Here is a 134272-nt window from a genome sequence, read left to right on the forward strand (position 1 = left end):
TCCCTTGACATTCAATGGTATTTTTTGGACCTTGTTGTCCCACACAGTGCAAGCTACTTTTGTTTAGAGATCCACTCCGGCACTTCCTCGGGTTTTGGTGGAGAGGGAACCCATGGTGACACATTCGGGGGGGGTTGCGAGGGAGCCGCTACGGATGTCATCATGACTCGAGAGGCAGCTCACATAGCATTTGGAGTTGGCCAGCCCCCACAGGGTACTTGTGTCATCGCGCGCCCCCACCCCGCGCTCGGCTTCCCATTTCTCTTCCACGGTTGTAAGGTTTGGCCCTCTGCATTATACTCTGAGAAGCACTGGCTGGCCCAGTGCCATCCCTTTTTGCAGCGAGGACAGACACCAGGAGGAGACGGACTACTCGCCGCCACAGAGCCCCCTCCTTTCTGAGGGCAATTAGTGGCAAAATGTCCTATCTCTTGACACTGAAAACATCACTTATCATTGCCCATCGCTAATGCTGCAGCGAACACACTGGCTAGTGCGGTCGTATGGTGTTCAACAGACCCCACGCGATTGCAAGCCTCTATCATTTGTACCAAGGTTGTCCCATTAGGCATGGATTGCAGAATCTTTTTGCAATCCGTGTTAGCATTTTCAATCGCCGGTTTCAACGTGAGAGCCTCTTTAGCTTCATGATTATCTATTTGCTTGTCCAGTGAATTCCTCAATCTGTCTATAAATTGCATATAAGGTTCATTGACTCCTTGTCATATACTAGTAAAAGAAGGCTGGCTCCTTCCTGCTTCTGGCAGTCTCAGCAGGGCCTGTAATGCTAGTTGGGCTGACTGTCGCAAGATGGCATCGTTGAGCCGAGCTTGTAATCGTGGGTCTATTAACGGCTCCGTCCCCATAAGCTGAGGAAGCCCTGCACCCCTAAGAGGGTCCCCTAATGTCCTTTCTAAATTCTGCAGTGCCGCTTCCTCACACAGTTCTCTCCATTTCTGTTCCCATAACAATTTTTGGGTCGGGGTGAGGATTATAGCAGCTATTTGGTGACAATCATACGGAACCAGCAACTGACCTGTCATCACATTTTCTAATAATGATTGGGTGAAAGGCTCATGCTATCCATAGGTCGTGACTGTTTTTCTCAGTTCCTTTATCAAGTCCCACTGAAAAGCATTGTACTCATTTGGCCCATTATTCCGTATTGTTACTGGAAAGGCCGTGCCCATCGGGTCCCCATCTCTCAATGCCTCTCGGCGTATATCATCCCAATGCTTGCAAGGGTCAAAATCTTTACTTGATCGAGGGGTCTCGCTTTGGGGAGAGATGGGGGGCATAGAAACATCCCCTATCAGGGGTGCCAATGGTGACAAAGGTGGAGGAAAGGGGCTTGGGCTTGTTTCTGCCTCCTTTACAAAATCAATCACGTTGGTCTTTTCTGTCGGTGCACAAGCAGCATCTTGTGCTTTGCTTGCCTGTGCCACTGCAGCTTGTATTTTTTTTTCTGCCCACCAAGCTCTTAACGTTTCAGTTACTAAACACCAAGTTGTCATGACCTCCACTGCTGTGGTATTTCCCCGAGAAGCAGCGTCCCAAGCAATAGTCCCTGCATGTTCCCAAGTAACTACATCAAACACCGCTGATACAGTCGACGGGGCACTGTTTTTTTTTGCAAAAACTTTAACAGTAGTTTCAGTTTATATGGATCATACTTTATCCCTCTTTTCTCTAAGAGTTTGCTCAACAATTTCACTATCGCCTCCTCCTCAGCCGATAGGTTCGCCCCCATACTTCTGCCCACTGCTCACCTGGGGTTAGGTGTGGTCCTGGGGTGGAAGCTGCAGTCCTGCTGTCAGCTCGATTTGTTCAGCGGGGTTCCCTTCGGTCACTATGCCTGCGTTGCTCGTCCCGAATCACCCATCACGTCGGGGTCACCATTTGAAGGGAATTTATCACACGACTCCAGGCTGGTGTGCAACTGAAGCATTTATTGAGTATACATTCTTGCATTTATACCCTCAGCATCTCTGCACGTGCCAGTTATGCTACCAGGAGAACTCGCTCATCGGTGGCTATACTAGTGTTCACGCGACTATCTTGCTCTTATTCTGTTCGTTGATTTGTTGTCATGCAGACTGCTCGTGCTGGTTGTTTTCTAAACTCCTCGATTGTTACTTCTTCTTCGACTTTGTGCTACTTGTCTTGTACCTTATCTTGCATTTTTCTACTATCTCCTTTATTTCTGTGTCTAGCAGATTCCACAGGCTTCCAAACTAAACTCCCATATTGTGTCTTCGCTCTTTCTGAACGACCCTAAACGAAACCCTAACCAGAACACTGAGCCAAATTTAAAATAGGACCCCAGAAAACACATACGGTGACACTTTCTCCCATCAAAACATGTTGCCAACGGAAGCCTTTGGGAACATGTGGACTCCCCTGGTGAGCATTTACAGAACTGCACATGCAACTGGACACTTTGCCTTTGCTCTTTACAAGCAACCCTAAACGTTACCCTAAGTGGAACACTGAGCCAAATTTTAAGAGGACCCTAGAAAACATGTATGGAGCCACTTTCTCCCGTCAAAGAGGCCTCCCAATGGAAGCATTTGGTTACACCTGAACCCCCCAGGGAAGCCTTTATGCAACCCCACATGCAACCAGACTATCTGTATTTAATCTTTCTGAACAACCATAAACGTAACTCTAAAGGTTCCCCTAAGCCCATCCCTATCCCTAACCCTAACCCTAAACCTAAAACTAAAACTAAACATAATCCCTAACATTAACCCTAATCATAACCCTAACCCTAACCCAAACCCTAACCCTAACCCTACCCATACCTCACCCTAACCCTAACGCTAACCCGAAACCTAATGCTAATTCTAATCCTAACCCTAATCCTAACCCTAATACTAACCAAACCCTAACCCTAAACCTAACCCTAACCAGAACCCTAACCCTAACCCTAATCGTAACTCTAAACACTAACCTTAACAACAAACCTAACCCTAACCATAACCATAACCTCTAACCCTAACTCTAACCCTAAACCTAATCCTAAACCTAAACCCAAACCCTAACACTAACCCTAACAGTAACACTAACCCTAAACATAACCCTAAACCTAACACTAACCATAACCCTAACCAAAACACTAAACCTAAATTTAAACCCTAACCCTAACCCATAACCCTAACCCCAACCCTAAACCTAACCCTAACCCTAATGGCAGATCTAACCCTAACCCTCACTGTTACCCTAACACTAACCCTAACCCCAAAAAGTGCCCCCAGTGGAAGCCTTTGGGTACACCTGAACTCCCCAGGGGAGCCTTTATGTAGCCCCACATGCAACTGGACTATGTGTCTTCGCTCTTTCCAAACAACCCTAAACGTAACCCTGACCGGAACACTGAGCCGAACCCCAGGTTTGGGGTCCTACACAAGCAGTCCAGGGGCAGCTGGCGGGGTCAGGCCGCTGAGAAGGAGCAGGACTGCAGTGAAGCAGAACGCCCCTGCTGGGTGCGAACCTCCCAGGGCTCCCCCAGGCAGACCAACAGACAAGGAGAGAAGCTCAGAGGAAGATCAGAGGTACAACCTACTGGCAGGCGAGGCCAAACAATGGGGTGAATTGCGGGCTCCTTTGCAATCTCTCCTGCCAATCGGTCATTTCCTCCCATTTCATCCCTGCTTTCGGGGCCATGCACCTGCTGGGGGCCATAAATCCCCTGCTGGCTGAGGGAGCCTCTGCTGGGGAAGCCGCTGGTTTTCTGGTGGTGGTGGGGGAGGACAATCCTGGCTGGATGAGGGCAGAGCTGCCTCAGGCTTGGCATCGTCATGATGAGTTAGGAAAACTCCTGCTGCTAAACCTGCAGGGCTGAGCATGGCTCTGGTGTAACCCCGGTGCCCGCAGCAGGGCAGGTGAGCTGCTCTTTATGGGGCTCTTTGTCCTGCTGGCCCGGCAGCAGCCCCCTGTAGTTCTCTTTCATGGCTTGGAAAAGGAAAATGAATGTTTCTGGAGCTGAGGCCACTTGGAGGATGCTCCCCAAGCCATTCCCACAGCAGGGCTGAGCCGGGAGCCCCCCAGAGCTGCAGCCTTGGGCAGGGGTGCACAGGGAGCTGCAGCTCCTCTTTGCAGGGGGGTAAAATTCATCCTGGCCCCTCGAGGGGCTCGGCTGAGCACCAGCACACTCAGCACAGCTCGGGCAGCGGGGGCAGGATCCCCCTGGTTGTGCTGAAATCTCTCTGGGTGAAATTCACAGGTTATTTTTCAGAGGCCCCCCCCATTCAATAACAGGACCCGGGGTTGGGAGATGCTCTCCTCTTCCCTGGCCTCATGCTGGACCTCAGGGCCGGTCTCACCACTTATCAATGACCTGATCCGGACACGGCTCATGTTGCTGCTCGTTTCTGTGCTGGCGATCGGCTCTGGGTGCCCCAGACCTGGGGATTTGGGGTGTAGGGTGCTCTGTGCCGGGTCTGGCTGTGGGTACAGCTCCCCAGCCTCGGGCGAGTCCCCGTCCCCCATCCTGGGCTGGTTTTCCTCGTTTCTGGCTGTCGTTGCCCTGACCCATCCTCTGCCCTGGCAGAACCGTGTCTGCCGTCGGAGGAATTAACGGGCAGATGTAATTAGCAATGTCAGGCACAGGCAGAAAGCCGGCGGGAGGGGGGGTGCAGATGGCTCCTGGCACCTGCTCTGCTCGGGGCAGTCTGCTGAGCTGCAGGGGGACTGGAGGCTGAGCTGAGTCCTCTGAAAGAGCTCTCCCAGGGCAGGTTTGCTTCGTGCCCTCCTGATCCAAAGCACCGGGTTGCTCTAAGGGAGCTGGGAGTAAAAGGGTCTGAGCAGGATCCCTCACTCAGGGTGTAGGCACAGCTCTGCCTTATTCCTGGCTGTGGCCCTGAGCAGGATCCCAGCGGGGCTGAGTGCAGGGTGTCCCCAGAGGGAGCTGCTGGGGGTCCTAAGGGGGCCGAGGGGTCCCGGCTGGCACAAACCCTCGCTGTGCCAGCACAGCACAGCCCCAGGGCAGGGTGAGGAGCCCTAAAATCAGGGTTTTAGGGTGAGCAGGACACGAAGCACGGCTCGGTGTCCATGGCTGAGATGGGTTCGTGCTCCCAGCTCGGCAGCTGGCCGGAGCCCAGGGCTAAGAGCATCGGCTGCGGTGGAGGGATGGAGATGGAGAGAGGAGGAGGAGGAGGAGGGATGGAGGAAGGGAAAAGGGGAAAGGAGGGAGGGAAGGAGGAAAGGGGAAGGAGGGAAGGAGGCAGGAGGGCAGCACCTCCCGGTGGTGAGGATGGAGGAAAGGGAACCCCCGGAGAGGGACTGGAGCAGGAGCAGGAGCAGGAGCAGGAGCAGGAGCAGGAGGGCTGCCAGCCCCGGGCAGGCTCTGCTCCGCTATCCAACGGGGACAGAGCCGAGCCGAGCCGAGCCGGGCGGACCCGTGCCGGGCCGTGCCGTGCCGGGGCGCTGTCCGCGGTGCTTGAAGGCGAGCGGGGCGCTGTCCGCCGTGCTGCAGGGAGCGGCTCTGCCCGGCACGGCCCCCCCTTGGCCCGGTTCGGCCCCCCCTTGGCCCGGTTCGGCCCCTCCTTGGCCCGGCACGGCCCGGCCCCCTGCCGGCTCCCCCCCCCGCAGCCGGATCCGGCCCCTGCAGCCCGGCCATGGAGCCCGCAGGCCCGGCGGGGGCCGGCTACAACGAGGCGCTGCTGCACAAGGTAGGGCTGGGGCAGGCAGCTGGGGGGGCGCAGGAGGGCTGGGGGGCTGTGAGGGACCCGGGGGGGGGATGCTGGGGAGATGCGGGACCACCGGCCGGGGGCAGGGGGCAGCCCGAAGTTCCCCCGCTAACTCCGTGCCCTTCCCCTCCTCGCCCCTCCTGCCCCGCTGGGCTCCGTTTGCAGCCCCCATCCCGGTTTGGGGAGGTTTGGGGGGGTCGGTTCCGATGCCGAGGGGCGGTGGGGGGGTCCCGGGGGGCTCGGACGTGGGTGCAAAGCGGAGCCGGAGAGGGGCCAGCCCCGCCGTGCTGCCCGCAGCAGCTCTGTGCCTGCCCCGGGGGCTGGGGGGCAGCCGCAGCCCGTGCCCCGCTTGCAGGAGGCAGCTGAAGGAGCCGGGACACCGCTGCCCTCCTGCTTTTCAAGTCCTTCTCCTTGGCCCTGGGGCCGTTTCGTAACCCCTCATGGCCGGGGGGGTGCTGGGGCTGCCGCTGCCCCCGGCTGGCTCAGGATCTGCTGCAGGCTCTGCTGGAGCACGGCCCCGGCTCCCTGCGCCCAGGCACTGCCCTGCAACTCCAGGAAGCAGGGGGAGATGCTGATCTCTGCCACATCCACTTATCTCCTTTTTTTTTTTTTTTTTTTTTTTTTTTGCTGTCTTCACGCTGTTTTTCTGCAGTCCCGAATGTGCCCGTGCAGGGCTTGCACTTCTGGGGACCAGAGCAAAGCAGGGGGCTGGGGGGAGGCAGGGCAAGGGCTGGAGCCCGGAGGGTTTCCCCTCGCAAACCCCAGCCTGTCTGACATCCCACTTTACTCAGGGCAGCGTGCCCAGCCCTTGATTAGCAGGAAAATATCAATTACTACCGACTCTCATTCCTGCTGCACACCGAGAAGAGAGGACGTGCCCCTGGGGATGACTCGAGAAACTCTGAATCTTCGCAAAGTCTTAATTAACTCCCTCATCTCCAGCAGCACGCTGCTGCAGCCAGGGTCGATGCTGCTGGAGATGAGTTTCCAGGCAGAAGAGCTGCCCGGGCAGATCACCATCCAGCCCCTCGTTCTCTGCCTTTTCCCTGGGTGTTTTGCTGCCGCTGCTGGCTGGGTTGCTTGTCATGCAGAAACAAGAAAGCTCCGGGGCCATGAGGCAGCAAATACCTCAACAGATCCGGTTCCTGCCCGAGGAATCACATTGCAGATGAGCTGAGAAAGCCCCAGAGAGCTCGCTCTGGAAGCAAAGGTTAACTGGTTGCTGGTCGGGGGCTAAAAGCAGGTCTGAGGGGGGAGAGAAGCAAGGTGGAAATCGAAGCAGGGACGGCAGAGGTTTGTTCTGGGCTGTTCCAGAAAACTTTCACTTGGCACGGGATGACAGACTCTGCTTTCAGGTGATGTGACCCGTTGCCAAATTGTTCTTCCTTCCGGAGGATGCTCGGATCCACTCAGCTGGAACAAGCCACAGGGGAGGAGAGCGATGTCCCCGCTGAGCCACGGTGCTGGGGGGGGGGGATCAAACAGGGATCTCCTGGGTGGGTTTTGGGTTGGTGCCCAGCCCTAGGGCTGCTGTCTCAGCACTGCAGTGCAGCCCCTGCTGGGGCTGAGGCTGGGGAGGGTCCTGGGCTCAATGAGAGGGGCTCAGACACCCACCTGCCTGCAGCGGGGTGGCTCCATTTCATATATAGAGCAGGTAAAAACAAGTGACAGGTTCTGCTGACCCAGGAGCAAACCTGTGGGGCTGGGCTCCAGCAGCTCAGGGAGCAGCCCACGCACAGAGTGCCTCTCCCTTCCCTGCCCTCCCTTACCAGGGCTGTTTTTTTTTTCCCCTGCTGGGCTCCCAGGCGCTACAATTTTAGCTCAGGTCCAGCTGCCACATGCTAAAGCTCAAAAAAACAAACCAAAAAAGTAACCTCAGCCCACGTGCGCCATCCCAGCTCTCCTACCGCTCGGCTGGCACTGGAAATGCACCTCCCTAAGCTGCCTTGACAGCCGTGCAAAACCTCTCTTCTCCAGGCGCTCTAGCCCCAAATCTCTGCTCATGCGCTGCCAGGAGAGAGATCCCAGCACGTCTCCTGCTTGGGTTCACCCCCAGCACCCATCGATGGCTCTGCTTTGTCTCTGCCTGGAGCTGGCAGTGGTTTTGAAGCGAGGGCACTTCTCTAGGTCCGGAGAAGTCCCTAGCCCAAAAGCTGCAGGCAGGATTTTTTGGGGTTGGGCAGCTCCGCCTGGCTCCCTGCAGGGGTGGTGGCGGGGGGCTGAAGCTGCCTCTGCCCACGCAGGGCACGGGGACGGCTTCCCCAGCCTGCACTCACGGTGCCCTCCTCTGGGTTGTGGGCCCTGGCATGTTGTGCTGAGTGCTTTTTATTTCCCATTTTCCAGGCAAAAGCATTCCCGTGGGAAAACAGCGGGGCTGAGGGCATGCTGGGGCGGGCAGGCTGCGGGAGAGGGGGGCTGGAGGGAGGCAGGGAGGATTTGGAGCTTCCCGGGGGCAGCCTTGGTGTTATCACAGCTCAGGGATGCCCGAGTTGAGCTCTCGATGGCTGGTGAGCAAAGGGGTTTCCTCCGTGCTGTACCCCACAAAGCCCCGAGGTTTTCCCGAAGCCACCACCAGCACGTCCCCGTCCCCTGCTGCTGCTCCTGCGCCTGCTCAGCGGTGCTGAGCCGCTGCCTCTCCCCAGCAGATCCAGATTTCTACCATGATTAAGTCATGAAGCAGCTCCCGAGTCGTCTCTGCTAGAAATCCCTGTTAAATTATTGATGGGGAGCCTGCCTTTTGTACAAGTTCCCTAAATCCCAGGCCCTGGAGGCTTCCTGGAGCTCAGCCCAGCTCCCCCCCCCCCCATAATTAATGCCATCCCCTGCATTAACCGTGCCCAGAGCTTTGCTGCACCTTGGGGCACTGGTGTTTTACTGGAAATAGTGTGTGGCCCTAAAATAGCACCGGGTGCTGGCAGGGAAAATCCCCCAGGACTGAGCTCAGCCTCTGCTGGGACCTCACCCCACTGCACGAGGGCTTCCCCTGGGGACTTTGTGCCTCCCGGAGCCCACTCAGCTCCCACGCAGGCTCCCCAGCTCCAGTGACCTGCAAGCAGCCCGGTGTGCAGTTGGGAAAGGGGGGGAAATTTGGGGTTGTGGTCCTGGCTGCAGGCTGCTGCCTCTCGGACTGCAGGAGGTTTGGGGTTTGGGATGGTTTCTTCTGAGGGAAAACGCGGATTCACTGCGTTTTCTGTGGGATCTGTGGGTGCCAGGAGCCACGGGGCTGGGCGGTGTGAGAGGGGGGATCCCCCAGGGCATGAAATCTGCTGGGGCAGGGGCGAGGTGCGGAGCCCAGGACGGAGCAGGGCTGCAGGAGCTGCAGGGTCTGAACCCCACGGGGAAACCGGGGGCAGCAAAATAATGTGGGCACGGGCAGAGGTGGCAGCACAGCTCCCGTGCTCGGCAGAGCTGCGTCTATAGGAACGCCCATGTCCTGAAGGACGGGGCCAGAAGCACTTCTGGGCGAGCCGTCTGCTAGCGGAGTGTTTATTCCTCCTCGTGGCGCTGGGACGGGGCTCCAAGGGCCTCGGTTTCCTGGCGGGACGGAAACGTTTGCACCCGGGGGCTTTGCAAACAAATCCCAGAGCTGGCAGGGAGGGGAGGGAGGGCTTCGTGCTCGCACCTCGGGCCGGAGACAGGGAGGAACCAGGGCAGGCACCGAGCAGAAGGGAAAGGGCTGGGAGGAGGACGGGCTCCTTTGGGACACGGGGCCATGGACTTGCAGCCCCCTGGTCTCTTCTGCTGGGCTCCAGGCGAGTCGTGCCCCTTGCAGGAGGGCTCTGGGGCTCCGCAGGAGGGGACGTGGAGGCACAGACCGAGGCTGCCTCTCCCCCAAAGCTCAGCCTGGGGCAGGGCCATGGGTTAGGGATGCTCCAAGGGGTGGGAATCCCTCCCCAGGCAGGCAGCAGGACCAAAGGTGACGGCGAAGGACAGGGCACCATGGCTCGAGCCATCTGGCCGTGGTGCCCGGCAGCCTGTGGGAACAATCTGCTGCCCAGCGGGGCTGCTCATGGGGCCGGGCTGCCCCCCTGCTCCTGCTGCTGCCACCCCCGAGACCCCTTCCCTTCTCCTCCTTCCCCCAAAACGAGCACCCTGGGGGCACACTGGGGCATCTCCAGCCCCCGTGCGCTGATGTTCCTTGGCGCACCCCTTGCAGACCATCCTGGTTGGAGACAGCGGCGTGGGGAAGACGTCTCTGCTGGTCCAGTTTGACCAGGGCAAGTTCATCCCAGGCTCCTTCTCCGCCACCGTGGGCATTGGCTTTACGGTAAGAGCCCGGTCCTCGGGGCTGGGGCTGGGGGAACCCGGCAGAGGGCTGGGGGGATTTGGAGCCGCCTTTGGCTGCGCGCTGCTGGGGCTGGAGGAGGCGCCATGCGGTGACCCCATGGCGAGGCCGTGCCCCTGCATTGCTCCTGGGGAGTCTCCTTCAGCAGCCAGCGCGGGTCCTGCCCGTACAAAACTCAAGCAGATGGTGGCAGAGCTGCCAAAAGCCCCAGGCTGCCATCCAGAGCTATTTGTAGAGCCGCCACGGGGCTGGCAGCGGCTCTGGAGCGTGTCCCCATTGCCGGGGAGCCCAGATCGGAGACCCAAGTCTGGGACCCCACACACAGCGGGTTCGCTCCCTGGTTCAGGCCAAGGAAGCAGGGAAACGTGGTGCTGTGCCCCTGGGGGGGCTGAGGAGGCTCAGCCACCCTCCCCACCCTCCCCAGCTCCTGGATATTTCATTTTTCCCACTCCAAGAGGCAGCGCAGGCAGGCGATGCTGGGCCAGGCTCCTACCCCTTGTCCCCAGCTCTCCCCCCATGCAGTGAGCTCAGCTTGGCCCCGGGGCTCTGGCAGCGATGGGGGGCTCCTGGCCAGCCCCCCTGTGTCCAGCCCTGTGTCACGCTGTCCCCTTCTCTGTCCCCATCCACTCACAGCTCGGAGCAAGCAGCAGCCAGCCCGGGGAGCCCCCACGGGGCCAGATCCCCCCCATCCTCCCTCCCAGCACACCGCAGCAGGGCTCGGCCTCATCCAGCAGCTCCACGTGCCCCGGTCCTCAGCTCCGGGCACTGTGCTGGCCACAGAGCCTGAAGGAACTCCGAATGCCCCGGCTGGGACTGGAAATCCTGCTGCCATTTCCGCATCCCCAGGGGCAGCGAGGGGGTGGCTGCAGCACGGAGCGGGTGGCGGTGCCGGAGCAGGGGGCAGGGATCTGTGTCCCGTGAGGATCCGCTGGGGTCCCGGGGGAAATAAATCAGGGGCTGAAGGCACCAGGGGGAGATGCCCGTGGTCCCTGTGAGGCCAAAGCCCCCAGCAGCCCTAAGGTGTGGGTCTGGACACGGCTTCATGGAGAGGTTTCGGGGTGATGTAACGCCCCCGGCTCTCCCCGCGGGACCTCTCCTGCCTTCCCACACCTGGGCTTATCCCAAATGAGTCGGGAGATGCACAAAGCCCCAAAGGTGGATGGAGGGGGCTGGGGGCTGGGCGAGGGTCCCGGCAGGGGGAGCGGGAGCCCCAGCACCCAGCAGGGGGGGGCAGAGGGAGCCCCAGCACCCCTCCGGCTGAGCACGGGCGCCGCTGCAGCGCCTGGCCGCAGCTTCCTGCTAACGGCTCCTGGGGGGGGTGCTGGGGGTGTAACTGGTGTAACTGGGGTGAGCCCGTCCCCCTGCAAGCAGCCGCCCCTCGGTGATGCTGCAGCACCGGGGGTCTTCATCCTTGCAGCCCAGGGGGTTTTTGGGGGGCTGCTAAGTGTGGGGGTGTCCCCATCATTGTGTCCGTCCCCCCCCCGTGTGTGCACCCGCAGGGAGGTGGCAGGGCTCGGTGCTGCTCGGGGGGGGGCAAGGGCAGGGTTCCTGGAGGAGGAGGAGGAGGAGGAGGAAGAGGAAGGCGGGCCGGGACGCACGGCTCCTCTCGGCCGCACCATGAGCAGGGTGGGGGGCAGCGGGGCCCCCCCGGCACCGCCGCAGGACTACGAGGTGGCCGGCAAGGTGCGGGGCGGTTTGGGGAGGACCAGGGGATGGAGGCTGGGGCTCCGTGGAGGCTGGGGCTTGGCGGAGGCTGCTCTGGGTGCCGGCTGCCTCCTGCTGCAGAGGGAGCGAGCGGGGACGGGAAGGGGCAGAGGGTGGTGGGGGGTGACAGGAGGTGACAAGGGGTGACAGGGGGTGACAGGGGGTGACAAGGGGTGGCGGCGGGGGGCTCGCTGTGTGGGTGCCAGCCCCGGCAGTGTGCTCGTTGCCTTCTTTAAGCTCGGGATCCCTCCTGGCACGATCCCATTGCCGGGCAGGGAAAGGGCAGCGTGGGAGGGGAGCGGGGCAGCAGCGGGTACGCGCCGTGCCGGCGGGCAGCGGGGCAGCGCCTGGGCTGGGGCCTGTTTGCTTTGCAGGAGGGGACGAGAGCCCTGTTTGCTTTGCTGTCTGCAGCCGGCAGGGCCCTGGGAGGCAGCGGCAGGGTTTGCCCCAGCCGTGCACCAGCCCCCGTGAGGGGCACACCCAGGGGGGGCACTGGGGCTGCTCCTGTGGCCGGTTCCCCAGGAGCACTCCCGGGTCTGGCGATGCTCCGGGGTGGCCGGGAGATGTCTTTGGTGCTGAGTTCCCAGCACCTCCCTTCCTCGGGGGGACGGCAGAGCTGCACCACTGGTGTCCCCCCCCGGCTCTCACGGGGCTCCCCGCACCCCGCAGGACAAGCCCTGGGGACCGGGGGGGGGACAGGAGGGGACAGCGGGGAGCCCGGTGCCGCTGGGGACGCCCCCGCCGACACCTCCCCTGCGCCCGCCTTGCAGGTGATGTTACTCGGAGATTCGGGCGTGGGGAAAACCTGCTTCCTGCTGCAGTTCAGAGACGGGGCCTTTCTCTCCGGGACGTTCATAGCCACCGTGGGCATAGATTTCCGGGTGAGAGCACCGCGGCCGCCTGCCCTCGCTGCCCAGGGGACGGGCGGCCCTGGCTCCCCCGGGGCCCTGGCGACAGGCTGGGGGGACAGACGGACAGATGGATGGATGGATAGGGGCTTCGGGGCTTTTAGGGCCTCCGAACCCCAAACTGTCTCCCACCAGTACCAAATGTGGTTGTTGGTGGCTGCTGAAGCTCCTGCACCTCTCCGCGGCGGGGCCGCACCAGCAGCTGCGGGCGGAAGAGCGAGCTGAGCGCGGGCACTTCCCCTTCAATTAGCAAAACTGAACTTCGTTTGTGCTCATTTTACGCCTACAATCCATCCTGTGGGATGCTTGGGAGCTTCACCCGGCCGGGGCAGACACCTCGGGGGGCGAGCGATGCTCCCCATGGAGTTACCCCGTGCAGCCCCGTGCCACCCGGCCCCGCTGCCCTCCCCTCCGGCCGCTTTCTGCAACCAAACCACAGCCGGGCCCTCACCTCTCTGTGGAGGCAGCGTTCAAGCAGCTCGCCTTCCGCCAGGAAGAGCCACTTGCAGCACGAATTAAAACCCTTTCAGTGGGTTGGGTGCCGGGGGGGAGCCCTGGGCCGTGTTATCGTGGCGCTTCCTCCACGCCCTAGGGGAAGAAACCCCCCCGTGCCCAGCGCCGCGTGGCCGTGGGGGTGCTGCCGGCTTGTGGGCACCCCCTCGGCCCCACATTGGTGTCCCACCAGCTGCTGTGTGGCTTCCTGCCCCCCAGCAGCACGTTGATGGTGCTTTTTTCTTTCACTCATCCCACATCGCGAGCTAACCCCCCCCCCCCCGTTTTTGTCATCGCAGAAGCTGACTTTCTACCTCAAACAGTTCCAGGAAACCCAATTATTTATACGCGCCTTCCGTTTCCAGACCCACCCCCGAGCACGAGCCTTCAGAAGACTCTTGCAACACCCTCCGAGCAACCCACGCTTTTCTTTTTACTTTTTCTAGAGGGAAGTCCCCGGGCTCTGGGGTTCGGCTCAGCCATGGCTCGGTGCCCCGAGCCGCCCGCCTCCCCGCCACGGGGGCTGGAGCAGGGGCAGCCCCCAGCAGGACCCCCCCGAGATGCCCTCAGAGAGCTCCACGGGGACGGCGTTTGGCCGATCCCACAGCGTCTGCTGGCCCTGAAGGCTCTCCTTGTCTTTGCCAGGGGCACGAGTGCGGAGCCAAATTCCTCGCTACGCCCAGCGAGGACACAGGGCGGCTTTATGCCGGGCAAGCACCAGGGGAGGCTGCCCGAGGACAGCCCTGCAGCCCCCCCGTGACCCTGTGCCCCCCGGGAGCAGGGGGTTTTGTAGCAAGGGGGCTCCGTCCCGCAGCCCCAGCTCCACCCACGGGGCTCTGTGCTCACCGCCTCGTCCTCTCCTTCTCCCCCGCAGAACAAGGTGGTGGCCGTGGATGGCGTGAAGGTGAAGCTGCAGGTGAGGGTTGGGTTTTTTTTTTGGGGGGGAGCAATTCCCGGCCCTGCTGCCGCGTGAAATGGGCTCGGCACCGTGGTCCCACAGGGCTGCAGGGGGGTCCCCAGCCGGCGGGGCGCTGCCTGCTCTCATTGGGATGATTTCTGGCAGATTTGGGACACGGCGGGGCAGGAGCGTTTCCGCAGCGTGACCCACGCCTACTACAGGGATGCCCAAGGTGGGTCGGGGGCCGGGGGTGTGGGCGAGCCCCCCGGGACCTCTCCCCGCAGCACCAACGCCCTCGGCCCCTTCCCTTCCAGCCTTGCTCCTGCTCTACGACATCACCAGCAAGATGTCCTTCGACAACATCCGCGTGAGTGCCCCCACCCCATGTTCATCCCCAGGGATCGGGGACGCCTGCGTTTTTTGGGGGATGGGGAGTGGGGATTTTAAGCCTGTTTTGCAACAAGCACCGCTTGTTTTGGGCAGACCCGGGCAGCTCGGAGCTCATCCCCTTGGGCACGTTTTGTTTAGGGGCACGGCGAATGGGGAAAGCTTGGGGTGGGGGCGAGTCACCTGTAGGGCTGAGGAGGAGAAGGGGTGTTCACAGAGCTCTCCACCTCATTCTGGAATGGTTCCCACTGGGAAAAAAAATTAAATTAAATTTAAAAAGGTTTTCCCAGCCCTCCCGGGGGGCTGTGCAGGGTGAGGGGTGCTCCCCCCCGACGCAGCCCCGCTGTCCCCGCAGGCCTGGCTGACGGAGATCCACGAGTACGCGCAGAAGGACGTGGTCATCATGCTGCTGGGCAATAAGGTGCGTGTAGGGCCCCCGTTCCCCTCACCCCGAGGCTGTCCCTGCCCTGGCCGTGCCTCCGAGGAGGGCTGGGGCTGGGGGGGTCCCTGCCCTCCAGGGGAATCCAGGCTGGAGGTGACCCCAGAGGGCTGGGGGGCCGGGGAGCCGCGTCCCTGGCAGCCAGAGGAGGGCAGCACGAGGCTGAGGTTCCTGGTACGGGGTGATCCCAGTGTGGGTGCTGGGCGCCAGGTGCTGGGTGCTCAGCAGGTTCTCCTCTGGGCTATGGGCATTCCTGGTTCCCTGAACCCCACAAATCCTGGGAGCCCCCCCGTGCGCCCACCTGCCTGCTTGCGGGGTGCCCCCGGCTGGGCGACGCTCTCCCTTTTTCTGCAGGCTGACGTGAGCAGCGAGCGGGCCGTGAGGACAGAGGACGGAGCCTCGCTGGCCAGGGTGAGCCGTGCCCGAGTCTGCACCCCCTGCTACACCCCCACAGCACCCCAGGCACGGGCGCTTCATTTAGGGACCCCGTGTGGCTGTGCCACCCACTCCGCACGGTGCCCAGACCTGCATGGCACAGGTGGCACAGCAGGGAGGGGATGTGACCCCGTTCCCAAACCCCACCCAGCCAAAGGGGGTGATTTTGGGGGGGCAGGAGGGGGTCTGGGACTGCCCCCTGATGGGGCCGTGCTGCCCTCGCAGGAGTACGGGGTGCCCTTCATGGAGACGAGCGCCAAGACAGGGATGAATGTGGAGCTGGCCTTCCTCGCTATCGCCAAGTGAGTGCATGGGGCCGGGGGGGGGCGAAGCAGGGGGTGTCCCCCGGGGGTAACGGGGCCCTGCCGCCCCCAGGGAGCTGAAGCAGCGAGCGCTGCAGCCGCCGGACGAGCCCCGCTTCCAGATCCACGACTACATCGAGGCGCAGCAGAAGAAATCCGGCTGCTGTGCCTTCGCCTGAGAGCGGCGGGCAGGGACCCGGGCGCAGGCAGGGCTGGGGCAGAGCGGGGCCCAATCCTGCCCCCGGCACCCACGGGTGTGCCGAAGAAGAGGGTGCAGGAGGAGGGACGTTATTCCAGGCGTGGTGCTGAGCAGGGCCCGGATCCTGCCGCCCTGCGGGGTGGTGCCGGGGGCTCGCCGTGCGCCCCAACCACGGCGCGGTGCCTGCCAGCCCGGGGGACGTGGCGGTGCCACCGTCGCCCCAGCAGGACTCAGGATACGGCCCCAGCACCCGGCCTCTCCTCCCCTGCGGCCGCTCATGGCCTTGCTGTGCTCCCATCCAGCTGGGAGGGCCGGATCCTGCCCTGCTTCCCCGCTGCTTCCCCCCGGGGAGCCGCCGGACCCATCCCCGTGCCGGTGCCCAGCCCTGGCCGCGGCTCCTCGCCGGCACCTCCGGGGGTGTCCCCGCCTGCCCCCCGCCCGCCACAGCTGGAGCAAGAGATAAAGGAGCCCCCGGTGACTTCGAGCACACGTGGCAGTTTGAAAAACCTTCATTTCCCCCGGGTGCAGCTGTGGGGTTTGGAGATTTTTATTTTTCTTTATTTAAGGGAAAAGCTTTTTGCATTTCCGCCCCCCCCGGACCAAACCAGCTGCGGCCTCACGCAGGCTGGGGACGGGGCTCAAGCAGCCCTTGGTGGTCTGGAGATCTTCTGCAGGGTCCCTGGGCCCGTGGTGGGTCGGGGGCACTCGTGCGTGTCCCAAAATGAGCTCGGCGGGCTGCGGGGTGCGGGCAGCGAGGCTCAGGCACCGCGGGGCTGCGGCTCCAGTGCTCAGCATCACCCCCCCCCCAGCACCCTGTGCCATGTAGGGCACCGGGACAGGGAATATTTGGGACAGGGAATATTTGGGGTGCTGCTGGAGGTGCCCAGGGCAGCTGCAGGGCACACGACCCCATGCACAGGGGGGCTGCCGGGCACAGCACCCCCTCAGCACCCCCCCCGCCCCGGTGCCCCCTTCGTCCCCGCTGTCCTGCCGGGTGTCTCTGTGCAAGTTTACAGATTAAAGCTGGGTATTTTTGAGGCTTTGCATCCGCCTGTTTTTCTTTTTTCTCTGCCTGAGAAATCCCTGCCCCAGGCCTGCGACGTGGGAGGCTGCTGCGGCCGGGCTGCAGGGGAGCGGGACGGGGACCCCCAGGACCCCCACAGCGCCTCGGGGTGGGAGAAGCCCCCGCGGCCCCCTGCTCCTCACCAGGGCTCAGCCCGCACGTTTCAGCCAGTCCAAAGGTGAGAGGGGAGGGCTAAGCGCGGCCGGTTAAATTAAAACCAACCTCCTCCCCTGCTGCTCCGGCGGTGCGGAGTTCAGCATTCCCCAAATAACTCCGGCTTCCCACCAATGGCATCCGCCTCTTGGCTGAGGTCGGCAAAAAAAAAAAAAAAATAATGCTGGAGAGCTGCAGCACAAGCAGACGTCGGCTCTTTTCTGTTCCCCACCCTCCGACACGAGCTGTGCCAGCGTCCCGGGGCTGCTGGGGCTGGCAGGACACGGCCGGGCTCTGGCGGTGCCCCCAGCACCCTGGGCTCCGCCGGGGACCCGAGCGCGGTGCCGGCTGTTTCCTCCCCTCCTTATCAGGGCTCCAGGCTCACAGCAGCCCTGCCAGGGCCGGGTTTTGTTTCCTGAATTCGAGGAGCGTTCCCCGAAAAGCGCGCCCGCTGCTCCCCGCCTCGGATGAGGACAGCCGGGGGGGGGTTTGCTGCTCGCAGCCCCCGCGCTGCGGGGCCGTGCCGAGGCCGGCCGGGCACACAGGGCGCTTGGCCTGGTTTTCTCCCGCTGGTTTCCTCCTCTGCTGCCCACCGTGGGATTCCTCCCGGCTGCCGTTCTCAGGGCCGAGCGGCAGCGGGGTGATGCTCAGCGGGGCGAGGAGACGGGCGGCCCCCCCTGCTCCTCATCCCTCCCGGGGTCGTTGCCTTCCCCCGGCGCTTCCCAGCCCTCTGCAGCCCCACGAGGCCGGAGCAGAGCCTCCCATCCTCCCCAGCTGGCTGGGGCTCAATTAACTATGCTTAATTAAGTGGCCCCGAGGACCTTTGGCCGGGCTGAACTCCAGCTGAGGCTGCGGAGCCCGGCAGTGAGACCTGCCCCCGCAGCCCAGGCTGACCCCAAAGCCGGCGCTCCCCACTTCCACAGCCTCCTGGGGCCGCTTCTGCTTTCCAGGAGGGCGCGGAGCAGGGCAGGGCCGTGGCACAGCCGAGCCCCGGGGGTCATCCAGCCGGGGAGCGCCCCGTGCCAGCGGAGCTGGGTGCTGAGCAGGGTTTGGGGACGGTTCGGGGGCTGCGCTCCCATTCCCAGCACCCAGCGGGTCACCAGCGAGAGCGGCCCCCCCCTGCAGCTTTTCCCCTTTCCCGTGCCGGGCAGCTTCTCTCTGCTCCTTTCACTTCTCTGCACCCCGCGCACCCTGCAAAACCCCACTGGGGGCTGGGGGTGACCCCACAGGGGAGCAGAGCTGCAGAGGGGTTTAGGGGTGATCCCACAGGGGAGTTGGGGTGGCCCCATAGGGGAGCAGGGCTGCAGCAGGGGGCAGGGGCAACCCCATGGGGGGCCGGGGGTGACCCCACGCGGGAAGCGGGGCTGCAGTGGGGAGCTGGGGTGGCCCCAGGGGACACTGGGGGTGGCCCCATGGGGCAAAGGGTTGGCAGAGGGGGTTGGAGGGAACCCCACGGGGGAGCAGGGGGGACCCTATGGGGGACTGAGGCTGCAGCAGGGGGAAGGGGTGACCCCACAGGGAACTGGGGGCGCCCGCACGGGGGAATGGGGCTAAACAGGGGGGTCGCGGGCAACCCCATGGGGGTCAGGGGATGACCCCACGGGGCAGCAGGGCTGCAGTGGGGAACTGGGGTGACCCCACAGGGACCTGGGGGCACCCCCACGGGGGTCAGGGGGCGACTCCACAGGGCAGTGGGGCTGCAGACGGGGTCGGGGGCGACCCCAAAGGGACCCTGGGCGCCCCCCAACCCCCGCGCCCTCGGGGTCGGGGCGCGCCACGGGGGCGGGGCCTCATTTCCATAGCCCCGCCCACCCGCGCTTTATTTCCATATCCCCGCCCTCCTTCTTTCCTAGCCGGGCGGAGGCCACGCCCCCCTCTCCCTCCGATTGGCCGCCGCCCCCCGGCGGCCCCGCCCCTCGCTATAAAAGCCGTCGGCGGGGCGCGGGGCGGCGCAGAGCGGGCGCGGTGCAGGCGGCGCCATGAGCAGCGCCCCGACGGGGCCCGCGGTGGCGGCGGCTCCGCGGCTCTGCTGCCTGGAGAAGGGCCCGGACGGTTACGGCTTCCACCTGCACGGCGAGAAGGGCAAGCCGGGCCAGTTCATCCGCCTGGTGGAAGCCGGCTCGCCGGCCGAGCGCTCCGGGCTGCTCGCCGGGGACCGCCTGCTGGAGGTGGACGGGGCGAACGTGGAGCGGGAGAGCCACCAGCAGGTGGTGGAGCGGATCCGGGCCGCCTCCGGCTCCGTGCGGCTCCTCGTCGTGCAGCCGCAGCAGCCCGAGGAGCCCCCGCACAAGCCCCCGAGCCCCCCCGACGGCGGCGAGGCTCAGCGGGACCCCCCGACGGCGGAGCCCGCGCTGCAGGAGAGGAGCAGCGGCGGCAGCGAGCGGGTAATTTGGGGGGCAAGGGGTAGAAGGGGGGGAGCAAGCGGCGTTTTACACCCTTAGAGAAATTTTCTCGCCCCCCCCCCGGGCCGGTGGTGCCGCGGTGCCCGGCGGGGAGCGCTGCCGCCCGGCCGGCCTCGGTGCACCGCTCGGCTGCCGGCTTCGTCCTTTGTTTGCTGGTTTGCAAGGCGCTTACACCGCCAACAGCCCCGGCCCGGCCGCCGAAGGAGGCAGCCAGCCAGGGCTGCTGCGTGCTGTCTTGGTTTGTGCTCGCTGCTGGTCGATTTTGGGGTGTTGAAGGCGTTTTGGGGGTGTTTAGGGTTCACCGGGCTCTGCACCCTCAGCAGGAGCAGCCCCATCGTGGGCTCCCTGCCCGCCCCATCCCCGTGCTGGGGGATGAGCAAAACGGGGTCAAACCCCCCCGGGAAGCTGCGGGGGCGTGAGGCTGAGGACCTCGAGTGGGCACAGCGGCACCTGGGGAGCTGCTGGCTCCATCCCGCCGCCCTCTGACCCCTGCGGGGCTGTGGTTTGGAAGCAGGGTTTCGCTTTGCTGCTGCCCACGGTGTTTGCACGGGGGCTGAGCAGCTCTGCTCCCCCCGCCCCGCCAGCAGCATCCGGCCCCGCTGTGTGTTTTTGCCTTCAAAGCACCGGGGAGCCCCAGCCCGGGCTGCTATGAGGTTTTTTTTTTTGGTATTGAACAGCTCCAAAAAGCAGCAAAAAGCCTCGGTCGAGCGAAGATTTGGGGCTGTGGCTCCAGGAGCTGGCAGCAGCCACTCGTGCCCTGAGCGTGCCGGGTCTCTGTGCACGGCAGGGATGGGGGAGCCTGGAGCGGGGTCGGTGGGTCCCGGGGGACGGACAGCAGGTCAGGAATGTCGGCCCTAACAGCGCGTAGGAGTCAGCGGTTGCACAAACAAAGCGATGTAGAGGTGAGGAATTGAGAAATTTCTGACCTTTCCTGCCCGCAGCGGTTTCTAAGAGACGCTCGGGGCTGCCGAAGATAATACAGCTTCTTGTTTACCCGGTGAAAATGAGTGTTTGTTGTCCCAACACAGATGGGGATGGGCTTCCAGGGAAGCGGGCAGGGCCAGTGTGGTGTCCCCAAGCTGGGGACAGTCCCGGGGACTGACGCAGGTGCCTGACCTCCCCGCTACCCCCGGTGCCAGCACGGCGCTTTGCTGCGGCTCTGGGACGGGCACCAACGCAGGGTTGGTCCCGGATGGACTTTGGTGCCTGGCAGAGCTGTCGTCCTGCGGGGTTTTGCTGAGGATCAGGTGTTTTTGCTCGTCGTGTCTCCCGTTGGACTTTAGCTCGGTGCCAGCTGCGTGTTCCCCCAGCCCCGCTGGCACACGCTGGGACACCCGTCTGGTCCCTGCCTGGCTAAGGCACCCCTCCGGCACCCCCTTGCCTGGCGATGGGGGTCTGGTGGCCGTGGGGGTACAAATCTCTCCCGTCTGGGGGAGTGGGGCAGGATGCTCTGGGTAGGAACACGTGGCCTCTGCTCCTGCAGCATCCTCCCGGCCAGGCTGTGCTCCCTCCCCGTGCAGGGGGCGCGTGCCCGCCTCCCATATGTCGCGGTGCCAGCGCTCCCCCCGGGCTAGCAAGACCTTCTGTGCATGCCTTCAGCCCAGACATCCCTCCGCGAGCTGGAAAAAAATAAAAGGGCCTTATCTAACGCTGCTTGGGTGAGCTCCCTGCCCTGCTCGTGGGGCTGAGGGCGCTTTGAGGACGTGCAGCTCCCCACGGATATGAGACCCCAGCACCATCGGCCAGAGAAGCAGGTTGGCTACGTGATCCTGGAGGTGCCCGAAGGCTTGGGGTCAACTCAGGGTACCCAAAGGCTTGGGGTGAGCTCAGGGTGCACCATTAGCACCGACGGTTTCTCTCTGCACGAGAGCAGGAAGTCGGTGGCGCTGGTGACAGCGGCTGACACTGCTGCTCGCCTGCCCGCAGCCCCAGACGGTTTCTCAACAGGTAGCAGGAAAAACCCTGTGGCTGGGGGGAGGGCAGGGCCTGGCCCCAAGTTGGGGAAAAAACAAAGCTTTGGAGACGTTGCCTCGGTTGGGCGCTCGCCCTGCTCCCGGCCGTGCTGGGAAGCTGCCCCGTGGGACGCCGGGCACGCCGTGTGCCTGTCCCGCGGCCCCCGAGCCCTGCCCTTCCCCGCGGCAGCCGTGGGGATTCTCCCAGCGCCGGTCCCGGCGGGGAGCGGGAGGTTTGCATGTGTCAGAGTCCTGTTTGCTTTGTTGGGCTGGACTTGCCTTTATTTGCTTAGCAAGCCCGGAGACGCTCGCTGCCAGGAGAGCTGGCTGTCAGGCTTCCTGCACGGCACCGCTCTCCCCCCGAGGATTTAAACCCTCCCGTGTCGGGGCAGGAGCTGTCCCCGCTTGCCCTCCGCGACCCCCCGGCTCCCCCCATAGCAGGGGCCACCCCCACAGCTCCCTGCCCTGCAGCTGGGTGCGGGCTGAAGGCAGCTGCACCCCTACAAAAGGGATCCAGGGACACCCACGAGGGGCTGGGAGCCGGCAGCAGCGCACCCACGCCGGGCCGAGGGCGGTTTTGCATGGCCGGGGCCGGTGCCAGGTGGCTGAACTTGGGGTCTGGCCCCTCTGTAGGGCAGGGAACCGTCCCCAGTGCTGGGCTGGGGGCGGTGGCAGCTCGCCGTGTCCTCCCCCCGTCTGGGTTTCCGGAGGCTCCAGCTGCCTGGGGAGCGTCTTGAGAAAGTTTCGTGCTCGTGGAGCTCCGGTGGCTGCCAACCGCTGCCCTGGCGCGGGCTGGGGCTGCTGCCACCAGGGCAAGGCTCCTGCTGCCGAGTGCCAACCCTGCCCGGCGCCTTCAGCCTCCCTCTTGCAGATTCAGTCCTCAATTACTAAATTTAGTGCTTGCTTCCCCCTGGGAAACCGAGCTGAGCCTCCCGGAGCTGGGTTTTTGGGGTCCTGGGGGTGGAGAGAGGGGCAGTTCCCAGCTGGGAGCATTGCGCTGGGGTAGCTGGAGTTGAACGAGGAAATGAATGAAATTTCCTCCCGAGCCAGCAGCGTTTGGGAGCAGGAGTGGGCTGCATGAAAAGCAGCTCCAGTCCAGCGCTACGTGACGGGGATGCTGCAAGAGGCTGCTTTGCATCCCCTTTGTATGAGGCCCGAATGTATGTGCCAGATTTCAGGACCCGTGTGAATTTGCTGGCCTGGGCGTCCTCAGAGCCGGCGTGTTTCTCTCTGAGTAACCCCAAAACGCAGCTGCTCGGGGCCGCCTACGGGCTCGGTGCTTCTCGCAGGGCTGCAGGGAGCTTCCTGGAAGCTGGGCCTTCAAAAGCTGCCCTGAGATCTGTCAGCAGGCCGCGAGCACGGCGGCTGTTTGGGTTCTCCATCCCCCTAGGATGGGGAGAACCAGCCCCAAATCCCCTCCCCGGGGCAGGGTGCTCCAGTCCCACGCAGGCTCTTGGAGCAATGCGGGTGTCCTTTTGGCACAGGGGGGTTGTGCCCTGCCTGGGGACCCCCCTGTGGCCGTGGATGGGACCCTGATGGCCGCGTGTCCCGTGCTGAGCCCGGCTTCACCCAGCGCCATCCCCGCGGGAGGTGCAGGAGAGCTCGTGATGAGGCTGTGCGGCTAATCCACCCCCGAGTGCAGCACAAGGGCTGCCGGCGCTCGAGGGCAAGGCAGCTTAGAGAAATTAGGGCCATTTCCATTATCCTCCTGCCCAGCTCCTCGTGCAGTCGCACTGCAGGATCCTGCCCCACACCCTGGGTGCCCACCCCAAACCCTCTCGCCCTTGTCCCCAGCTGCTCCTGCCTTTCCTGGCTGCATTTTAGGGCTCGGTGCCTCGCCGGTGGAGCTGAGCAGCTGCATCCCCCTGCCCCGAGGTGCCAACGCTCTGCTCTCCAAATCCTCCTCCTCCTCCTCCTCCTCTCCCGGGCGCGCTGCCAGTGCCCGCTCGCAGGGTGCTCCCTCGGGCTTTGTCCCGAGCTATCGGCGTGGAGCAACCCCGCGGCTCTGCCAAGGGCAGCGAATCCCAAACACAGGCGGTGGCAGGGACACGCAGCATCACCGCTTCCTCTACCTCATGCTTTTGGGACAAGGACCCCCCCCCCAGGGCTGGGTGCTGCAATCCCACCCGCTCTGGGGGGGCTGCGAGCATCACCACGGGCTCCCGTGGCTGGGGCAGGATGCGGGCACCGCTGGCTCCTTCTGGCTGCTGGCACGGTCCCTGTCACCTTCGGTCCCCCACGGGCCTGGCTGGGCGTTGGCGAGCCGTGGCAGCCAGCCTTGGCCCCGCAGGAAGGCGTTGTGCAAGAGGAGCGGGGTTATCGCGGCAGCAGGGCTGTCACCCAGGCTGGGCTGATCCGGTGCCCGTCGTAAATGTGTCACCCGCACGGGCTGCGGCTCCCCGTGACCGTCCTTGGTGCTGGCCCCAAGGACTGAGGTTAGCAAGGGGAGCTTCGCGGCGTGATGTGGATGCGCCGGGTTCAGGGCAGCACGGGGCAAATGTGTCGGGGAATTCCTGCTGTGCACACACGTCCCTGGGGTGTTACGGGTGCCAGAGGACAAGAGATGGTGTTAACGAGCAATAAAAGCCCTAGTGGGGAATGCTGTGGGGACTCAAGCACGGCTCGGCTGCCGGGGAATCCCTACCCAAGATCGGGAGGTAACGATCAAGATTATCGGCAACCACAGGCAACTTTTACGTATTTAATATAAATATGGCTTAAGCCTCTCCGTGTAAATCTATAAAAGTTGTCTCAGCTGGGCAGCGAGTGCAGCTCACGTACACCACCCTGCTGGGCTGTTCCTATTTCCCTCTTGCTTGGGGTTAGCAGTAGGGACCCCCACCCTTAAAGGGTTTTATCTGGGAGCGGGTGGCTGCCCTGCTCGGTTTCCCCGGGACAGGGCAGGTCGGGGCGCATCGTGGGCGGGCTGCGTGGTGCCTCCCGGGCAGGTGAAGGTCCCACGTGTCAGCACCCCAGTCTGGCAGGTTTGGGGTTTTGCAATCGCTGAGGGTCGTGGCCGGGCATTGGGGTGCTGTGGGTCCTGCTCCCTGTCCCCGGGGAGCAGCGGCTCCACGTGTCCCTTCCTTGCGGGGTGCTGGGGGAACGGGGAGGGTCCCCGCAGGTTCCTGGGTGGGGTGGGATGTGGGTGCCTGCCACCAGCCCAAACTGCTTCCTCTTCCACCTGCAACTGGCGATTGCAAGCCTGATCCCAAAAGGAAGGGCCTGGTCTCAGGACGCACGTAATAACAGCCTGCCATAATATTTCACCGCAATTAGCGTGCCCTGCGCCCAATTAACGAGGGCCAGGGTTCATGGGGTGTTCCAGGACCCGGTGTCCCGGCTGTGGGTGCAGGTCTGTGGCCAAGCCCACAGAGGAAAGGGGCTGGGAGCAGCCGTCCTGCAGCTGTCCCCTCGCTGTCCCCTCACAGGAGCTGCGTCCCCGGCTGTGCCACATCAAGAAGGGCCCCAATGGCTACGGCTTCAACCTGCACAGCGACAAGAGCCGCCCGGGGCAGTACATCCGCGCCGTCGACCCCGACTCGCCGGCCGATGCAGCGGGGCTGCGTCCCCAGGACCGCATCGTCGAGGTGGGTGACGGGGTGGGGGCTGCCTGGGCTCCCCGAAACTCAGGATGGGGCTCCCCAAAACTCGGGATGTCACTGATGGGGCCGCTCAGCGTGGCGGTGCCCGGGAGCTGCCCTTTTGGGGCACGGTGACTCAGGGCAGAGCCGTTCCCACCCAGGGGTGCAGCCGAGCCCTGATTCACCCCCTGGGAGATAAGCTGCCGTCACCCAGGTTGTCACCGTCACCCACACGGGGCACGGCTCTCCCTGGGCTGTCCCCGGGTGGGACGGGCTGGGGAGGGCATCAGTGCACCCCGTGGGTCCTGGGCTGTGCTCGGTGACCAGGGTGGGGACGAAGCTTTGGGCTCCTTGGGGACCACCTGGAGGAGCCCCATCCCGGCACGTGCCCCGCGCTCCTGCCAGCACGGCCGGTGCAATCCCGTGCTAATCACTCCAAGAAAATCTGCTTTTAATGAGGTTTTCCTGCCCACTAATCCCCACACAGCCCCGGAGGTCGGTGGGGGGCTGTGGCGGGGCCGTGCGCGGTGCCGGGAGGAGCGGTGTCCCTGCTGCCCCGCGGTGACGGCGCGCTGACACCCGCAGGTGAACGGGGTCTCGGTGGAGGGCAAGCAGCACGCGAGCGTGGTGGCTGCCATCAAGGAGGGCGGCGACGAGACCAAGCTGCTGGTGGTGGACGTCCTCACGGATGAGTTCTTCAAGAAGTGCAAGGTGGTGCCCTCAGAGGCGCACCTGACAGGTGGGTCCGGTGCCAGCGCTGCGGGGTCACCTCGTCCCCAGGCCCTGGGGATCTGCTTGGGGGTGGCCCCCGAGCTCTGGGAGAGGGGATTTTGTTCAGAGCAGCCCCGTTGTGCCAGCTCCATGCCCAGATAAAGGCCTCGTGCGAGGCACGTGGCTGTGGGGCGTGCAGGGAGGAGGGTTTATGGCCCTGCCGGTTACTCTTTGACAGGTTTTATGGCTCAGGGAGGGCACGCGGGTGCTCTTCGCTCTCCTCTGCTTGGCCTTGGCCCCCTCCCTTCCCCACGGGCAGAATTTGGGGGTGAGGGGAGCTCAAGGGTTCGGGGCTGGGTGCAAGGGGTGGCACAGGGCAGGGTGGGAGAGGGCAGGGCGAGCCCATCCATCAGGACCCGTGTCCTCTCCCCACAGGTCCCCTGCCAGAACCTGTTGCCAACGGTGATATAGAGAAGGTAAGAGTGGTTTTCATGTATTTAATTTTTAAATTAAAAACAAACTCTTTTACCAAGCTCTGGGCACGGTTTAGGAGTCCCTCCACCCTCTGCCCGTGGGTGGGTGATGCCCCCAGGGACTGCTGGTGCCCCCCAGGGACAGGGTCTCCTGTGGGGCTGAGCATCACGGAGGTGTCTGCGATGCCTCGTGTCCGTCCTCACGATGCTGCGTGGCCAGGGGCCCTTGTGCAGCCAGTCCTGCAGCCTTCCTCCTCCTCCTCCTCCTCCTGCAGCCAGGCCAGCCTTTAATCCTCCCAGCCCCACTCAGGCAGCACTGGAGGTATTTATTATGCTGGAGCTCTCAGCGGATTACGAGCTGGGAGGAAGGATTTCAGTCAGCTCCCCTCCACCCCCAGGACCTGCAGCAGCCCCGGGGGCGATTCCCAAACCCCATTCCCACCTCTTCACCCTCTTCACTCTCACTCTGCTCCCCCCAGGAGAACAGCGAGGAGCTGCGCTCCAACTCGGCGTCTGAGAGGTCCCCCAGCCCCGTGCTGGCCACGTCGCCCGACGGCAGCGAGACCCGCAGCGAGGTAGGGATGGGAGCAGGAAAAAGAGAGGGGGGGGACTGGGGTGAGAAGCCCCCCACCGTGGCACTGAGCGTCCTCTCGCCCCGCAGCCCGGCGTGCCGGAGGGGGACAAGCGCAGCTCGGCGTCCGGCTCCCTCCTGGACCTCGACATCCCGCTGGCCGTGGCCAAGGAGCGGGCCCACCAGAAGCGCACCAGCAAGCGGGCGCCCCAGATGGACTGGAGCAAGAAAAACGAACTGTTCAGCAACCTGTGAAACCGCCTCGGGGCGGGGGCCAGGGCTCCTGTCCCCCCCTTTTCTCTCCCCGGCCTCTCCTTCGTCCCTCTCGTCCCTGCCACCCCGCCGTGGAGGACGGGGTTTGGTGGCCGGTGACTGTCCCCAGGAGGGTGAGCGGAGGGGTGCTGGGGGTGCCCCCCGCTTCCAGCCTGGCCCCTGGGTGCTCCCCCAGCCCCGGCTTGAAGTCCTGTGCCCGTGGCTAGGCATAAAGGGGAGATTTTGGGGGGTCGGTGACTTGAGGTGGCCAGGTTCGATGCCCAACGCTTCTGGTCCCCTCTACCAGCTCTTCTCCCACCCCAACCCCCAAATCTCCTGCCCCCCCTCCCAAATCTCCCTTTTTTTCTTCCAAACCCGAGGCTTTTGGTGACCTCTGCCCAGCCCCCGACCACACGATTCCTCCCAGGTCGGTGCTCTTCCCCCCTGCCTGGCAGTGTCCGTCCACCATGACCCTGTCCCTTCGCCCCGGACCCCCACAGGGACAGGGACATCCCATGGCACCTTGCCCCGGGGCTGTTTTGGGAGAAAAGAGGGTGTCTGGAGCAAGCAATAATCACCTCCTGTGCTACTGCTCCCTCCTGGAGGCAGAGACGATCGGGGTTTGCATCTTACACTGTTTAATTTAAAGGGTTCTCAATAGCCTGTCTTTTTTTTTTCCCAAATAAGAGGTTTTCCAATCACACCGTTTGTTTTGTTGTTTTTTTTTTTTTAAAAAAAACGTATTTTGTGGAAATTCTTCCTGTGGACATTTTGTTTCCATGTTTCGCGGTCGGGTGCCGTGCTGTCGAGCTCGAGAGAAATTCTGTTGACTGGAATAAATCTTCCTGACTTCACGAGCCCAGCTGCAGGACAAATCCTTCCGGAGCTGCGTGTCCCCGGCCCCAGGACTTGGTGCCATGGGGGTCCCCGTGTCCCCTTGGGGTGGTGCTTGTGCCTTGGGGGTCCTACAACCGGGCTGGGGCTGTCTATTTGGGGAATGGTTATGCTTTGGATGCCTTTGTGGATTTTATTTTAAATTTCCAGCCGTGGAGCCCCTCCGAGCTGCTTTGGCACAGCCTGGTTTTCTGATTTAACCTCCCCCTGCTGGGGGGTTAGGCTGTGATGGGCCCACACTGGGCCCAGTTTGGGTGCTGGGCTGGGGGGATTGGGACGGATGGGGCTGGTTCCAGCATGGGTTAATGCCTCAGTGGGATTAATGGGTTTAAATCCCACAGAGGGGGGGCAGTGCCAGGCTGCCCTGCTCTAATCTGTCCTGAGGGATGTGGCTGCCAGCTGGGTGGGAGGGGGGCAGCCCCAAACTGCCCCCAGCCCCTCCAGTGGGGTTTGGGGTGCCCCTGAGCCCCCATACAGGCTGGAGGAGGGCAGGGGGCTGCTTGTCCGGGGTGGGACTTTGGGGGGATTCCCTGGGTGGGGGGCTGACCCCTTCCTCGAGAGGATGGAGGCTGCAGGTGGGGGTGCTGGGCTGGTGTCCCGGGGCTATTTTTAAGCCCTGTGCAGCTTACCGGGTTGGAGCTAAGCCCTCCTGCAGCGGGAGGGCACGGGGGGGCTCAGCAGTGACCGCTCTGGGAAGGGGATGGGGTCTTCAGGAGGCGCCCCATTTGTGCCAGCCAGCGCCTCCAAGGCTGGGACCCCCCTTGGGACCCCTCCGGGGTGCTGCAAGGTAGCTTGGGGCTGGATCCTGGACTAGGAGTGTGGCTGGGGCAATCCTGGGAGCCTCCGTTTTGTGTGGGTTTCCTGAAAAATCACCAGCTTTGCAGTTGGACTAAAATAAGCATCTGAGCTGTGAACCCCTTTGGGCACAGGGGGGTTGATGTGTGCTGCAGGTTGAGAACACCCCTGGGGGGACAGGGGCAGGCCTGGGGGGCACCTGGTGGGCTCCGGGAGCATCTCCTGCCCGCAGCCCTGGGCTGTGCATCGCCTCTTCTCCTCATCCGAGCAGCCTGGGGGCCGGTTCTCACGTGGGGGGGCTCGGGGACAGACCCAACCTTGTTTTGGGTTGCCAGGGTGAAGGTTTTGCCCGGGCTCGGCGTTGCCTGGGCACCAGGGATGCCAGGCAGGGAGCTCGGTGGTGCCGGAGCAACCGCGGGAGCGCAGCAGCACCCGGGCTCTGGTGGCTGCCTGGGGGCCAAGCGGGGCTGTCCCGTGAGAGCAGGGACCAGCACATCCCTGGGCCGGGCTGGGCGATGGGAGAAGGGCGAGCATTTATCCTGTCCCCTCCAGGCAGTGCTGGGTGCACCCCAGCTTGGGGAGAGCCAGGGAAGGGGCCAAGGGGGCTCCCAGAGGGGGGGGTGAGAGCAGAGGGAGCCCCAGTGTGGGGCTGGGGGCAGGGGGTTTGGGGACCGTGGGGTGCTCGTCACCATGTCCCCGATCATCCCAGACCCTAAACCCAGACCCTACAGCTGCCCAAATGGAGCTGCTGCACCCCTCCAGCACCAGGCCGCTTTCCCTGTGTTTCCCCCAAGGCCTCGACCCTAGGGGCTCTGGATCAGGACAGCCTGGTGTCAGGAACCCACAGAAGTCAAAGAAAGGAGCGTGATGCTGTCAGGTTCTGCAAATGCTGTCCTGGAGAACAAAATCCACCCCCACCCAGCCGGTGTCGAGGAGCCCGAGGCCCTGTAACTTTGACCCCAGCTGGAAGCAGAGCTGCTCTTCAACTGATCGCTGCACGCAGCTTCTGCTACAACAAAGTCCCTGGGAAAGACTTGTTTAAAATACCACGATACGCACTTGGTTCCTACGCCTGGTTGTGATATTATTCATAGTGCCAATTTATTTAACTGAACTAAAATTGGAAAACTCCGACTCCCAGGCCCTAAAAATACTGCCAAAGCGGCACTAAAATTTCCAGAGCCTACCAGTCTCCGATAACAACAGCCCTGTGCGGATCTGCAAGCTATTATCTGATACTTCCTAACTGGAACAAATCATTTCTGGTCTCCAATTAGCCATTACAGCTGCCCTTACAGTGGGGAAACACCCCATGAGTTATCCTCCCCACCTCTTCTTTGAGCCATCTTCCCTGCCAAGGAGAGCGCGCTGAGTCGGGCAGGGCAGGTCAGGTTAAATAACTGCACTAAAAACTCCGTCCAGAATGAGTCAGACAAATGGCTCTTTGTCAGCAACAGACCTCGGGTGTACCATGGGCAGACTCTTACCCTAAAGGTTTCTGCCCTGGTGAGTGATGCTCGCAGCCTGAGCTGCCTTGAAGAGGGATATCACTTTTCTGTCTTCCTTTACTCGTGTTTTCCTTCTTGCTGTGGTAACAGCAGATAAAATGAAGTGAAATATCACTTCCCAGCTGATGGCCTGAGGTTTCCAGGTCCACGCTCGTACCAGACACCCGTGTGCCCAGGCCCAGGGCTGAGCAGAGCAGGGTTTTGTCTCGGCAGCCTCCTGCAGCTGCCAGTTCCCCTGGTCACGTAAAGAGCACAGAGAGGCTGTGCTCTGGTCTTGCTTGGCTGATCCTGGTGGTTTTAATCACATTAACAGGTTGACTCCTTCAATCTTTGTAATTTTTTTTGTGAATCAGTAGTGTTTCGGGGGACTCAGAGGAGCTGTGGTATCCCACCGGTCTGTGCCATCTTTCCTTGTAAGAAAATGCTATCCTGGCTCTCTTTGAGCAGAGCAATCAGCCAGGAATTCCTCACCTCACTAATTCCCTTACCAACCCAGCCCCAGAGTTGAAAGGGGGCCAGTATTTCCCTTTGGCTGTGCTCACCCACACCCAGGCCTCTCTCATTTCCAGCAGCGCCCACCGCACCCCAGAAAATAGGGTTCAGAGTCCCAGAAGGGAGGCTCTGTTGGCCTCACCACCCTTTCACCACCCAAAGAAAGCCCCACTGCTCCTAGGTCACGCTCAGGAACCTCAGATTTTTATCCTTTTCTTTTATTACTATTCAAAAAAGAGCAGAGCCACCAGAGTTCTCAGACTTCCGTCGCACTGAGGAATCCTGCTCCAAGGGAAGCAGGAACACTGGGTACTGCCTGTCCACAAACAGGTTGCACCGGGAATCAATTAACTGCTGGTGATTTAGGCTGTGCTGGAACAGCACGTTAAAGTTACGGAGTCATTCCCAACCAGGTCTGTCAGCTGGTGGCTGTTCGCCAGGTCCAAATTTCAGTATTTCGGGCTGTTGCAAGAAAGTGCAAAGGTGACCAGCTGACAACGTAACCAAAGGAGACAGACCAAAACAACGCGGAGGTGTCAGCCACGCTCAGACCTCCCACCAGGGTCATCTCCTCCCTGGAGCCCAGGCCTGTGCCTGGCTGTATCCGTCAGGTCTCCAGCTCTCCGGCTGGCAGCTTCACTTCACTGTAGGTTTTCTTCTCCACGTGGCTTGTCTGGTCCAGGAGCCATCGTTTCTCTTCATCGCTGACGTCCAGCCTCAGCGTCACCTCCCGGAAAACGCTGTTCACAGCAACCTGGAGCACGCAGAATGAAAAAAGCTGAGCCCCAGTCATAACACAAGTGCTGCTCGTGTTCTCTGGGCAGACGTTGGGCATTTACCACACCTCCTTAAAATGAAGCTTCTTGAACATGCAAATGCTGGCTTCGTTTTCCTGACCGATCTTAGCCTCAAATTTGGTGATGCCCAGGTCTGTCACTCCTACAAAAGAAACCAGAAAGACAAGCATTCCTGTTCCCTGCTGGGCTGCCACATCTACAAAGACACAGGACTCCAGTTTCTGAGGCAGGTGCACCTCTTACTACCCTCTACCTCAGCAGGAATACGTGTTTCTAGATCACATCACAGCTCTGCTCCCATCCCCGTGCCCTGGGCTATCCTTACCGTAGGACATCATCATCAGAGTCGCCTCCTTGCCAAATCCTCTGCCACGGTAGCTGGGCTCTGAAAGGGAGAGCCACAGAAATCAGCACCCTGTTAGGCGAGACGAGTCAGCAGGGGCACTTTTCAGTGCTGGGTACTTTTCAGAAGAGGCTGTGTCCCAAGCCAGCAACAGATGCTGATCAGATCTGAACAGCCAAAGTAAAGCAATGACAATAAAAATCTGCCCTCAGTAACATCTGTCTGGCTTTAGCCAAGGTGACAAAGGCCCAAGCTAGCAAGCAGAACCTCACCTGCGATCATAATTTCAATCTCCCCCAAAGTCGGATCCTCGGTGTCGGTGAGGAAGAGGTTCACATCCCCCACCATGCAGTCCTCCTCCCCACGTGCCTGCCCAGCCCAGCGCTCCGTGTCCAGCACGATGAAGGTGCACTCTGTGGAGAACAGACAAGAAGCAACATTCTCACGGCACGAATTATTCACAAAGTACTGAAGGATGAAATCAAAGGCATGCAACGGGCAAAGGAACAGCAGTTTCCACATGTTAGCAGTGAGGAAGAGGTAATAATTGCACCTCCCACGCCAAGCATGCCTGCTCCCGTCCCTAGAAACATAAGAAATGCTCTGAAAAACCCGTTGTGAGCACAAAGGATCGTGCAGACACTGAGACTAGGAACAGCCTGTGTAAAAAGGAGCGTGAAAACTTTCATTCCCCGACAGAGGTCTCACTGCTTTGTCTCTGCAGCAAGTTCGGGCGAGGAATTGTTTGGTGCACAAGGATCACCCAGTGATTCACCCAGTCCGCTTTACTGCTGCTCTCAACAAAGCTTTTAATGCCAGCTAAGATCTCCAGACTGAGATCTTTGCCAGCCTCGGCATTTTGCAGCTCCCTGTATTTCTATGAGGCTTTTATGAGTACTGATTCATTACCTGTAATAGAGCCAGGGAACCAATTCAGTCAACTAATCTCAACCAGGTAATTATAAAGTAATTCGAATCCTAAGGAAAAATACAACTCCCTTCCACCTTTTGACGATGATCAGTCCTGGGGAGTGGTGATGGTGCTGGAGAAGCTCAGCAGATAATGCTGTGCGAATTAAATCATCCTTACCTTTGAAAAACTGCACGAAAAGGACACCAACAGCCCTGGGTGTTCTCTGCTTCCCAGGAGCTTCCCAGCTACAGTCTGTAGCTGAGCATGTATCAGCTACAAACACGCACGGATCTCCCTAGAAAGTTACTGTGTCCATACTCCCCTTGCTTCAAACTATCGCTGTTCATCTGCCTCCAAATACTGGAGACGAAGAACCCCAGAGCCCCACAAAGTACAGAAACCAGAAAGATGTCAGCTGGGCTGGGGCAGGCAACGTGCTGTGGTGCTCAGGCAAAGCTGGTGGAACTGAAAACCAGCCTCACACCCCCTCGGGCTCAGTAAATCCCACTCACCAGGTGCCCTCAGCCCACTCTGTGTCCTTTACGGGACGGAGAGGGACCCGCTCCCCCCTGCCACCCACTCCTAGCAGGTGTTTAAGACCCTCACTGTCTGCGTCGTCCCGCCAGCTGCGCTGCATCTCGTACTCCTGCTCCAGGCTCAGCGGCTCGGAGGCGGTCAGGCGCTGCAGCTCCTCCGACTGCATCCACGCGTGGTACCTGACAAAGAGAGCGGGGCAGACCCCTGGCTTAGCAGCAGCACCGCAGGACGGTGGCCACGAGTGCTCCAAGGACCTGCCTGTGCCCTGTCGTGTCTGGAAATATTAGCCTGGCGTTCAGAGCAACTCGGAAGTATCTGCAAGCCTCTTGCTGGATGTGAAACAGGAACCAGCAATCTCCTTGGACATGCAGCAAAATTTGTGCATCCTGCGGCTTTGTGTGAAGTGCCACGACACGAGCTGGAAGTTTTTAAGAGTTCTGACCCAGCAGCACCAAAGATCAGGATTTCAGCCCGTCTGCTTTCGATACAGCCTCAGCGTGCCACTGACAACTTGACAAACACTGCCACCTTTGTGCAGAGCCGGCAGCTGCCCGGGGCAGCGCTTTACAAAGCGCATTGATCAGAGGTTTGGCTGCCTGGGGTCACACACTGCAGTCCTGCTCCTCCCTGGCCTTTACAGAGAGATTCCAAGGGATGTTAGAAGTGCTGGCTGTTCACCCACGGCCAGGTATTTCCCTCCCTGTGAATCCACAGTCCTGGCACAAAGCACAGACCTCAGGGATGACCGCTGTGAGCAGGGTGGGCACAGCTCGCTGCCTTCCTACAGCTTTCGTTTTTTAATTTCTGTGCTGTTCCCATGGGGAAGAGGCCCCTGCAGCTGCCGAGCCAGCACCCTCTCTGAACAACACGCTAAAAGAGGGAAGTGAAACCAGACCGGAGGACTCGAGCCACGTACCGGGGCACGTGTGCCGGGGTGTACGGCACCAGGGTCGCCCTGCTCCCCTGCAGCACGGTGTCCTGGTTAATCCTCATGGCCCCGAGACGTGGCCGTGTGCCCACCGCGCAGCCGAGGGGTGGCACAGCGCTCGCAGCCCCCTGCAAGGCAGCAGTGGCAGCCCCAGCTCTGCACGGGGCTCAGACCGATGCCTGGGGCTGGGATCTGGGGCTATGGGGGGATTTGGGGCTGGGATTGGGGGATCTGGGCGGGATCTGGGGCTATGGGGGGATCTGGGGCTGGGATTGGGGGCTGGGGGGGGATCTGGGGCTGGGATCTGGAGTTATGGGGGGATCTGGGGCTGGGACTTCGGGCTGTGGGGGGATCCAGGGCCGGGATGGATCAGCTACAGAGGGATCTGGGGCTGGGATCCAGAGCTATAGGAAGAGCTGGGGCTGGGATTGGGGGGCTGTGGGGGGATCTGGGGCTGGGATCCAGGGCTGTGGGGTACTTTGGGTTTGGGATCCGGAGCTTTGGGGGGATCCGGGGATAGGATCGGGGGCTGGGGGGGGATCTGAGGCTGGGATCTGGAGCTTCGGGGGGATCCAGGGCTGGGATCTGGGGCTGGGATTGGGATCTGGGTTTGGGATCGGGGGCTGTGAAGGGCTCCGTGTCTAGGCCCGCCCCCGCCCCTACCTGCGGCGCCTCCCTCCGCGCATGCGCACAGCGCCGCTCTCCCCACTCCCCCCTCCCACCCCGGCGTGGCGCTGCGGCCCCGCCCCCTTCCCCCTCCCTTTTTTCCCCGCCCACCTCCTTCCCACGTGACCCCCCCTCCCCTCCAATCCGCGGGCGAAGGAGCGGGGCCCGGTCACGTGCGCGGAAGCCTTTCCCCCTCCCCGCCGCCGCTCCACGCCCCCCGCTCCCCGCGCCGCGCGTGCGCAGTGAGGGGCCCGGGGGGCGGCCCCGGGGCAGGGCCGGGAGGAGGGGGCGGGCGAAGGGGAGGGGAGGGCGCCCGCGGCCGGTAAGGGGCCGGAGGGCCTGGGGGCTGCGGTACGGCCGGTCAGGGGGTCCTGGGAAGGGTTTGGGGGTCCCGGGAAGGGTTTGGGGGTCCCGGGGGGTCCCTGTGGGGGGACACGAGGGGTCCCGGGGGGTCTCGGGGGGGGTTTGGGGTCCCTGTGTGGGGCCCCGGTGGGGTTTGTGGGGGGCTTGGGGTCCTGTGTGGGGTCCCTGTGGGGTTTGGAGTCTCGGTGTGGGGTCTCTGGGGGGTTTAGGGTCCCTGTATGGGGTCCCCGGGGGTCCCTGTATGGTCTGAGGTCCCAGACTGGGGCCCACGGGGGTCTCCGGGGGGTCTGGGGTGCTGTGTGGGGTCCTTGTGGGGTCTGAGGTCCCTGTGTGAGGGTCATGGGGGCTCCTGGAGGGTCTGGGGTCCCAGTATGGGGGGTCTGGGGTCCCTGTGTCAGGCTCTTGAGGGGTTTGGAGTCTCTGTGGGCGGCCGCGGTGGGGTCTGGGGGGGCCTGGGGGCTTTGGAGTCACGGTGTGAGGTCTCTGTAGAGTCTAGGGTCCCCGGGAGTCCCTGGGGGGTTTGGGGTCCCTGTATTGGGTTCCTGGGGATCCCTGTATGGTCTGAGGTCCCAGTATAGGGCCACTGTGGGTCCCCAGGAGGTCTGGGGTGCTGTGTGGGGTCCTTGTGGGGTCTGAGGTCCCTGCGTGAGGGTCCTGGGGGTTCCTGGAGGGTCTGGGGTCCCAGTATGGGGCCACTGGGGGACCTGTGGGGTCTGGGTTTCCTGTGGGGGGTCCCAGGGGGAGTATGGGGTCCCTGTGTGGGGCTTGGGGTCCCTGTGTGGGGCCCTGGTGGGGTCTCTGGGGGGCCGGGGGTCTCGGGTCCCTGTATTATGCCACCAGGGGTCCCTGTATGGGTTCCCCAGGGGTCCCTGTGGGGTCTGGGAACCATGTGCAGGGTTCCTGTGTGGGGTCCCTGTGGGGTCTGGGGTCTCTGTATGGGACCACTGGGGGTCCCTGTGGGGCCACTGGGGGTCTCTGCGGTGGGGGGATTGGGGTCCCTGTGTGGGACCCCTGGGGGAGTTGGGGTCCCTGTGTGGGACTGTTGGGGTCTCTATGGGGTCTGGGCTCCCTGCGTGGGACCGTTGGGGGCTGGTGGTGCTCCCAGGTCCCCCCTTGGTGTGTGTGTTGCTGCCTCGCTCCCGGGGCTCTGCCGGGCAGTGCAGGCTCCCCAAACACTCAGGCATTAAAAGACCCGGTGCAGGTAGCTCGGTGCCCCGTGTCTGTGGGGCTGCTGCCGGCCGCCTGCTGTTTTTTTTCTGCCCCCGGGGTCGTTCGGGGAGGCCGGGGGCTGCCCGAGCCTGCCCCAAGCAGCCCCGTGCCCCTGAGGAGCAGCGGCTGTGGGAGAGGAGAGGTCCGAGAGCGTCCTGGGGGCAGGCGTGCTTCCTCCTGCGGTCTGAAACCTCCCTCTGGCTGCTCGGGACATCGCGTGCTGGGGCAGGGCAGGGCCCTTGGGTGTTCCTTTTTACTGGTTTAATGGGGCAGGGAGCTCCTCGTGGTGCTGGGCCGGCTGCGGCTGCCCTGTGTCAGAAGACAAGAGTGCCGAAATTGCCTCGTGAGTTCCCCTCCTTCTGGCAAAGGTGACCCAACTTTGTGCTTTGTTTTCTTTTTTCCCCTAGGTAAAAGGTAACAGAAGCTGAGAACGCCCTCCTCGTGCTGCTCCCTTCACCATGGCCGGCGGCATTACCGACACGGGGGAGCTCTACTCGCCTTACGTAAGTCCTTCGGGCTCAGCGCCTGGCTGTCTTTACTCAGAAGTCTTCTCAAAATCCTCTTCTTTCAGCACGTGTTGTCATTTCCCACTTCCCCGTGCATGTAACCGCAGTGTTTCAAGAGTTGCCGTAGGTCAGAGGCTACTTCAAAATGCTTCGTGCTGGTAGCTCTTTCTTTTTACATTGCACGTTCCTTTATGTGCTGGGAAGGATGGCGTCTGCTTAAGGTATAGTTCCTTAAAATGTGCTAAGAAAAGTTTCGTGTCCGATACCAGCTCTCGCATCCTTCTACCTGTTGCTCTTAAACTTCAGCGTTTTCATCAGCACAAATTGTCACGTGAAGCTCACTTAAACAGGGAAAATTGCAATGTGGAAATTGGGCTTTTTTCTTAAGAAATTCAGAGGAAAATCATATATAAAAGAAAAGCTACGAATAAGTAATCTTCAGTTATTTATTTTAACCTTTAACCTTTATTTTAACCTGGTTTTGATAGCCACAAGTGTTCGTAAAGCGTCAGCTCTTAGATCAGTGCTTTGCAAACAATATTCCCCCAAAACCCCGCAGATGACTAAATAAAGACCCAGAACTGAATTCTACGGGTCAGCTTTCAGATGGTCAGAAACTTTCATCCCCCTGTTAATGACTGAATTTCGAGTAACTGGATCTCAGACCCCAGAAATGGGCCACGACTGAGAAAATAGAGAACAAGTCAGTAACTGGGGGGTTCTGGGTCCTACAGAATTAGTGTCACATTTCTGTTGGTGTGGCAGGAATATCCTAGAGTCTCATCTCAAAGTCTAGAGCGCTCTCTCCTCTTTGCCTGAAGACGTCCAGCCAGGCTGAATGCACGAGCACCGTTCTCATCTCAGCCTACTTGACCACAGCCAAGGAAAATCACTTGAGTGCTTTATTTTGAAGAGTCCTTCACTGAAGTGAGTCATGGCCCTGGGCACTCGAGCAGGAGGTGTGCTCAGGGAATGGCAGCTGTGCCAGCCGAGTGAAAAGAACTTTCCTGCGAGCTGCGGTGGCTGACTTGTCCTGGGAGAACCATCAGAAGATGAAATTGCTCTGCTTATGTTAGTGAATGTAGGGCGGGACAGCGTGCGGGGGCTCTGGGGAATAGTTCTGGTATCAATTCCTTCACACTCAGAAAAATGTACTCAGACATAGCTCTTACTGACTCTCCTCTAGAGAGAGACTGACCTATATTAGAGAAAAAAAGATAGAAAACAGCAGCAACAATGAACTTTGGGGCAGTCTTTGTGAGTTCAGCGAAATTTGCAGTCTGGGGGTGCTGTCCAGGTGCACAATTAGCTCTTTGCCCTGGGCCAAAAAAAAAAAAAATGTGGTTGCTTTAAAGGATAAAATCCTTCCCCTTCTTGAAGTGAAATAGCTTTTCCAGAGTGCTGAGTTGCTTGCTGGTAGAATGGCAAGCAGGCTTTGGATTACAGTTCTCTTTGGATGTTTCCTGCTTGCTTAAGAATAATGAAGGGTGAGACATCCTGGAAGGGAACTCCTGTATGTAGTCCTAAGCACTTAGGTCAGAAAATAACGAGAGACCCAAATGCACATTGTAAACAATTCTGAAAGAAGTGAATGGATGTTAAAGTCCACAAAGCTCACGTCCTTCTTAACTTTGAAAGTTAGAAGGAAACAGTATTTTTAAATAATTGGAAAAATGGGGAAGGGATTACATTTTTATCATGAAAAATGAGCTGTAACTTGCTTTGTTCTCTGGTTATCAGTCTCCCAGGAATTTTGTCTCTAACATGGGCTTGCTCCCACCCTGCTTGCTCACAAAGGTTGCTCTCTCCATTCGAATTAGCGTGCACGTGAGGGGGTTTGGGTGATCTCTGGCAAAGCTGCGAACTCACGTTGGATTCTGTGGATGTTACAGGTGGGTCTGGTTTACATGTTCAACCTCATCGTCGGGACAGGAGCTCTAACCATGCCCAAGGCGTTTGCGACAGCGGGCTGGCTGGTCAGCCTCGTTCTCCTCATGTTCCTGGGCTTTATGAGGTAGGCTGTGGGTACGTGCCTTCAGGAGAGGGGGGTGCTCAGTTCAGGAGCCCTAAGATCAGTGCTGAGGCTTGGGCTGCTGCCTGCCCTTCGCTGCTTGAGACCTTGGGGCAGGTCCCATGACTTCGGAGCTGGTTTGCCACGAGCTCCTGCTCAGCTGCCTGTGCCCCTGCTGGAGCAGCAGGTGGAGCTGAAGGCTGCCGATAGCGCAGCGATGTCCAGGCAGCCTGAGATTCTCCAGGTACTGACAGAATTGTCATCTTCCTGACAAGCTGTGTATCCCTGCTCGTTTCTCGCCTGGTTTGCAAATAAATAAGAATAAAACTCCCCTCCTGCTGTTGGTAAGAACAGAATTTAGATGTTTTCTTGCAGGTAACTAGTTCTGAACGTGCCTTTGATGTGAAGGCAGTGCTTTTCAGACCTGTTAGGTGCTGCTGAACAGGGGTAGCCGTGCTCAGCACTGACTGTAGTGATGCTTCTAAATTCCTCACCTTGAAGCCGTGTGCTTCAGAGGCTTGATTGAATTACCAATTGTGGCAGCACCAGTAACGGAGCTTTGTGAGCAGTCCTAGATATGTTTCAAAACACAAACGTAGCACGTGAGATGCAGCACCAGCAGAGAGTCTGCCAAGGTCAGCAGAGGAGCACAAGTTTCCAAACCTGGGTTCCACAACCAAACCCAACTGAAAACAGAGCCTGAAGTATTCAGTGCCCCAGGAGCTGCGTTGTTTTTGTCCCAGCCCTGGTGCGTGGCTTCCTCCTGCCCTCTGGGCAGTGACCCTTCAGTAAGAATCCGTGCAGGAATTGCTACGTGGGCCTCAGAACAGGGCTGCTTGCTTTTATTCCGGCAAAATTAATCTCTTGCTTGAGCTTGATAAATGAGCCCAATTCCTGAGACAGGGAAGCCACTCTAATGCCTTAACTAAGATTGATTTGAAGGTTTTTTTTTTAATTACAGGACTGTTTAGCTGAGATAACGATGTGCTTTCCATCGAAGCATCAGTGACTGTACCTGTCCCCTGGCCAGCTTTTCCCATGGCCTCCAGCAAAGCATGTTTGCATATAGATGTGATCTGCCCCTCTGCCTTGTTTTCCTTTGTTTCTAATGCCATTTGTAGGAGTCTTTAGGGCAGCAGAGTACCTTTGCCACAGGCTGTAATGGATAAACTTCATAACAGGACTGTGCTAGTCCAGGCTTCCTTCTCCCTTTCAGGGCCCAGCTTTCTAACAAGGGGGAAACTCCTCTTGTCTTCCCAAACCATCCAAACTACTAGCAAGGTGTTTTCCAGCTACCTAATGTCTCCTCATCTCTGAAGGCATGTGTGTTTTTACTGCATTTTGTTCTCTGCTTGAACACCTCCATCTCAGGAGCAGAAGAAGGCAGCAGTGTGCTGAGCAGAAACTATGAAATAGGCGGGGGGGAGGGTGCAAAGTTGGTGAAAGCAGTTCTGTTTGTTTGGTGTTTGCCCCTACAAATAGTGAGGATAATTCTCCATGTATCTTAAGCAACGATGCTTGACTGTTGTTGATACTAACTGGATTTCTCTCCCAAGCTATATGACTACCACGTTTGTGGTGGAGGCCATGGCTGCTGCAAATGCCCAGCTGCGATGGAAGAGAATGGAAAAACGCAAGGTTTGTGTGGGATTTCGTTTTCCATTTTCTTCTGTTTTTATCACACGAGGCTCACCTGAGATTTCTGTCTGTGCCTCGCCTCATTAATAACTCTAATAAAGGAATAGATTTCTACTCTACGGAACTTGGCTGTGTAAAATATGACTTTTAGTTCCCTGTGGGGTTGCTCATTAAAGACTAGATTTTCTGCTTCAGCTTTGAAAAATCTCTTGTGCTGCTTACATTTTATTTTACTGGATGTGCTCTCCTTGCCCTGAAGCGTTGCTCAGCAAGTGTGGAGAGGTGGCAGGCAATAGATCGGTGCCATTTGGAGTGTGCCAGGTTCTATAAATCCTCGCTGATCTCAGGTCACTTAACTGGGACAGGCAGGAATGTCCTTGCTGCCGGTCAGGATGTGTCCCAGGGACTGGACAGTCCTGAAGTATGTCCTTGCTGGAAAATTTGCTTGTGGCTTTTTTGGATCCTGGCTTCAGTGGCTTTTCTGGATCAGTGTGAGGTATGGTTGTTTGCACTGATTTAGATCCCTGCCTGTATGTTATTGGGCTGGAGTTACGAGATCCCATAGCCAGACAGAGAAGAAATGGCCAATAAAAACACTAAGATTTCTTTTCCCAGTTCTGTAACCCTGTAGATCTACCAGACACTTGAGCCACAATTTTCTTGTGCCAGGTATCCCTGTGTGAATCGGACACTTGCTGTATGACCTGCTAAGAGCAGAGCCTGGCACTCACCTCAGACTGCTCTGCTGGTGCCCTTCTCTGCTCTCCAGTGTCTCAAGCTTGGGCCAAGGGCTCCCGGTATTGCCCCTGCTTGGTAGCCTGTCCTGCCCAGCCCTGCATGGGATCTACCTCTGAGGTGCTGGAAGTGAGACCGTGACGCTGGTGGTGCTGTAGGTAGTGGAAGTCTGAGCAGTGGTCTTGCCTTTTCTTCCAGGAGGATGATGAGGATGAGGATTCTTCCTCTGGAGTATCTGACAGTGATGTGCTCCTCCAAGATGGCTATGAGCGAGCAGAGACGCGACCTATCCTGTCAGTTCGTAAGTATCTCAGCTTTCACTGAGACTTTTTCTCTGCAGGCAGCATTCCTGTGAGCCCCAGTAAGCAGAGCAGGACTCTGCTGTCCATTTTGCCCTTAATTTCACATTTGCATCCCGAAGACCTTAGCACTTGCGAGATAAGGCTCATTGAGAATTCAGTTTACCTTCTGCAGGCTGATAAAGATCTCTTCCCTCTAGGTCACTAAGATGAGAATACCTTATTTTGAAAACACTTTAAACTAACTTCAGCAGAGTGATTGGACCCGTGACGCTGCAGCTGTGGAGTGGTAGATAGTACATAGTGTCCTTCAGGCTGCTGCTGGAGCTTCGTGGGTGTCTTCAGATAGTCTGGCCTTCGGCTTTACTCAAGGCACTGGTTGAAACCTCCTTGTTTTCAATTTGCAGAGAGACGTGGCTCACCCAATATCTTTGAAATCACTGAAAGGGTGGAAATGGGCCAGATGGCTTCCATGTTCTTCAATAAAGGTAAGAGATTCATGCGTTTAAAGGTCCCTCACAGTCCTGCTGCATACTGTGTGTATGTCTGTTGGTAAGTCTGAGTGCTTCTCAGTGTGGGTTTACATCCTGAGTTTGTGATGGTTCCATCCAAGTATCCATCCCTCTGTGCAGTGTTTCTCTAAAGCAGAATATTTGTGGGCCAGAACCTGCATGAAGGGGGGGTGCTGTGGTAGTGTGGCCAAAACTACCAACTGTGGGTATTGGCTGACACAGGTAAGTTTAAGTCAGTGCCCCTTCTGACTGTTTTTAACCCAACCCTGTACTGAGTCTATCCTCTGACCTCTGCTCTTTGCAGTGTTGGAGCCCAGCTGTGGAGTTTACTGGTTCCACCTTGGCAGCATTTGAGAATAAAACATTTGTTTTTTCCTGAACCCTGTAAGTGGCAGTCTGAAGGAGAGAGGCTTTGGGGAGAGTTCCTGAGAGCTGTATGTGTCGGGGTGGGAGTCAGCTGCTAGGACATGAAACTACTGAATGAAAAAGGGTCCCTGGTGAGCATCTGGTAGGCAGATGTTTTATCTTTTTGCTGTTAAGTGTCTTTTGTTGTATGTCAGGGAACGAGCCTGTAGCTATACTGCAATAAAGCCATTGCTGAATACAATAGAAACAGAAGTTCTGATGTTAGGCATTCTGAAGCTGGGTGAGGAGTACATTTGAAATGCTGAGCAGAGCCAGAAAATCATCAGACACCATGGTTGTGCAATTTTGAGCCTGTCAGGCCCCATTTCTTGTGGACAGCGACATTTTCTCTTGTTCGCTAGCCACCTTACGAAGATGTGATGGGCTGTTTTTTTCCACTACATTACATCAGCTTTATGCCATTCTGAGACTGCCTCTGAAGGACAGCTGGGCTTAAAGAGTGAAGATTGTTTCAACTGTATTATTGCTGATTTTAAAGTCCAGTTGGGGAAAAAAAAAAAAAAAAAAACTTGATTTCCCTATATGCCCCATGTGGGTCTTTGTAGACATCAAAGATTCAAAGATTCAGGGGTGTCTAAATCCACATTGAATCAGGTGGCCACTTTTCCGAGTCAGAAGAGGAGAGGTGACTTGGCTGTGTGCTGGAGACCCAGAAACATCTTGTTCCTACTCTTATCTGTTGCTTTGAGATGCTCTGACTTTAGGCAAGCTTTTTGTCCATGTTCTTTGCTGTCTGTAACACGCTGTGGATGCTTCCTTAGCTCTCAGTGTTCCTCTGAGGAGTAATACTAGGATGTTGCTTTGACAGCAAGCCCTGGACACCGTGGCTTAGCACCATCATTGAGGATTTAGGCATGGAGTCCTGTTCTGCTGCATGTGGGCTGGGGGAACGTGCAGACAAGTCTCGGAAGGCATCTTTTTCGTGTACTTCCCAGGAAGGTGGTGATAACCCCTCAGGTGAGCCAGGTGTTGAGCAGTTGCCTTCTAGAAAGCTTCTCTGCCTCGGTGCCAGCTGCTGCTCAGCCAGTAGAGGGTGCTGGAAATACAGCTCCTCTGGTGCTGATGGGAGGTTTCCCAGCGAAGTGATATTAACTGCTTAGCATTCTGAATCTTAATCCCCCTTCTTAATGTTGTTTTAGCCAGAGTTATCTGATTTCTGTGTCAGGGATCCTCCCCTGGGCTGACTCAAGCCAGTGCCAAGGGATAAATCTGCGGGGAGTCAGTGGGAACAGCTGCAGGCTTGAAACAACTGCCGAGAGATGAGCCGAAAGGTAACGCAGAGCAAAGGGGCTGGGGCAGCTGTAGCTCACCTGCTGCTTTCCCCTGCTCTGTACTCAGCAGCAAGGAGCTGGTGCTGAGTCCTCCTTCAGACACGCTCAGGTCTGCTGAGCGTTTGCAGAGAGCAGGTGAGGTGCCTCCTGCAGATCCCGGCTGAAGTTCTCATGCTGACAGATGCACAGAGAGGCCTTGGCTGAGGGCAGTTGCTCAGTGACCCCTTCCTGCAGCCTGGGGCTGAGAAACTGGGTCATGCTAGGGAAGTCCTGGCTCCAAGCACCACCCTCTGCTGTTTCACAGCTAGCAAGTGTCTGGGTGGGTTTTGCTCACGCTATATGAAGCGTGGATCCAAAACCAAGGTGTCTGAGCTCTTTACAGCCTTCAGAGGGAGGGCTGGTGAAGGCTCTGTAATAGACCTTAAAGCCTCGGAGACCTAGGGAGTTCTCTGCTCTTTTCTCTTAACTTTTTTTTTTTTTTTTTTTTACTTAAACAATCTGACAGGAGTTGAATCTGCAGTCCTGGGAGGTAAGCCGAGGATAAATCTCCATCTCAGACTGTCTGCTTTCTTAAAGGGAGGTGGCTTAGGCTTAGGCTGTGGTAGGCCTGTATGCTCTTTCAAAAAAGCTGGCTTTGAAGAGCTGCTTTTTTTTTTTTTTTAATTTGCAATGTTGGGTGCTTTCTTCTGGGACCAAGCAGTCATTTGTTGCAGTAATGGAGTCTGGGCACATCTGTCATGCTGTCCCCCCACAGGAAGCCATTGATTTTCCCATTTTTGTCCAGTAATGAAAATATTGATCAGGGAGGATCAGTAGCAGCTTGTAAAAGAACTGGCAGCAGTAGGTTCTGGTTTGGGGATCTACATCTAAGTCTGTCTAGTGCTTAGTGGATTTTGCAGCTTCTGTCCTACATCAGATATTTGTTATAATACTCAACCCATTTCAATAGGGAAGTGGAGAAAACTGCTAGGGAGTTTGCTGTTGTCTTCAGAATGATGCAGACTCCTTAGCTGTGTGGTCATCTTAAATCTTTCACAGAGTGGGGAAAAATAGGGACCTATAAGAAATTTTCAGGCTATTTCTGGAGGGGCTGACGTTCTCCATTTATCTATTCAAACAAACCAGGAACAACCCTCGTGTATTGGCTTAGTGCTTTATAGGAGCAGGGAAGTCTCCGTGCTGCTTCCCCATCCAGCCCTTTTTGTAGAAACGTTTTCTGCTAAGTAGGCTGAGCACATTGAGTAATTTATTTAACGCGAGTGGAATGCCTGTTAACGTCTCCTGACATGCAGGGATGCAGGGACAATGTGATGGTGAAACTTGAGGGCAACCAAGTGCTGTGGAAATATTAATCCCTGTTCCTGCAGTAATGACGTTTTTATTTGATAGCTGTCATATGAGTCTCAGAGAGGTGAATTGATTTGCCCAAGCTGCATTAGGATTAAGCATCAAGTGGTATCACAACTGGAAAGTATGGACAGGTTCCCTGAGCAGCTTTCCTTCAGTATCTACTTCCTAAATGAAACAAATTCGAGGCTTCTTTTTGTAGCTCACCTGTTTCTGAACTGAAATATGTTCCAGTTTGGTTTTTGTTGGTGAGATTCATGCCAGCTCTCTGGGAAGACAAGAATCCCAGGGTCTCATCAATCATCTCTTTATTCCTGCTGGTTTCAGCCCTCTGCAGCAGTGTCTTCCTGAGCCCAAGAAAGGCTGTTTTGTGCACCCAGACTGCTTGAGTAAGACATTTCTAATCTCATAGCTGAAGGCAGAGCAAACTTAAGAAATAAACCACAGAAGAAAACATTTGGGGACAGAAACAGCATTCATTGTGGCACTAGGGTGTAGTAGGGCTGCAGAAACAGTTTTAAAGCTTTGCAAGTTTGAATCTTGCCTCAGGATGCTGATGTTTAGGAATATCCCAAATGGCTCCACCTCAGCCGTGTGGAACTGGATCTCTGCAGGGCTAAATTCTCACTGCGAAGGTCCTGCAGGTTCGAATTGGCAGAGTACTAACAGCTCTTGTTTCTTCACTGCACTGCTCATCAAGCTGTGTTCACACCAGGTCTGTCACCACCAGCTAGCGTGCCTGTGACTCTTCCAGGTTGTCAGCTTCATCTGATAGTTCAGTTACATGAGAGCTGTGGGCCTGGAGCAGTGACTGGAGGATGGGTGTAAGCTCGAGTGCCTGGTGTGAAGGCCAGGGATTTCAGGAGGCAGAGCTGAGCTCTGAGGCCTGATGTCCCATCGCTTCCCGTGCTGTAACTGTCTCCTAACCTGTTGGTGTGACCCTTCTGTGCAGTTTTCTGCAGAAAATGTAAACTATGGAAAGAAATAGTGTGTTTTGTTGTGTTTTTTTTTTTTTTTTTTTTTTTAAGATGTTGAAAAACTTTTGTGAATTTTTGAGTTAGAGTGCAGAGTTCAAGAATCCCCAATATTTCTTTTTCTTGCAGTGGGTGTCAACCTCTTCTACTTCTGCATAATTATCTACCTCTATGGGGACCTGGCAATCTACGCAGCAGCTGTGCCAGTCTCTCTCATGCAAGTGACCTGGTAAGTGTGCTTACTGCTGGGCAGTTACATGCTGACAGGGACGAGGGCAGGTTTTGGGGCTTGATGGGGTGATAAGTCTGACTGGGTTCAGCTCTCCTTCCTGAAGACAAGCGGAGAAATGACTCAAGAACATCTCAATGCTTGTGCGTGGGAAGGTGAAGTTGTTCTGTATTCCCCACCCAAGTGCCTGCTGCAGGCTAAGCTGTTGTTGGATGCCTGAAGAGTACCTGACCTGATTTCAGGTAAGTCCCTGGGTGTAAAGTACTTCAGCTTCACCTTGCAGGCATGGGGCTCGTTGCTCACTGGTTTGAATGCCATCCCCTGTGCAGTATCTTAGCTTCTATCTCTAGATAAGAGCTGGGAGGTGTGGTGCTTATCAAGCTTGTGACCTGCGAGTGGTGACACTACTTTGTGTTTACCTGGTGAGCTCTGGGCTTGAGACAAGTTCCTTCCTAAAGAAATAGTGAAAGACTGGTTTGCTTGGGGCTGGGCTGGGCTGCACTGGTGCTCAAAGCTTCAGAATGGAGAACTGCAGTGTTCCATGTATGACTCTAAACTTGCTAGTCTAATGACCAGATTGTAACTGGGTAATCAAATAATTTGTCTTCAAATGCATGGTCTTCAGTGACTTGCTCTGTTAAACAGCCTCTGGCCATTGCTCTTCCTTGAACACAGGAGAGGGGAAGGCATCTGCTGGGAGCTGATCGCTGTCTTCTCTTTCTCCCTCCTTCTTTCCTAGCAGTGCTATTGGCAACCATTCTTGCAGCGTTGGAGATGGCACGAAGTACAACGATACAGACAAGTGCTGGGGGCCCATTCGAAGGATTGATGCTTACAGACTGTATCTGGTGAGTTTCTCAGACTGGAATGACCTTTATTTTACTTGCCCTGCCTTCTGGTGAGGAGGAGTTTTTCCCTGTAGAGGTAATGTGGTGTAAGTGAACAACGGGGATGTGAAGCTTTCAATTCAGTCTGACCTTGTTAGCCAAATGCCTGTTTTCCAGCGCTGGTGACATGTCTTTGTTTCAGTTTGGTGGCCATCAGAATAATCCTGATCTCAAGTTTAAGTAGATCTGTCCTTGTTGCATAGTTCTATTTTACTTAGGCAGGTGATGGGTCCATGACAGGTTTTGTCTAGTGTTTGGCTGAACTAGTTGTCACTTGGAGATAATTGTTCTCAATACACTCAAGCATATTAAGCTCTCTTGAGTGCGTTCTTTATGTGAATAAAATTGTTTATGCTACAGTAGAATCTGCTTTTTTGAAAGATGATGGAAACAGACCGCTTAACACCAGCGCTGTACGCTGCTTTAGTAATAGCTTGCTGTCTGCTTAGTGATTGTCTATTGCATCTATTAGTGTGCTTTGGTTCTGCTGTGAAACCAAGGTTTCCTCATGGGATGATAAACACTGCTGCTCCTGAGCTTGGTGAGAGTCGAGCACTTGTACCTGGAGATAACTGTTAGCAGGGCAAAACGAGGAGGTATGTAAGTACTGCATCATGGGGATTTTGGGCAGTGATAGTAAAGATCTCGGTGAGTTTTAAGAAAAAAAAGTGATGAGGCTCTGGAGGTGCCCATGTGTGAGTGGAGAAACCCATGAGTAAAGCCTGCTTGAAGTCATTTTGTGGTTGGTACATCCTGGATGTGCAGGAGATCACATCTGAGGGTGTTTGTTCCATTACTGCAAAAGAAAGAGCTGGGCCTCAGGAATATTAGTGAATGTCAAAGCCTAGTTAATTATTTAAGAGAAATATTATTGTTTTATTAAATTGTCTTGGTCTGTTTCTTTAAAATTTCCACAAGATTGAGGACTTCTTCCCTGAATTTCAATAACTCTGCCTTACCCAGCAGAAGGAGCTAGTCAGAACAGCAGACATGCATTAATTACTGCCTGTGTCTCTCGAATATTGTGTCTATAATTCATGAAGATAATTGTTAGGACTTGAGGGGGAAAAAAAAAACACAAAACTGTAAGCGTTAGACTTGCTGTCTGTGTATACAACCCTCAGAGGTGCTTTTTCCCTCTGCTTGTCTCTCGTGGATCTGGAGAATAAATATCTGCAAAGTCTTCGGTAGTGGTTAATCCTGCCCTGCCTGGTAATTGAGAGGAGGGTTTCAGTGCTTTCCTGCCCTCCTCCCTACAAGCAGGGAGGGATTGCTTGTGGGAAGACACGTGTCTGTGGTGGATTACTGGGGGAAGGAAGCATCCCACAGTCATGTTCAGGAGACTCCTGAGTGTCAGCATTACCTCTGAGTTGTGGCTTTATGAGGCCTCTGATGTTCCATTAATACAGGAGCAAACTGGGGCTTGTCCAACATCCAGCCCTGGTCCTACTCCCTGCTTGATCTGTGCGCCTTTTTCTCTAGAAAACAAAAATTGTGATGGTTTCCCTAGGGAGGGAGAGGAGATGTAATCGTTCACGAGACATTAAGACCCACAGCACTGGCACTGCCTTCGCCTTTGGACTGTCTCTGAAGGGATTATGCCAGTTAATGCTTTTCTCCTCCTGTCCTATTTGTAATGTGGAAAACTAATGACCAGTCGTTACAAATCATAAATTCTTGAAGAGAAGCGTGGGGATAGGATGGGTAGGAAGCATCTTGATTTTTGAGTGAAAAATTAATAGCAAAACAGCTTTTATGTTGTCCACCAAATTGTTACAAGTGTTTTGCTATAGCTATCATAGGAAACATAAGCTTCTCTTGAATTTGCAGTTGAGATATTTTAGGAGTGAAGAGACTTTGTAATTTGCTAGGTTGTTGTGGCTTAAGCACTTGATAAGTACTGAAACTTTCTGCTGTAGAAAGATTCACCCCCCTTTTGGAGGCTTGCATAAACAAGAGGACTTGATGCAGTCAGACGTAAATGTCAGCCTCTGCTTCCAGAAAAGCACCGTGCAGGGCATGGGGTGCTGTCTCTGTACCGGATTATTTCTAATTTGCTCATCTTTCCCTGGACCAGGCTCCAGGGTCATCAAGCTTCTGGTTATCGAACACGATGCTGCCAGAATTACGGAGCATTTATTTGAAGCTTAATCTGAATGGTGTAACGCAACCCAGGTATGGGAAGCGTTGGCTGCTCCGTTGCAGTGGCAGGGGTCTGGCAGGTATTTCTTGGTATTTCCTGGACATATCACCAAGGCTCTGGAGCACTCTCAGCATTGCGAAGTGTAGCTCTATGAATTTTGTCGTAGCTTCTTGTGTATGTGGTGTCGTGGACACGCAGGAAAAGCTAGAACCTGTCTGTCTGAAAGGGAAAAGACCTCAGAAGATTGAGGAGGGGTGAGATGCATTTTACCCTTTAGAAGGGTTGCTCTGTTTTCTTGTTTTTCTTCTCCAATTTTCTTCTGTTTAAATTCTTTCCTGTTGGAATAGTTCTGGTTCCACGTGTCAGTGGACAAGCAAGGTCTCATTCTGCTGGTGAAGTTCCCCTGTGGCAAGGGGACAGATGGACACTGCGATCCCAAAAGAAAGCAGCTGAGGTTTCGGGTCAGTCCTTGTGTCCTACATGTCTACCTCTAGTCCTCTCACCTTGTCTTGGGACGCTATTTAGGTTTTGAGTGCTTTTTAGGAGCACGATGGAGGAACGTAACCAGAATCTTGTCCCTGTTCCCCATGAAGCAGGTCACTGGATGTAGCTGTAGCTCTTCCTCTGTGCGTGGCCCCACAGAAGGCCTTTTTTGGACTAGCAGGGTGAGCACAGTCTATTTGAGGTTTTTGGAGAAAACAGTGCCAATGGGAGCTCTCCTGTGCCAAGTGCCACCAGTCTGCCAAAGGCTGGTCCTGCCCTCATCCTGTTGACTCTTTCTCTCCCGGTGCTGTCGTCTTTTCAACAAAAAGCATTGACCCTTCAGCTAGGGGCAAGAGGAAGAATGACTGATGTATAAATCCTATTTCATGGTTTGTTGTCCCAAAAAGCCTCTGCAAGCTGTCTCGGCTCTGATCACCGTTAATGGGAGCTGAAGACTACGAACATAATGAGAATATTTAGACGGATTAAATCCTCCTCTTGAGACCTGCTCGTCTGCACAGCGTCTTTATTGCTGCTCCAGATTCCCTCACCTACGTGTGACTGCGGAGTCCTGGGGGACTGCTGGGCCCCTATTAACCTGTGTCTGAACAAATGGCCATCTCGCCTCTTGTTTGTAAATTGCCTTGGAAAACAAGGGCTTGCAAAGTAAAGAAGTGCAGGAAATACTGAGCTAGGTGTTTGCTCGTGTCCCATCGCTTGCTGCTCATGTTTGCCTTCTCGTTTTGGGCAGCAGGAGCCTGGGAGGCTTTGCAAGGCAGAGCCCTCACGGGGCGAATCGGCCGGGAGGAGAGCTTGTGTCAGCTGGCCCAGCGACCTTGTTGAAGGCGAGCACTGATTACAGCTCAAGCAGATCGATGGCTTTCTGTCTTTGCAGATCAGTCACGGCGCTGTCATGTCCTCGACAGAGTGAGTCCCGAGTCCCCTGGCTGTTCTGGTGGCGGTGCTGAGGACAGGGTTTGGGATTTTGAGTTGGCTGTGCTGCCTTCACACCTGAAAGCAGTGGCTTTGTCACGGCCCCTGTGAGGTGAGCTGGATGTCCCGTGTAGGCTGAGGGAAGGGGCAGGTTTAGGCGTCAGATCTCCCTTCAGGACACTGCCCAGTCTTCCTGCTCCCGTGTCACACCGAGGCAGAACCCTGACACCGCAGTCCCTGTTTCTAGAAAGCAGACACTGAGATAAATAAGCCATTAAATCCTGGGGACCGGCGGCCGTGCGGTGTCTGATCCAAAACGCATCCAAGCCTGGCAAGTGTGGGGCTCCTCTTCGGCACCAGGGCAGCCGCAGAAGCCAAACCCTCCTCTCCTCCCAGCCCTGCTTTGCTGGCAGCTCAGGACTCGGAGTCTTCCCTGAGCAGAAAGGAGATGGTTTTAATTCTCGGGGGAAGCTGTACGCCTTTCGGGGGGGAGAGGCACGGCTTCGGCAGCGTGTCGGAGCCCCCGGGTGCATCTGCTGGGGAAGGAAGGGCCGCGGCATCGGCACGGCCGGGCTCGCAGATGCTGCAGTGTCGCAGGCGGCCCAGCGGGTGCGGGCCGAGCGAGGATGGGAGCGCAGATGGTTTAATGGAGATTATCCCAGTTGGAAACGTGCTTGTGCAGTGAATAAAACGAGCGGGCTCACGGGCGCTTACCGGCCCTCTTCGGAGCGGGGGGGACAATGTCAGCCCAGCCTGACGCTCTGATCCGAGCGGGGCCGGGCTGCGGGAGGCAGGCAGGGGGGACGAGAGGTAGCCTGAGGACACGGGCAATTGCTCAGTGCCAGCAGAACTTAATCGGCAAAGGGGAAGGCTGAACTGCTAAGTGTGGCTGCAGGTCCGTCTCCGTCTGCCTCGGCGTGGTGCTGCCTTCCTGGGCCCCCTCCGGCTGCAGGCTGCAGCTCCTTGCTCTGAGCCTCCGGTGTGCGTGCTCTGCTGCACCCAGTGCTAGCTCCCCTGCACTGTGCGAAGGTACCCCTGATTTTTACTGTCTAACCAGTTAATTCTTTAAAAAACCTCCCTAGTGTACATGAGGCTCATAGCCTCTCTTTCCACATCTCCAGCTCCACATCGCCTTTTGGCCTCTGCTCTTTTTTTCTTTACCTCCCAGCAGTTAGGAGAGGACCCCTCGTGGCGGTTCTTGAACATCCCTGCTTGATCTAAGCTCTCTCTGGCCAGTTGGGAGCTGGAGAAACAGAGCTGGAGCCGTGCTGCAAGTGGAGTACTTCTTCAAGGACACCTGGGCTTGATCCACATGTTCCCTCTGCAGCAAGTGCTTTTCCTGTCCTGCCTTCCTCAGCTGTGCCCTGCAGCAGCATCCGGCAATAAATGGGTCACAGCTGCTCTCTCCTGGATATTTATTCTTACAGGTCTCGCTGTCTAGAGACCTTGAGAGCCGGTGGAGGTGCAGGTAGCCGCTTCGGCGGCAGGTGAGGTGTCTGGAGCATTGAGGGTTGATTTCACAGCACATCAATCAGGTTTGGGGCGTTTGCCTTGGGCTCCCCCAGAGAGCTGGGGGAAGGGAAGGAAGGCTGATGGAAGTTTCCCCGCTGGTAGGAAGTCATCTTGGCTAAACAAATCGCTTGAGCTGTAGCATTGTTGTGATCTGGGCTACCAGAGCTTACAGTGAGGATGCAGCAGGACTGGGGCGCTATGAACCCGTCACCTGAGAAGTTATTTGCGGTAAGGCCTGGCCAGATTTACTGCATTATGTTCCCTACCACAAACACTAATATTTTTTTTATTATGGTACTGATACAGAAATGGCAGTCACACTCCTGGTTGTGCACTTGTTTCTGCCGTGCATAAATCCAGCTCTGGAAGCCCTGAGCACAGGGAAGCGCCTCCGAAGCACCCCGAGTGCCGTGCTGTTGCTGCAGGTACAGGCACCTGAGCTTCGAGCTGTTGCTGTGCTAGGAGAGGAATTAATACTGCATTAAGCACAGATATCAAGAGCCCTCACTGTTTGTTACAGGTGCCTCAAAAATTACAGCTCTGGCTGGCTAAAAGCCCAGTCTCGGGAGCTGATTGGAGTCTTCTCATGCCTCCCATCTAGTCTGCTTCCAAAAGCTGAGGTCAATTAAGTTGCTGCTTTGCTTTGAAGTAGCTGAAGAAGGACAGGAGCCAAGTTCGTTTAAAATAAATGGTGTCTGGGTGTGGGACAGGAAGGCAATTCTTAGCTGCTTTATTGTGGAACTAATAAGGTTGAAATTGGCACACGGCCTTGTTAATATGGCATAAATCCTGTCTCCTTCATCCCGGTCCATTCTTCTTCTGTGGACTTGTCAATAAATTCTCTCAATTGCCCACTCATCATGCGCCTGCGACAGACAAACTGGCTGTTTCGGAGAGTTTCCCACATCCCTCGTGTTCCCTAATGCAGGGGGAACTTCAGATAATAACTGGCCTTGGGGGGAAGAGGCTTTCCTGGGCTGGCAGGAGTGGTGGAAAGGAGCGTGGTGTTGTGAAAACAGAGCATAAACTTGTGCTGGTGACACAAGAGCTGCTGTTCAGCTGCTGATGTGATTTTTTTTTTTTTTCCTCTTGCCTTGTAACTGACTGCATTTGGAATAAAAGAAATATTGGGCAGGAGGCTCGCCTCCTGCTGCTGGGGCTGGTGCGACAGGGAAAGAAACTGCAAGAGCGTGGATTGAAGCAACTAACTTTGAAGGATTAGCTTGTCTCTTTTTCACAGGAAAATCGATAGTGCAGGGGACTGGAATGTGTTTTCTGCACAGAGCCGTCAGCTCGCTTCGTGGTGAGAAGCGTTTTTTTCTTAAATGGGGCTTGAGTTATGCTGTCACTTGGACACCGAGCTGTCCCAGAGGCTGCCTACCAGGGGCTGGTCCCCTCCCCGCCTCCAGCTGCCTGCCAGGGGCTGTGTGCGAGGTGGAGGTGCTGGGCTGCTCCCTTCCTGCAGCTCGGACACGCTGCAGGCACCGCCAGCCCCAGGAGGAGCCCCGTGCCCCGTGTGCCTTCTGCACACCAGCCTCTCGCACACCTCAGTGCCTGGTGGGCTTACGGGCTGGGAAACCCTCCGAACACATTGGGCAAAGACGCAGCTCTAGGTAGCTCTGCTTTTGTGCACGTCCTGCAGCTCGGAGCTCCCCAAAGCTGCTTTTTGGGCTCAAACCACAGCCCCTGCTGCCCGGCAGAGGTCCCTGGCTATGCTGCCTCCTTCCCAAGGGAAGCTGTCCTTCAGAGTAAGCTCGCTTCGGGCAGCAAGGCACCGAAGTGACACTGCTCTCTGGGGACTGGAGCCCAGGCTCTGCTAAATGGGGCAGGTGTCAGAACCGATGGCTGTTTGATCAGCAGCTCGCTGCCAGACTTGGGAAAATTGAAAAAGGGCCGCTTAAATTTTCCTTCCCGGGCGAGGCTGTTCGGGGAGATTCATTGATCTGTTGGTTTTGGAATGCTTTTGTAGAAAATAAGTTATAAACACATTTCCCCTGTGCGGTGTTATTCTGTGCAATAGTGGTGACAGCAATGGGGAAAGCAGAGTTGGAGGCAGCCTGGGAAGTCAGCTAAGCACTCCCCTGGGAGATTCAATGCAAGCCTTTTTCTCAGCGGTGTATTTTCCAGTGTTTTGTTCAGGGCTTTAACACCAGGCTTGTTTCTAAACAGAGCTCCGACCTTGCTGCCTGCCTGACTTCATCAACGTTTTCATCAAGTAAGGCAGCGCTCCTGATCTTTCTTCCCCTGAAATTTTCATTAATTCCTTCATATACAGACAGGAAAAGCACCAGGGCTGCGGAATGGCACGGTTGTGCAACCCTGAACATCACCGGAGGCTGCGGAGGGAAGAGCTCTGGCCAGAACGGCATCTCTTCAGGCTCCGAAATAAGTCTGCAACTTCTTAACATCCTCCTAAATTGCACTTTGTCTGGGTGAGATCACTGACGTGCGTGTCCAAAAATGTGGATTTTTGGACTACATCAGCAAATCCCACACGTGGCTCATGCTTCTGTAAGCAGGACTATAAATACAAATAATGCAGCTGGGATTTATCTTGTAAGTTGAAGTCAGTGTAATGCTCTCAGGCAGAGCTGATCTCCGAAGCCTGTTGCACCAGCTCGGTGTGTGCTGTGCAGGCAGAGGCTGGGAGCAAGCAGGCTCCCTGCTCGCCCCGGGCAATGGGGCTTTTTTCTTGCTTTTGTGCTGCTGCAAAATATATAAAGGCTGGGACGTTTCCTTCCCCTCCAGGCAACTCCTGCCTGACAATGCACAGGATGGGATGATGCTGTCCCTGAAACTGCAGCTCGTAGGCAGCTGAAGAGTGGTGTGAAACTGAAATCTCAGGTGAGGTATTCACAGGGGGGAAAAAGTGGAGAGGGAACGTGATGGAGGAGTGGTGGAGGTTTGTGTTGTGGCAGACAAGGGGTCGGTGGCCTTCAGGAGCAGTCCTGGCAGAGCCCGAGAACCTCCTCCCCCTGGTGCTGTGTTTGCAGGGCCCTGGTGGCATGCTGGGCTCCTTTTCTCCGTGCTGCCTAACCCAGGGGCCTCTGCAGGCGATAGAAATGCGGTGCTGGTTGCCAATACTCTGCCTTGAGAGGCTGTGAATATGCAAGAATTGGGGGCAGTGCCTGTGTGCTAATGATTGTCCTCACACTTTATTGGCAGGACATCATTAATTTCTTGTAGAATGCTAACAAACTGCACGGTGAGGAGGGCCAGCAACGACTCCAGGTGTCGGGAAGGAAGAGGACCCTGTTTTGTAGCCTGGGGGAGGTCACAGCAAGCAGGTAGGGGCGCTGCAGAGGGCTCTGCAGCCACCCTGCCGTCCTTCCCAGTGTCACAAACCACCAGCGTGCTGCTCCTGCATCCATCCACTTTGCTGCCTCCCTCCTGCTTGCTCAGATGCAATTAGGAGATGCAGAGTAAGGGGGAGCCAGGGGTCAAGGAGGCGCTAAAGTGATTACAAGATGCTGCAAATGGTGGTGCCATAAATACTCCGGTGATGAAAAATGAGACGCCGGTCACCTCGGGGTTGCTGCTGGCCTCCAACTTTCTCTTGGTGTGAAAAATGATGATGGGAGTGCGCCTACCCCAGAGTGCAAGCCTGCTGCTGGCTGTGGTCCTGCATGTCCAGGTGTGCCAGGATCCTTGCGCCGAATGACTTTCTGAAGACACTTTGCTGATATTTTTTTCAGTTTAGGAGGAAGAAGTGGTTTTTTAGGGCGTTCTTTCCAAAGTGGGAAGTTCGGAGCCCTTCCCAAGAGGGGCCAGCTTCAGAAACAGGCTGCTGCCCCACGTCGGGGTGGGGAGAGGAGGGCAGCACCTCCCAGTGCTGCTGTCTGCTGCACGTGAAGGCTGATTGCCACTTGGTCCTTGGTGTAGGATGCCCAGCAGGATCACGGCTTGCAGTGACGACAGCACGACACATATGCTCGTTTTCTGGGTGGGCAAATGCGAGCTGTGTCAGCTGCTGCTGGCCTAAAGCTTCTTTAAACCTCTAGGCTGTGCTCAGACCCACTCAGCTACGTAGCTGTGAGGGTGCAGGCCCTTCTCTCCGTGTCCTGCCAAAGGTCTTCCTTTCTGGAGGTGCTCAGGGTGCTGTCACAGGGACCACGAGAGGCAGCACCCAGCTTTGGGGGCACTTTAGGGGCGAAATGCCACTCGCTTCAATGCCAAAAGCTGTTAGGACAGCAGCTGAAGCCTTCAGTCTGGGGGATGCGTGGTCCATGTGGGGTATGTGACCTGCTGCCAGCTGTCCCGGGAGTGGCACGTTCATTACCAGAGCTGCTGTGGCAGCAGGGGCCTGCTGCTCTCCTGTGACCTGCCTTCCTTCCTCAGCAAGAAATGCAATAAATAACTCCTGGGGGATGGTTGGTGGCTGCATCCTCCCTCCATCGCGACTTCATTACTCCATGGGGGACCTGCAGGTTAAAATCCCTCTCGCTTCCCACTTCTGAGGCTCCTCACTTTTGAGCAATCCGTGTTGTATTGCCGGATTATCTTTTTTTAATCTGTTTTCAGCCAACTTTAAGAGCTCCCTAATCACTGGTCGGCCGATATCTTGCTGCCTATCAGCACGGCCCCTGCCGCAGCCCTGCCTCCAGCTTTGAGTGGCTGTGCATCTTCAGCTTTTTATTTATTCAGCCCTCTGAAAAGCTCCTTCCTGACCAGTCAGCCCCTTTCCGTGTGTTTATATTTGTACTGCCCGCTGCAAGGGGTAAAGCCATAGCAAGGCAGGCTTGGACGGCAGCCCTCAGCGATGTGCCATCTGGCTCTTTAGCCGGAGATATGAGCTCATGCGAAGAGAAACGTGGCCCTGTCACGGCAGCAAAGGGGAGGAGAGATGGCAGAGGGGACACGTTGCTCGAGACCCTGTCCCCCAGATGGATTTTAGGAAATCAGAGCCCAGGTGGGAGCAGCCGGAGTGCTGCTGGGAGGGTTGCGGCTGCTGCAGTCTGCGCTGGGAGCAAAGCAGCTCCCGGGGCTGGTGGGAGAAGCTGGAAGTAACTCGAGTGTTTCCAAGCTCTGATTCCTTTATTTCAGGGACAAACATTTCAAATAGGAGTGGGGAAGGCAGTGCAAACTTAACGCTTTTGTCCGAAGTCAGCCCTAAAGTACTCCCCGAGGACGTGAGTAGTGACACCAGTTCATACGGAACAGATTGTCCCCGGTAAGCAGCAGTCTGGTTCAGGCTTCCACCTAGGGATAAAAACCCCTGATCTGTGTCAGTGCAGGTAAATCCCTTGTTTTCGTGTGTTTTTCCCCCAGATGTCTGTTTTGACATAGTCTAGAGGAGAGAAGCCAACGTGGTTAGCTAACACGGAGAGCAGCCAGGCCCTGGCACTCATGATATCTCGCTCTCCTGACACCTTGTACTCCCTGTACGTATTCGGGCTGGTTTGCTGTATTTTCTGCCTGTCCCTCACAGCACTCACCTGGGTTTTGCAGCAGCTCTGAGCTCAGGGATGCCTTGCAGGAGCAGGAGGGGTGTCGGAGCTGCTGCCCTGGCAGTGTGTATGCACTGCCTGCTTTCTGCTGCCACGCTCAAGGAGACTTTCCTTGTCTGAGCGCTGAATCGGAGCTTGCTCCAGGAGGTGCTCGTTCAGTCAAGCTTGCCTCATTATCTCGGTGTTAAAACTGATGGCCTGATAGCCGGGATTGTTCGGTTGTGGTGGTGTGACAGCCTCGTGCCCCTCTGCTGCATTTATCCAAAAAATCTCAAACGTTTTACTCTACTCTGGCAGTATTTGCTTGGTTTGATCAACTCAGTCTTCGTTGTTACGCTTCCCTCAGGTAAATACCCGACCTGCCTGGAAGTGCCCAGGTCCTGAATCAGCAGGAAGCAGCGGCTGCTTTTCTTAAAAGCAGTGCTCAGAGCACCGAGCACAGATGCTGCTGCTACAGATGAGCCTGAAAACAAGAAAACAAGCGAGCTCTGATGACGGTCACGAAGGAAGCTGGCTGTCAGTTGATCCTCTCGCAGATGTACGCGGGCTGTCAAGCCGTGAGGGCTGCAGCTAGTGTGTGAATCAGCCGGGCCGGGGCTGCTGATTGTGCTTCCTGAGCGGCACGGGCTCGTGGTGGAAAAGCCACGCGCCGGGAAGCGGATGAAAGCTATTGACCTGCGCTGGTTGGGAGTGATATATGCACCCTTCAGGTCAATAAAGAAGCTGTTTAGTCAATGCAGCCCTCTGGCTGTGGCATAAGGCGTATTTGTGGAGTCTGGAGGGCTGCTGGTGTTCGCTGGCTGTCGCTTAGCGGCCGGGAGCTCCCTTGGTGGTGGTCCTGGCCGAGACTAAGCTGATTCCAGCAGCCAGATGTCCTATTAACGCTTGATCTTACTCCTGCTTTTTCAAGATAAGCCAATAAATAAGGTTATGTAAGCAACATAACCTTTAATCTTTAACATAAGAGCTTTAATAATGTGCACTTTTAGAAATATTTATGAAAATACAGTACACTCCAGCCAGCTTCCCCCGTGGCAAGAAGACACAAGTGTGCCAGCCTGCTGCTCGTGCTGAAATGCGAAGGGCTGACAGGTACGGAGGCTGGGAAGGTGGCAGCAGCTGAGATGTGGGTGAAGAGCAGCTCCCAGCCCTCGGTGTGCTCCTGGCATGGCAGCAGTGGGTCTGCAGAGCCTCCCGGGGCACCCAGCAGGTCTGCTGGGCAGGGTGTAACTCAGGGTGACAAGCTGCTCTTCCTTCTTCTGCTCTACGTTTCTACTTTTCTGCCTGGAAATGTCAGTAAAAGCGAGAAAAAGTGGGGTTTGGTTAGTAACGTGCTGGGTTTTCCGCCCCCCCCGTCCTCCAGCATAAGGAGAGGTCAGCTCTTGTGCCCCTGTTGCATTTATCTGCCGCTTGCCTGGTCCTCCCCGTTGGGTGGGGAAGGGTGGGCAGAGATCAGGGAACTGCTCTTTGCAGCCAGGTCACCGCGTAAAAACACGGCAGGAAGGCTTCTCTCTGCCATCCTCTGCATGGAAACGGGGTTTGATGGATCTGGTGCTCCTTAGCTGAGGGGAGGTTTCCCTTCCCCTGTTTAAGCTGGAAATGAATCATCCTCGTACGCCTGATGCTTCCTACCAGGGAAGATTCTTCTTGCTAGAAGAGAAATCTTTAATCAATGCAGACTGTGCTTGTTCTGCCTCAGGTTAATTTGCTGAAGTTCAGGAAGAGAATTATAAGCTCTTAGCTGCCTGAGCGAGCTCGAGAGGTGAACTGGAGAAGTTGGGAGAGCTTTTTCATCTCTAAGAGCTCGACTTCTGGCAGGGCCAACTTCAGTTTTCTGTGGAGGTTTCAGGCTGTTTGAACTGCACACGTAATGAAGCACTCTGTGAATGATATCCCTCTGGGGAAAGCTTGAGCTTGGAAAACATCAGGTGGAAGGGTTGGTGTGTGTCTGAGGCACTGCTTTGGGCTTGCGTTCTCCTCGGGGAGGGCTATGAAACTAATTAGCTCCGTGGGTAGGAGGAACATTGAGGTGTCTGGCACGGGGAGGTTGAGAAGTTAGACATCCTCGTTCTGAGCCTTGTGGTCTCATATTTTTGGGGTGTGATTTTTAAGCAGCCTTCCTGGCTGTGGGACACTCCTGAGGTTTGAGGCGATCGGGCCTAATGCAGGGACTGAGCCCTCACCCCTCATGTCCTGGTGTCGCTGAGGAGCTGGCCCTCGTCCCTGACCTGTGCTGCATCCTGCAGAGCTGTTTCACCCCTCAGGGATGTTAATCTTGCAGTTTGACATCCTCCCCTGCCCTGCCCATCTCCCCCCAAGCTGCTCAGTGTGTGCTGTGACTTCCTTCCCTCAAAGCAGCTGGCACAAATCTCTGTGGAGCAGCACCACCTCACCTCCCTCCAGGCCTGAGCATCGCTCCTATCGATCCGTGGATACCCATCTCCGTTCCCTAACAGACATTGAGTGGAAGAGGTAATATATTTCTATTGCACTTGAATTCATTTCCCACTTGGTTTCTCTGGACCGCTTCCAGGATCTTGTTAGGCACAGAAGGCGCTGCTTGCCTTAAAGGAGGGGATCCCGACCGCTCGGCCACAAACCCCTTGCCCTGCACCGTGACTTCAGTAAAGCCTGCAGAATTGGAAGAGTTGCTCGATGGATTGAGGTGTGTGATATGCCTTAAGCTGAGACTGCCCGCAGAAAATGGAGTATAATATCCAGAAGAGTTCCTTGTGCTTCGTTAGCAGTTGGAGGAACGTACAGGAGCCCCAGGTCCTTCTAGCAGCTGACACTGCTTTTTGTGCTCTTCAGCAGCAGAGCCCCAAATCCACCCTAAAGCAGCTCTTCAGTGATGTAGAGGAATCCAGGTTTCAGAGCCAGCTGTTTGGTGCTCAGTGATCTCGTGTCAATCCTTGGTACGGTTTGAGGTGCTGTTCTGCCAATTGGTTCCGTTGCATCCCAATTAGCAGAGGACACCTGTTCCTTAATTAGCACCATCCTTCCCCTGTCTCCTTTGTTTCAGCTCTCCCTGCTGCAGGAGCTAATAACGGGACCTGAAGGGAGGCTGTGCTGAGCTGAGCAGTGCGTGTGTTTTGGGAGGGGGCTGAGACAAATCAGTGTCAAACTCCAGAATAATTTCCAGCAATAGAGTTGGTGTCTTCTTTGGTTTCTCTAGATCTTTGACCTACTCTTTAGGCTAAAGTTTTAGTCCTCTGAGGTTTGTGCCCTGTCCTAGGACTGAATGGCAGTCTGTAAAGGGTAGGAGAGGGAGTTAAGGTGACTAGAAGAGAGGAACAAGAGGGGGAAGAACAAAAAAGATTTGTAACTGGCTGATTTGCTTGTGTTAAAATGGAAAGTGTCTTAATAGTTAAGGCTGTTTTAGCTCGTAGTCTTGTCAGTTATGCCTGCGATGCTGTATTCTGTGTCATTTCAGCACTTCCTCCAAGCATCCTGAATTGTTTTGCAAATCTGAATTCTCTGTATGCTTTCTCTCTTGTTTTTTCTGCTTGCAAAGAAAAAAAACACAAGATCTAGCGTGAATGGTGGCCCCGAGGTCGTAGTGTCTTGACCGAGCAGCGTGTGAAACCCAGGGGCTCTCTCCTCTGGTCCCCTTGCTGGATTTACTTTGGTCGTCTGAGAATACTTGCAGTGTGAGGCACTTCCAATTTGCCTTGCAGATATTCTGAAACAGTCTCAAAAAAGGTTTCTTGGCGTTGTACTTGTCTTAAAATAGCTCGGTTCCTGCTCTGTCACCGACTCTGGGGTCGACAGAGACCTGGAGGCTCCGCCGCCTGCCCTTTTGAGTCTCAGTTCTTCCCTTCTGGTGACACCTTTACTTGGGAACTGCTTTAAGAAGTCATGGAAAAGAGCAGCGTGTAAATATTAATGTTGAGTATTTGTCTTTCACATCCTGTTGGGATTCTGAACAAATCCTGACGGCGTGCTCTGCAGCCTCCTCGATGCTTCCGTGCTGCTCGTGGACCTGCTGGTGCATTGCTACCCCACCGCTGGCAGCTGAGAGCCTGTGCTGCCCCGTGGACTGCAGGCAAACCTCTTCGGTAGCACCAATTTGTGTCCCTGGCACAAATATCTTCTCCCAGTTCACATTCAGACCTCCATCAAGGTCTGTTGTCTTCCTGCAGCAGCTCCTTTTCTCCGCCTGGACGAGGCGGTGCTCTGCGTGCTGCCCCGTGCCCCAGCCAGCTGTGATGGTGCTGCACAGGGCACTGCTGCTCCAGGCATGGGCTGACAGCAGGTTTGTGTTGTGCTGCACGAGAGAGCTAGAGGAAACGCGTAGGAAACAGCAGCCTTAATGCTCTTTCTGTTTTGGTGGATAGATTTTGCAACCCTGCTGGAAGAGGAGCAGCAGGCGGGTGCCGTGGCGTTCCCAGGTTAGGTGGCTGCGACCCACTGCTCTCTCAGCGTACACCTGCGAGGGGACCAGCATCCAAGTCAGCAGTGTAGCTGTTCAGTTTTGAGCTTCCTGCTCTAAAACGTGCAATTCAGTGTGAATTAAAATGTCCTGGGCAGCCCTGGTTCTGTCACTGTTCAGCCTCAGACACCTCAAAGCCAGCCATCAGTGTTAATGCGAGCAGACTGCTCCCAGCTATTGCTGCCCGGGCCTAAACTGAGCACGTACCTGGACGAAGAGGCTACTGTTTAGTGTTTAATGTTTCATAAAGCTGCTGTGAGAGCCTGTTCTGAAACGTGTCAGTAAAGCCAGGCTGGAGCAGTGATAGCGAGTGGCTGAGAGCCAAGAGGATCCTGTGCTCTGCTCCTGCCCAAGGCAACTTCTGATACCGAGCAGCTTGCTTGACCCCTGGTGTGTCTCAGCCAACCTAGCTGTAAAATTAAGCAACAAAGAAGGCTCTGACAGACATGTCTGGAGGTGAACTTGCAAGGCAAGCTTTGCTTTACTGATAAATTTGTCTTCCTAGCAGAACTTGTTTTTTAACCTGGGTGTTTTTGTTGTCCTTCCAGGCAGCGTTCACTCTACTCCTGGGTCCTTTTACCTTCTTCAACGTGCAGAAGACCAAGTATCTTCAAATCATGACGTCTCTGATGAGATGGATAGGTGAGTCTTGGCAAGCCCCCACCTCTTCGCCATAGATGGAACCTGACTCATGCCACGGATGCATTTTTTTTTGGCAAGATATTTGTGTTTGTAAGTGCGTGCTTGTAAAAACAGCCTCTTTCAGGAGGACTGGCCAGGCCTGCTATCCGTGGTGAAGAAAAGGAATGTGGTTTTAGGATAAAGTTTCTGATTGAAACAAAAATATTCTCAATCAGACAATCTGGTCGATGAAGTTGTCTTCATCTGAGACTTTCTGTCCTTTTCACCATGTTTGCATTTTTTCCCTGGGTCTTGATAGAATGTGCTCATTGAAAACCCTTAAATTAACACATGTTGCCCTTGGGAAGCATGAGCTCTCCCAAAATCTTACTGCTAAGCTCTTCTGGAAGGACAGGTATTTCTCTTAAAGGAGGTGAGCCATCAGTGTTTGCAGCGCTGGTGTCATCCAAAGGTGCAGCTGCCTCACACCTGGCTTGTGTGTGTACATGCACTTAAAAGGCTGAGAGGTGGGAGTGTGCGACAGAGGCTTACACTGAGACTTGTCTTGGGTTGTGTAACCTACACAGGGTGACTGCTATTCAGGGCTAGCAGTTTTCCAGCACCAGTGGCATTTTGGCAGGTTAAAAATCTCCTCATTCGTGGGCCCAGACCATTTGAGCACAGAACTCTTTGCTTATACCCATCACCGACCTAGAACAGGACAAAAAGATGACTCTCAGACTATTTTCCCGCCACACACACGTTTGACCTGACTTCAGCTGGAGATAATATCCCTTCTCCAGGAGATCAAAGGCCTGTGATCCTGTCTGGAGGTGGCTGGCAGTTGCTGCAGAGGAACAGAGAGCCTCTGTTCCAGAGAACACCTCAGATGGGGTTAAGCAGCCATCACCCAGGAAAATGAGGCTGGATCTTAAGCCCTCGAGTCTCAGATGCTGAGCGGCTGAGTTAACGCAAGCTGACCTCAGATGGTGTGAAAATCCTCAACTCCCATTTTTCCACGTTGCTGTCTGAGCACATGAAAGGTTTGAAAGCCCCCCCACCATGTCCTTCACAGAGAGAGGTTATCTCATTGAGGGGGTATTAAAGGAAGGTTTTTTATTTTATTTTTTTAAAGTGTAATCCCTTCAGCTCACTGGCCTGCTTCCAATGACTCGGCCTCCTCTTTCCCAGTAAAGACATCAGTCAGACCTCACTCACCCTGTCCCTGTGACAACCTGCCTGGCCTGCCTTTGCTTTCCCTGCAGCCAGCTGCCTCCGGTTCGGTGATTGCTGAGCCTTGGTGTAAAGGCAGAGCTGCCTCTTCCCTCCCATGATGGAGAGGGACAAAGGCACTGGTTGGAGAGGTGTAGGGGAAACGCGTGCTCCAGCCTGATTGATTCCTGCGTCAGCCTGCTGGAGAACAGCTGCCCCAGATAATGATATTTAATGACCCTGACAGCACCTCGGTGCCTACTTAGAGCAACAGATTCCGTATGCACGCGATGAGGGATAGGTTTGTTGGGAGGGACGATTTATCAAGCAGCCATGTGATGCAGGGAACAGAAAAGCTCTTGCTGCAGGTTCTGGGATAAGGATGGATCCCATACTGTTCAGATTTATCAAGCTGGCTTCTCCCATGTCCTCACGTCACCTGCTGTCCTTCTCCTCCAAAAGCAGGGCGTTGAGTTAGATGTAGCTTTCTGTTGGCACTTAGATCCTAAAAAACTGAGTTGTTTGGTGCCTTGGGGTCTCTTGAACTTGTCCTGCCTGGATGCCAGTGGCCAGATGGGGACTCCTGTCCTGGTGTCTGCCTTTTCTTTGACTTCCTTTGGTTGTGGTTAGCCTCGTGGCTCTGAACGTGGTTCTGTCTTAGATCAGCAGCATGAATGCCGGAGCTGCCGGCCTCGCTTTTGTTCTGCTGGGTGCAAACTTCCCCAGGGGCAGGGGCTGGCTCAGCTCACCCAAGCCCACAGGTCGGTACGGGTGGGAAGCCAACCCATACTCTGCATTAGGATTTTTAAAACCAAGCCTGGTAGAGCCGGGAGGCCGGTAAGGCTCTGTAACATGCTTACCACGAGTCCTGCCGTGCACCTTTTTCCCCGACCCCATGAAAACGCCCCGGATTTCAGAGCAGCACTGCCTGCCGTGCGGACACAGCGCCCCAGGTGCCGCATGGCAGAGCTGGCAGCGGCTGAGGCTGGCTCCTGGCAGCGGGCAGAGCTCGCTGCGTGTGAAGGTCACTGCTGCTGGTGGCTGCGACGGCGGCAGCGCTGCCTTTGGAAGCCGCTTCCCCTCTCTCCCCTGATCTGAGCACTAATCAGATGTCACCGGGCTCCTCGTGCTCGTCGCAGGCGGCGCGTCCGCTAGCAAAGCCTGCAGGCGTCTCTGTCCGCACCTGGTGGACAGGAAAAAAAAAATCCTGAAAAATTGAGTCTTAAACGACCTGAACTGGGAGGAAAAAACGGGCTGGTCTGAACAATGTGGAGGTGCAGCAGGGGTGAGCCCCGTGTCTGGAGGTGTTCCTCACCCCAGGTGAGGGACTAGCGCTCATCCCAGGTAAGGGACCAGCTCATCTAGCAACAAGGCTGGCACGGTGAGTGCTCTCCTCTCAGGACCGTAGGAGCACCGAGGGTGGATCTGCAGCTGCAGGTGGCCTGGGGCAGGGAGCGGGCTGCCAGAGGCACGGAGCTGTTGGCAGCTTCCCTGACCAGCAGCTCACACACCTGGCCGCAGAGCCGACTGCTCGCTGCAGGGCGAGTACCCCTGATGAAATTCAGCGTGGTGCTCACGTTGCTGCTCTTACCTGTGCTGAAAGATCTTGCTTTTCCTGGAGTTGGCTGGTGTGTGAATGGTGCCTTTTCCAGTGGCAAGAGCTGCTGGCCCTGCTTGGACAGCCTGCTTGTGCCAGAACTGCCTGGGGAGGTGTCAGTGGTCAGAGCACAGGCACCCTGGCCCCAGTCAGCTGTGGGGAAAAATGAGGAAAAATCACTCGTTTAAAATCCTGGTAAAGGTGCTTGAGGTGAAGCCTGGATTTGACCTGGGGCTAAAACCTCGTTGGCTCACCCACTTCTGGAGGTATGTTGCCAAGAGCACACAGTGACCCTGTAAGCACATCAGCAGTGGGAGCCGTCCCCTTGGGGCGGGGAGGATTCCTTCCCCAGCCTGTAATTTCCTCCCTCCTGCCAGCTCCCTTCTACCTCAGCCCTGTGGAGTGCAGAGCTCTTGGTAGCCCAAGTCCCGTGGTGGTTGTGGAGTTTTCCCCAGGTCCTGTACAGGATTCTTGGCGCAGGAGTTTGCCTGCGGAAGGCTAAACCATTAATAACCGAAGTGTAGATATTTTCAATTTTGTTTGGACTTCAGGCTCTTTTTCCTAAAGGCTTTAAATTTGTGGTGGAGACGGTGACCCAGCCAAGCCGATGCACTTCTGGCAGCAGAGGGGCCCGGCCCTGGCTCTTTATTACCAGCCAATAACTGCCTGGCGGTGGCATGGGAAAGGACGTGGATTAAGACAGATAACAAAAGGGGACAGGGCTCGGCGGAGCTCAGCAGCAAACACTGGGCTATTGTGTGTTAAGCAGCTAACCCGATTAATTGCAGCCTGTTACAGCCTGGGATGCCCGGCTCTGTAGGTGGGGACTGCTGGCTTCGGAGTTATTGGTGGCGTGCTTATTGCTGCTGGTATTGAGTAGTCTGTGGCAAATGCTCCCAGACAGCTCCCGCGTGGGAGGTTTGCTTTATGGACTGCTCTCGGTGCCGTATCGTAGTTAGCAGAAGTATTTTATTTTAATAAAAAGCCCTTTTATGGAGGAAGAAGCTTCGGGGTTTGCTGGCTGCAGGCTCCTTCCCTGCGCTGTAGCACAGCTGGATGGTGCCACATCCATTCTCCTAACTGCAGCCCCAGAGACAGATTGCTCCCAACCCTGCCCAGGTAATGATCTCACGATTATATGCCCAGAAATTAAATCTCCTTCCTCTGGCCAGTAAGGTGGAGAGACAAAGGACAAGAACAGCCAGCAGGTGTGTTAAATATTCCCCCGCTACCCCCTGTTCCCTTCCAGGGTGCTTGGTTGAAGGCTTCCTAGGGAAGAAACCAGGAAAGGGCTCTCCGGAGGCATGCTGCTGACTCCCCCAGTCTGTTCAGTTCTTTGGTAGCTCCTTCCCTACCACCAGGGGCTGCAGCCCTCAGGGTGGCCTCCTCGCTGCTCTGAGCAGCAGGCAGGGGAGGGAGCATCCCAGCTCTGCCCCTTTCCCGGAGCAGGGCGTATGGTAGGGACAAGGAAGAGGGAGTTACTGTGAGCCAGGACGCTGTTGCATGTTCGGTTGTTTTAGGGATTCAGGCAAGCTCCTTCACCCAAGTAACTTCGTGTTCTTGCATCCTTTTTGGAGCAGAGAAAGCTGCTGCCGGAGCCCAGGGTAAATAATTCACTAAGAAGTGAATATATTTATGAAGAGGTAGCTAAAAGGCAGTGCTTCTGTCATGCTCGCTCTTGGAGCTGTCGCTTGAGGAGCTGATCTCAGTGGTATTTGTGGGGGCAGCGGGGCGAAGCGGGGCTGATGGCAGTGCAGGAGCCTCCTTGGCTTCAGATGCAGATGGAGAGTGACGGGCGGTGCTGGACGGGACTGCTGAGATCCTGCCTGAGGAGCTGACGTTCCTGAAAAGAGCACTTCAGGCAGCAGGAGACGAGCCGACGGGTCTGAGGGCTGGAGAAGGGGAGCTGCAGGATGCATTTAGCCCTACGTCCCCGTGCAGTGAGGGTCCAGGTGATTTCAGGGTGGGTGTGTGGCACACAGAGCTGCTTTCTGCTGTTCAGCAGGTGAAAGGGTGTGCTGTTGGGACAGGAGGATAGGAATTGTGCTGGGTAAGGCTCGAGGCAAGATGGGGAGCGTGTGGCTGAGGCTGCGGAGTACCTGGAGTTCGTGGGACACGGGTGCTGTGCCCCCAGTGCCTTCCAAAGCATGCCAGACCCCAACTCGGGTTCATGGTGACACCCAAGCGTGCGATACTCCTTTCTCATAAAAAAAGTAACTTGTCCATGGGGAGAAGCGGCTGTCAAAGCTAACAGTAAGGCCAGGCCAGGAGCAGAGCTCACAACAACCCCAAATTCCGCGGCTTTATGGTGCTGCTGCCGGAGGTGACCAGAGGAGAGAGGACAATAAACAACGCGGGTAATTTTCCACCAGAAGCAAACAAACGCCTTGGCTGCTCTTCCCTTCCCATATGTTGAGATAAAGCATCCGTGATAAACGCCGGAGTGCAGAGCAGTTTTTTTTCTCCCTGTGCACGGCTGCTGGCGTGCAGGTGTCTGGGGCCGGGGGCAGCTCCATGGGGCCCCCAGCAGGTGCTGGTACCTGGGGGGCTGCCTGGTAACCTCAGAGCCTAGCAAATGCTACCCCGGAGGACCAAGAAAAGCAGCAAGGTGATGTCTAAAGGTTTTATTCCTTTACAAAATGAGTTCTTCCTGGCCCAAGACCAGGGCAGCAGCAGCAGCACCCGAGGTGGTTGCAGCAGGAGCCGGCACAGCCCGGTGAGGTGGCAGGGTCCGGAGGTGCTGGAGACCAATTGCTTCCACTTCTCAGACCACCTTTTTTCTTGGCTTTGGGGTAAGCTGCATCACACTTCTGGGCTCTTCACACATCCCATGTGTGGCTGTGTGTCCCCTGCTGTGTGAGCAGCAGTCCCCTGCCACCTGGGCTGCGCCTCAGGCTTTGCAGCAGGGAGGTGAAGTTACCCCTGCAGGTCCCCACTGCCCGGCAGAGGAAGGAGCCACGCTGATGTCCCCCAACTTTTGCTCGTACCTTTCTTCTGGAAAGGCATTTCCCTCCTCTTCTCCTTCTGACGTTTCCCAAGAGAGTTGCTGTCTTCAACGAAGAGATCCATCGTGTTTCCCCCCGGTCTCTGCTCTCATAAATCCTTCATCTTCCCAGAGACTGCTTTAGGCTCGGTGCCAAGTCTGATCCTTAACTACTCCAGCTCCCACATCGGAGGGAGCAAATCTGGTTCCCCTCTTATCTCTTCACCATCATTTTGTGTAGAAACCTCCTCTGAAGGCTGCAGAAATTTATCAGTTGGCGCTCCAGGTTTCTCCAAGAGCTTCATGTCATCAGCAAGTGGCAGGATAGGGCTTCTGCAGGAGACGTGGGGTAACTGGCTTTTAAGAATCGGCATCTGAATTTCAGATCCTCTGTTCCGCCAGCGTGGTGAGCTCCAGCTGTACTCGGATACTGGAAATGCCACAGCATCCCTAATGCCTGCCACTTCCAGGGCTCCCGTGGGCTCTTACACCTGCCCAAAGCACCGCAGGCAGGCGGCTGGCACTGAGCTGGGGGAATGGCATCGTGGAAAGGCATCGGCTGCAGGGTGGGCAGCACAGGTCTTAATTAGGGACGTGGAAGGTGCCTGTGTCTTCACAGAGGCTGTGCTGGGTGTATACAGAGCAGGTGCTCTTGCTTTTTTACTCCTCCTCTCCTGAAAGCTGCCTGCTGTTAAACTAAATGGGGTCTGCTTAATACCATCCTCTTCAAGAGCGGTCTCCTGTTTTCAGCCCGATGAAGGTTCAAGACCAAGGCTGTGATGAGGAGTGAGCTCCTTCCTCCCCTTCAATCCTTTCAAAGAGAAGGGGCAGCGGGAGCTCGGGGCGATGCCCTCCTCTCGGGATCCATCGTGCCGGCTGATGTGCGCAAAGGGAAGCGAGTGGCGCGCGTTGGGGAAGGGCGATTCATTATCATTATTTCCTGGCATATTGATTCTCCCCTCCGACAAAAAAAAAAAAAAAAAAAAAACTCTGTCACACCGACAGGCAGCGGTGACGGATGGCCCTGCCACAGATGTGTCAGCAGCACGGCGCCTGCTCCAACAAATGGCCCTGCCTGGGGTGGGGGAGCAGCCAGCCGGGGGGGCTGCACGGCACTGCCTCTCCCTAGGGACAGCTGGTGGTACTGGGGTGCTCATGCTGGGCTCGCTGGTGCAGGATTGAGAGGGGACGGTGCTGGAGAGGATGTGGCTCGAGCTGGGGCAAGGTCATTCTTCTGGCTCCGAGCACACGGCGTGATCCCAGAGGATCCCGAGTTCTGCAGGACCTCGCTCCTGAGCTTGTTTCCACCTTACCAAGTGGCCCCCTGAATTCCCCGGCAGCACGTTTCTCTTCCACGCTTCCCAGCGTGGCTCAGTTTGGCATCTTCATTACTTTCTGCGTGCTAATGGAGAGGCAGAGGTGGGCCACCAGCTGAAACATCTCCAGAGCATCGTGTTTTGCCTGGGGAGAGCTAAGCCAGAAACTCATCTTGAGCACCAGTTCCTCAGGAACCTACCGGGGTGGGAACTGTTTTATTCTTGGAGGTTTTTTTTCTTGCAGTAGCCTTTCTGCAGAGAGATGAAGCTCATCTATGAGACAGCACTTAGCATTTACAAAGCTGTTTGTTCTGACTCTGCAAAACTATCCATAAACGTGGAATGGGCAGATTACCTCCACTGCTTCTCTCTGAGCTCTGTTATGCTTCTGTCAAAGCTCACCAAACTGTATTTTTAATATCCCCAGGCTCCCATATTTTCTCGGCGTGCTGGTATTTGGATGTGTTCTCATTCATATTCATTCTTCCACCTGCAAGAACCATGGCAGAGCTGCCCTGTCTCTGAATCATTTCCTGAGTCAAGCAGGACAGGTGGCAGTAGCAGTCTGCAAGGGCTGCTCATCTCGGAGGAAAAGACAACATCTCCTTACAGCTAGAGCAGGGGGCTGCAGGGGATGTGACTGGTCAGTGGTGATGAGATGCATCACAATTTTTGCTTTGTGTCCCCCTTTTTTTTCCACCCACAGTCTCATTTTCATCCTTCAGCTCAAAGGATGCTCAGGGCTCCAGGGGAGGGCAGATGAGACGAGCGGTGTCCTCTGAGCCTTGCTGGCTGCAGAGCTTCTCCGCGGTGCGTGGGCTTGGAGCGGGTCTAACACCTTGTAAATCAGGGCAGGCAAAGCCCTCGATTGCTTTTTAGGGACTGTACAAAACGTGGATCAAAACAAAGCTTTTGTGGAACCTCCTAGCAGTCCGTAGCAGCCTTGCTTTGTGGCCCTGGCTGCTGGTGGCTGCGGTGCCTGAAGGGCTCATCCCTGCGGTGTGGTGCTCGCCCGCTCCCTTCTGTGCGTACAGAGCAGGCTGAGGCTCTTTGATGACCCCGTGTCTGACTTCGCAGGGGTTCTTGCTGGCAAAGCAGCTGCTGGACAGTTGATGTGGCACCTGCAGGTGCCACGAAATATTGTGGTGTGAGTCCTTCAGCCCGCTGTGCGGGTAGAGGAGGATGGGAGCGGGAGCTTTGTGTGCCCGCAGGGTCCTGCGCTGCCTCTTGCTGCCTGTCAGTCACAGCCTGCCAGCTTCTTTTCATCCTGATTTATCATCCGGCATAACTAGGTTTCAGAGTTTCATTTTGGGCTTGCCTCCTCCCAGGGACAGGCAGATAAATCTAGCATGCAAATGCTTTAACTCTCTGGTTCCAGGAGCGAGGCGAGAGGCTCACCTGCTGCAGGCAGCGAGAAAACAGCCCCCAGGGCAGGGCTGCTGCCAGCACGGGGCTGGAATCGGACCGGGGACCCATCCAGTCCTCCCTGCACCATCTTTCTGAAGGGCAGTGCATCTGCAGAGCAGCAGTGGGCAGGGGGAGCACAGCTTGCCTCGCTGGAAACAGCACTGGCTGGGATCTCAGTGTTGGCTTATCGCTCCTCAGAACTTTAATTTCTGATGGGTTTCATCTCTGGAAGAAGTCTGTAAGGAAATAAAACCAAAGTGTATAGGAGTTCTAGCTTCTGGAGGGATAGGTTTCGGCTCATCATTTGGGGAATCCACTCGGAACCCCGTCTGTCAGTGCTTCATACCAAAACCATGCCGGGGCAGAGGGGAGCTCTGAGAGGAGCCTCCCAGGTGGGGAGAGGGAGGTGTCAGTGTGCATCCAGAGCTGCCCAGCCCGCTTTGCCTTCTTCTCAGGGCACCTTCCCTTCCTCGGAGCCTGTGCCATGTCTCTTAGGGCTGCCTTGCTCTGGCTGGTGCGCCTGGCACGAGTCTCCTCTGGTGAGGGCGATGGGGAGCAGGGGAAGACACCAGCACTGCCTGTGCCCACGGTGTGCCTCTCGCTGCCTTGAGTGAAGGTGAGGGGAATTGCAGGCACCCCGAGCAGTGAACTGCTGCTCTCTGCAGCCCTCTGTGCCTGCTGCTGGGGATGGAAATGGTGCTCAGCGCTCCTGGGCTGGGCTGGCTCTCCTGGAGCTGTGAAGGAATGGGTGGGCTGTCATCCCCCAGCCCTGGGTTTGTGGAGAGGCTTGTCCTGCTGCTGGGAAACATCTGGAAGTGAGAGGTTTCCTTGGGCAGTAAGAGACGAAATGGGGTGGTTGGTAAGTGCTTAGCACGGGGCTGCTGTGGGAAGGTGGAGGGGAACTGCTGAGAGAGGAGCCAGCGAGGGGTGGGGGTGCTCAGGGGGGTGAGGGGAGGTGATGCTGGGTTGTGGTGAACCCGGCCTCGCAGGGGATGGAGGCAGCGAGCACCGACAGGTCTGCGACTCACTTCTAGCCCCGTTCCTGGCGAGTTTTCCTGCCTCAGCTGCCCGCAGCAGGCAGGCTGCTCCTGGGCACGGAGCGCGTGTCCTTGTCACCCTGCGCTGGGTACCGCTGGCCTGCCTCCTATGGCCACACAGCTGCCTGCTGCTCCGTTTAATTCCTCTGTTTTTATTTATGATGTTGAAAGCCATGCATAATACCGGTGTCAGCGGTTTGTTATTTCTCTCATTACCTGATAATTCATGGCCGGGCTCTGAGGCCTTACCCCAGCGCAGCAGACGGCTCTGCGCGAGCCACCCTGGCCCATCCAGCGCCAGCGTCGGGCTGTAAATCTGGCTGCTTGCTGCCCTGCCAGGCGGCTTGCTCCCCTGCTCCTTTTTAACTCCAGCCCCAGATCATCCTTCCCAGGTGGATGTGATTTCTCCGATGCCAGAATTGGCTTTCTGCGGGTTTTATGTGCCATGCTAGGGATAATGGTCCAGCGATAACTGCTGCTGGCTGGCGTTCCCAGCAGCAGAGTAAATCAGGGTATCGGCCCAACCACCTCCACTCGTTGTGCCCCTGGCACGGAGCTTTTTGTGATAAGCTCTGCGAAACGCTGTTAGGCTCTTCCCTGACACGAGTGAAGGGTAGACGAGCAGACTTCGTGCCGAGAAGCGATGAATTTTAATAGCAGCTTTTCGGTGCTGTTTTAGTCCCTTCCAGACTGGCTGTGCCACCCTGGGATTAGCTGCAGCCAGCCTGTTCCTCCTGCCTGGGCGATGGCTGGCTAGCTCTGGCGCTGTCGTGCCTGACAGATCGCAGGGACGGGACAGCTCTGCATGGCTGCTGCTCCCCTGCACCTGCCTGCGCTCGTGGGTGAGGGCTTGGAAGCGTTGGTCTGGTTGTAAGCGTGTAGAAATATTGCTGGGCTCGGCTCTGCAGCCAGGCTTAGCCTTCTGTTCCTTTAGAGGTCAAAGCTCAGACATCTCAGGCACTTTTAAATGGGGATATTTAGCCAAGGTGCAGAGCAAAGCACGCTTGGGGTCGTGGAGGAAGAGGGCAGTGGTCCCGGCAATGTTCGTGTTACACACCTGAGGGACCCCGAGCAATTATTTGCTGCTGGGGGGGAAATGTGAGTCCCGGAGGAGGGAGACGGGAGGGAGATGCCTGCCAAAAGGCCCTGAGCCTGTTCCCTGATGTGCTGACAGTTCCTGTGCTCTTTGCCTTTGTTATCCCCCGTTCCCCAGACACAAGGAGCAGGGCGAGAGCCGGGGCCAAGGCCAAGGTGCTGCCGGGAGGAGGGCTGGGGGCAGCACGGGGCCGGGCTTGACCCCAAACCTTCTCTGTCTCTCCAGCCTTCATCCTCATGATCATTCTGGCCCTCATCCGCATCAGCCGAGGCCAGGCTGAAGGCCACCCCTCCATGGCCCAGCTGTCGGGCGTCCGCAACCTCTTCGGGGTGTGCGTTTACTCCTTCATGTGCCAGCACTCGCTGCCCTCCCTCGTCACGCCCATCTCCAAGAAGAGGCACGTCAACAAGCTGGTGCTGCTGGACTACGTCCTGATCCTGGCTTTCTACAGCCTCCTGTCCTTCACCGCCATTTACTGCTTCCGCAACGACACCCTGATGGACATGTACACCCTCAACTTCACCAACTGCGACATCGTCGGCGTCGCCTTCATCCGCTACTTCCTGGGCCTCTTCCCCGTCTTCACCATCAGCACCAACTTCCCCATCATCGCCGTCACCCTGCGCAACAACTGGAAGACCCTTTTCCACCGGGAAGGGGGCACCTACCCCTGGGTGGTGGACAGGATCGTCTTCCCGGCCATCACGCTCGTCCCCCCGGTGCTGGTGGCTTTCTGCACCCACGACCTGGAGTCCCTGGTGGGGATCACGGGTGCCTACGCCGGGAACGGGATCCAGTACCTCATCCCCGCCTGCCTCGCCTACTGCAGCCGCAAGGACACGCAGCTGGTCTTCGGCAGCGGGACGGTGAACAAGCACCTCTCCCCGTTCCGCCACACCTTCTGGATAGTCTTCGTGCTCATCTGGGGCTTCTCCTGCTTTGTCTTTGTGACTGCCAACATCGTGCTGAGCGAGGCCAAGCTCTGACGGGGGTCGGCGCTCTCCCTCTCGGCTTCCAGAGACCGCGACCCCGCTGGGACTGGAGGGGAAGAGGTGGCGTGGAGGGAAACTTTTCCTCCAGGCTGTCGGCGTGGCGGTGCGGGTCCCGCCTGGACACGGCCTTTTCCTCCCCCCGTGTGGGTGGAGAGGGCTCAGCCTCGTCCCCCTGGTTCTCAGCCCATCGCCGCCTTCGGCTCCATTTGAGCATCGCCGGGGGCGCTCCCCTGGTGCTGCGGGTTTCGGCACGGGGGGAGAGGCAGCCGGGGCTGCTCGCTGCAGCCATCAGCTCAGAACCAGCGGGAGGGTGGGGGAGAGGAGTCCCCAAAACCCGGGGAGCTGAGGGGAGGGGAAGGAAATCAGGGTGGGCACAGCCCTAGCTCGAAGCGAAGGACCCTGTGCTCTGTTACACTTTCTTTTTCCGGAGGCATTAACCTGGTTGTGCTCCGGGGAAGGAACACCACGAGTTGCCCAGGATCTGGGATCTCTCAGAGCTGGATTTCTCCAGGCTGGGAGTTTACTCTCACACTTCTCACCCTGCTCTTTACTGTGGCAGCTTCGCGGCCTTGCTGCCCGCTGACTTCAGCTGGCAAAACCTTTTCCCGTTTCATACCAGGCTGGTGCAAGAGGCCAGACCCCGACGGCAGTGGTCAGGGTTTGTGCGGGCTGGGAAGGTGCTAATTACCCCGTGCTGCCAGGCGTTACCTGCGAGAGCTCTGGCTGTGCACACGGCTGCATTCCCAGCCTCCTGTGCTGGGTAATTAGCCCTGAAACGAGGTGGGTGTTAACTCAAGGGAGCAGGCAGGTGCCAGCAGGGGAAGGCAGTGCCGTGGCTCAGCTCTGCCTCCTCCCTGCGGGAGCTGAGCTCCCAGGCCTTACAGGGGAGGGCAAATGAACTGGTCCTAAATCGGTCCCAAATCCCATCTCTCTTCTGCACAGGGTTGGGGTGGGTTTTGGCTGGTCCTGCTCGGCTTAGCTGGGTTTGCTGAGCCCCCAGGTGCCTCTGTGTGTGTGTTGGGCTGCCCCTTTCCTTAGCCAGGCAGTGCTGGAGGTGATCAGTGCAGCTTTCCAGGCACTTCTGAGGCTTCTGTCGGTCACTGCAGCACCACGCGGCCACAGCCAGCACCGCTTCGGGGTGGGAGGCTCTCAGGCAAAGATCCGAGGGGTTTTTGTAACAAAAGGAAGAACTTAAAGTTTTCACCTGGAATATTTTAAATCCTTTTTTTCTCCTCTGCCCTTCTTAAAGCAGGTTCAAAGCCAGGTGCATGTCCCTTACATCCTCTCCTCCTGCCCTCTGCACTTGCTGCAGCATTGAGTGTCACCGCTAGCTAGGAGCAAGCTTTGAACTGCAGCTCTTTTTAATCAAGCTCCGTTTTCAAGTAGGACTTTCTCCTTTCCATATGACCTGAAGTGCTCCTCCCGGGGGACTATGCAAGTACCTGGAGCTGTACAAAAACACTCGATGGTTTTTTACAGCAGAGCCCTCCGCCTCTCGAGCCCCAGCGCTGCGCCTGTGTCCTTGCCAAGCTGCTTGGAGAGGATGCAGGGGGCCTGCTTCTCTGCTCCAGCTCCATCCAAAACAGCCCTTGGCAGCCCTTGCTGGCAAATTTAAACATCCCCAGGTGCTGCGGGGAGGCTGATGGGGCATCCTCGCTGCCAGATGAACGCGTGGCTCCACGACACGTAGCTTCACAGGTGGCTGCTGCCTCGGCTGGGGTGTTTGGAGAGCAAAACCAGGGGGCAGCTGGGCTGGGGGCACCCTGCGGGGCGTGGGGCAGGCGTCTGCCACTGCCCCCTTCCCCTGCTCGCTCCCCTGCTCTTGCAGAGCCTCGGCTGCTGGATCTGAGCCCATCACAGGCACCCCGATGGCTGGGGCACGCTGAGCTGAGCCCCCCGCTCCTCCTGGTGCAGCTGCAGTGGGTGCAGCCAGCGGGAGGGATGTGATGCCAAGGAGACCGGGTGTGGGTTGATGCAGGGGGCCGAGGCTTTTCCTATCCCCCCTCAGCCTCCTGTCCTTTCATTCAGCTCAGCCCCAGCCCTCTGAGTGCCGGTTTGAGGTCCTTGCTGCCCCATTTCAGTGCCAGCCAGAGCAGGGGCGCATCCCTCACTGCTGTTACTGCGCCTCCACTCATCCTCCTGTCCCTGCTCAGGGCTGCCCGCAGCCTCCCCTTCCCTCCTGCCCCTTTTTCCAGCAGCCTCCACGTGCAGGGGCTGGGCTGAGACCTCCCGGCCCTACACACCCTCTCCTAGCCTCCTCCCAGGAGCTGGTCATCCCATCTCATGGTCTCACGTGCCCAGACGTGCCTTCTCTGCCCTGGCCTAGGTGACCAGCTCTGCTCTGCCGTGGCACCTTGCCTGGAGAGCTCTGAGGCGCACGAGAGGTTCCTGGATCCGTAACCCAGAATATTCCCAGATGCCTGCAGCCCTCACGCAGCAGCAAACCCCATCTGTCCGAGGAATTGGGGTGATGAAGGGAGAGAAACTCAATTTTTCACCCCAAATGTGACAGCAATGCCTTAAAAACGACGGGGGGGAAGCGGGCAGGGGGCAGCTCAGCAGAGGAGGGGCTGGGGGCCGGGCGCGAGCTCCCTCCTCTCACCGAGCAGCAGCAAACCTGGTTTGATTTGCCTGTTCCTGACACCACCGATTCATTCTCGCAGGTTCTCATGCCGTGTTCGTCCCGACTGTAATCGGTTTTCAGAAAAAAAAAGGGATTAAACCCAATAAAACGCACACACTACACCCGGCTCTGCCTCGCCTCTTTCCTTCCCCTCCTCGCCGGGCAGCGGCTCCCGGGGGGGCTCCTGTGACGGATGGGGCCACGAGCCAAGGAGAAATGGCAAGCGGAGAGGCTAATGGAGACCTCACCTCTGCTTCCCCATTAGCCTCCCGCCGCTCGGGCCGGTGGCTGCAAACTCAATTAAAACATCTGCACTTTCCCCTTCTCAATTACATCTCCGTACACTTAAAACCAAACAAATTGAATCGCTCGGCTGCCTCAGGCGGCGAAGGCAGTTTCTGCCAACAAATTTATTATCGCCATAAAGCGCGGCTTGATTTATGTTAAAATATTAAAACGCAGCTTTATGATGGAAATAAACGCTTTCTGCCGTGCTTCTCTCCGAGGACCTCACAAGCAGCGGAGGATTTTGGGGCTCGGGCTGTAAATCTGGAGCCAAAGTGGCGGCGGGGATGGAGTCGGGCTTTTGTGGCACTTCAGGGAGCGACGGCCACGGACGGGGAAATAAAAACCTGGAGGCTGAGAAGGGGCTGGGGCAGGGCTTCGACCTCACCGAGGCGCAGCACCTCGCCTCGGGGTGGCTGTGGTGGCTGCACCGTCCCCGTGTGGGACCGACACCTTCCCGGCCCCTTCTCCTTTTCTGGCTGCAGATTCCCGATTTTAGGGAAAACCATTCCTAATGGAATAGCTGGGGGTGGGCGCCTTGGGGCAGCTCCCGTGGACGCGGTGATGCCGGGGCTGGCAGAGGCAGGGGCTGAGCAGGGTGGGTGCCGGGGGGCGCGGTGCCAGCAGCGCCGCCGGCAGCGGTTTCCTCGCCCAGGGCGCACACGGACGGCAGCCCAGGGCAGCGCGGGTGCCAGAGGCGGCCAAATTAAAAAGTGATTGATTAGCCCATCTCGCCGGGAAGAAATAGCACGGCTCGGAGGCTGCTAAGCATTAAATACCCAACTTCTGCTTTGGACAGCCCGGAGCCGCCGCCGACCAACCTTGGGGCTGCTCCTCTCCCATCAGCACCCCGAATTACCCCCAGAAAAGCAGCTCTTCCCATCCCAATTAGCATCTAAATTAGATATGCAAATACCTCCACCATGGGGGGGGGGGGACCTGGGTGCTGGGGGCACATGGGGGAGCCCCTGGCCCTGGCTGCCCGACCCCGGGTCCAGCCGTGAGCCCTGTGGGCACCCACCCCCGGGCCACCTCCCCTGGCAGCACCCCGGGGTGCCCCATCCCTCGCTGCCCTCCGCCTCCCGCAGCAAAGCCCTTCAATAAAACATGAGGCGAATCCATTTGGCTTCTGCTGAGTCACCGGGGATATAACTAATTAATATAAAATGTGGGTTGAGGATTTTTTTTTCCAGCCCCTTTTCCGCTCTGTTTTTTTCCTACAGCCCCCAAACCCTGCTCAGGCTCAGCCTCGGACCCCGCTCAGCCCAGCTGAAGTTGCCATGCTCTGTGCTGGATTTTTGGGCCAGAAAGCCACAATTTGGGGGAAAACTCCCCAGGGCACTTGGAGCCGGGTGGGGAGCAGCCTGGCTGGAGCTGCCCCATGCAAAGTGGTGCCGTGGGCAGGGGTGGCACGGGAAGGCTCCCCCCCCCAGCTTCATTCATTTATCACCTTTAGTTTTCCATCGCCACCTTCCTCCCTCCCCAAGCAGCCTTCGGAGGGGCTGCCAAAGCAATTAAGAGACAATTGCAGTGACAAATAAGTAACGGGAATTAAAGAGTCAGCGCCGGCGCGCGATGGCAGCCAGACTGCGGGGTGGGGGGGAGGTGGGACACTGCCTGGGTTTCGCCCCAGCCAGATGGACGGATGGATGGACGGACAGATGGACGGACAGGCAGGCCTTGCCAATGCTTCTGTCCCCAGGCAAGGAGCGTTCAGGCCTCTCCTGACCTCTGTGGGGCTTGGCAGCCACCCCTTTGGTGCCCTTGCCCAGCAGCCACCCGACCGGCTGCAAGGGAAGGAGGAGCGAGCCTGGGGGGACCCAGGGGTGGTGGCCCTGTGGGACACCTTGAACCCGCTGTGCTGGTAATGAGGGCTGAAACCAGCAGGTTGGAAACGGAATTAAGGACATTTCCCCCAGATCTTGCTCTGTGGGTGCTCTCCCAGCCTGCGCCCGGGGGCAGTGGTGCCAGCCAGGCACGGGGACACGAGCGGGGCTGGGGCTCAGGACCTCGAGCATTGCTGTGGCTGGGGGGACAAAGCCAAGGGGCTCACGGCCAGCGATGGAAGAAGGGTCCCCAGCCGGTTTAAAATGTCTCTTTAATGACCTAGACGTGGAGCTTTGAGTCCCTTGGATGAGCCAAAACATGACGGAAACGCGGCAGCGATGAGTTCGGCGTCCCCGGCCAGCCCTGCCTGCGGGGCCAACCCAGTGCGGCCCTGAGGAGGCTCCCCCAGCCCCCAGAGGGCACGGACCCGGCTTGGAGCATCCCGCTGCCAGCAGTGGAGGACCCTGGGGTGCTCGAGCACATCCCCGGGAGGAGCACCGTGCCGCAGCCCAGCCAGGAGCCACCGGCTCACCCACGGGGAAGCCGAGCAAGGGGCACTTTGCTTTCCTCCCCGTGGAGAGGAGGGGAGCAAGCACAGCCCCCGCGTCCCCCCTCACACCTCCGACTCCAGGCTGGAGACCCGCCGCCAGGACCCGCCGGCGCAGGGGCTCGTCACCCCGCGAGCCGCCAGCCTCTCCGGCCCCACCGCCCGCAGAAAGCCCGGCTCCCCGCGCCTCCCCCAGCCTCTGCAGGCTCCGTCCCAGCGCCCCGAGCCCCGGCCGCCCCCCAGCACCCCAAGGTGCTCGCGGGGTGGCGGGGACCCACGGGAGAGGTGCCCTAAATAGAGGGGCAGGTGAGCGCACGAGTCCACGTAGGCGTAGGGCGCGCACGCGGTGCCGCGGGGCTTTTGCCGGCACGCTTCCCGGTACGACGGCAGCCGTGCCACGGGAGAGCTCAGCGCCCGGCCTGGCCCCACCAGCCGCCCGGCGGCCTCGGGGCAGTGGGGGCCGCAGCTGTGGGCGGCCTCGGCTTCGGGGAAGAGGTCGGGGATGTCGGTGCGGGCGGCGGGTTGGTGGGTGCCGCAGCATCGCGGCGCCGTGGCTCGGTGCTTCTCGCCCCGCTCCCAGGACGCCCTGGCCGCGCTCGCCCGGTGGCTCGGATGCTCCCGCTCCGCTCTGCAAGTCCTGGCGGCTTTCGGGAAGGAGCTGCGGGCACAGGCGGGGGGCAGGGAAGGGTTTCCCACCTCCCTCCTCGTCTCCAAGGTGGGGAGCAGCCGGGGCACTGTCCCCGAGCCCTGGTGTCCCCCATCCACGTAGAGCAGGGGGGTGTTGGGCAGCCGGTCCCCCGGCTTGTGCTCCCTGTAGATGTCCGGCAGTGGGAGCTCCCTGGGCGGTGTCGGGGTGCCGATGGGGGCACCGATGTGGTTCCCCATCACCGTGTGCTCCCCAAAATCCTCCTCCGGCGCCGTCTTCGCCAGGAGATGAGGCAAGCTGCCCACCACGCAGCCCCGGGGGGCTTTGTCCCCGGCACAGCCCCCCCGAAACTTCAGGGGGTGAAGGACACGGGGGACACGCTCGCTCGCTGCCCTCCGCTTCTCCTCCCCGGGCAGCCGCGAGTCCACGGGGATGGGCAGGGGGAGCCCCGGGGGGGCCCCCTTGGCAGCGTGGGCTCTGCCCAGCCTCTCGGCGGGGGCTGGGCCGGAGGAGAGGCCCCGGTGGGTGCCGGTGCTGTTCTGCACCACGAGCTGGGGTGTCCTGAGCGAGAAGGTGGTCTGGAGGTGCTCGCTGCGGCTGCTCCAGTCCTCGATGGTGCGCGTGGCGTGCTCCAGCGAGCCGCCCACGCTGGCCGTCGACACCATGTCCTTGGCGGCCTGCAGCATCTTCAGCACGTTGGCTTGGGCCGAGCTCGCCGTCACGTCGGGCGTGGGCGCCCGCCCGGGGCTGGGCAGGGTCTGCACCCCGCTGAAGCAGCTGTAAATGCCCTGCGGGGAGAGCAGCGACCGCGCACCGTCAGCCATGCACCCTCCAAGCCATGCAAACATCCCCAGCACGAGAAGTCGTTTGGGTGGGATGGGAAGAGCCAGGAGCTGGCCTGAGATGGGTCGATTGGGTGAAGACAAAGCCAAGATCTCCATGTGAGCCCCCTGCCCCACCTTGGGGTGGCTCCTGTCCCCCACCGCTCACCCAGCACCACCCCAGGCACCGAAAAGCCAGCAGAGACCAAAGCCCCGATGCAATGTCCCCTCCCTGGTATCCCCTCCCTGGTGTCCCCTCCCCAACATCCCCTCCCCAACGTCCCCTCCCCGCCATCCCCAGCACCACCGGGGCAGGGGGCACGCACCCTGCTGATGGCCAGGAGGAAGTCGAGCTTGTGGGATTTGGGGACGTTGTGCCGCAGCTTCCAGTAGACGAGGTGCTCCCAGGCGAAGACCAGCAGGCTGAGCCCCATGGCCACCAGCAGCATGTAGAAGACCCCGGCCATGTTGTCGATGTCCAGCTTGCTGCTCATCACCTCGTTCTTCTCGTTCTGGCAGATCCCCGACAGCCACACCGTCTCCAGCTTCTGGGTCTCCCCTAAGGCCGGGCAGAGCCACAGGGGGGTGAAAACCCACCGCGGGTACCCAGCACAGCCCCCGGAGGATAAAATCCCCCCAAACCCACTGGAGATGCTCTCAGCTCAGCCCTCAGCCTGAGCATCCCCTGAATCCTCCAGGATTTCTGCCATCTCATTTGTCCCTTGTGCCATCTGTGCCCTGTCCCCTCCCCACATCCCAGCCCCTCCAATTTTGCATATGGCCATTTGGGATTTTCCAGCCTGCGAGAAGACCCCCGAGGGGATAACCCCCACCCGCCCAACTGCAGAACCACAGCCTGGTTTAAAGCCACCTCGAAGGTGCAACCCGCCTCCCCCCAGCCCCTTGGGACCACCCTCCAATGACCCACAGAGCACGGGACCCCCGAGAAGCTGCCCCGGGCACCCCACCATCTCCCAGGAACTGCAGCAGGGCCAGGTCGATGGCCCGCTTCCAGCGCGAGTCCTTCTGCAGGGCGATGCCGTAGCCGGTGGTGGCGAACACCTTCCCCGAGCCGATGGTCACCAGCTTGCAGCCCTCGTCCTTGCCCGCCATGTAGTTGAGCACGGCCGCGTCGTAGATGAAGGCGTCCAGCTTCCTGCCCGCCGCCGGGAGGGATGGGTGAGGGGGGGTCTCGTATTGGGGGTGCAGACCCCTTTTTGGGGAGCTGCGCCTCTTTCGGGTGGCTGTGACCCAGCGGGAGTAGATGGGGCACTTTTTGGGGGGGTCTTAAGCCCAGCTTGGGGAGCCAAAAACCCATCTGGGGGTGAGGAGCCCAATCTGGGGTGGACACTTCCTATTTGGGGGGGGCTGTAGGAAGCTCTATGCCCTCTGCATGGGGTTGTACACTTTTTTTGGGGGGTATATCCCATTTGGGCAAGCTTTATGGAGCCAAACCCCATCTTGGAGAGCTCCCTTGGAGGGGCCGACCCCATTTCAGAAGCCGTGCCCCCCCCGGGAGGATCGCCCCGTGCCGCGGGGAGCCATACGGAGCTGTGCTTCACCCGGGGGACCCCCACCCCAGCCCGGGGGGGGCCATACCCCATCTTGAGGCTGGTGAGGGCGTCCTCCACGGAGCGCTGGTTGTACTTCACCATGTGGGTGTGCATGTCGGGGTAGTTGCTGCGGATGTTCCTCTCCGTGCTGCCATTGGGGACGGTGCCGAAGCGGAAGGGGGGGTACTGCTCCTGCGGCTTCTGGAACTGCAGCATGGAGCCCAGCAGCTCCGTCACACGGGGACCGTGTCCCCCTAATCCCCCCCAGGTCCCCCCGTGTCCCCACCACGTCCCCAAAGCCACCCACCCCTCCTCCCACCCACGCACAACCAGGCTGGCGCAACGATGCGCTCCCACCTCCCCGGGGGAAGGTGTCCCCACCCAGATAACCTTAATTTTTTGGGGAGGACCCGGGGGGAGAAGCGTGCACCCCCACCTTCCTGTCGCTCAGCCCCGACACGGTGTCGATGTACTGCTCCTGGATCATGAAGGCGGCCAGGTTGGCCGTGTAGCTGGCGAGGAAGATGACGGCGAAGAAGGCCCAGACCAGCACCATGATCTTGCTGGTGGTGCCCTTGGGGTTCTCGATGGGCACCGAGTTGTTGAAGACCAGGGCCCACAGCAGCCACACCGACTTGCCGATGGTGAAGGAGGGACCGCCCGGCCCTGGCAGGGATGGGGGATGGAGGGGACAGGCGTCAGCACGGCCGGGGACGCGTCCCCCCCACCCCACGGCCGCCTCCCCCCCTCTCACTTTTGCCGCTGGTGAGGTTCTGGTTGTAGCCGACGGGGCTGAAGTACTCAAACACGAAGACGGTGACGGCCACCACGGTGAGGCACATCACGAACATCATCACCCACACGGCCGGGCTGTAGGGCTCTGCAAAGGGCAGCGGGGTCCCTATCGGTCCCGGGACGTGGCCCCATATCCCCGTAGGGACACCCTGGAGCCCTCCCCAAAAGCCTGGGCTCGATCTCCCGAATATCACCGAGCAGATCCTCGGTGAGCCAAGGGGGACGTGCTGGAATACCATCGGCAGGGGGATGCTCGTGGGATGCTGCTCACCTCTGGGGCCATCCGTGGGGGTTTTCCATGGGATCAGAGGTTACCTACCCCCTGCACTGCCCCCAGGCTCGACAGGGGATGTGGGGGGCGTGTGCTCAGGGCCACCCCTGTCCTCCGCCGTGTTCCCAGCAGGAGCCCGGCCCTGCTCCGGCCAGGCTGGGCTCTTGTCTCTGTGCCCCCACGGAAAGCCTCAAGGACCCCCCTGGGTTTCCAGCCTGAATTTCGTGGTGACCTTGGCCGCTGTCCTCTCCTCCCTAGGCTGCAGTTCTGCTCGTTTAAAACTCACGGGAAATTTTAGCCCCAGTGGCTGGGATTTCCCAGTTTAGGTTGGCTCTGGCAAGGGCAGCAGGGGGCTCGGGTCCCCAAGCAGGGCTCTGCCAGCGAACCCCCGGCTCCTCTGACCCCAAACCTTCATCCTGTCTCTGCCGTGTGAATAACTACGAGGAAAACCCACTCCCTGCCCCCATCTCCATACTAACGGGATTACTTGGGCAAGAGGAGGAGAAAGCCCCGACGCCAGCACCGCAACCTTCCCCTGTGGCTCGCAAACAGGATTTTTTTTTGCCGAAATGATTAAAACTCAGCAACATTTCCCACCCGCCCCTGCAGGAGGACTGGGGTCAGCCCGCCTGCGCTCACCGAGGAAGGCGGAGGGCGAGACGGTGCCGTTGCTCCTGGCCACCATCACGCTGATGCCGGTCTCCACGAAGGGCACGGAGAAGTCGACGATCTCGGAGCGCTCCTCGTTGATGGTGAGGGAGCCGATGGCCATGTCGGCACGCCGGTAATACACCTGGGGAGGGCAGGGAGAGCTCAGGGCAGGAGGAGGAGGAGGAGGAGGAGGAGGAGGAGGAGGAGGAGGAGATGCCCCGCACCCCCCTACCTCCCCGATCATGCCGTTCCACACCCCGCGGACGATCTTGCCGTGCTTGCCGTTGGTCACCAGGTAGAGGTCGTAGGAGAACTTCACCGCCTTGGCCAGCTTCTTCAGGATGTCGATGCAGAAGCCCTTGCAGCACAGCTTGGTGTAGGGGTCCGCCAGGCCATCGCCGCTGAAAGTGCAGTGCGAAAATGTGGGTCCAGGTCCCCACGGGGGTGCAGAGACCTGAGCTGTCCCCGGGACATCCTCTGGGGCCTCGCAGGCACCGCGGGGCTGGGGAGCTCGGCTCGCTGCAGGGAGTGCGGGGGACAGCACGGGAGGGGAAGGGGAAGAGGAAATGGGAAGGGAAAGGGGAAAAGGGGAAAAGAAGAAAGGGGAAAAGGGGAAGGGGGAATAAGAGGAAAGGGGAATAAGGGGAAAGCAGCAAAAGGGGGAAAAGATGAAAGGAGAAAAAAGTGGAAAGGGAAAAGAAGAATTGGGAAGAGAAAGAAAGGGGAGAGAAGAAAGAGAAAAGGGATAAAGGGGAAAGGGAATAGGAAAGGGGGAATGGGGAAGGGAGAAAGGAGAAGAAGGGAGAGGGGAAGGAGGAAAAGGGAAAGGGAAACAGGGAAACAGGGAAAGGGAAACAGGGAAGAGGAGGAGCAGGAGTAAGCGGGGAAGGGGAAGGAGAAGGAGGAGAAGGAGAAGGAGAAGGAGAAGGAGAAGGAGAAGGAGAAGGAGAAGGAGAAGGAGAAGGAGAAGGAGAAGGAGAAGGAGAAGGAGAAGGAGAAGGAGAAGGAGAAGGAGAAGGAGAAGGAGAAGGAGAAGGAGAAGGAGAAGGAGAAGGAGAAGGAGAAGGAGAAGGAGAAGGAGAAGGAGAAGGAGAAGGAGAAGGAGAAGAAGGAGGAGACACTGATGGTCTCCCCCAGCCCCCAGTGGGTAAGCACGGAGCCTTTCCCAGCACCAGGCAGGCAGCGGGGCCCCCTCCTGCCCTGCCTCCAGCCCTGTCCCAGCTGAAGCCAGCACCTTCCCAGCCCCTGCCCGTGTCCCGGGGGGTGGCGGGGACGGGGCCAGCAGCCCCGCTCACCTGGCGGAGGCGTTGGTCTGCTTGCGGCAGGGCACGGTGTTGCGCACGCAGACGCCGGTGCTGGGGTCGGTGTTCTCCACGATGACGAAGGGCCGCTCCTCCAGCGTGGCCACCGTCAGGTGCCGGTTGTCCACCACGGGCTGCAGGAAGGCGCCGTAGCGGGGCCACACTGGGTACTTCATGTGGATGATGCCGTGCTCCCATTTCCCCACCTGCCCCGGACGAGAGGACATCACCACCAGAGGGGTTACGGGGGGGTCCCCGTGCCCTTGGGGCTCGTCCCCCACCCCAGAGCATCGTTAAGTTCAGGCTCAGCCACGGTGAGCCCGAGCCCAGCTCCCCCCTGCTCCGGTTCTTTACACCGGTGTCCACAGGCTGAGGGTTTTTTTTCTTGGGGTTACATCAGCACCAGAGCGCAAAAGTGGCCAAATTTCACCCAAAACTGTTTTAAACTGGAAAATAAAACACCTGTAGAAAGTTTGTTTTGGGTCTAAGCATTTGCACGGCAGAGGCACCGGGCATGGCAGAGCACCGAGGGACCTCAGCGCGGTGGGGGCCAGTGGGCTGGGAAGTGCCGGGCACCTCGGGGTGCACAATGCTGCACGGGGAGGCTCATGGGGGGGAGAAAATGCATCTGCAGGGGGAAAATACTGCAGGGACAAAGCCAGGGGCATGCGCCGGGGCTGGGGGATCTGCAGGGCCCCCATTTGGCAGGGACAACACCAAAAGAGCCCTGGTGTCAGCCGTGGGACTTGCGTGGTTCAACACGGTGTGTGTTTTGGGGGGGTCCCGGCCTGTGCCCGGCCCCCGGGCTCCTACCATCTCCCAGAGCCGGTGCTGGTTGAGCGAGATGACCACCATGGTGGGCCGCACCAGGTAGCCGCCCTCGTTGAAGGAGAAGTCGCGGTGCTCCCACGTCACGTTGAGGAGGTGCCTGGTGGGGACACGGCGCACGGTGAGCCCGAGCCCCGCAGCCCGCACGGCCCCGGCTCCCCCTGCCTCCAGCCGGGGTCCTGGATCCCAAAAACACCAGGAGGAGATGTGGGGCTGGGAGAGGAGCCACGCTTTAGCCTCTGAGCAGTGGGGGGGACCGGGACAGCCCTGCCTGCGAGGAGGCGATGAGGACGGACCGCTGCGGGGTGAGGAGGGGCAGAAGCACGGCTGCTGACACTGCAGCCCCCAAAGGAGCCCTCAAAGAGCTTTAAGCCCCTCCTGGCCCCCTGCCCCGTGGGCTTCTGAAGCTGCACAGGAGAAGCCAAGAGCTGCTCCAAGACGCAGGAGAAGACACCAAGCCGAGAGGCACCACCACCACCACCCCGCTGCCCGCCAGCTCCATCACCCTCCCTTCCCCTTCCCCTCCCCTCCTCCATCTCCCCACACCCCCCCCACCACGCCGAGCCCCCCGGGCCTCACCGGTAGAAGCTGCTGTTGGCCACGGTGCCGGCGGGCGCCCGGCAATCCCTCCCCACGTCCGGGAGGAAGCCGTGGGCTCGGAAGAAGCCGGCCGCCCCCATGGCGATGATGGCCACCCCGTCCCGCACCTTCTGCCGCAGGCTGAGCTTCCAGCTCTCCGTCACCACGCTGATGAGGCCGACGGGGAAGGAGGCGGGCGGCAGCTCCATGTTGCCCACCGTCAGGCTGGGCACGATCCAGACGTAGCCCGGCCCCACGAGGCCGGCCTGCTCGGCCATGGAGAAGAGGAACTCGGCCTCGTCCCGCGAGCAGTAGGCGATGAGCACCTGGGCGTCCAGCTGCCGCAGGAGCCGCTGCGTCCTGGAGCCGCTGCGCTCCTGGCTCATCTCGAAGGTGAGCACCTCCTGCAGCTCCCAGCCGAAGTAGCTGGCGTCCGTGAAGGCGCGGATGACGTCCAGGAAGATGTTGTAGCCCGGGTAGAGGCTGGTGATGACGGCGAAGGAGCCCCAGTCGTATTCCTCCAGCACCTTGAAGATCACCTGGATCTGCTGCTCGATGGAGACGCCCAGCTGCAGGAAGGCCGAGCCGGGCTCCTGCGGGACAAGGAGGGGGCAGGGAGTGCTTGGCATCACGGCGCCCTTGTGAACCCCCGTGGAGAGCTGGAGGAGCTATGGGGCAGTGGGTCCGTGGGGTGGGGACACCCAAAATGGGACCAGTTCATCCCCACAGGATCTGCCGAGCCGTGACCACCACCCCACTGCTCAGGGCCAAGTCTTCCCAGGTTGTTGCCCAAAACCCATCCAGGGGTGTCCAGCAGAGGCCGGGCACTTCCCGCATCGTGCCGGGGAGCAGCTCCCGCCCTGCTACCTGCAGTCACCTCCCATCGCCCGCCCCACCTCCGCGGCCATCTGGTCTCTCATTAGCAAATCTTAATTGAGTTGATTCTGTCTTAAATGATGCAGCGAATGGCATTTGCAGAAGGTCGCGAGCAGGCAGCAGCGTTTCGCCACGCAGACCGCCTCCACCTCCAGATTTTTTTTTCCTTTGAAGCCACAGATGTGCCCAGAGGGGGCTGGGGAGTGGGGGCATCACCCCTTAAACCCCCTCAAGGATAGCTGCAGGACACCAGCCTACAGCAACAGGGTGGATCCAGACAAGGCCGCCTCACACACCGCCACCTACCCGGGGAGCCTGGTGCAGGCAGAGGTGCAGAGGGGACACCCAGGGGGTTTAGACCCCAGAGCACAAAAACAACCCCTAAACAGCTTGGGGGGGTGGCCAGATGTTTGCCCCTGCCCTGAAGAGCACAGCTTCTGATGCCATCAGGTGGAACCAGCACCAGGACCCCCCCCCAGGTGCCGGGTACAGGACAAGCACCCAGGGAGGGGATGAGAGGGGGATGAGCCAAATCCTGCCTGGAAAGCCAGGGAGTCACCCCCCGGGGAACAACCCCAGTGAAAGCCTCACCTTCGGGGTGAGGACCACCGCAGACCCCCCGCTGATGCTGATGACGGGGACCTGGGTCTGGGAGGAGACGAAGTCAAGGATCTGCGCCACCGCCTCCGTGCCGACGTTGTCCTCGAAGACAATGCCGTGGATCTTGTGGCTGGCCAGGATGCTGCAGATGTGGGTGAGGAGGCTGCTGGGGTTGGTGTCGTTGACGATGACGGTGATGGGGTGGATCTCCAGGGGCATGTCCAGGAAGCTCTGGGGGCTCAGGCGGGAGCGGATGTGCAGCGGGTAGGACGTGCCCCCGAACACCACGGCCACGTTGACCACCGGCTCCTCGGGGCCGGGCAGCAGGACGTCGCTGAAGGCGGCCGAGCAGCCCAGCACCAGCGACAGTAGCAGAGCGGGTGCCGGCGCTCTGCCCATGTCCACCGCCGCGTCCCTGCAGGGATGGACACAGCCCCTCGCATCCAGCCCTCCGCCAGGACCCCCGCTCGCCCAGACCCCCCCTCTGTGTGCCACCCCAGGGCGGGTGACCCCCATAAACGAGGGGACCCTCATCCTTCAGAGGCTGGATGCGGTGCAGGGGTGAGCACAGGGCTGCACCCCCCAGCTCAGCCCCTTTGGGGGTGCTGGTGCCCAGTGCCACATCCCCACAAATCCTTCCCATCTGGTCCCTGCTTCCCACCCCCTAACATCCCCACCCCACCACCTCTGTCCCCTTCCAGCCCCACTGCCCTCCTTCCCCTGCAGGCTACCACTGTCAGGGTGCTTTTTCTTGCCCCCTTGGCAAGAGGTGGCAGGAGCTAGAGGTGGCAGGAGGAGCTGGATGCTCCTTCATGCCTCCCTCCACAGCTGACAGGCACCTGAAATATTAAAGGGCTGAAAGCTGGCGTCCCCCTCCGCACCCTCCTCTGCAGCGCAGAGCAGCTCCCCGGCCAGCCAAAGGGGCTCGAGGTGCAGCAGGGCTGGGGACGGGCAGAGAGAGCCCCTTGGCTCCTGCCCCAAGCCCCCACCAGCTCCGTGCTGCTGCCGGGGAGGCTGCCTGCCTGCCTGGTGCCTGCAGGCACCAAATTCCCCCATCAGCGCCTCCTCTGCCAGCTTCGGCCGTGCTGGCACCCAGGGTGAGCACGCAGGGTGAGAGCAGCGCTTATAGAGGGGAGAAAAAAAAAAAAATCACCTTTAGCTGCCCGCCAGCAATGCAATAAGTGATTTTTGGCTCTCCAGGGCTGGTAGTGACCCCTTCCCACCAGCCACAGCTGCTTCACTGGGGCAGGAGCCCCCCTGCACCACGCGTGCCCTGCAGGTGCCCTTCTCTCCCCCTGGCCCCGGGGCTGTGCGAGGTGGCCGAGCAGCCAGGGGAGCTGGGAGCCACCCGAAAGGTGCCCTTGTGGGAGGATTCAGCCACACAGAGCCCTGCCTCGGGGCTCTGCAGCGCCTGCCACCCCAGCGCATCCAACACGCCAGCCTGTGCCAGGGGGTGACGTCCCCCCGGGGATGTGCACGGCGCTGCTCCCCTGTGCCGGAGCTCACCCTACAATTAAAAGCTGCAGGGAACGCCGACTCCCCTCCATCCCCAAGCCCTGTTGCCCCAGGGCCACCACCGGCCACGGTGGTGCTGGCCATGGCCCGGTGTCACTGCGTGCAGCGAGGTGCCAGCTGCCAGCTGGCGCTCGGAATCGTCACTGGCAATTAAAAGCCAGTGCTGCTTAACGAGCCCTCGGCAAAGCCCGAGGTTGGGGCTGGATTCGGGGTGCGGGCTGCCCTGGGGACCCCTCCGCGCCGTGCCGATGCTCAGCCCCTCAGCACACAACTCCCTCGTTGCCAAAAACACCGCCGGCATTTGGGACAGAAAACCCACAAAACGACCCCAAGGAGTGCGCCCTGATGCCAGGACCCGGCTTCGCAGCGTGGGCATCAGCTTGGGGGCAGGGGCACGGCCACCCCCGGCACCCCACCCCACGGCACCCAGGGGTGCTCCCTGCCCTCCCAGCCCTCCTCCCGCCGCCCCGCACCGCGGCAGCCACGACGCCAAGGCGATGGCCACGGCCCCTTGGCCGGGCAGGGCGGCTGGTGACTCATGTTGGCACCGTCCCACGCTACGGCACGGCCGGGCTGGCCCGCGCCGCCCGCTCCTCGCCGCCATTCCCGGGTATTTTTAGTCCCGAGATAAATAATTCATCGGGAATCCGGCACCGGCTACCCGAGCGGGGAGGAAGGGGAGCAGCACGCCACCCAAAACAAACAGAGCCGCCCTCCCAGAGGCTTTGCCCGGCTGATTCTTCCTCAAGGACGTTTAAATATACCCCGGGCCCTCGCAGTGGCTGATCAGGCTCCTTCCTCCAGCCCTGGCGCTTCTCCCATCCCCGGCCAGCACGGGATGGCCGGGTTGCAAATCCTCCTCCTCTTCCTCACACCTGGGCTCGGGGGGACTCCTCCGGCACCGGTTTATCCGCACACAGGCTCCAAAAAAACCCTCCTGCAAAGCCAGGTGCTGCCTGCGAAGGAACTGCTCCCAGCCAGGCTCCGAATGGGGATGGATTTGGGGAAAATGGACCAAAAGCGAGCCCCTGGCCCTCGCTCCCAGAGCACGGTGATGACTGCAGGGACAGGAGGTGGGCACGGGCACAGAACCGTGTTGAGCCGCCACTCAGATCACCGGGGAAATAAATCCCCATCCTCGCCAGGGAGCCAGCGTGGAGGGGCTGGGGCTGCGGGGCTGGGGTCGGAGCAGCAGCGGGGTGCAGCATCGAGCCCGCTGTGGCTTCAGAGGAGGCTGGCGGGGGCTCGAGGCCGGCCGAGCCCCTCGGGCAGCTGGTGGGGCTCGGGTCGGGGCCAGCCCCGCTCCAAAATGTCTGGGTTTGGGCTGCGAAGCGCAGGGAGGAGCTGGGGAGCAGCCAGCGCGGTGCCCCACAGCTTCTTCTTCTTCTGGGGGGGGTGGGAAAATGGGATTTGGGGGGAGAAGGAGAACACAGGAAGGCTGCTGGAGGCAGAGGAGGAGGAGGATGACTTGGCACGTCCTGCTTGGTGCCCCAGGACACTTGCTGAACCCCGCTGGCTCCTCTGGTCACCGTGCAGCTGGGGCACAGCAATGCCACCTCCCTGCAGCCTCCCCGGGGATGACAGGACACCAAGGGGGCCGCTCCGTGGCTTTTTGGTGCTTTTGGGGTGTTTCTGGCAGCTTTCCTCTGCGCAGCTTCACCCGAGAAGCCAAGCGCTCGCAGAAACCTGCTCCAGGCACTGCTCCAGCCCTCACCTTCCTCCACCTCCCGAAATGTTATTTTAATGCAACAGGGAAAGTTTGCTCCTGGTTTTAAAGCTCCTTCCCCCATCCCTCCCTCCCCTGCTCCGAGCCCCAGCGCAGCCAGGGCAGAGCTCCTGCAGATATTTTGACCTCAGGGAGGGGAGAAATAAAACCCCGAAACGCAAAGCACCTCCTGAGGAAGAGAAACCTTATCCCAAAAATAAAGCCTCTGAGCCTGAAAACCACGGGGAAGGGACAGCGCGGGCAGGGGAGGGGATGGAAAGGACAGAAGGAAGCGGACCCTGGAGGGGATGGATGCTTGGGGCACTGCTGGGGGTGGGAACCGGGCTTGGTGCTGCCCAGGGACCTCAACGGAGCCCCCCAAAAGAGGAAAAGCAGCAAAACCTCCCCAAAACCTCCCCAAAACCTCCCCAAAACCAACTCTTGGCTGGAGACCTGGGGATTGTTGGGGGGGGGAGAAGCGGCGGCAGCCAGCGGCGAGCGCCGTCTCCTTTCAACCTTCATCCTCCAGCACCCAGCATCACCTTCCTCCTCATCACCTTCCTCCTCATCACCTTCCTCCTCATCACCTTCCTCCTCCTCCTCCTCACCGGGCACCAGTTGCGGGCAGGGTCCCGGCAGACCCCGCACCCGCACGCACCCAAACGCAGCTTAGGAAAGGTCGAAGCTGGATTAACCCAAAATAAACCCCCAGCGTCCTCCTCCCGCTGCGTTACGCAAGGTGCCGGGGGGACGGGGCTGGGGGCACCAAGGGGGGGCCCCTTATTTATTTTTTTTTTGGGTGGGGGGCTCCCTCCCACCCTCCCACCCTCCTTAAAAACAACCCAAGCTTAATTTTCATCTTCACCCCAGGACGTGGGGATGCTGGAGCAGAGGGAACGGGTTGGGAAACAACCCAAGCAGCCCCCCCCCCCCGAATAAAATCCCACCCGACTCCCCCCCAAAAGTTCCTCCCGGTGGCAGCGGAGCCCGTCGGGGGGCTCGGCCGCCCCCAACCCGCCCGGTACTTACGGGACCAGCGCTGCTCCGGCTGCCTACATGCCCCGCACCTCCGGGGGGGGCTGCACGTCCCGGGGCCGGGGCACGGCTCCCAGGGCCCCCCCCCCGGCACGGGGCAGCCCCCGGGGGCAGGAGCGGTCCCCGGTGCGCCCGGCCCGGCTGCGGGATGCGCGGGGGAAGGGGAAGGGGAAGGGATGGGGTGGGATGTAGGGTGGGGAGCCGGGGGGCCGGGGGGTCGGGGGGGGGGGGTCCAGCGGCCGCCCGTCGGTCCCGGACTCGTCCTTGGAAGAGGAGGAGGAGGAGGAGGAGGAGGAAGCTCTGCAGCTGCGGCAGGGATGGGAGCGGAGGAAGGAGGGAGCGGGAGAGGGGTGGGTGCGCACGGGAGGGGGGGCCCGAGCTCGCCCGATGCCAGCAGGTGTTTTTTGGGGTTTTTTTGGGGGATGGGGAGGACAGAGGGGACGGGCTCCCCCCCCCCTCCCCTCGGCTTCATGCCGGCCGCCCCCCCGTAGCCATGCCCCGGGACGGGCCGGGGGGAGCCGGCGGTGCTGGGGGCCGGAGGCTGGGATGCGGGCACGGCCGGGGCCGGGGGGGGGCGGAGGAGGAGGAGGAGGAGGAGGAGGAAGAGGAGGAGGAGGCTTGGCAGAAGGACGAGACAGATGTCCTCCGGGCTCCTGCCCTCCTGCTGCCACCTCGGGGCCGCCCGCAGCCCCCTCCCCGCTTTGCGCCTTTGCAGCCGGCGGTGGTCCCAGGCTTGGGGTGCGCAGGGGGCAAAGCCCCCCCCGGCTCCCCCCCCCCCCCCCCCGACATCCCCAGGAGGGAAAAACAACACCAGCAACACCACGAACCGGCACAGCCCATGCAGAGCCCCCCGTCCCGTGTCCCCCCCATGTCCCCAGCCGGGCATTGCCCCCCTGCAGCCCACCCCCAGGGGCACCCGGTGGGTACGCAGGGCTTGGGGCTGCACTCGGCTCCCGTTCCCCCCCCCCTCCACCAGTACCTCCCAGCCCCTTTGCTGATTTAACTGGTGGGGACTGGTCGGCCACCCCCAACCCCCGGTGCCCCCCAGAGGGGCACAGAGCAGCCCCGGGGCCCCCATCGGTGGCAGGGGGGGCGCAGAGAGCAAAGCCCCCGCAGGCAGCGGCAGCCTCCAGCTGTCAGCAGGAGCAGCATTAAGGCGGCGGCTGATCCCTGGCACTGCCTGAGAGCAAACCAGGCCCGGGGGGGGAAAGGGGGGGCTCCAGGGAGGGAAAGGGGATGTGGGCAGGGGCCCCGGTGGCATCCTGTTGCCCCCAGGCTGGGCGCTGCTGCCTCACGGCCCCAAAACCAGGCTGAGCTCTGCAGGGGTGCTGGTGGTGAGACCGCAGCTCCCCGTGGGGCTGGAGCCAAGTTCGGGCTCTGCCAGCAGGGCAGCTGCTCCAAACCCTCAGCGTGCCCCAGCTTGGAGCCACCAAAACACCACAAATTGTCCCCAAAAGCACCTGCACACCCCCTCCGGCACCGGCTGCATGCGGTGCCCCAGGGGAAGGGGACGGTGCCCGGCACGGGGCCACGGCCACCCCAGAGCAAAACCTTTAGGGCAGGGGGGTGGCTGCCACCCACGGTGGCACTGTGGCCACCTGCAGCACCAGTGGCACCAGTGGCACCAGCAGCAGCACCAGTAGCACCAGCAGCAGCAGCAGCGTTTCCCTGTGCCACCAAACTCCCCACCATCACCAACCACGATCCCAGTGCCCATCCACGTCCCTCCCCACCACAGTTCAATGGCCAGGTTCAGTACCCGCAGCACTGCCGGGGTGTGGAAAACCCATTCCCAGAGAGGTTTTATCCTACAAACCCTGGTGCTCGCAGCTAGCCCTGGGCTGGGAACACAGGACCTGCCTGTCCCCAAGGTGCTGCCCAGGGGCTGCCAATGCCCTGGGGGGTGCTGGAGGTGCCCTAACGCAGAGCATGGAAACTGTATTTTCCTCCCGGCCTTTATTTTAACAGATTTACAAGCAGCAGCCTCGCCGTCTGCAGGAGAGCTTGCCCAAATCCCCACGGCACCAGGGTTTTGCAGGCTCGGGGACGTGGTGCAGGGACTCGGGGCTCAGCCCCTGCCCAGCCCTGCCCGGTGCAGGCAGCGAGGCCTCTCCCCTGCCCAGGGAAAGGAGATTTAGGGGTTAGCAACAGGTCACTGCTGCCTCCGACCCTTTTCCCATGAAAACAAAAAGGTTTCAACAGCCCGAAGGAGAAAGCAGCACCTCGGCTGCGATTAACCCCTTCGTCCCCCCTCACCGAGGCCTGGACTGGGATTTTCCAGAGACCTGGGTCCTTTGGGGCTGGCACGGGATCCCCAACCCGCTCCCTCTCCCTAAGTGCTCTTTGGCCAGCCCCATGGGATGTTCCTCCCCCAGGGGCTCTCTGCTCCCAGCCCAGACCCCACCTGAGGGACAGACAGACGGACAGACGGACGGACAGACCCGGTGCACAGCCGGATGCCTTCGCAGCGGGGACGAGCAGCTCAGGGGGTGGTGACACCCATGACACCCCCACGGCCACGGCTCCTGTCCCCTGGGAGCCACGAGCAGCTGGAGGAAGCAGCCAGCTCCGCTGCTGCAGCAGCGAGGAGACACAGCGCCGGCTGACGGCTTGTCTGCAGCCCCAGCTCCTGTGTGTGTCTCCAGCTTTCCTGGCAAAGCCCTTCAGGGTCTTAAAAACAAACAAACGAACAAAACCCACAATTTTTAATATTTTTTTTTTCCCGTGCAAAAATGCAGATTTCTCCCGACGCAACCTGCTCCCGGGTCTGTGCCGCGTGGTTTCGTAACGCAGCCCCAGCTTCGGGAGCTGCCTTGCAGCCATCAGAAATGCCCAATTTCAACAAGTCAGCAACACAAATCCTGTTTGCAGCCAGAACCACTGCCCTGGCCATTACAAAGGTCAGCCTGGAAAAAAAAAAAAAAAAAAAAAAAAAAAAAGCACTGGCTGCACCCCAAGACGACCCTTAACACCTCCGATTTCCCTGGTCCCTCGGCACCACCCTCCTGGGGATGCTGCGCACCCGGGGCTCCCCGTGCCAGCCCCAATTGAACCTCTCATCGGGCTGGCTGAGCCTTGTGGGTGAGCCATGTGGCAGAGAGCAGAGATTTAGCCCCAGATCTGCACCGCCCTGGTCCTGACTGCTGGGTCTTCCTCCTTCCCTCCCCCTCCAGGCTTAGCCAAAATTACTGTGGTCTGAGACCATCCATGCCTGAACTGGGAACCGACCACATGTTGTCATCCAGGTCTCGTTAGACACCGAAATGCAGGTGAACATCGCCTTTGTGGGAGCCCTGCTGTCTGCCACGTCCCAGAAAAGCATTTGGGGCTTTGGGTGGATGCAGCAGGGCACGCGTGGCACGGCCCCGCTCTGCCCAGCTTCCCACCTGCAGGGTAATTCAGGGATCTGAAATAAATGGGGAGGCTTTTGGCCCTTCCTCCTCTCGGTGGCAGCTGCCTGCAGGGCTGCCCTGGAGGGGGGGAGCCAAGGCAGTGGGAGCTGGGGCTGGAAGTGGAAATTTCCCAGGGAGGGAGGAAATGGTCTCCTTCTGGGGCGTCCCTCCAACAACTTTTTTCACCACCTTTCCCTAAATAGCTCCTTGGAGCAGCTGCTGTGACTTCTCTCTGCTCCCCTCCCAGCCTCAGCAAAGCAGCTCACAGCCCTATGTCCACAATGAACCCCGAGGGGGGGACCCTCCGGCCCCATTCCCATGGGGCAGCATGGGGCACGGGTGCCTGTCCCTGGTGACTGTGCCATTGGTGTGCTTAGTGGCACAGTGCCTGGGGGAGCCGGGCATCTCGGCCCCGTCGTGGTTTGGGGCCTCCAAAATACTTCAGGTGGTGCAGAGCACTGGGAAGATCGGGGCTTTAAGGGCAGGAGTGGAAATTGGGAGGCTGTGGGGTTCTGGAGACACGGATGTGTTTGGGATCCTTTTGGAGAGGGGATGAGGTTGTGCCAAGAGGGAATCGGTTCCCTTGGGGCAGCAGGGAAGGGCATTTGGGAACCCCAGTGAGTAGTACCCCAGCCTCATCCCCTTTCCCTTCCCCATCCCTGCCTGGGGACAGACAGATGGGGGAAGAGGAGCCGTGTGTGGCCGGGGGCTGCCTGGGCACCGCCTCTGCTACCCTCCAGAGCTGGCGTGCCTGCAAAATTGTGTATTAGCCATGCCGCCGAAAACCCTTTTTCAACCAATTTTCTGGTGGCGTGAGCTGGTTTTTAAATGGCCCCTCACCTCTCCGCTGTCGGGCCAGAAACCCAACTCAAGCTGGCTTTTCCCTTACGACACGGGCACCCTGCTGGCTCACGTGCCCTAAGGGCTGGCTTTAAAGGCCAGTTCAGCCCGGTAGCAGAGCCAGAGCCTGCCCTCCTCGCAGGTGTATCTGCAGCGTGCAGCACCCCCAGGAGCCCCTGGCATGTCCTGGATTTGTTTTTTTCCCCATCTTCTCTTCCAAGCTGCCCCAGAGCCCGTGCAAGGCAGGGTCCCTTGCCCACAGCCCGCCCCGGGTGGAGCAGAATTGGGCCACGCAGCTCTAAGGGATGGGGAAACTGAGGCAGAGGCAGGGCAGCACGGGGGGTGCCTGGAGGACACCGGGGGGTGCAAAGCCCCGAGAGCAGAGCACCCCCTCTGTGCAGCCAAAGCACCCCACGGCACCAGGCTCTGCTCCGTCCCCAGCTCTTGGGGACAAGGGTGGCACGGGGGGAGCTGCAGGAGGGGACAGCCCAGCGGGTCTCAAGGCCATCCCACACTAACACTCCCTGCCAGCCTCAGCAGCTCTGTGTGGTTTCCTCAAAGCTGAACCGAGCCGTAACTCATCGGGGCAGGGAAGCCCACGTCACGAGCTGGCAGCGATGCCGGCAGCTTTTCAGGCCTCCTTCCAAGAGCAGGCAGGTGTCACCCGCAGCGTCACCCTCCCGGCTCCTGAAGTGCTTTCAGAGCTGCTGCTCCTCCTCCTCGCTGCTGGGGAGAGCGAAAGCCCAGGGGGAGGCTGCCCCGTGCCAGCACACGGGCAGCTCCCTCAGGCCGTGGGTGCTCAGGCAGGACGTGCCCACTCCCACCTGGTTAATTCTGCTCCAAAGCAGCACCCAGGGGTGCGCAGGAGCCTGGCAGGGTGCCTGGGCTGCTCAGACGGCTGGGAAACCCCTGGGGTGCGGGTCCCCCACCTTGGGGACCTCTTTGCTCCCCGTTCCCGGCCTCCCAGCACCACCTAACGACACCCTCACGGGGAAGGGGGAGGCACCCAGGGCCCTGGAGAGGGGCAGGGGGCACCCGATGGGGATGGGGAGGTGGTGGGATGGGGAGCCGGGGCAGAGGAAGGGGGAGCTGAAGGTGCTGAGTAAGGATTTGCAGAACCACAGCGACCCTTCCTCTGGCTGTTGGGCTCCAATCTCCATCCCTGCCCTTCGCTGACCTTGATCAGCCCATGGCTTTCCCACAGCCCAGCACAAATCCCGGGGCATTGGCTGAGTTTAGGACTGAGCAAGGACATCAGGCTCGGCAAAGAAAGGCACGCACCCTTTAATCTGTCGTCACAGCCCCAAACCTACCCTGAAGCATCACCTGCTGGGGAACAGCCCTTTGCCGTGCTCGGAGCAAGCACCGTGACCTGGAGCAGGGCTACAGAAGCACCCTGACATCGACATCCAGGGCTGTGGGGAAGAAAACCCCAGGGAAGAGCCAGCCCAGCGCTTCCTGGGGCTTTGAGGCAGCCACAACCCCTTCAGCTCCACATTTCTGCTCCCCCAGCCCCTCCACAGCCCCCTTCCTGAAGCGCTTTTTCCTCCGGCCCCAGAGCTGATGTAATCTGCTGGAGCTCGGCATTAGGACGGCATCAGCCCTGAGACGTAACCAGAGCCACATCACACCAGCAGCTGTTCGACAAAGGCTTTATTGCTCGTTTGCATACGAGCTCCCAGCACCACATTTCCTGAGTTTCTTAATGAGCTTGCAAATGAGGTTTAAATAGAAAAGGAAGGGAAAAAAAAAAAGAAAAAGCCACTGATTTTCCTTGCTAGGCTGGGACCTAGGCGGGTGTACAGTGCCGGGGGTAGGAGCTCAACCCCCAGAGAGAGCTCGGAGGTGATCACAGCTCAGCGTGGAGCTGAGACAAAGCCCTGCTGGGTGCCCCGGCTTGATTTCCCCCCTGCCTCCATCTCTCTGCTTCTGAAGCCCAGCCCCGAGGCACAGCCACTGTCACTACTGCCACAGGTCAGAGCCAGGAGCGGTTCCAGGCTTGGAGGCGATGGCAGCGGGCCGGGGACAGTGGCAGCGTGGGTGGCAGGGAGGCGAGGGGAGGGGGCCACGCTGACCTGGCCCCTGCCCGGCAGATAAAGAGGGGATTACGGCTCACGGCTTGTAATCTGGCTTAAGACCTGACACCGTCACCACGGTCAATTTGGGCTAAAAGAAGCATTTAATAAGCCCCGAGACATACTAGGAAAAGAAAAAAATCCTAATAAAGAACCAAAAACCCACCCAGCACCAGCGACTGAAGTGCACGGAGCGAGGCAGTGCTCGCACGGTTCGGTGCAGGCAGGTCCCAGCACACGCTGCCCTCGTGGTCCGGAACAGGACCATCACACGCTTGTTATCCCGCTCCGTTGGGGTTTAATCATGGGAGGCAGAAAGGGAATTAATGCCCGTGTCTGTTTGTTTGGGGCTCCCAACAGGCCGGCAGCAAATGCTCCCTCCCGGCGCTCAGGGAGCTGGCTCGCCTGGGGACACCGAGAGCAGAGCCGCGGCACTCGGCTGGCTGCTCGCGAGGGGAAGGCAGTCACGGACAAAGCAGACTCAAGTGGCAGGGCCGACTTGGCTTCCCTGGAAGGGTTTATTTAAAAACAATTATTATTAGAAATAGCCTGCTCAGGCACGAGTGACAAGGCAGCGACGCCGTTTGGCTTGAGACTTCAAGGGGAGGCGGCGAGACGCGGGGAAGTTTCTCTGTCACTTGCCACAGGGAAAGCGTGTGGCCGAGGCTCCTGCCACACGCACACCTCCCTCACCTGCCCGGGGCGATTCCCTCTGGCTGGAAGGAGCAGGAATCAGCACAGGAATTGCTGCCAGGCTGCGGAGGTGCGGGGCCAGCCCACAGCCTCGGTTGTTTTGAGTCACTTCAGGACCGCAGAGTGCGCTGTTACTGGAGAGCCTCGAGTGTCACCATCTGGGCTCACCCCCAGACCGGCCACCAGCCCCCCCAGCACAAGCTCTGCGCCCCCAGGTCCTGCCCAGGACCCGCTGGGGTCACCCCAGGATGGTACCGGGCAGACCAGTGCCGCGTTCCCACCCCTGCTGCTTTAGTGACCGATCAGCTGCAGCATCTCCTGAGGATCCACTATCTTCTCCCGGGGTTTGCCAGCAGCTTTTCCTCTCGCCACTTCGGCAGCGTCTATCTTCTCCCAGTCCGAGAAGGAAACAGGATGGACCCCTGGGGTGACGGCGAGAGAGAGGAGGGAGAAGTCAACCCAGCGCACAGGAGCACAGCCTCACCTCCCCGCTAGCAGGGAGCTGACATGCAAGCAGACCCTGCCCCTTTCCGACACGGCGTCAGACTTCGGCAGCGCACAGGAATAATAATTCCTAGCACCATGAGGAGAGAGATTGCGGGTTCCAGTCAAATCTGATTAGTCAGACCTTTGCAAGCCGTAACAGCGGCGAGCGCAGCACCACCTTAGGGGACAAAACACTTGCAGCTCCCTGTTCCAACTCAGACAGTGAAGAGGTAAACACACACTTTAATTGAATGCTTTTAAACACAAGCAGCAGCAAATGACTCTCTTGGGCATTTTAATCTTTTCCCCAATTTGCCTGGAAGGATTGCTAGGAAAACCATTCCAGAGCAATAGCTCGCTGTCTGTGCCACTGACAGTGACGTTTTACCCAGGTCCGTGCTGCTTTTAATGGCCCTTTCCCAGAAAGCGGTCATTAACCTTAGCAATGACACTGATTTTGAGAAAATTCAGGTCCTGCTCTCCCTGCATTTCGGAGCAGTGGAACAGCAGCACAACACATTTCCTTGGTTTGCTCCCAAAAGCAGCCCGTGGGACTCAGTGCCCCAGGACACGCAGATTTTGCCTGCATCACGTGTTGGGCCAGCTGCTACAGATGCCCACGCACATCCTCACTCACCTCGGCTGCTCAGGATGCTCCCCACAGCCGCAAAGCCTTCTCTGGAGACAGATACATCCAGCACGCCTCCCCGGAGATCCTCCAGCACAGACTGGGCAGTGTCAAAGCTGTCATTCATGGTGGTGATGATCACGCCTGTGGGGCCTCTCTTCACCCAGCCGCTGCAGTACAGACCTGTGTGGGCACACAGCAGCCAGGCTCAGTCCTGCACGTGGCCACGGACCCTCCTGGATGTAGGTTCTCACCCTGTCCCAGCTTTGGAGGTCACAGCAAGCTGCAGGCAGTGGAAGAATCTGCCCCTGCTTCGGGGACAGAGCCCTTTGATGGTGCTGTCAGGAATTTGCGTGCCTCCAGACCAGCACCGAGCAGCCAAATGGGCTGTGTCGCTTCAGTAACAAGGCTCCAAGGCCCAATAAAACAAACACGTCCTTCAGCGCTGTCTGCTGAAAACTTGATGTCCCTAATGCTAGCCGAGACTGGGACAGGTCTTAAAATCTGACAGAGGCAGCTGATTTCCCCAGTTCCCAGCAGTGGAGGAGCGTGACTGCCTTGTGTCAGTGCCCCTGGCGAGCAGAGCTCCCCCCCCCCAAAGCCCCCAAAGCCCAACGCACACCCCAGAGGTGTCCCTGCAGATACAGACCCGGGGCACCTTCCACTCTGCCCATGCTGTTGGGGATAATGCCTCGCTGGCTGTCGAAGGGCACTGCTGGGTCCAGGGGCAGGCTCCGGTAGCCGATGCTGCTGAGCACCAGCCCGCACTCCAGCTCCTCCACGTCTCCAGTGGGGACGGCTTTGGCAGACTCACCCGAGCCCTGAGAGAGAGAAGAAGAGGCTGCTAATTTCTATCCTTAATCCTCCGGGTACTAAAAGCCCTCCTGCAGCAGCAGCGTGGCCAGAGCTCCCTTTAGAAAGGGAAAGGCTCTCGGTGGCGGGCCTGGCAGGCTCTTGGGGAAGCTCTCAGCCTCTCCACGATGTCAGAGGACACAAAGCCACCTTACAGATAACTGCCAGCGGCCGCAGGGGATGCGACAGTGTCCTGCCCCAGCCCCAGCCCTGCTAGGGTCGTACCTCCAGGCGGGTCAGGGCCATGCGGACGCCCCTCACCCGCGTCCCGTCGGCGGTGGGCAGCACCTCCTGGGGGCTGCGCTGGAACTTCAGGCCCCACTGCCGGGGGGCTGCTGCCTGCGCTGCCATCTCCCCAGGCTTCTGCAGGGCTGTTTTGATCATCAGCTCCGTCAGGCGCTTCCTGGGCCTGGGGATGTCTAGGAAGAAAGAGAGCGTCAGGGCAAGACCGTCAGCGAAAGCCCCTCGGGGTGTGGTGTGACATGGAGGCGGTTTTCGGTGCTACGTGAGTGTCCGTTTGGAGCCTGGCATGCAAAAGGGAGTCCAGCGCCTTTGAGATGACAAATGGAGTGACCAGGAGAGCTCCTGAGGTTTGAGGCCAGTGGGACACAGGAATCAAAGCCTGCAATTTAGCTGTCCTGCTGGCGCTCGGAGGCAGCAGCCTGTGGAGGACAGCCAGTCTCCGGACACCCCTGAACTCGGTGTTTTCCTTCTAGCTCTGCAGGAAGCTTTTAAATCAGCAGCCTTGGGATCTCTCCTGCAAGGCTCTCTCAGCCGTCCCAAACCTCCTGCCTCATCATTCAGACAGCAGTTACATCCCCAAGCAGCAGTGCGGCTGCACAGACAGAAACAGGCTGCTGCCTCCTCTCTGTGGCCTCCTGTCACCCTGAGGACAAGCCGCACCGCGGCCACCTGGCTTTGACACGCCAGGCATTAAGCACAGGGTTTCTCTGATGTGCCTTCTGAGCACCTGCAGAGCACTCCTGGGTGCTTGTCTGTCAAGGCGAGGCCATGTCCAGAGGGGCACAACACTTTCCTCACCTTTAACAGCATTTTCAAGGCCTGTGAAGTCGGCAGGGTTGAGGACAGGCTGGGTGCCAGGCAGGTTTATCATCTCCCGCAGCTCCTGGGAATTGCAGGCAGGAAGATGCAGGGAGACGTCACCTCCAGCACGGAGCTGCCACCCAACAGCCCCAGGCTGCCTTCCCCAAGCACGTTTGGACCAGGAGCAAACGGCTGCAGGAGCTAGGACAGCTAGGTTCACACAGCCGTGGACAGAGCGCCTCTCCCCGCAGGGCAAGGGCAGCCTGGGGTCTGGTGCTGGGAAAAACATCGCCCTCCAGCCTCACCTTGATGGTGAAAGCAACTTGAAGAGGTCCCCTTCTCCCTGCCAGCCACACGCGCTTCACCTTGCTGCAGGCAAGAGCTGCCAAGGAGCACTCAGTGATGTCTGTCTTCTGCAAGACACAGACACGCGACAGGAGTGGGATGAGGGCAGATCTGGAGGGACTGGGGGAAGGCACAGCCTCTGAAGGTGAAAAACAGCCGCAGAAAAGCAGGCTGCACATGCGGAGAGCCTGTGCAAGGGCAGAAAACACATCATCTGCCTTTGCACGGAGCTATTTGCACAGCTAGTCCCTCATCACTGGAAGTCCTATCTGAGGCCATACCGTGCTAGAGGTAAGGAGCCAACACCTCGTGAGATGGGTCCAGGCCATCTGCCCCAGGCAGGTCAGTCGTGGGGCAGACAGGGCAAAGCCTTCCAGTGCTCTTTATTTTGAGGTTGCCTGCAGACGTTTGGTCCTTTCCCTTCTCAGGATATAGAGGCACTTGGGTGGAACCCACTAGAAACCCACAGCTCAAGTCTCTGCCTGCTTGCCCCAAGCGTGGCCACAAGTATTACTGCTGGTTGCCAGAGCCTCCAATTTTTATTTTTATTTTTTTTTTTTCATGTAGACGTTAATATCAGAAGTTGTCACACAGCTGTAACCAACCTCATGGCAGCTCTCCAGGAGGGAGAGCCCATGCTGCTGACATTTGGGGCAGCAGCTGCATGGAGCAGCTGGAGCACACCAGTCCCCAGCTGCCTACAGGGGACTAGGACAGCGGGAGGGGAGATCCACCAGCTTGGACCAACACAGAGCAACCAGAGTGCCCAGTGCTACCAGCAGGAGCCAGCCTGCTGTCCTCAGCTACAACAGGAAAAAAAAAAATTAAATGGAGAAGCTTCTAGTCTGGAAAAGAGAGAGCAGCTCCTCCTTTGCCTCCCATAGGAGATGAAGGGATAAAGCTAAATTTTTTAGGTACCGGAATAGCCTCGTGGTTTTGTTTGTACCCTACAGCCTGTGGGGCTTTCCCTGGTGAAGGAGCCCACAGACCAAGAGGGCCCAGAAAGCATACTCTCAGCAGAGGCAGATCTCCCTCCTCTCAGACTTTGCTGAAACCCGTGGAAGCCACCACACACCCAGCAGGGAGCAATTCTGGGCTGCCCTCTGCCTTCACAGCACGGAGCACTGACCCAGGACTCACCTTGAGGAGATCCAGTGGGGAAAGGAGGATGCGGGCGATGTCCAGCGCCACGTTGCCATGGCCCAGGATCAGCGCCGTCTCGCAGCTCAGGTCAGGCTTCAGCTACAGGGAGAGAAACGCCCATCCGTGAGCAAATTCACCCAGCACACAGATTCCACCCCCTTGGACCCGCACCTACCACCTCAACCCCCTTCTGCCTCTCTTTCTGCTGACAGAGGTGATGCAGACGGGGTAACTCCACACCAGCCTCCCCCCTGAGTGGACAAAATCACTTCGAGGTGCTGCAGTCAATGCCTGCCCCCCCTCTCCCAAGCACCATCCTTGTGAGCGGGGCAAATTTTGGCAGGTCAGCCAAAAATACTCCCCAGGCCCCCATCTGGCCCGGCCAAAATGTGCTGCCAACCCACGGAGCCAGCTAATCCGCTCTCACTGATGTGCAAATTGCTCACATTTCTACCATCTAAGAAGGATTTAACGTGGTCCCTGCTAATCTTTTCCAATTGCAGGCGTTTCAGGACTTAATCTGGAGCTGGATGTCAGCACTGGGAGGCAGGACGGGAAGGAAGGTCAGGGAAACGAAGGGTTGTACTCACGTCCCGGTTCTCCGGCAGCCCGTTGTACCAGCCCACAAAGGCTCGGGCTGAGTAAACCCCGGGGAGGTTCTCCCCTGGGATCCCCAGAGTCCGGTTGTCTTCGGCACCGTAACTCTAGGAACAAGCAGACATAGTCAGAGAGGCTGTCACAGGCAGGGTTTGATGCTAAAAAACACAAATCTACACAACTGCCCACCCTTCCTAAGGGCTTGGATACTCAGTGGAGGGGTTGAACATGGCCCTGGAGCTTCCTCCTCCAGGTACCGAGCCCAGAACCAAAGCTGACCTCCTCAGGCCTACGCAGGACATTACAAGCTGAGGCCACAGACGGGGACAGATCCATGCCAGGCTGAACCAGGCACGGCAGATGCTGGCCGTCACAGGGAAGGGGTTCCCCAAGAGCTGCCCGAGAGGCCTGCACCCGATGCCATACCCCACATGCTTTCTGCAAGCCTTTGGACAACTCTCAGAACATTTGATGGCTACCAAGCCATCCTAAGGCTGAGCAGACCCTGGAAATAACACCCAGAAACACCTCACCGAGGCAAAGACCCTTCCCAAGATCCCAGGGGGAAGAACCGCGCATCCCTTCCCCACGGTGTATGGAACCAGCCCCCACAGCCGGGCGCCCCCACGCACCAGCACCACAGCGTGGTAGGCCTGCTGCAGCTCCGCCACCGTCACGTCCCTGCCCACGGTGACGTTCCCGTAGTATTTGCAGCGCTCCGAGCGCACCGTCTGCCCGAATGTCTTGGTCACGTTCTGCGGGGAACAAACAGGCAGCGCCGCGCTCACGCCACCGCCGGGGCCAAGGCCTGCCGCTGACCCCGTTCCTGTTCCCCCCCTACCCCCCTCTCCAGCCTTGAAATATTTCTCCCCCTCTCCGGCTCGGTTATTCTGGGAATTTTATCCATCAGCAGCCGCAGATAATTCCCCGTGAGATGAGCACAGACTTGGCACGGTTTCCACAGCCCCTGGTGGAAAGGAAGACCCGTGTTTCGCACCCACCTGGTGGAAGGTATTAAAAAAAAACACCTTAAAATTAAAAAAAGTAATAATTAATAATGCTGGGAGCGTTTTAATACCTTCACCTCTCTGAGTAAAGGCTGCTGGAGGAAAAAACTCCATCCCCGAGGTGCAGCTCAGAAGGGAGCCCTGCCAAACAGCCCCCTCCATGCAGGGTGCTGCCTGCCAGACGCCCTCTGCCAGCCTCGCAGTTCAAGCTGTCCTGAAACCCACTGCACCAAGCGAGGACACGAGGTAGGACAGCACCTGAAGCCTTTTCTCCTGAGAAACTGCAGCTTTTATGCAGCACACCCCCTGATCTCCCTGCAGGTACAGCCAGACCCAGTCTGATAACAGGATGCACACACCATAACGGGAAAGCTGCCCCAAACCCATACACAGCTACTTTGGTCTTTCAGACCAAAGGGAGGCAGGCATTTTGGTCTATCACCAGGCGATCTCCAGGGATTAAACGGGGAAACCACCCCAAGATATTGCTGCCTGCATCTCCTGTGCTCCCCCCCTGCAACCACCTCGGCCCCAGCCCAGGCACAGCAGCCAGCTCTGCGTACAGCTCCCACCCACTGCGAGGCAAAGGCAAAGGGCTGATTTAAAAGAGCTCTTTTCCTTTTTATTTTTAAACTTCTCCCTGCTCAGGTGTGCACCTACAGCTGAACTCCACCGCCCCACCAGCAGATCCTTCTTCCCAATCTCCCTTAATGGGTACAGGCCGAGCACAGACAAACCAGAGCGTGAGAGGAACAGGCTGTGCTGGTGCTGCAGCAGCTGCAGGAGAGCATAAAGCGTCCTGGAAGCAAATTATCTGAGTTTTGTTGTTGTTTGGGCCAGCCTGAACAGCGCGGGGAGTCTGTCCTGGAGCACTGGACGCTGTCTTTCTGACCCAGCGTTTAAAGCCCTGAAGCCAGAGGTTCCCTAGCACGGCGCGGCCTCGCTGGGCCTCAGCAAGGACAAGGAGATGGTAACATTGAGGGATCCTGCCCAAAGCACGCTGTGAAGGACACCGACCGCCTGGCCTGCACCCACCGTCATCATCATCACCAAAAGTAGCAGCAAGGGGAGGAAACCAGCACCGACCTTCACTTCGGGGTGGTCCGGAGCCACACCAAACCGCACGAGCCCGAAGGGAACAGGCAGCTTCTCGTAGATGTCCACTTGTACCAGGTCGTGGTGCTGCAGGGGAGCAAAACCACCGTGAAGGAACGGGGACAGAGAGGCCCCGTGAGCCCAGCACCTCGGGAGGGACACGCACCGCATCCCACAGGGTCCCGTCACATATGGGGCCACGCCGTACCTGCTCCTGCCAGCCCAAACCCTATGGGTGCAGTGCAGGATATGGCCCCAGCCATCATCACCCACCTCTTGTGGAGGCTCTGTCCCATCTCCCACCCCACAGCCCCCCTGCCACGCTGACTGGGGGGCTAAGCAGGGTCCCGGGGGGGGGATCCCTGTGCTGGGCAGGAGGCACCGAGCTCAGCACCCTCACCCACCGCGCTGGGTGACCCCAGGGTGGGGCCGGAGCTTCAGACAGATGTTTTGCTGCAAGGGCTTTGTTATCTTTTAACTGGAGCCTGCCTCTGCCCGGAGATTAGGCAGCCCTGAAATTCGTCCCTGAGGCTCAGCAAGGGCCATTTTCCAGCAGGGAGCAGAGACATCGTGGTGTGCTTTACAGCAGGGTTAAGCTGCCTCTGCTCAGACCTCGTTCCTCGTTCAGTCTCGTTTCCTATCAGAAATCAGCCGCAGCACCAACACCTGCGGCGAGGAGCCCCCCCAAACCATTCCCCAGACCCCTGGAAGCACCGAGAGAGGCCTCGCTCGGGGGGCAGACCCCAGCCCAGCAGCACCCCGAGCCCCATCCCGCGCCCCGGTACCTTGAGGAGGTGCTGAGCCGTGTAGAACCCCGCGGGGCCGCTGCCCACCACGCACACCCGGGGGGCCGGGGCGCGCGAGGACAGCCACCGGCGGGCACCTGGAGGGGAGAAGGACCCCGGAGACGTGATGACGTGATCCCGTGCGAGCTGCCAGTCCCACTGACCCCCCCCAAACCCCCCCACCAGCTCACCCCAGGCCCCCCAGCACTCCCCAAGACCCTCACCAGCACCCCTGAACCCCATCGGGCCCCCCAGCACCCCTCTGAGCCCCCTCAGCACCCCTCTGAGGCCCCCCAGCACCCCATCAAGCCACCCTAGCACCCCATTGAGCCCCCCAGCACCCCATCAAGCCACCCTAGCACCCTTCTGAGCCCCCCTCAGCACCCTGCTGAGGCCCCCCAGCACCCCTCTGAGCCTGCCCAGCACCCTCCACCAACCCCTCTGAGCCCCCCAGCATCCCTCTGAGCCCCCCTCAGCACCCCAGCACCCCATTGCGCCCCCCAGCACCCCTCTGAGCCCCCTCAGCACCCCTCTGAGGCCCCCCAGCACCCACCTGAGGTCCCCCAGCACCTCATCAAGCCACCCTAGCACCCCACTGAGACCCCCAGCACCCTGCTGAGGCCCCTCAGCACTCTCCTGAGCCCCCCAGCACCCCTCTGAGCCCCCTCAGTACCCCTCGAAGCCACCCTAGCACCCCATGAAGCCACCCTAGCACCCCATTGAGCCCCCCCAGCACCCTCCTGAGCCCCCCAGCACCCCATGGAGCCCTCAGACCCCCACAAGCCCCCCCAGCACCCCTCTGAGCCCCTCCATCACCCACCCACCAACCCCTCCGAGCCCCCCCCAGCACCCACCGAGCCGTGCAGCTCCCCCCACCCCAGCCATGGCCTCCCCGGGGGGCTGCAGGACGCCTCGGGGCGCTCCCCCCAGTTATACCGGGCCCCCCCCCGGCCCCCACCCCCCGGCCCCCACCCCCCGGTGGCAGCGGGCGGAGCTCCGGCCGGGGCCGCCCAGCACCGAGCACAGCACCGGGACCCCCGGACACGGGGCGGGCAGGGGGGGGACGGGGACCCGCTGTGAGACCCCGGGGGTGCTCAGCACCGGGACCGGGACCGGGAACCGGGATCGGGACTGGGATCGGGATTGGGATCAGGGACCGGGACCGTGGATGGGGATTGGGATCGGGGACTGGGATCGGGATCGGGGACCAGGACCGGGATTGGGATCGGGGGCCGGGACCTGTATCGCGGACCGGGAACGGGATCAGGGATCAGGATCGGGACTGGGACCGGGATCGCGGATCAGGACTGGGGACTGGGATTGGGATTAGGACTGGGATCAGGACCTGGGACCGGGATCGGGGATTGGAGACCGGTATTGGGGATCAGGATCGGGGTTGGGGACCGGGATCGGGATCAGGACCGGGACCAGGGACCCCAACTGGAATCGAGACCAGTATAGGGATCGGGATCTGGGACCGGGACCTGGATAGCGGACCGGGACCGGGATCAGGGATCAGGACCGGGACTGGGACCGGGATCGCGGATCGGGGACCGGGATTGGGATTAGGACCGGGATCAAGGACCTGGGACCGGGACCGGGGACCAGTATCGGGATCGGGGACCGGGACCGGGACCGGGATCGGAGACTGGGGACCGGGATCGGGGATCAGGATCGGGACTGGGACCGGGACTGCGCATCGGGGACCGGGATTAGGATTAGGAACGGGATTAGGACCGGGATCAAGGACCGGGACCGGGATCGAGACCAGTATCGGGATCGAGATCGGGAACCGGGATCGTAGACCGGGTCCTGGACCAGGACCGGGATCGGGGACCGGAATCGGATCGGGGAACCGGGACCGGGACCGGCCCCGGGAGCGCCCCCCCCCCCCCTCACCGGCCCCGCCGCCCCTCCAGCACGCGCCTCCCGGCCCCATCCCGGCCGCCGCCACCGCCCCTCCTCCCCGCCGCCCAATCAGGAGGCAGAACAGCCCCTCGATTTGCATAACCCCGCCCCCGCGGCCACCCGGAGCAGGAAGCGGGCAGGAGACCATAGAGAGGCGGGGAGGGAGGGGCCGTGCGGGGGCCGCTCTGGCCGGCGCTCTCTATGGGCCAGTCCTCCACGGTACCCGGTGGGGGGCGTGAGCCCATCAGTGCCTGGGCTTTAATTGCGCTGGGTTAATTAATGCCCAGAGCGTTTTATTGCAAAGGACTCCTGGGGGAAGCGAGCCCAGAGAATGGTCCTTAAACTATCCTCCTGCACTGCAGCAACCCGCAGGGGTGGCGAGGGGCTGGTGCTGGAGGCTCCCAGCTCCATCCTCCCGGGTGGTCCCCGCTTAAAAACAATTAAAATAGGGATAAAGCCCCTTTTATTGCATTTCATCCCCCATTACTGCATGTCAGGGCCCTCACAGGGCAGGGCAACGGGCTCCAGGGGCTGGGCAGAGGCAGGAGGGGTGCCAAGGGGGCAGGCACCAAGGGGGCATCTTAAAGCACTGGGGGCTGAGGGGACTCTGCAGCCCCACCCTGGCTTTAATAAAGGTGATAAACCCCCCCCCGTGTCTTCTCTCACAGCCTTCAGACTCTGTGCCTGCAGCAAGGAGCGGTGTTTCCAGCAGCTTTAAGGCCCGTGCTTGCACTCCAGTGCCCCAAAATTAGCGGGGCACAGCCCCCAGTGCACTGCCAGAGGGGCAAGGCCGGTGGTTTAATCCCAATGTCAGCATTATAAAATGTTATAATCTTATGTTAAAGATGTTAAAACCCAGAGCAAGGGGAGTCACTCCAGGCAGAAAGCCAGGGGGCTCTGAGCACAGCTCCCCAGAAACCTCCCTTTTAGGCAGAAGCAATGAGTTTGCTTCGTCAACCTCTACCCGAGCTGCCACTGCTGATGGCGAATACAGGCATATTGAGAGGTACATTTCCCAAACCAGGCACCTCCTGCTGGATGAAGGCCCTCAGAGTTTGCCATTAGATGGCACTGCATGAAAACAGATCCCCCAAAACCCACTGTGCGCAGGGCTGGTGCTCCCAGCAATGCTTAAAAACCTTTTAGTACACCCCTCCTTGCATCAGGGAGGAGAACGAGCATTTTCTGCCCACCCTGCTCCCTGCCAAGGGGGCTGAAAAGCTCAGAGGCCCACTTGATGCCAAAATGACCCCATCTGAACCAAAACCACCACTCAGGGAGCACTCACTCACCCCATTATTTTGGCACACGCAGCAAAACCTGGCTCTGCCACCCCCAGAGCCTCCCCCCCTCCGACCTCACAAAATGCACACTCCGGGATTTTTGCCCTTTGGCTGTTTCACAATGTTCTGGATCGATAAAACCGCACAGGAGAGGACACGGTGACCCCAGCACCAGCAGAGGGGCTGCTCCAGGGTGCCAGCATCCCCCGGGAAATCCTATTTCTGCCCCACAGGATTGGATCCGGGGACAGCTTGACACAGCCCAGGGTTGGTGCCACCTCTTGTGCTGGTCCCAGTTTGACCAGTTGCCTTCTCTGCTTCACTCACCCTCACTGGGCTGAACTTTGTTATTGGGCTTGCAGGGTCGAGATAACAAAACCAAGGGGAAAGGCAGTGCCAGCATCCTCCCCCCTGGCAGCGGCCCAGCAGGATGAGTCCAGCCCCGGCTGAACAGGGAATGGCTCCCAGGCCCATGCAGGCTGGAAATCTGCCTGCCAGCCTCCCGCTGAGCCCTGAAAAAGGCCTGGCAGGAGCCACAGCTCCCACTGGGGTCCCCCAGAGCACCCCCATACGGACACCCCCTGGGCGAGGCAGCACCCCCACAGGATTTGCTCCAGAAAAAAAAAAAAAAGTGAAAATGAAATAAAGAAGATCCATGGCAAGACACCGAGGCTGATTTGTCAAATCCTTGTTCCTAGAGGGACTGCTCGCCCCCCAGCTCAGGTAAAGCACAGCAGCAGTGACAGCCCCTCGGGGGGTCAGTGGAGCCCCCACCACGTCCCCAGCATCTTGCACAGCCCCCGGGTGTAGGAAGGGTGCCTGGGGGACACGGCCCTGCCCGGAGCACCCAGCCAGCAGCAGGGCTTGGCTTTGCTCTCCCCAGGCGTGAAGGCAGAGCGGGTGAAGCTAAACCCTGGTTGTGAGCGGCTCTGGGATCCCAGGCCCCCCTCCAGGACCCCAGCATTGGCATGGTTTGTCCCTTTTCCTGGTGCAGCTACCCAAAAGCAAGCCCTCGGGGAGAGGCATCCCCCAGGGGACCCCCTCTGGCAGCCCCCTGCCTCACTGGATGCCCACCAGCTCCGTTATGGGGGGCGCGTGGACCATCAGCTCCTCGTACTGCCGCAGGAAGAGCCGCAGCCTGGCGCCGTAGGTGTCCTCGTTGTAGGGCAGCTGCTTCTCCCTCAGGTACCGGGACACGACGGGTTTGATCTGTAGGAGCACAGTCACCCCGGGCAGTGGTGCTGGTGCTTGCAGGTTTCCAGCCCAGCTCCCTGCCCACAAGACCCTGCACGTCCCCAAGCAGGGCTGGAGAGGCAGAAGCCACGACCCTGCTGTGAAAATTAAAAGGAAGGCAGCATCCAGCTGCAGAAATGAGGGGAGTTCCCCTGGCCAAATGCCTCTGTAGGGTTAGGACAGACATTCTAAAGAGGTTTTTAATGAGGGCTGGCCCCACATGCTCCCCACATGCTCCCACGGTTATCAGCACACAGTGGGGTTGGCCCTACCCACCCCATCAGCACAACCCTTGTGCCAGCACTCCCTCCTCACGATTACTCCATTTTTTATCCATAATTAAGGTCAAAAAAGGTGTTTCAATGGATGGAGATCCCTGCTGGGGCAGCGCTCACACCCCAGTTTCAAAACACATCCCGTGCCTTGGGGCAACAGGGACAGGACCAAAAGGATCAGAGCCTGGCGTGGACTCTTGGTGAGGCTGATGACAACCCGGGCAGCACCCAAAACACATCCCAAACGAAGAGGCAGGAGCACCGGGAGGGTGCTGGAGGCCGGAGGAGGCTCGTGGCCAGCTCACCTTGAGGCACATGTTGTCGGACAGGCCGGGGAAGAGGTGGTGCTCCACGTGGCAGCTGATGAGCGAGTGGCCGAAGGTCCAGTCGAGCAGTGCGTTGCGGGGCAGGTTGAGCACGCCCTGGCTCATCAGGTGGATGCGCTTGGGCTTCCGATCGGCCGCAAACATGGGGAGGCCGATGTGCTGCAAGAGAGGTGGGGTGGGTCCCGCAGCCTCCCCCTCCCAGGGAATGCGGCAGCTCTGGCCACACTGAGCCGAGGGTCAGCTCCCGACCCAAGTGCTGGGTCTGTCCCTGGGGTCACTGCATCCTGTGCTCTCCTCTCCAAGAGTAAAAACCACACACGGAGCCACCAAGGAGTTCCCCAAGGTGTAGCCCCCCCGAACACCAACCCTTAAAGCCAGCCATCTGGAGGGACTGCACCACCCAGGCTGCATTCCCAAATGCAATCGCACCAACCCCCCAAACCCGTAGGTCACCGTGGAGGACATCACACAGCCCTTCCTTCCCTTCCTCCCTGACTCTCTCCCAGCCACATCCCTCTTACAACATCAGCATGAGGGAGCTTGCAGCCCAGGCTGCTCGCCTTTAGCTGACCACAAGAGGCGAGGCCGGGGCCGGGAGGGGGCTCCGGCACCCTTGGGACATCTCAGGGCTTGGGGTTTGTACCTGGAATATGTTGACGTGGATGTAGGGGTGGGCCAGGAGGGAGCGGGTGAGCAGCATGCAGAGCAGGGCCGACCACGGCGACTGGAAGCCCGAGGCGTGGAGCAGCAGCCAGTAGTGGCAGTAGAGGCCCAGGGACATGCAGCACACGGTGCGTGCAGCCACCTTCAGCTCCACGTTCCTCAGCAAACCTGCACCGAGAAGAAGAGGCAGCACGAGGTCATAGCCCATCCAATCTCCATTTCCCCTTCCTCTCCAAAATCCCCACAGAACTGCTCATTTTTGGGGTCTGGGATGCCCTCAGGGCAGGACCCCAGTAATGGGGCAGGGGCTGGGTCATCACAGGGGGAGGTTGGATGCACCCTCATTTCCTATAACCTACCGAGGCACTGTCTGCATGTTTGCCGTTGCCTTGAGCCATGTGTTCAGCCCGATGGCTGTGCTCCCAAAGTCTGCCAATATTTTCCTGGGCTCTTCTCCCTCAGCCATCCCTCGGCACTACCACTTCTGCCTCACCTGCCCAAACTCATCGCATCCCAACCCCGTACGCGGGCAGCAACACCGAGCTGCCAGACTGAACCTTTTACGACCAAATATCTGAATTAAAGTAGAACAAATCCGGGCACTTCAGCCTTTTGTAAGAGCTCTCAATGCTCAACCCAACGAAGAGGGCCTGGAGCATTTCTAAGCACCAGCAGCAAGGTGAGAGCCAGCTCACCCCGAGCAGGACCGGTGCCAAGGCGGCTGGGCACGTACCGAGGGCCACCAGGGGCGTTATGATGGGCACGGCGAGAGGTGCCACAAACATGTAGACGTAGCGGTTGAGGAAAGGGAGCTTCCAAGTGCTGGAATCCCCCAGGCCGATGACGTTGGTGTAGCCGTGGTGGAGCTTCACGTGGTTGTAGGTGGCTTGCTCAGCCGTGAAAGCTGAGCAGAGCTGGGGGAGAGGAGAAAGGAGAGGCGATGTCAGCAGACACGGACAAGGATCGGGCACCGTGGGTGATGCTTTTCACCCCACAGGCACCAAACCAGGCTGAAATGAACTTTTAGAGCTAAGCACTGGGAACCATCCCCACCGTTCACCCTACTGCCTCCAGCAAAGCCCCACAATCGGTGCTGGTGCTCAGCGGTACGGTGCCGATGGGGCTTTCGGGATCTGCCTCCCGCACCCCGCTCACCTCGATGAAGAAGACAGCCCACACTTTGCCCCATGACTTGGACTCGGTGAGGGCGTTGTGGCTGGCCAGGTGGCTGCCCTTCACAGACAGGGTGTGATGCACCACGCCGAGGGTGAGGATCCCGGCCAGGAACGGGACAGCCCGGGCTGAGCGCAGGCACAGGAACCCTGCAGAGAAACCCCCGGGGACCAGGGCTCAGCCACCAGCACATGCCGCAGCACTCCTCGCCTCCCTCCTGCCGTTGCTACTCCAAAATGTGCTGACGGCTGCCCTGAGCCTGTTTTTCAGACGTAATTACAGGTATTTAAACTGCCCGAGCCAGTAGGGCTGACTCCACGCTGCCCTTGGCGGCCAGGCTGCAGGTTCGGCCACTTCCAGCCCCAATGGCACCGGGTGCGTGCACCCCGCCCAGCCCCATCCCAGTAAGGTCCAGCCAGGAACCTGCAGCACCCAGACCCAGCTTTGGGCATGAGCCAGCCAAACCCCAGGACAGGCACGAGAGGGAAAACAAACTCCCCCTGAGACCCATGGGTCTCTGCATCTCGTGGGTCAGACCTGCTGGCGATTTTATCCCGATATAATTTCCCAGACTCAGCCAGCAGAGGAAGGACAGGGTATTTCTGGGGGACAACACGGTTCTGCTGTATTTTCTGTAACCCCAGGTATTCAAAAACTAAATAGGCACCAGCCTCAGCTTCCTTCTTCTCTAGTAGAGCATTTTACGTGCTCGCATCCCCCTGGCACTGTCAGGTCCCAGTGGGGAACAGGGAGAACTCAGCCCCCACCCTGTGGCCACTCTGCTCCGTTCCTCCTCATGCCTGCTGCTGCCTGGGGGACGATGGAGAGGGGCCCCTCTGAAGGCCACCAGCACCAACAGGTAACACTGAGCACTCCCCTGCACCCACCACCACCCTCAGGGCACCCTCACCCCAGCCCCATGGGTTTCCCTGCCCGGCTGCTGGGCACCACCAGGCACCCACGACCCCACATCCCACCCCGTCACACCACACAGGGTAAAGGGTTGATCGCAGCTTTGCTACAGCTTAACAGCTGCTAATAGGCTTTCAGCAAAGTCCCCTGCCCTACACACCTCCGACATATCAGCAGCAAGGAGGCAGCGGGACCCCCAGACCCCCAGGCCCCCCAGGCTCGGGGGGGCTCCTACCTGCCGGGAGCGCGAGGAGGCTGCAGGCGAGGATGGAGGCGTCCACGCCGTGCCGCTCCCACCAGCTGCTGCTCTTCACCACCTTCTGCACCCGCTCCGAGAGCTCGGCCATGAGGGACTCCTCGCCCCCCAACACCCCAAACTGCTCCGGCTCCTTCCCTGCTGGCTGCAGCCCCCCTCCAGCATCTTCTCCCCTTCCGGCGGCCACATCCCCATCACCCAGGGCTGGTCCCAGCTGGGGTTCCTCTGCTGTCACCTCCATCCCGCTGCCACCCGGAGCTGTCCCATCCTCGTGGGGCTCCCCCCGTGTCCCCCCGAGGCCGGTGGCACCGCTGTTGTGCTGTCCCCTCCGCCTTGCCACCTCCCCGTCCTCCAGCGGCATCGCCCTGCCAAGTACAGGCAACGCACACCCTGACAGCACCCGAGGCGAGGAATTAACACCCGGGAGGGGGCAGGAAAGCACCTGGAGCCCAGCCTGAAGCCTTCAGAGCCTCGACGGTGGCCTCGTCCCCTCCGCGTCACCCCCCCACCCCCAGCCTCCAGCGCCGAGGCCGGGCTCCGCAGCCCCGGCTGAAGGACACGGGAAGGGCGGGGGGGGGGGGGGAGAGCAGAAAGCCACGATAATAATACAAATAAATAAAAGTAAGAAAAGCAAAAAGCCCCTCGGGGGAGCGGAGGCGCAGCCCCGTACTCACGGCTCCCCCCGGCGCTGCGCCCCGGTGCCGGGCGGCGGCGGCGGCTCGGGGAAGGGAGGAGCGGAGGAGAGCGGGGAGGAGGCTGGAGGCTGGATGCAGATGAGCAGCCGCAGAAATCCGCCCCCGATCCCCTATTCGGGAGCACCGAGGGCACCGGGAGAGGGAGGAGGGAACGGGACGGGAGGGGAAGGATGGGGAGGCGGCGGGGAGGCTGGAGGGAGGGGAGCCGGGAGGCAGGACCAGCCCCGAGGAGGCCAGGAGGAGGGTGTGGGGTAGGGGTTGTAGGACTGGGATAGGGGTTGTAGGGCTGGGATAGGGGTTTCTTTCCTTCGAGAGCAGGAGCCGTGCAGCCCAACCCGCCTGGGACAGCTCCAAGGGCAGGCTGTGGGATGGTGAAAGAGGGAGCGCACCCGTGGGGCTGAGCCCTGGCCCCACTTTGCGCCTCCTCTCCTACGCTGTTGTGAGTTTTGCAAGATTTTTTTTTTTTTTTGTAAGAATTCCCTCTCGTTACCATCTCTGCCTCCTGGTTAATCGAGCAGAAACAGCGCAGGACCGAGAGCTTTCGGGTCCTGTGCCAGGGGACAGCCCCTGCCTTTACAGCAGAAGGCTCTAAAAGCAACACTTCCCCACCGGGCACCGGATTTCTCCTTTTTTTTGGTTACTTTTCCTAACCAAAACCTGAATCAGCTCAACCAAAAGGCACTGATTCACCTGATTCACCAAACCTCAGCTAACACCGACCCCCAGCAACTCCACACGCCAGGCTGGTTTGCTGCACCCCATGCTGGGGTTCCCCAGACCCGCATCGGGACGGGCTCAGCACCTCCTGGAGCAGCAAATCCCCGCAGCGACTGGGAGGCAAACCTCGCCCCAGCACCGTGCCAGTCCCTGAGCCCCAGGGGACTCTCATCGCACCCTGGAAAAGCAATAAATAAATAAAAAAATAAATAAAATCGCACCTGCTGCCAAGGGCAGAGTGAGGGGGTGTTACACAGCTGCAGGGTCTTCTCTTCCGTTCCAGCAGCTCGTGTTATGAAGGATCAGTTCCAGAGCCACGGGCACTAATAAAGAGAAATACCTGGAGCCGCAGCAAGCTGAAGGCCTGGCTGCAGCAGCCAAGTTCAGCAATTGGTTCCAACACACAGCTCGTTTGTCATCGCCAGCTCGTTAAGGAGGGAAGCCCAGGGCAAAGGAGAGCACCCACAGGTGGTGCTGAGCTAGGGGCGAGCACAGGAAGGTGGTGCTGGACGCGGTGATGGGCTGGGGGACACCGTGGGGTCTGCTTATTATGGGATGCCTTCATTAACAGAGGGAGCAGAGAGCGGGATCCCTGCAGGGACACCACCAGGGGTGGTGGCAGTGAGGTGACGAGCCACAGTCTGAGCTTGTCCTGCTGCTGCCTTTGGTGATTGCACAAGCTCGGGACGGGGCAGAACGGGTTCTGTGGCAATGGGGCAGGAGGAGACGGGGGAGGAGGCAGCAGAGCGGCTCAGCCTCGTGTCCAAGCCCCAAATGAGTCAAGAGGATCCCACCGCAGCCAGGGGGAGCGTGCCCGTGTGCATGGTCCTGGGACCAGGGGCCACATCTGTGTGGGAGAACAAGCAATGGGTTGGGAAAGATGCAGGAAAGGCAAAGTTTAGCCCCTGGGGGACAGTTTCCTTCTGCTTTTGCTTGAAGCTACAGCCAAGGTGGGAGTTGTGGCCAGGGTGATGCTCGCAGGGGAGCAGCAGCCGCAAGGAGAGCCTGTGGGAGAGGACAACCAGAGAGACAACTTCCCAATGTCAGTGTGGGGCACACAAAAAAAGCAGGTTGGAAAACCCTTCCCTATGCTCCTGAGCCTCCCACAGGAGGAGCAGGAGGCCTGTAGCACTCATGGGGCAGCTTTTGGGTCCCCAAATAGCCAAGGGAGGGAGACAACCCAGGGCAGAGATGTCCCTGGTGCACCATCCCCAGCCGAGCTTCCCCAGGAGCAGAAAGGGGAACAGTAGGAGACAGAAACACCCAAAATGAGGCTTCTGGTCACTGCCGGATATGTGCCCGTATAAACCACTGCACAGAGCAGGCTGGAGCCCTGCGAACCCAAGGGGAAGCAGAGCACCAAGCGGGGCTCAGCCCTGTGCCAAGGATGCTCAGCTGAGGCTGGGCTGGTTGTTACTCGGATTGGGTGGGCACCAGCACCCTGTGGGTACCCCAAAAAGTTCATAAATAACCCAAGAGATGCACAGGAGGAGGGAAATGAGCAGCTCCCAAAAGGCACAGACCCCTGGCAGACTCCCTTTCCTCCTTCCCAGGGAGCCAGGAGGTGGCCTGCCCCCAGCAAGAGCAGGGATTTTCAGCTAAGCACCAGCAGATTTGGGGTCACAGCCCTAAATCTGCTTCTTTGCAAAGCTCTACTTTCAAAAAGAACGTAAACCTCCCACTTACCTCCAATTTTCCACCACTTGCAGGCCAAACCACACAACCCTGCTGCCCCTAGCAAAACCACAGGGATGAAAGCAAAAGCTGATGACCCCTCCCCCCCCCCCCACGGAAACAAACACCTCCAATTTTGTAGGAAAATCACATCAAAGACTCACAAATCCCCCAGCACACTGCAGGGATCAGCACAATCCCCAGCCGTGGAGGAGCGAGCTGCTCGCTGCCACCAGCCCCTCACAGCACAGGGGCCAGTGTGGGGTCCCATGAGCACGGGGGGCAAAGCCTTTAGCCCCCAAAAAGTCCATTTCCAGCCCCAAACCCATGAGCTGGTCAAAAACCTGCAGCATTTACACCTCAGGGAGGGAGGGGAGCAAACTCTTCTTGGCGGTATCTTCATCCCTACAACCACCCACCCCGCAGACCCTCCTCCTCCTCCAAGGGATGAAGGAGCAGGGCAGCAGCACCACGGTGCCCCCCTCGCAGACCACCACAGCCCCATCACCCCCAGCTTGGCCTTCCCTGGGGACATCCCCTATTTAACACCTGGGTTTGGATGGGGTTTCCCCTGTTACTCCCAGGCTGCACCCATTTGGGTAATTGGTTTAATGAGGGATTAATTTCTGCCATCCTCTTCCCAGCAGGCAGAGGTTAAGCTCATCCCCTCCTCCTTTTGGGGTCTAACAGGTGCTCATGGAGGAGCAGCAGGCGGGTTCAGCACCTCACCCCAAGCCCCAACCCAAGCGAGGAGCTCCATCTGCAGGCAACGCCCAGCTTTGCCTCGGGGACCCCCAAAAGCTGCTCGGTGCCCCCGATATTTGGGGGATATTTGGGGGATATTTGGGGAGCGGGGCTGCAGCGCATCCTCCGGGCACCCCAAATCCTCCAGCCCTGGGGCCGCGGGGTGAGGAAATCATCAAGCAGTGGGTTGAAAAGCCTCAGGGCAGGCACCAGAGGGAGTCACAGCTCCACCGTACACCTGCCCCGATGGGCATTTCACCAAAATATTGATGCAGGAAGCTCCAAAAGGGCAAACACCCGAGCATTCCCGTGCCCGATCCCCGGCTCCCTTTGTCCCAGGGGATCCTCGTGTCCTTCGGCGCTGCGGGGCTGGGGAGATGCAGGATCTGTCCGTGGCCATTTGGTCACCCCACGTGCTCCCAGCCCTGCTGGGACGTGGCGAGGCCGTGCTTTTAACTCAAATAACTGTCCTCCCTGCTGCTGTACCCGACTGTTTGCAGGTAGCACTGAGGCAGCAGGATGATGGCAAGCACGAGACGCCGGCAGAGCAAGGACAAACCCGGGTATAAACCACCAGAACCCATCCCTGCCCACACGCACCCCAAATCCTCCTGGGGACTTGGCACGTGCTCACCACCAGCCCTTCCAGCCACCGCCGGAATGTCCCGATACCGTCCCGGGACCGTGTTTTCATTTTTTTTTATATCAGCTGTGAATAAAGCAGCTGTCATCCACCCCCTGCTCCATCCCGGCTTAATTTCAAAAGCCTGGCTGGAGGTGTCAACTAATCACAGACTTCCTCCACTTAGCAGCTCAGGGCGCAGGTAATCATTAGGTTGTGTGCCTCCGCTCTTGCCCCGACCGAAACTGCTTGCCCCCACCCCTCGGTCCCTGGCGTCACCGCCTGGCAAGGTGTTACCCAACGCGGGGCTCGCTGCAGGATCCGTCCCGCTCCACGCAGCCAAGCCTCCCACCCCGCAGCTCTGCACGGGCACCGCTCTTTGCATCCCCTCCTGCCCCCAAAAAGAGGGAAATTTGGGTCCCGGCGGGTGAGGAGGGCACCAAGCATGGCTCCAGCCCCGTTTGGTGGCTGAATATTGGGGGTGATGCAGCGGGGAGGTGGCCGCTCGTTGCCAGCACCAGGCTTTTTATTCACAGCACCACGATACGCATCGGAGAGATGCGCTATGGTCCCCGGGAATTAAATGCAGTTTTCATACACACAGCACTGCCCAGCCCCGGCCCCCTGCTCTGCCATGCCCTCCCGGGCCCCAACCACCAGCAGGGCCACACACGTGTCCCCATGGCCAGGCGCTGAGCCCCACGGGCAGGTCCCCGGCACCAGCCGCCCACATGAAACTTTTACCACTTCGCACGGGCAGACGCTCTCCGGGCTGCGTCCTCGGCCCTCTCTAGGAACAAGGGACGCTCCCAGCCTGCTGGCACCATGGCACGGGGAGGGACACGGGGCAGGATGGACCCTGTGGGGGTCCTGAGTCCACTGTGAAGCTTTCTGAGCCCGGCATGGCTCAGCACAGCCACACCGATGGCGGTGCCGCTCACCGAGTTTATTTTTCAAAGCCAGGCTTCCTGGGCAGCTCCACTGACGAGGAGGGACACAGATGAGGAGAGCAGGGCACAGCCTGGCACCAAAATCCCGTTGCCTTTTCCTCCAGGAGTATCGGGACATGTCTGGCTGGGTTGTTGTGTTTGCCTGGGCTTAGGAAAACAGAGATAAGCCCTGACGAGAACCTCTGCTCCGACTCGGTCACTGCTCATGAGACACCAAACAGGATCCTTATGGAAACCAGAAACACCTACAAGATAAAAAGCTTTGTGCTCATTAAAAATACACCCCAAAATCTGCCTCCTGATTGCAAAGCAGCCCTCACACAGCACCTACCCACCGGATAAAGGGCCGCACGATGCCGTCCCCACACCCGGGATGGGCACTGCCCTGTGCCGGGCGCAGCGGGGCTCGGTGCCTCGGTGCCACGCGGGGAGCACGAGGCCACCCGGGGCCAGGCGGGCAGAGGGGAAGGCAGGGCACGCGTGGCCGTGATGTAACCTGCCCCTGGGGCCCTCCCTGGAAGGGCGCGAGCCGCCCGGCCGGGGTGGGAAGCCGAGGCGCTGCGTCACTGCTGCGGGCTGCGGGCTTGGGTGGGAGCCAAAAGGCTGCCCGAACCGCGCCGGCCTCCAGGAACACGGCCAGCGTTGGCAGGTCTCGCGTGCTACCAGCCTATTTCCCTGCTTCCAGACGCTGCAGGAAGGCGATGGTCAAGGCAGTGGGGCTGGGGAGAGGGTTTGCTGTCAGGTCCCTGCTCCCCCTGGCTGGGAACGGGCTCTGGCCACGTCCTCCCGTGTCCCCAGTAGCCCTGGAGACACCTCCAGATAATACCCAGCGCGTCCTCCCTGCCTGTTCCCGTCTCTTGCAAGAGGGAAAAGGGGCTGAGCTGCCCAAAACCCAGCACCCCGGGGAACAGCCCCCCATCTTTTGGGGCAGGGGCGGCCCCCCGGAGCCGGCTGCGGGTGCCAGCGCACCGAGGGCAGGCTGTGTGTAACGCCGGCGCTCGGATGCACCTCGCCAGCCACAGGGATAACTCACGCACCACCTGGCAGCTATTTCATCAGCACGGCCAGACCCATAAAACCAGTTAGCTTGGAAAAACAGGGACTCTGCTTAATGACAGCTTTGGAGCCGCGGTGCTCCGGGTCCCAGTCCACTGCGGGAACATCTGGCAGAGCCCACGGGAGGTGCGGAGCAGCCCCAGCCAGGAGCAGGGGGTGAAGCAGGCGTCCCCCAGGCACAGCGAGCTGGCATTTTGCAGGCTCCTAGGAAGATGCAAACACCACAAAAGCTGCTAAATTCTGCAAGGGGGGGTTGCAGAGCTACAAAGTCTCCCCAGCCCCATTTTTCTGGCTTTCCCCCGTCCCTTAGGGCTGATCCGGGCATGTGCAAGGTGCTGCTCAGTCATCCCAGTCCGAGGATTGGGAGCCACCCTGACCCAGGCAACATTTTATTTCTGATGTTATTTCTGATGTTATTTCTGATTTTATTTCTGATTTTGTTTCTGGCTTCAGCCAGGCCTGGCTGGGATCGGGGTCAGCTGCAGCCGCCGTGCCCCAGTGCCTGCCTGCGGGAGGGCAAAGTGGGGCAAAGCGAGAGAGGGAGGAGGCCATGGAAAAAAAAAATAATAATAATATATAGGGGTTAGAACAGAAACCAGGTTATGGCTAAACTGTGGGTGGCGGGAGCTGTCGTGGCAGGTAGAGGTGGCTGCTGTGCCAGCCCAGGGGACTGGGACCTCATGGCCCAGGGGACCACTGTCCTCACGGCACAGCTGGAACCTGCCTGTGCTGAAGCCCTTAAATTTTGAGGGTCCTTGGGCTGGAGGGTACAGGGGGAGAGGGGTCTCAGGGACATGGCTAGGTGTGAAATGGCCAGAAGCTCAGCCCTAAATCGAGCCCTTCAGCCGGCGGGGTGCAGGACCGCCGTGCCCAAGAGCTGCTGCTGGCACAGGGGCAGCTGGATGGAGCCTCGGCGGAAACGGAGAATCAAATAGCAGCTCTGCGGGGGCAAAAGAAAAAATAAAATAAATAAAAAGCAGATTTACTTTTTCCTCCTTTCTTCCTGAATGGGAAAAAAAGAACAATCAACAATGAGCCAAGCCCGGCACGACGCAGATAAGCCCGACCTCCCACGGCGTGGCGGTGGGACCGGCGTCAGCGGGCGGCTGGCACAGCAGGAGGCTGCCCCAATGCAGGCAGCGGGCTCACGAGGAGCCACCAGCAACGCCAGCCCCAAGGAGCCCACGGGTGGCCGGAGCTGCTCCATGTCCCCGCTGGGCTGTGGCCAGCTGGAGCCAGGCACGGCCACGGCAAGGAGCTGATAGTGGGATTTCCAGATAACGGGGTTCTGGGAATGGCCACGGTGCCCGGCACAAGCCCTGTTCCTGAAAAGGACGTCGCCTTCCCGCACGGTGAAGGTGATGCCCTTGGGAAGGGGGGTGGCTTGTCGGGAGAGCAGTGAGTAAGGCTCGGGCTCTGTTGGGAAAAGGGGAGAAACCGGTGCCCGGGGAGATGATGGGAAGTCTTTGAGAACCCAGCATTCAGCCTGCGCATGGACCCACGGCTTCCTGAGCTCACGGACCATGCTGGGGAAAACAAGTGTCACCCAGGATTTATTATCTGACAGCTCCAGGCTGGGAGAAAATTGCCCGCAAAAAGAAAACCGAAGGTTGAATGTTGTGCATCACATCAAAAAACATCCCCGGGACCAGAAAACGTGTCCACAGCAACCTCGTGAGTGGTTTTAGACGTCCATCCACAGGGCATGGTAGAGTCAGACCCATCTCCAGCCGTCCCTTGGGAATGCTTTGCCCAGGGCAGGGCCAGACAAGGCTGGTGGGAGCCACAAAGTGCTGCTGGCTTCCCCCTCTTCTTTCCATGCTGCTTCTTTCCTGATAATTTAGGGGAAAAAAAAAAAAAAAAAAAAAAACAGCATAAAAAGATGCTTTTGTTCAGCCACCAGCCCCGGTGCTGCCGTGCCCAGATGCTGCTGCCAGGGCACCCCCTGCCCTTGGGGTGACAGGACCTGGGGTGCTCAGCACCTCCCGTGTCACCTCCTCCAGCCCTCGGTGCCCTTGTGGTGCCTGGGACAGGCAGGGGAATCTGGTCCCCCCTGAGGGGCCATGCGCAGGCAGGAACCCCCAAAAACTTCTAGCACCCCCAAGCCCCCCAGGAGGCACCCACAGCTCCCAGCCCCTCCGCTCCACGTCACCCATGGGTGAAACCAGCCCGAGCTTGGGGACACGGGACCGGTGCTGCCCGGGGAGAGGCGGTTTGAGCACTGCACATTCCTGCCCCTGGAGCCCAGCGCAGCCCCAGGCGTGAGTAATGCCCCGGGCTGGCTGCCTCGAATACCTGGGGCTGATCTATCGCCCGCGTGCCACTGGGTGAGGAGGCGCTGAGCACGGCAGCTCACCCTGGCACGTCGCCGTGCGGCCGCCCCGTGCGGGTGTCCGGCCGGGAGCTTCCCACTGACACCGCCAACGGGACTGAGCCACTCAGCACCACGTCCCAGCACCGTGCCCTGCTCTGCTGTGCCAGCTCCCACCTGCTCGCCCGAGGCAGAGCCCGCTGCCCCAGCCACGGCACGTGGACACCAGCACTTCCCCAACCCTCTCCAAACCAGCTTTTGCCTCTCAGTGCATGCTGCAGTGCTCCTTTTTGCACCCCTGGGGAGCCCGTGTATCCCTCTGGGTCCCACTCCAGGGTGCCAACGAACCCCAGGGCTTCCCCAGGGGATGCCCAGCACGAGGAAGGGGCCGGGCTGCTGCCCCCCTTCCCACAGGTCCCTCCCGGAGCAGGAGCAGGGCTCTGGCAGCAAACGAGCCGGCGGCGCTGCCGGCAGCCTGCCCGCGTGGGCTTGTGTAACCTCTTACGTCAGGCAGCACCGGCCGGCTCCTGCCTCCTGCCTGTGCTGGCACCGCAGCTTTTCCCAGGGCCCCAAGCTCGGGGTCCTGCACCCTGGGGATCCCCGAGCCCCCTGGGTGCCCCTGCGGACACCCAGACCCTGCTGGGACAGGGGGGTGCTCGTCCTTCCCCCGGGGAACGGTGCTGCCTCGCACACAGCAGCTGTCCCCATCGCCTTCTCCTGGAAGGCAGCAAGCAAATAAACAACCAGATGATGTCTTTATGCTTTCAGTATTTAATTTCGAATTTATTTCTTAATTTGAGCAACATTGGTGTGTGGGTGGTGAGCTGGGACAGGTGCATGGGGAGCCTGGACCTGGCACCACGGGGCAGAAGCCGGGGGGGGCACCAAGCTCTGCCCTCTTTGCTTTGTTGCCCCAGTGGCACAAAGCAGCCAGAGCCCAGCGCACCCCGGCCTCAAACCCTCCTCTTCCTCCTCCTCAGAGACCAGCGTCTTCCTCACCCCCACAGCTCAGCCTCCCCAGCTGCCCAGCAGCACTGCAGGAGCACAGTGGTGCAGTGCGATGCCAAGGGGCTCTGTGGGGGTTTTAATGGGAACGGCACCCCCCCAGGGCACGGCCACCCCATGGACAGGCACCACAGAGGGGCAGGATGCGGCCGGGGCTGCTCCCCAGCTGGCAGCACAGACAAGCCCAGCACAGCCCAGCGGGTGCCCAGAGAGCCTCCAACACCCCAGCAGCCCCTGGCGCGCTTCCCAAACCCGCCCAGCTGGGTTTCGGGGTGCTGGAGGCGGGCTGGGGCACCAGGGCAGCAGGGCGAAGGCATTCCCCAGGGCTGGAGAGGGCAGGATGCCCTGCCAAGAACAGCACACGTCCGTCCGCTCGCCTCCCCTTCCCAGCTGCAAGAAGCAGGGAAAGAGCCCAGGGAGGTTGCACCTGGAGGTGCAACCAGCAGCCAGCTCGCAGCATCCTCAAGGGATGCAAGAAATGGGCAGTCAGGGCCCGTGCACGTGTTGGCACGAGTGGCCAGGCTCGTGCATCGCTGCTGGGTGCCCACCGATGCCCCGTGGGGCTCGCAGGTACCGTTGACGGGTTGCAAAGCGCTGCAGGGTTTGCTCGAGCACCCGGCTGCCTTATGTAAGAGAGCGGGAGCGCGGCGGGGATCAGCCCTGGTTTGTAGGTCAGAAAATGGAGGTGCGGGGCAGCTGAAGGCTTGGGCTGGGTCAGCCGGTGAGTCAGTGCCAAAGGAGGGACCGGCGCGGCGGAGGCTTTATTAGCAGGTGAGGGGTGGAGCGAGGCTTCGGCAGGCGAAGGCAACGCTGAAGCTCAGCATCAGCCGAGCGGGGTCTCACCATCCCGCCCGCTGTCCCCAGCTCCCCCAGCCCCCGACCTGCCAGACATGGGGTCCCGCTGCCCCTCGCACCACTGACGGCGCCCGAGCCCCCCGCGCCCCGCCGCTGCCCCGCACCTCGACACCCGGCCGCGGCGGTGCCAGGACGCCGGTGATGGAGCAAGGTCAGTGAAACAGGTTTCTCCTCCTCGGTGCCTCCACCACGGCGCTGTGATTCGCCCTTCCCCGCGCAGGCTGGGGAGCTGCGGACTCGTTGACAGCGGCTCTCGTTAGCTCGGTTATTGAGCCGGGATGGGGCCGCCGGTTCTGAAGGCAGCAGCTCGAGCGGCCGCCTGGTGCATCGCTCCCCTTCTGTCCCCGTGCGGGTGGCTTTGCTGCAGCTCTTCCCCCAAACTCACAAGGAATTTTTGCGCTTGGAGACTCCCCCCGTGCCGGGGAGGCGTGCTGCGAAACACAAAACCCGTGGGACACGGGGCTGTGGTGGGTGAAATGTGGGGTGCTCACGGGGCTGACAGTGAGCACCGTGAGAGCACCGAGAGTTCATGGACTCTTGGAGGTTTGGGGAGCTCAGCCCAGGCTGACCCCTCTGCTGTGGTCTGTGGCTGCCCCAGGTGCCAGCCCGTGGCCACTCTCACCCAAGGGGTTGGTGCTGAGCCCAGGGGTCGCTTGTGGCTGTGAGAAGGGCCAGGGGTTGTCACATAAGGGGTGAAAGCAGTACCTGGGTCAGGATCCTTCCTCTACTCCTTTCAGGCTTTTTGCCAACTCTTTGCAGTGCCTGCACTCTCCTCTACATTTCTTACCCTCGTGTGTGCCACCACCGTGCACCTGGGATGGGGACACACAGAGCCTGGCAGTCCCATCAGTGGGTTTGTCCCCAAAAAGGAACCAGAGCCACCCGGGACAGCATCCCCAGGATTTGCAGAAATGCAGCCAAGCAAGACAATGGTGGGGAAATGAAGGGAATGGTAGGGAAATGATGCTGTGCCCAGCCAGACCCACCCCTACCCCTCCTGAGAGCAGGGCCAGCCTCGGGTGAGACCAGCCCCAAGCTCAGCCCTGCACCGCAGCCTGGGGTCCAGGAGAGCTGGGGGCAACCCGCAGGAAATCTCAGCAGCACCAGGGCTTGAATGCTCGTGCAGGACTTACTGCATGGGTGTGGGTGGATTTGGGTTCCTTTTGCAGCCCTGTGCTTGCTGATCCAGCCCGGTGCAGTCCCGCAGTGGGGTCGGGTGGCCGTGCTCACAGCAGGTGTCCCCTGCTCCTGGCCCCGCAGGGACCTGCTCTGGCATCAGACAACGCTCGCAAGCTGGAGCTCGGTGTCTGCAGTGGGGAAAAGATGTTGTCAGAGGTTAAAGTGGTCCCGTAGCCCACCCTGTGCCTGTGCCCTGGGCGCCCTCCCCGTCCTGCTGCTGCCAGGGCCATTGAGGAGTGGGTGTCAGCATGGTCCCAGCACCTCTGGGTGCTTTGTGTGGGACACGCGGCATCACTGGGGGCTCGCAGGATGCTCGGTGCCCTCCCCCTGGGGTTGCACAGCAGCAAAAGGAGCTGGGGACCTGCCCCTGGCATGTGCTGCAAACTGAAGTGCATTTATCCCCAGCAGGACCACGGTGCTCAGCGGGAGGGATCCAGGCCAATGCACAGGCTGGGTTCCCCACGCTGTCCCCTGCAAGGCAGCAAACTCAGGCTGGTCTGTGCCCAAGTGGCACTTTCAGTGCCACCAGCCCTAGCACAATGCAAGGAGAGGTGTTGGGATGCAGAGATGTGCCCAGCCCCCACGCCCCTGGGATGCTTGGTGCCTTCCCCCAATTCCCCCAGAGCCCCACTGGGAGCAAGCTGGGGCCATCAGTAGTGGGGAGCTCACTTTAGACCCAGGAAGCTCTGAGGCAGAATCCACAGCATCCCCTGTCATTTGCTAATGCTTCTAAATCACGTGTGGCAGACCTAGAAAGTAATTTGCCCTGCTCGTGCTCAAAGCCAGCACTAAAAGTGAACATAACTCGTCTCCTCTTGCTTTGGCCACCACTCAGAGGCTCCCTCTGCCCTCGGCGCTGAGCGATGCCCACCTCCCCACCTCTGTGGGCAGTTTGGATTTGGGAACCAGCCACGGAGGGTCCCAAAGCCATGACGAGCCCAGCATCGCACCGTACCCAACCCTGGCCGTATCGGTGCCATATCGGACCCCCCCATGGTGCTGCCTCCGTCCTGCCTGCGGCGCAGGTCGTTACTCAGCCGCCCGGCCAGGAAGTGAATCCCTGCCGGGATGGGCAGGAAATTGTTCAGCAAGTGGCGCACACACACGCTGGCCCGGCAGGTCCCGGACCCCGGCGTCACCCCTCCGACTGGCACTGCCGGTGGTCACCACACCAGGCACGGCAAGGAGCAGCGGGCAGAGATGCTGCTGCCCAAGGGAGGCTCCTCCACCTCCGTGCTGTCACCTCTGGCCGTAGGACCTACCTGGTGTCCCGTGGGCGATGGTCTTTTTGGTGCCCACCATCAGCACTGCTCAGCTTCAGTCGTCCCCGGAACCCTCGGCTGCCTCCTTCCTCTCCCAGATCGTGGCCTGGGGGCCCAGCACCTAGGGACGAGGAGAGAAAAGAGGCACCGAGTGACAGCGTGTGCTGGCACATCGCCCTCGTGGGGGCCGTGCTGCAGCTGGGGCATCGGCCTCACTCCTGGGAGCGATGCTCTTTCGGTCGAGGAGCTGGGGCCAGCCCTACAGGCAGCTCGGGGTCGGGGTGTCCGTGCTGGCTCCGCTCCTGGGCAGCATTTCCTGCACCATCGTGGATGGGGGAACGTGGCCAAGCTAAACCCGGGGCACTGGTGTTGATGGGAAGCCTGATTTAACGCAGGGAGCAGCACGGGAAGGTTTGGGGCATTAAGGGACACAGGCCCATGGGTTCCCTGCGGGGTCCGGCCACCCAGGCGGGCGCGATACCAGTGTTTGCTTGCTGGAAGCACAGGGCCAGGGAAACCTGCTGCCTGGCTGGGTTTCTGTTTGGTAGGGTATTTAAGGGTGTTCTCCAGGGTGTGCCAGCCCTGGCCTCCACCCTGCTTTCACAAGCACCCACTCCAAAAGGAGCTTGTTGATCTCGGCTGCAGAGGAGATGCAATTAGCACCGGCGAGATTCACCCGGCACGGCCAGGCTGTGCCAGGGGACAGGGACAGGGGACAGGGGACGGCCACATCCCCTCCCCGTGTCCCAGGGATGAGCAGAGCCCAGCTCCACCACAAGAGCTGCGGGATGCAGGGGACACGTCCCAGGATGGGGGCACGGAGCATCCTGCCCCACAAGGGCTGCGTCCACGTGTGTCGTGGGAGATGGTCTGAAAAGAAGCTGAGGAGCCACGGCCAAGCAATGTGCCCGAGCTCACAGAGCGTTGGTGCCACGGCTCGATTTCAGCCTGTGGTGATGGAGGTGACCACGTTATTCTCAGGGCCAGCAAGCTTTGTAACATTTCTGGGCTTGTTTGAAGCCTCGTGGGGTCCTGTCCCACGGCACACAGGTACCGCCGCACCCCTTTCAGCCCAACCTTTTCACCAGCTCTCCGGAGGAAGGACGAGTTGGGAGAGGGGATCTTTGTCCCCCTATCAACACCAGTGACTTCAGCAGCTGCTTGGGTGGTCCTGAACAGAAAGGGAGAGTCAGTGAGCGTGAAACCCCAGACACCCCCGGGGTGCCCACCTCCATCTCACCTGCACACCAGCCTGGGGTTATGGTGCTGCGCCCAGTGGGTCCCGGTGGCCATCCTGGTTCTGCTCCATGTCCCCACTGCCCCACAGCCGGGGCTGGCAGCGGGCCCCATCCTGCTCTCCCGGGCAGGGTCCCGGCAGAGGGAGCTGTGACATTTGTGAGCTGGGCGCTGCTGTGCCTGCAGCCTGGGCTTCAGAGGGGGATGGAGGAAAGCCTCAGCCTGCGCAGGCTTGCTGAGAGCGCAGCACTTGTGAGTGCTCACCCTTCTGCCTGCAAGTCATGCCAAGCATTATGTAGGACTGCTTACTTAAATCCTAAAAGCTTTTTTAGCTGTTAAAAAAGATACTTTAAAAAATCAAAGGGCCGCTCTGGCCCGAGGTGCCTTTGCAAAGCTGCCTGATTACAGCTCCAGCCTGTGCTGCCACCCATTACACAAGGAAAGAGAAAGCACAGCCAAAAAGGGACGAGCGTGGCCAGATCCCAGAGCTGGGGTGAGCACGTGGTGCCTGCTAGCAGTGCTCAGGTTATTCCTTCACTGTGCATCCTTGAGACAAGGCTGGATAAACCCAGCTGCACCTGAGCCCGTTCCTCCAGCTCCCTGTGCGCTGAGAAAGCAGCCCTCTGCTTAGGGGCAGGATTTAAGCCCACACACACTGTCGTGCCCTGCTGGAGCAGGCAGCGTTTCTTGCAAGGGCTGGGCCTGGCTTTTTATCCCTGGAAGGACCAGCAGGAGCCCAAGTCCTGCTCTGCAGCAGTGGGTGCACCCTCAGGAAGCTGCTGCTGTAACAAGGGGCAGGATGTGACCAACAGCAATGATCTGCCCCAGCCTGGATCCCAAAGATCCAGGAGACTTTCAAGTGCTTGGAGGACAAGCAGAGGGTTGGAAGGGGTCATCAGGGCCATAGTTTCATTCCTGCTGTGATCCAGGTTGCAGCTGCCTGCAGTGGAGCAGTGCTGTACCTCCGCAAATAACCTGTGAGCTACCTGGTGGTGCTCCATGTGTTGTGGCTTTGCAATCTCACCTGAAGCTGTTCCAGCACCAATGCTCTGGGCGGCATTTCTCTGATCCAGAGGTTTGCATTGCAGCCTGGACCAGCACATTGCCAGCGCCCTGCACAGGGTCTGGTGTGCACGGGGCTGCTGATGCTCCCCTTGGGCTGTGTCACTGCCCAGGTGCGGGCTGGGGGGTGCTGCAGGTCCCCAGCCTGCTGCTGCAGCCCAGAAATGCTCCTTTCACCAGGAGCCATCTCTGGGGCTTGTACACAAAATGCTGCAGTAGGGGCTGGGAGCTAAAAGCTCAGAAATTGAACGTAATGGTCAGTGAGACACCCAGTGCTGTGGGTCAGAGCTGGGCTATGCACTGAGCACGGACACATCGGGGCATTTGGACCAGGCTGCACCCGCCTGTGGGATCCAGCGGTGCTGCACCCAGGTGCAAATCCAGGCCCTCCTCACACCCTGCTTGTGCCACCGAGAGCCCCAAAGATGGACAGACACACTGGATCCATGGGACAGCCATCCGGCAAGTGCTTTGAAGGGAAACTACCAAGACATTCGGAACAGCATCTTCATTTCAGATCGGCGCTCTCTAGGCAGCATGGACCAGACTCACAGGCGTGCTGAGCACCCCCTGGCAGAAGTCAGGGCTGGCAAATATCAAGCTGAACAGCCTCAAACCAAGGTAAGCAAAAACTCCCTTCCGAAAACAACACACCAAAGCAAACAAAGACCACGAGAGCTGCCACCCAGCACCCCAAATCAACCACTTGCTCAAGGAAGAACATGTGTAATGATTTATTTTGGGTCCCCTTGGAAGTACCGTCGCATGGCTCCTTCAGTTCATGGCTTCGTGTGGTCTCTCGGCCCATGGCCGTGCAGTGCTCCAGCCACGTGCGGCACGCTTGTTCCTGCAGGGAGCTGGTGACCACCGTCCCTTCAGGTGGGCAGGTGGAAGCTGCCCGGTCCCATCTCAGCAGCCGTCCTCCGCACCACGAACCGCCCCAGAGCATCCCTCAGGTGGGGAGCGGGATGAGGGAGCAGGAGGGATGGATGGGGATGGCTGTGGCTTTCAGCTGCCCCAGGAAGAGAGTCTCTGGCTTGTGTTTTCTGGCAACTTAGAACTGGGTTTGTTTCGTTTAAAAAAAAAAAAAAAAATTGTAATAAAATGCTGCTGTTGCTATCTGCAAAAGGAAAGAGAAAAGTCTGTCAGTGCCCTGGGAATCCAAAACTGAGCTGTGCTGGAAGGCAGCAGAACCAGCAAGAAACACACAGGTATTTGAAGACTGGGAAGCCCAAACGACACAGTGGTTTGAGGTGTCAGCGGATGTGACAGCGGGGAGACCCCAGTGATGCCTCCCATTCACCTCAATGGCAGGCCTGTGGTCCTTGGACCAAGCCAACCAAACCCTGGGAGCACCGCAGAAGAGCAACAACTCCAGCCCAGATAACGCGGTCCCAAAGGCTTGAGCAAGATCTGAAGCACCTGGGAGAGGACTGTCAATGCCACTGGGCACTGCCCTCAGCCTGCTCCCACTGGGCAACCATGGCTGATTTCTTCATGCCTTCGGAAGGTGAAGAGTCAAGGCAAGCATGAGCGTGGTTGAAAATCCCAGCTACAGGGACTCAGAAGAATCAGACCACAGAGCAGTCTGCATTCATATAGGTTATGAAACCAAACAAGGACTTCACGTCCTGCCAAGCCACACGAGGGCTGTTGAGTAACGAACACTATTGCCACCTCTCCGAACTCTCATCGTTTCCACACAAGCAGGAATTTGCCCACCCACAGAAGCACTGAGATTACCTGGGCTCCTGCTTTTCCAAGTGGGTTGAAAACAAGACCTTCTGCTATCCAAATCTCTACCTGCTGAAAGGTTTAATCACTCAATGGTCCCATCTCCTACTTACAGTTCAGTGTCTACAATGACATCTGGCCTCTCCAGAGTCTGCCGTCTCCTCTGGATGGCATCCACAATCTTTTTCCTGGGGCCCAGTGGGATGTTGATGCTCTTCAGATCATTGTCTGAACACAGCATGAGGGCCTCCAAGTCGATCTTTTCCTTCTTCAAGATGGAGATAAACTCAAACATGTGCAGGGAAGCCAGAAAAGTCTCCAAGGGGCTGGTGTCGGGTTCATCGTCGTCATCTAAGCCCAGCTCCACCTCGTCCCAGGGCAGGTCCTCTGCGTTCCTCTCCTGCAGGCTGTTGGCACTGCCAATGCTGTCGTTGAGACTTGGCGAGCGCTGCAGGCGGCTCCGCAGTTTGACACCCAGCCCATCCGTGTCGCCTTCGCCTGGCATGCCGGCGTCCTCCCGGCCGATGCCGAAGAGCCCGCTGCTGACGTAGTTGCGCCTGAACACCATGGTGCCCAGCCCGGGGCGGTTGAACAAGGAGTCGTGGCCGGAGTCGGTGCTGACTTCGGAGTGGGCCGAGTCCATGTGCAAACCCGGGTCGCTTATGGCACGGGAGACGGTGTCTTCATCCGTGAGGAACATGTCTCTGATATTACGGCGGGTCCACTCCTTGGGGCTGGCGTATGTGCCCTGCTTCACAAACATCACGTCGTTCCCCAGCTGCAGGCCGGACAGAGAGCGCACGCTTTTCCTCCCGTCCTCGTAGATCTTGAAGGTCCCATCCACCTGCTTCTTCTTCTCTAGCTTCTTCTGTATTTTCGTCTTTCCCTTGGCTGTGCCGTGGATGGTGGCTTGTGAGTATGGCAGGGACGTCACCATAGACATATGTTGGAACTTCTTGCTTAAGGTGCTACTCGAGTAGCTGGAGAAGCTCATGGTGTCTGAGTTATCCGACATCTCCTTCCTGTACCGTTTCTCCATCCTCTCGTGGTGTTTCTTCTGCAGCTTCACGCAGTCCTTGATCCTCCGCTCGGCGTCGCGGAAGGCCTTGTCCTTCAGCTTGCTCACCAGCTTGGGGTTGAGGCTGCTCTGCTTGGCAGCGATAGAGTCCAGGTAGCGCACGCACTCCATGTGCCCCTTCATGGCTGCCATGTCCAGCGGGGTGTGGTAGTCGTTGTCCAGGCACCAGATGTTGGCCCCAAAAGAGATGAGGAAGGAAAGGCAGTTCAGGTGGCCGTTGGCTGCCGCCAGGTGA

The 134272-nt window shown here is 59.2% G+C and overlaps 8 protein-coding genes and 1 long non-coding RNA gene across 19 annotated transcripts in view; 4 read left to right on the top strand and 5 right to left on the bottom strand.

Moving 5' to 3' along the window:
• Window positions 1-5575: 5575 nt before the first annotated feature.
• Window positions 5576-16785, top strand: RAB37 (RAB37, member RAS oncogene family). Of its 4 annotated transcripts, XM_084491810.1 has the most exons (10): window positions 5576-5672; window positions 9847-9957; window positions 12450-12560; window positions 13954-13995; window positions 14143-14209; window positions 14292-14344; window positions 14720-14785; window positions 15158-15214; window positions 15464-15540; window positions 15614-16785. In XM_084491810.1, the coding sequence occupies exons 1-10, from the start codon at window positions 5619-5621 to the stop codon at window positions 15717-15719; spliced, it is 744 nt and encodes a 247-aa protein (XP_084347936.1). In that variant the 5' UTR covers window positions 5576-5618; the 3' UTR covers window positions 15720-16785. The 4 variants fall into 4 exon arrangements, with proteins under 4 accessions (XP_084347936.1, XP_084347939.1, XP_084347937.1 ...); XM_084491813.1 differs by lacking the exon at window positions 12450-12560; XM_084491811.1 differs by lacking the exons at window positions 5576-5672; window positions 9847-9957 and adding an exon at window positions 11533-11658.
• A 2136-nt stretch (window positions 16786-18921) lies between these two features.
• On the top strand, window positions 18922-27751 carry NHERF1 (NHERF family PDZ scaffold protein 1). The gene is made up of 6 exons (XM_084491834.1): window positions 18922-19339; window positions 24738-24896; window positions 25476-25629; window positions 26037-26077; window positions 26554-26649; window positions 26736-27751. The coding sequence occupies exons 1-6, from the start codon at window positions 18935-18937 to the stop codon at window positions 26898-26900; spliced, it is 1020 nt and encodes a 339-aa protein (XP_084347960.1). The 5' UTR covers window positions 18922-18934; the 3' UTR covers window positions 26901-27751.
• Window positions 27752-30783: 3032 nt separating this feature from the next.
• On the bottom strand, window positions 30784-34818 carry NAT9 (N-acetyltransferase 9). Of its 2 annotated transcripts, none has more exons than XM_084492622.1 (7): window positions 34768-34818; window positions 34093-34232; window positions 33246-33355; window positions 31999-32139; window positions 31709-31768; window positions 31431-31525; window positions 30784-31340 (listed from the first exon to the last, which is right to left on the bottom strand). In XM_084492622.1, exons 2-7 carry the CDS (start codon window positions 34167-34169, stop codon window positions 31194-31196), a joined length of 630 nt encoding a protein of 209 aa, XP_084348748.1. In that variant the 5' UTR covers window positions 34170-34232; window positions 34768-34818; the 3' UTR covers window positions 30784-31193. The 2 variants fall into 2 exon arrangements, with proteins under 2 accessions (XP_084348748.1, XP_084348747.1); XM_084492621.1 differs by having other exon boundaries at window positions 34093-34139; window positions 34768-34793.
• Window positions 34819-35073: 255 nt separating this feature from the next.
• On the top strand, window positions 35074-77133 carry TMEM104 (transmembrane protein 104). 5 transcript variants are annotated; one of them, XM_084492221.1, is made up of 10 exons: window positions 35074-35092; window positions 36750-36845; window positions 38741-38862; window positions 40416-40497; window positions 41431-41533; window positions 41939-42019; window positions 46191-46290; window positions 47030-47138; window positions 62676-62769; window positions 73622-77133. In XM_084492221.1, the coding sequence occupies exons 2-10, from the start codon at window positions 36801-36803 to the stop codon at window positions 74380-74382; spliced, it is 1497 nt and encodes a 498-aa protein (XP_084348347.1). In that variant the 5' UTR covers window positions 35074-35092; window positions 36750-36800; the 3' UTR covers window positions 74383-77133. The 5 variants fall into 5 exon arrangements, with proteins under 5 accessions (XP_084348347.1, XP_084348346.1, XP_084348348.1 ...); XM_084492220.1 differs by lacking the exon at window positions 35074-35092 and adding an exon at window positions 35096-35121; XM_084492222.1 differs by lacking the exon at window positions 35074-35092 and having other exon boundaries at window positions 36503-36845; window positions 47033-47138.
• Window positions 57298-58706, top strand: LOC311420886. Of its 2 annotated transcripts, XR_014684586.1 has the most exons (3): window positions 57320-57418; window positions 57517-57629; window positions 58042-58706. It is a non-coding gene; the product is annotated as an uncharacterized lncRNA (long non-coding RNA). The 2 variants fall into 2 exon arrangements; XR_014684585.1 differs by having other exon boundaries at window positions 57298-57629.
• A 2250-nt stretch (window positions 77134-79383) lies between the features above and the next one.
• GRIN2C (glutamate ionotropic receptor NMDA type subunit 2C) lies at window positions 79384-89034 on the bottom strand (the record flags this gene model as incomplete). Its single annotated transcript, XM_084492623.1, is given in 13 exon segments — window positions 79384-81104; window positions 81464-81696; window positions 82106-82293; window positions 82737-82897; window positions 83127-83356; window positions 83445-83570; window positions 84396-84549; window positions 84640-84808; window positions 85703-85914; window positions 86522-86636; window positions 87116-87708; window positions 88583-89010; window positions 89013-89034. Coding segments are annotated over 13 exon segments (3999 nt in total). The 3' UTR covers window positions 79384-79736.
• Window positions 89035-99639: 10605 nt separating this feature from the next.
• FDXR (ferredoxin reductase) lies at window positions 99640-109772 on the bottom strand. 2 transcript variants are annotated; one of them, XM_084492010.1, is made up of 12 exons: window positions 109728-109772; window positions 107829-107926; window positions 107035-107130; window positions 105574-105696; window positions 104935-105048; window positions 104342-104443; window positions 103162-103269; window positions 102854-102938; window positions 102038-102231; window positions 101610-101781; window positions 100970-101143; window positions 99640-100268 (listed from the first exon to the last, which is right to left on the bottom strand). In XM_084492010.1, the coding sequence occupies exons 1-12, from the start codon at window positions 109765-109767 to the stop codon at window positions 100138-100140; spliced, it is 1437 nt and encodes a 478-aa protein (XP_084348136.1). In that variant the 5' UTR covers window positions 109768-109772; the 3' UTR covers window positions 99640-100137. The 2 variants fall into 2 exon arrangements, with proteins under 2 accessions (XP_084348136.1, XP_084348137.1); XM_084492011.1 differs by lacking the exon at window positions 109728-109772 and adding an exon at window positions 108683-108725.
• Window positions 109773-111691: 1919 nt separating this feature from the next.
• On the bottom strand, window positions 111692-128967 carry FADS6 (fatty acid desaturase 6; the record flags this gene model as incomplete). The annotated part of the gene is made up of 11 exons (XM_084492586.1): window positions 111692-112228; window positions 112833-113012; window positions 113497-113684; window positions 114250-114430; window positions 114672-114838; window positions 115837-116222; window positions 116532-116662; window positions 116772-116913; window positions 123383-123731; window positions 128621-128725; window positions 128928-128967. 11 exons carry the CDS (start codon window positions 128965-128967, stop codon window positions 112079-112081), a joined length of 2019 nt encoding a protein of 672 aa, XP_084348712.1. The 3' UTR covers window positions 111692-112078.
• A 4100-nt stretch (window positions 128968-133067) lies between these two features.
• USH1G (USH1 protein network component sans) overlaps window positions 133068-134272 on the bottom strand; it is a gene marked incomplete at its 5' end in the record, with an annotated part of 7333 nt that continues 6128 nt past the window's right edge. Inside the window, one exon of the mRNA XM_084492525.1 lies at window positions 133068-134272. This exon is cut by the window's right edge and continues 42 nt beyond it. Coding sequence (XP_084348651.1) covers window positions 133069-134272 — 1204 coding nt within the window. The 3' untranslated portion in view covers window position 133068.

The sequence above is a fragment of the Aythya ferina genome (genome assembly GCF_964211825.1).
Source record: "Aythya ferina genome assembly, chromosome: 18".
NCBI classification, from domain to species: Eukaryota; Metazoa; Chordata; class Aves; order Anseriformes; family Anatidae; genus Aythya; species Aythya ferina.

Excerpts from the sequence above, each read along its gene's own strand:
- RAB37 (XM_084491810.1), top strand. The coding sequence starts at position 5,619 with ATGGAGCCCGCAGGCCCGGCGGGGGCCGGCTACAACGAGGCGCTGCTG. Across the intron at positions 5,673-9,846 it reads ACGAGGCGCTGCTGCACAAG|ACCATCCTGGTTGGAGACAG; the intron begins GTAGGGCTGGGG and ends CACCCCTTGCAG. Across the intron at positions 13,996-14,142 it reads GCGTGAAGGTGAAGCTGCAG|ATTTGGGACACGGCGGGGCA; the intron begins GTGAGGGTTGGG and ends GATTTCTGGCAG.
- NHERF1 (XM_084491834.1), top strand. The coding sequence starts at position 18,935 with ATGAGCAGCGCCCCGACGGGGCCCGCGGTGGCGGCGGCTCCGCGGCTC. Across the intron at positions 26,078-26,553 it reads CCAACGGTGATATAGAGAAG|GAGAACAGCGAGGAGCTGCG; the intron begins GTAAGAGTGGTT and ends TGCTCCCCCCAG. Across the intron at positions 26,650-26,735 it reads GCAGCGAGACCCGCAGCGAG|CCCGGCGTGCCGGAGGGGGA; the intron begins GTAGGGATGGGA and ends CTCGCCCCGCAG.
- NAT9 (XM_084492622.1), bottom strand. The coding sequence starts at position 34,169 with ATGAGGATTAACCAGGACACCGTGCTGCAGGGGAGCAGGGCGACCCTG. Across the intron at positions 32,140-33,245 it reads CTGGCGGGACGACGCAGACA|AGTGCACCTTCATCGTGCTG; the intron begins GTGAGGGTCTTA and ends TGTTCTCCACAG. Across the intron at positions 31,526-31,708 it reads TCTGATGATGATGTCCTACG|GAGTGACAGACCTGGGCATC; the intron begins GTAAGGATAGCC and ends TTTCTTTTGTAG.
- TMEM104 (XM_084492221.1), top strand. The coding sequence starts at position 36,801 with ATGGCCGGCGGCATTACCGACACGGGGGAGCTCTACTCGCCTTAC. Across the intron at positions 40,498-41,430 it reads AGAGAATGGAAAAACGCAAG|GAGGATGATGAGGATGAGGA; the intron begins GTTTGTGTGGGA and ends CTTTTCTTCCAG. Across the intron at positions 46,291-47,029 it reads TCTCTCATGCAAGTGACCTG|CAGTGCTATTGGCAACCATT; the intron begins GTAAGTGTGCTT and ends CTTCTTTCCTAG.
- FDXR (XM_084492010.1), bottom strand. The coding sequence starts at position 109,767 with ATGGGGCCGGGAGGCGCGTGCTGGAGGGGCGGCGGGGCCG. Across the intron at positions 104,444-104,934 it reads GGCTGCCGGAGAACCGGGAC|CTGAAGCCTGACCTGAGCTG; the intron begins GTGAGTACAACC and ends CTCTCCCTGTAG. Across the intron at positions 100,269-100,969 it reads GAGCATCCTGAGCAGCCGAG|GGGTCCATCCTGTTTCCTTC; the intron begins GTGAGTGAGGAT and ends CCGTCACCCCAG.